The 141,965-nt window shown below is 36.7% G+C and overlaps 11 protein-coding genes, 3 long non-coding RNA genes and 1 pseudogene across 26 annotated transcripts; 7 read left to right on the forward strand and 8 right to left on the reverse strand.

Moving 5' to 3' along the window:
- Positions 1-5,164: 5,164 nt before the first annotated feature.
- On the forward strand, positions 5,165-14,601 carry LOC137734031 (pyruvate kinase 1, cytosolic-like). The gene is made up of 16 exons (XM_068473276.1): positions 5,165-5,358; positions 5,868-5,964; positions 6,280-6,377; positions 6,543-6,698; positions 7,414-7,491; positions 8,179-8,310; positions 8,975-9,055; positions 9,304-9,375; positions 9,629-9,718; positions 10,186-10,330; positions 10,578-10,666; positions 12,074-12,169; positions 12,334-12,401; positions 13,020-13,119; positions 13,841-13,900; positions 14,249-14,601. The coding sequence occupies exons 1-16, from the start codon at positions 5,290-5,292 to the stop codon at positions 14,399-14,401; spliced, it is 1,584 nt and encodes a 527-aa protein (XP_068329377.1). The 5' UTR covers positions 5,165-5,289; the 3' UTR covers positions 14,402-14,601.
- Positions 14,602-32,443: 17,842 nt separating this feature from the next.
- On the forward strand, positions 32,444-38,700 carry LOC137734795 (NAC domain containing protein 50-like). Of its 2 annotated transcripts, none has more exons than XM_068474077.1 (4): positions 32,444-32,928; positions 33,167-33,450; positions 33,747-34,517; positions 37,780-38,700. In XM_068474077.1, the coding sequence occupies exons 1-4, from the start codon at positions 32,685-32,687 to the stop codon at positions 38,416-38,418; spliced, it is 1,938 nt and encodes a 645-aa protein (XP_068330178.1). In that variant the 5' UTR covers positions 32,444-32,684; the 3' UTR covers positions 38,419-38,700. The 2 variants fall into 2 exon arrangements, with proteins under 2 accessions (XP_068330178.1, XP_068330179.1); XM_068474078.1 differs by having other exon boundaries at positions 37,789-38,700.
- A 3,439-nt stretch (positions 38,701-42,139) lies between these two features.
- On the forward strand, positions 42,140-47,062 carry LOC137733352 (NAC domain-containing protein 53-like). Its single transcript, XM_068472504.1, has 6 exons — positions 42,140-42,561; positions 42,689-42,966; positions 43,064-43,291; positions 45,420-45,989; positions 46,071-46,224; positions 46,427-47,062. Exons 1-6 carry the CDS (start codon positions 42,396-42,398, stop codon positions 46,837-46,839), a joined length of 1,809 nt encoding a protein of 602 aa, XP_068328605.1. The 5' UTR covers positions 42,140-42,395; the 3' UTR covers positions 46,840-47,062.
- A 252-nt stretch (positions 47,063-47,314) lies between these two features.
- LOC137733353 (malate dehydrogenase [NADP], chloroplastic-like) lies at positions 47,315-52,253 on the reverse strand. The gene is made up of 14 exons (XM_068472505.1): positions 51,951-52,253; positions 51,715-51,811; positions 51,075-51,161; positions 50,497-50,581; positions 49,412-49,593; positions 49,259-49,329; positions 49,066-49,156; positions 48,889-48,963; positions 48,704-48,805; positions 48,489-48,611; positions 48,050-48,118; positions 47,898-47,966; positions 47,710-47,763; positions 47,315-47,630 (listed from the first exon to the last, which is right to left on the reverse strand). The coding sequence occupies exons 1-14, from the start codon at positions 52,112-52,114 to the stop codon at positions 47,577-47,579; spliced, it is 1,323 nt and encodes a 440-aa protein (XP_068328606.1). The 5' UTR covers positions 52,115-52,253; the 3' UTR covers positions 47,315-47,576.
- Positions 52,254-55,373: 3,120 nt separating this feature from the next.
- On the forward strand, positions 55,374-73,162 carry LOC137733355 (uncharacterized). 7 transcript variants are annotated; one of them, XR_011068462.1, is made up of 6 exons: positions 55,374-56,082; positions 70,549-70,615; positions 70,768-70,867; positions 71,517-71,619; positions 71,726-71,821; positions 71,983-72,470. It is a non-coding gene; the product is annotated as an uncharacterized lncRNA (long non-coding RNA). The 7 variants fall into 7 exon arrangements; XR_011068464.1 differs by lacking the exon at positions 55,374-56,082 and adding an exon at positions 68,941-69,539; XR_011068465.1 differs by lacking the exon at positions 55,374-56,082 and adding an exon at positions 69,546-70,113.
- Positions 58,000-62,301, reverse strand: LOC137733351 (disease resistance protein RPV1-like). The gene is made up of 5 exons (XM_068472503.1): positions 60,861-62,301; positions 60,477-60,776; positions 59,522-60,364; positions 58,739-59,429; positions 58,000-58,630 (listed from the first exon to the last, which is right to left on the reverse strand). The coding sequence occupies exons 1-5, from the start codon at positions 62,001-62,003 to the stop codon at positions 58,476-58,478; spliced, it is 3,132 nt and encodes a 1,043-aa protein (XP_068328604.1). The 5' UTR covers positions 62,004-62,301; the 3' UTR covers positions 58,000-58,475.
- Positions 62,646-63,335, reverse strand: LOC137733354 (toll/interleukin-1 receptor-like protein). The gene has a single exon (XM_068472506.1). It carries the CDS (start codon positions 63,250-63,252, stop codon positions 62,746-62,748), a length of 507 nt encoding a protein of 168 aa, XP_068328607.1. The 5' UTR covers positions 63,253-63,335; the 3' UTR covers positions 62,646-62,745.
- Positions 73,013-77,587, reverse strand: LOC137733350 (disease resistance protein RPV1-like). The gene is made up of 6 exons (XM_068472502.1): positions 76,911-77,587; positions 75,531-76,629; positions 75,142-75,441; positions 74,171-75,016; positions 73,448-74,078; positions 73,013-73,338 (listed from the first exon to the last, which is right to left on the reverse strand). The coding sequence occupies exons 1-6, from the start codon at positions 77,420-77,422 to the stop codon at positions 73,139-73,141; spliced, it is 3,588 nt and encodes a 1,195-aa protein (XP_068328603.1). The 5' UTR covers positions 77,423-77,587; the 3' UTR covers positions 73,013-73,138.
- Positions 77,588-92,594: 15,007 nt separating this feature from the next.
- LOC137734677 (uncharacterized) lies at positions 92,595-97,176 on the forward strand. 4 transcript variants are annotated; one of them, XR_011068574.1, is made up of 8 exons: positions 92,595-93,209; positions 94,219-94,285; positions 94,438-94,537; positions 95,187-95,289; positions 95,396-95,491; positions 95,653-95,685; positions 96,180-96,295; positions 97,048-97,176. It is a non-coding gene; the product is annotated as an uncharacterized lncRNA (long non-coding RNA). The 4 variants fall into 4 exon arrangements; XR_011068575.1 differs by lacking the exon at positions 92,595-93,209 and adding an exon at positions 93,336-93,783; XR_011068573.1 differs by lacking the exon at positions 92,595-93,209 and adding an exon at positions 93,839-94,137.
- LOC137734675 (disease resistance protein RUN1-like) lies at positions 97,160-103,195 on the reverse strand. The gene is made up of 6 exons (XM_068473941.1): positions 102,554-103,195; positions 99,580-100,678; positions 99,194-99,493; positions 98,222-99,067; positions 97,469-98,129; positions 97,160-97,359 (listed from the first exon to the last, which is right to left on the reverse strand). Exons 1-6 carry the CDS (start codon positions 102,568-102,570, stop codon positions 97,160-97,162), a joined length of 3,123 nt encoding a protein of 1,040 aa, XP_068330042.1. The 5' UTR covers positions 102,571-103,195.
- A 9,252-nt stretch (positions 103,196-112,447) lies between these two features.
- On the forward strand, positions 112,448-116,855 carry LOC137734678 (uncharacterized). Of its 3 annotated transcripts, none has more exons than XR_011068578.1 (9): positions 112,448-112,612; positions 112,721-112,793; positions 113,023-113,123; positions 113,910-114,034; positions 114,930-115,029; positions 115,787-115,889; positions 115,996-116,091; positions 116,253-116,285; positions 116,568-116,855. It is a non-coding gene; the product is annotated as an uncharacterized lncRNA (long non-coding RNA). The 3 variants fall into 3 exon arrangements; XR_011068577.1 differs by having other exon boundaries at positions 112,449-112,612; positions 116,586-116,855; XR_011068576.1 differs by having other exon boundaries at positions 112,465-112,612; positions 116,253-116,855.
- Positions 116,856-117,028: 173 nt separating this feature from the next.
- LOC137734676 (disease resistance protein RUN1-like) lies at positions 117,029-122,046 on the reverse strand (annotated as a pseudogene).
- A 1,341-nt stretch (positions 122,047-123,387) lies between these two features.
- On the forward strand, positions 123,388-125,287 carry LOC137733656 (probable CoA ligase CCL5). Its single transcript, XM_068472802.1, has 3 exons — positions 123,388-124,862; positions 124,964-125,069; positions 125,159-125,287. Exons 1-3 carry the CDS (start codon positions 123,388-123,390, stop codon positions 125,285-125,287), a joined length of 1,710 nt encoding a protein of 569 aa, XP_068328903.1.
- Positions 125,288-126,338: 1,051 nt separating this feature from the next.
- On the reverse strand, positions 126,339-130,727 carry LOC137735621 (protein ROOT PRIMORDIUM DEFECTIVE 1-like). The gene is made up of 3 exons (XM_068475066.1): positions 130,575-130,727; positions 128,241-129,885; positions 126,339-126,975 (listed from the first exon to the last, which is right to left on the reverse strand). Exon 2 carries the CDS (start codon positions 129,710-129,712, stop codon positions 128,450-128,452), a length of 1,263 nt encoding a protein of 420 aa, XP_068331167.1. The 5' UTR covers positions 129,713-129,885; positions 130,575-130,727; the 3' UTR covers positions 126,339-126,975; positions 128,241-128,449.
- A 917-nt stretch (positions 130,728-131,644) lies between these two features.
- Positions 131,645-137,589, reverse strand: LOC137734658 (acyl-CoA-binding domain-containing protein 6-like). Its single transcript, XM_068473914.1, has 14 exons — positions 137,318-137,589; positions 136,048-136,173; positions 135,513-135,590; positions 135,317-135,430; positions 135,091-135,157; positions 134,911-134,972; positions 134,683-134,822; positions 134,473-134,599; positions 133,516-133,630; positions 133,300-133,388; positions 132,930-133,013; positions 132,506-132,823; positions 132,368-132,427; positions 131,645-132,243 (listed from the first exon to the last, which is right to left on the reverse strand). Exons 2-14 carry the CDS (start codon positions 136,162-136,164, stop codon positions 132,070-132,072), a joined length of 1,545 nt encoding a protein of 514 aa, XP_068330015.1. The 5' UTR covers positions 136,165-136,173; positions 137,318-137,589; the 3' UTR covers positions 131,645-132,069.
- Between the last annotated feature and the right edge of the window lie 4,376 nt (positions 137,590-141,965).

Raw genomic sequence — 141,965 nt, forward strand, 5'->3', positions numbered from 1 at the left:
ACTGTTCATGCACACGTAAATTCTTATGTTTTTGGGAATTTCAAGCTTGTAGGAAGCTTGGTGAGGTCCTTAGGAGGCTCGGGGTGGTTCGTTTGAAGGTTTTGGACGTTGGGATCACGAGTTTCGAGGTTGGCCGGAGTTAGGGGTTTTTCCCGGCGAGATTTCGTGGATTTTGGCACTTGAAAGTGGTATGATCTTGTTCCTCTCGTTGTAAGCTTCAATTTGGTACCAATTTTATGAAATTGGGTTGAAAAACGAAGAAGATAGGACGATTTGAATTTTTCCTAATTTTCCGGCGCCAGAGAAGACGACGGAATATTCCGTCAGTTTGGACGAAATATTCCTAACGCCGTTGACGGAATCCGTTAAAGTTAATGAAATATTCCTGACGCCGTCAGCGTGCCAAGCATGTGCCTGCGCGTGGCCGGCGCGTGGGGGCGCGTGCGACGGTGAAAAATTATTTTAAAAATATGGGGATGATCCTGAGGTTGAGTAGATCAGGTTGATGTATTCATACACCCCATTTGAGCATTGTATGAGAAGTTATTTCTTAAGTTTGGTTATGTGCTTTAAAATTAACGTTTTATAGTTGTTTCGCATATAGATGAATCCTATCTCGAGGACGAGCGTGGTCACTCGAGGCAGGGGGGTTACGACCCTTTCACTTACCAATGAGTGGGCTTTTGGTTTTCCGTATATACCTATATACTTATATTTTTCCTAGAAAGTGATTTAAAACGTTTATTCGTTATATGCCATATATTATATTGCCGTTTGTTATGCATGGTTAGTTGCATTTATATATGTGTATGCATTGGTGCTGCGAACGCACAGGTGAGTGTCAGGTAAGTGTAATTCATGTTTACATTCAGTAGTGATTTGAGATGCATAGAGAGCTCATAATCTGCACCCCCGGTGTTAGTGCTCCCGCCCAGAGTTGGGCACAGTCCTTCACGTGATGTTCACCTCCCGCACCACACGCTCAGCTTGGATCCAAGTTAGGTGCACAGTCCTGTCGTATAGACCACTCTAGGTGGTTCCGACTCGTAGGTGACCCGCAATTATTCACCCAGCCTTCACGTGATCGTAAAACTTGAGCGTATATATATATATATATATTACACCCAGGCCTGTCGTACAGACCACTATAGGTGGTTCCGACTCGTGTGCAGGTCCAGTTAGTGAGATTGAGATTTGAGCTCAAGATTCAGCCGTACAAGTCACGTTAGGTGACTCCGGCTGACAGTTTATATGATATTGATGCGATTTTACCTGAGCACTTGCATTTCATTTTGAGGTTTTGGCATAGCATATTCTTAAGCATGATTTGTATATATATGTACTCTATTTTCTGGGAAGTATACAAGTTTTACGGCGAGGGGTTAGAACTTATTTATTAAATGGTTTTCGAAAAGCTTTGTTTTTGCCCACTCACGCTTTTGTTTTGCGCCCCTCCAGGTTCTAGTTGGCTAGCACGTTTGGTGGCTTCCCTGATGATTTCCCCAGCATATCTGACAGACCACCACCAGTGTAGGACCACATTCGGGTGTACTTTTGTTGTGTCGTTTTCTCCTGGACTGCATTAGGCTTTCATGCTCTGAACTTAGTGTCGCACTTACGCTTGCACTTGTTTATTATTACTTTATGTAAGGCTAGTTTTTATTTATTCGTATTACTATTTCTATTATTATTTTATTAGCTTCCGCACTGTGCACATGGTTTCGTCACTTCCACGTGATGGCCAGCATGCCCTGATCTCGATCGGGGTGTGTCAGCGGGCTTCGGTCTCACCCACCGTAGCCGAATGAGAAACATCTTTGCCCACCTCATGATTTCTGCCCAAAAACCCAGCCTTAAATGCATCTTTAAATTCTTTTGAAGGGCTGATGATTATTGCAGAAAGATTTCTCTCATTCAAGCCTCTGATCTCACTTGAAGAGCTTTTCTTCCAATTATGGCCTTCACCAATCTTCACAACCACTGAGCTAAAATGATCATTATTCACGTGGAGATGACTGTGTCGTCACCAATCTTCAAAAGAAAATCCACTTTAATCTTTTGAAATCCTTTTTGGAGTCCCTTAAGATAAAGAATACAAGCTGGAAACAATCCACTGCTATGTAAAATGATCTCTTCACCTTGCAATAATAGCCCTCCTTCAAAATGCCATACCCATTCACTAAGCTACATCTGCTTAACCAGTTAAACACATATAAAGGCCTCTATCTCACAAGTAAGTAGTTGTAATCTCTAGGCCTCACCAGAGCATCATCATGTCAATAATTACTACACATTTGTGTTTCGAGAAAAAAAAAAAACCCATGAGAACAAACAAACAATAGGATGATTGTAGGCACTGTACAAACAAAACTAAAAACCCTTCATCAGACTTCTTTTACCCTTTCTTGGTGCAGCAACGGAAACTTTGACAAAGGGTTGTGAATCGAAAGTTGCATATACCCGAAAAACCCTTTTATGAAGTTAAACTCCTACACTCAGTCCCGTTCCTATCCAATTTATGTTTGTGGTAATCGAAAATTCAAACCCTTTTTTTCTTCTTATTAAATTCAAGTTTCATCACGAAAATTTCCAGGTTCAAATAAGAGAATGCAAGAAACCAACTCACATACAATCATGAATGAAAACCCATATTTCATATACAACAAATTAGCAAAATTTCATGTAAAAAAATCAACAGAATAAAATAAACCAGAGTAAAAAAGCCATGCCTGCCAGAGTATAATAGAATTAGAAGTCTTCGTTATGGGCTCTTCGGAGGAGCCACCACTTGCGCTTTCAGGAAGCTCACAACGACCGGCTTCGACGTCTTACTTTCAGTTCCTTCTTCTGGCTTCCTTGGCTCCTCTGCAACAACGACGCTTGTCGCTTCTGGTTCTTGCTTCAGGAAAGGGAGTTGAAGCTTGAACTTGGGGAAAAGTGAAAACAAGTTTTTGGGTCCTTTTTGGATCGTCTTCTTTGATTACGATCTCTGTGTTTTCTGCCATTTTTGGGAGAGAAATGGTGATTTTGAATGTGGGTTTGGAGTGTCAACGGCAGAGAAAACGAGCAGAGTGGTGATGTTCATGAGATGTTGGAAACGCCACTTTTATTATATTTTCTCTCTCTTTTTCTTACTCCAGAAGGTCCTCCATCCTCGACTAAATTTAAAAATTAAAAATTAAAAGGCAAATTTTTTTTTTCTTCATCTATGTGGTGAGACGCTACCTTTAAAAAGACACATGTGATGAAAAAAGTGTTAATCTTAACCTTATGGTAAAGTTCGTTATCAATCGTAGTCAAAATTGAAATTTCTGTCAAAATCTAATCCACATGTAGGGGTAAAAAGGTTATTCCATTCTTTTTTCTTTTCATTTTTGTAATTCCACTTTTTTATAATCAACAAAAATAAAAGGAAAAAAAAAAAATCCCTCCCCAATCCCTATCCTTGTTAGCCACAGCCACAGTGACTACCCACTACCTTCAACAACCCCCCCTTCTCTCACATAACTCTAGTCATCTCGTCCGCCATTGTTCTTCTTAAAATGAAACTAAATTCAATGTTTGCATAATAACTTATATTCTAACCTAGACACTGTGAGGTACTTTGTGATTTTTTAAATCTTGAATTTGGATTCTTGGCTCTCTTGAAATGAAAAAGCCTGATAATATGAACTTTGTAATTTTATTGTTTATTTATTCTTTTATTGTAGCTCTAAAAGTTTTAAAAATAAAAATTTTTATGTCCATATGACGTTTTATGATTGGTTGATAGAATCAATAAAAACGAAAATAACAATTTTGGCCCTACAAATGACAGAAGAATAAGAAAAAATCCAATTTGAACTATATTACAATTAATAACTTTTTCACCACAGAGGTCTATTCAAAAGTAAGGTATCACTATAAGGATCACGAAAAAAATTTGGCCAAATTAAAAGTATTGATGTGGTGTTTTGAGGATTAAAAAAAAAGCAACACTATTTATAATAATAATATTTTCTTAAATAAATAGAAGTTTAAAACGTATGATTTTGATATTCGTCTATGTATCCATTATCTGGATAATCAAATATAACAATGTTAATCCAGTTGCGTTTATTAGTTCTTGTCTATTACGTCCCGAATCCTGGATGGGTGAAAAATCCGAATATGAAAGGCGAATTAAATTAATAAAGAAATTTTATATTTAAAACTTGCATTGTATACAAGGCTACAAAGAAAATAAAATAAATTTGTTCACAAAAAGAAAATAAAATAAAAAAATAAAATTCTAATCTCACATTTAATTTGATTTCACTAGAAGGCAGGTAGTTCATAATCACCTTCATAGACCTCATGACAACTCAATAAACATCATGATACAACCATCACAGTGTGGTTTAATAGTTGTGGATGAATTCTAGGTCCGTATTCCACACTATAAATCTTGAGTTCGATTTACTGGCGCTGGTAAATTGCACGATGATGGTCAGGAGATGTTGAAATGCTTCTGTGTGTCTTGCCGACTCCCAAAAAGATGAACTGTTGTTAAAAAGTTACCAATTGATCCTCTATTAGAAAAAAATAAAAAAAATAAACATTGGGATACATTATCATGATAGAGAGTTTCCTATTATACTAATTGATCACAACTAAGACAAAAACATGAGTAGAACTTAATTTACCTGTCAATGATACTACTCATAAACTAAAGTATTAATCTTTCACATAAGGAACCACAAATAATGCAACAAAACAAAATTAATGTGCGCCAAGAGATTGTGTCATTTAACTGAAAATTCTAAGAATTCTTGTTTACTATCAGTTCATCAGCTTTTATTAGATATTGTTTGTGGTTAATCTTAAATAATCTTTTTTTAATACTTTCTAACCATACGATATACGATAAACGGTTAGAATATGAGAATTGAGATCAGATGCAAATGGACTTAACCGGTAGCAATCTCACAAACTAGAGACTAAGGCTTGACGAATGAAGCACTCAATCCAGTCTGTCCTCCTGTTAAACTGACGTGTGGGCAACCAACAAGCTTATTTCATTTTTCACTATTTGACGCCGTAATTAACCGATTACTTCTCACAAACAAGTAAGCACAGTCCAGTACAGTAGGAAGCTCCGCACAAAAAACTCAGAGTTAAAATAATAAATTTAAAACTGAAGATTTCCGCAAGCGTACAAAAGACGCTAATCAACATTTCTCGCACTTGCTCAACAGAACATTTTCCACAAGCAGTTGCAGTTGCAGTTGCTGTTGCTCGTCTTCTTCTTCTTCTTCGTCGGCGGACAAAATGCATTCGACTCACTTGTTTCTGGAAGAGCCGATCAGGATGGCTTCGATTCTCGAGCCTTCCAAGCCTGTGAGTAATTCCGATCGCTCTAACTCTTCCGTTTCTTTGAATTAGTTAGTTAATTTTCAGTTACTGATTGAGAAGAGAGAGAGCCAATTATTTGCTTTTGTTTCTTCAGCAAGTAACCAAGTTGCAGTCTGTTTGTTTCCCGAGAAAGTGAAGGATTGGATGGAAAACAAACAAGGCCTGGATTTCCTCTTTGTACTGCATATTTGGCTGTTTCTTAAAATTAAATTGTAGCAAGTATGAATCAACTCTCTGTGTTTGTGGGTTTGGATGGAATCTGTATTTCCTTCTTGCATCTTAATTCTTATCATGTGTTTGGTTTATGAGAAATTGTGATAATCAGGAGGGTGTGATATTTCTTATCAGAGAAATCTTTACTTAGCAATCAAACAGGATATTATTGTTTCTGAAATATTCTCTGAATTTCCGTGGGTTATTAGGTGAATATGTGGCCGTAGGGATTTGAAAGAACTTGAATGCGTGACTAACTTTGATGAATTCTAAACTTGCAGACATTCTTCCCGGCAATGACAAGGATCGTGGGAACGCTTGGTCCAAAATCACGATCGGTTGAGACAATCTCTGGTTGCTTGAAGGCAGGAATGTCTGGTATTACTCACCTGCTATGCTTAATTTTCATTATTCATCTGTCTGATTATGAGTTGCCAGCTTCTTATTTTTGCTATCTCCCTTCATCTATAATACTTTAGTAAAAGGATAATAAACACTGTCTGAGAATGTACCTCCGTTTTGGTGGTATAATTTATTCACTGTGAAGATAATACTGTGTGGTTGTTTTGCTTCTGGTAAATCCTTTATCTATTTTGCGTCTGTTCAATTTGAATTCTCTTTTTGAATTTTACATGCCGTTGATTTTACTAATTGAAGTATATAATTCCTTTCACACCCTCCACGTATATATAGTGGCACGGTTTGATTTTTCATGGGGCGATGCTCAGTTTCACCAAGAGACATTGGGAAACCTGAAGGTTGCAATGAAGAGTACCAATAAACTGTGTGCAGTAAGCATGCTATTCTTACGAGCTCTGCATTTTGTCTCTAAATTATTTAACTGTATATAATGATCCTAACTTGTAAAGGCTTGATATAGGTTTACTTACTTTTTGACTTAGCTCCCTTTGGATGTGTACGCTTACAAGTTGGTTTATTAATCTTCTTTTTTTCAGGTAATGCTAGACACGGTGGGTCCAGAGTTGCAGGTAGTGAATAAAAGTGAGCATCCCATATCTCTTCAGGAAGATACCCTGGTTGTCCTAACACCCGATCAAGACCAAGAGGCCACCTCAAATCAACTACCCGTCAATTTTAGTGGCCTGGCAAAGGTATGTATGATTGAAAGATGTCTTTCTGAATATTTTCTGGCTTATCTCTATGAAAGACAAATATCTTGCTATGTTAGAATCCTTGGTTCTATTGGATCTACAGCGATGAACTTTGCCGTGCCAATCTATTTCTCTGAGTGAAGACAAACTATGAAGTAATTGTTTGTTTTTCCAATGATCAGTCGTGTTTTTCAGTCTAATCAACCCCCAATCCCACCCACACACATGCATCTCATTCAAGGGTAATTTTCGACAAAATAATCAAATGGGTTATAACTTAGCCATTTGATGATTATAACAATGATTTTCTATATCATAACACTGTGTGCGTCTACTTATTTGACAAAAATGAAATGACTAAACCATTTCGAACTTATGTGATTTTGTGCTGTTTCTTCTGTTTCTTTCAGTTCTTGAACTTTTGCTGCATTTTAGATGCTTTACTTCTGGTGTAGAATTCTTGTACATATAGACAAAGAAGTTCAAGTCATCCATATCATATCATGTCAGAGATTTTGGAGGAACCAATTCATCTCTTGTAGGTTCAGGAATGGTGTCTTAGAGAAACCAGTTCATATAGTTTGATATTGACTTCCTCCTCTTGATTTTTGGAAGCATGTAAGAACTATATTTAGTTCTGTATATTTATCTTACAACATGTCTCACATTATGCTGGCATTGCTGCAATGAGTTAAGTTAAATTTGATCTTTGCAGGCAGTGAAGAAGGGAGATACAATTTTTATTGGTCAATACCTCTTTACGGGAAGTGAAACTACTTCTGTGTGGCTGGAGGTAAGGAAATATAAGAGATATGAGTTCCATATGAAGTTGGTAGTAGTATAGTTGGTTTCAGAATCAAAATTAGGCATGTTAATTTCAACTCCTTGCCTAGTCAGATATGTATTCCTTGTCACTCAGTTAGAAGTGAAAACAAGGTAATAGCCACTTTATTCGTTACTCTTCTCACTGTTCCAAAGAAATCTTGTAAAAAAGCAAGAGTGGGACCAGATTCTGAGAGATAAGGAATGCTGACATTCAACTTTAAAATTTTAAATTAATAGAACAATTTAGACATACGTTGGGAATTAGGTGAAGCTCTGGTAGCAGACTAAAGCTAAAACTGAATGCTATAAACTTGATACAACCTTTGGCAGTGGAACCTGTAGTCTCTCAAGGTCCACTATTGTTTGCGTACATGATATTTATAGGGGATCATCAGAAGTTATCTATTTGATGAGTGACCTGGGTCCTGAAAACTTTAATGTAAATAAAACCAATAGGAACTGTAAATTTGCTACCTGCAATATGGTCCCATCGGCCTTATTATATGTCGATTGCTTCCATGAGATTTATTATGAGCCTCCATCCATTCGGTTGGCAGATGTCTCTTGAAGAGTACCCTCTGCATTCTTTTTATATAATATTCTCAGGAAAAAGAATGATTCACTTGTTGTTGTATTGTTTTCTTTTACAATGCAGGTCACTGAGGTGAATGGTGAAGATGTGGTTTGTCTCATAAAGAATTCTGCTACCTTGGCAGGGTCATTGTATACTTTGCATGTCTCTCAGATTCGTATTGATCTGCCTACACTTAACGATAAAGATAAGGAGGTTAGTTTCTTCTGAAGTCACAGTACTAGATACTAACATAATTAGATCCACCAACCACCCTGAAAATTGAATTGTCTGCTTCTGCATGGATTCATTAACTTGTGGATTACAATTTGTCCTTCTATCATTAAGTTTAGCGTTGCAATTCATAAGGAAATTCTGAACGTGGTTATCAGATGTGTTTAGAGTGGTGTGGGTTTGTGGATTGTTTGGTTGGTAAGAAACACTTGCTTTTCCTCTTCTTCTTTGGGGTAGGATTAGTTTTTAACTCTTTTTGGACATTTTTGTCAAAGTATTCTAGAGAGGCAACAGTCAGTATAGTTAATCTTGACTGTGGTTTGTGTTTCGTTTTGAGGCTGTACCTTGGAGGAGATGGACTTTGTCAAATTCGTTTGTCTTTCTTCATTTTCTGGATTCATTCCTTGAGTGTCTTCACTCATCGTTGCTGAATGATGGCTTGTGTACCTTCTAATTTTATTGATAGTGAATTAGAAGGTACATGAGGTAATGTTGAATTCATTAAAATGAATTTGGAGGTAATCTTTAACTCATTAAAATCAATTTGGAGGAAACTGTATAAAAAAAATCACTTTTTATAAAAGGAGATCTTATTCTTACGTGAATTGCTTATTTAATGTGTTTTAATATTTTAATAATTTATCAGGTCATAAGCACTTGGGGTGTTCGTAACACCATCGACTTCCTCTCATTATCATATACGCGTCATGCTGAAGATGTTCGCCACGTAAGGACTGTTCATGACAGGATTTCCTGTCTGTTCCTGTGTTATGTGAATTATAATTTTTCTCCCTGTTCATCCCTACTTTATGATGTGGTACACATGTATTTAGGGCTTAATTCTCTGGGTAATATTATTATGTTTCCTTCTGCTTTTGACAATATAAGGAGAAACTAAGTACCCTTTCCTTATTATTCTTTTCTTTTTTAGGAAGTATTATTATTCTATTTTAATAGGCCGTTCTTGTTATGCAGGCCCGTGAGTTTCTTTCAAAGTTAGGCAACCTCAACCAAACTCAGATTTTTGCAAAAATTGAAAATGTAGAGGTGCGTTTCTTTGAAAAGAACAAAAAACAAAATTTACTAATATTGTCACCATCAGCTTGGATTATGGCTATGGTTACCACCTTGACATGTGGGCTCCACATTTGTGGAGAGCCCTTAGTAGTCAGTATTTAGGCAGTAATGGTGGTAAGGAATATTCTTGGCAGAAAGGATCATGTGTGACTGATCAGATTTCCAAATGTCATACTTATGCTTGTATTTGAATTAGCTTACAGGTTCTCGTCTATTTTTGTAGGGGTTAATTCATTTTGATGAAATTTTGCAAGAAGCTGATGGTATTATCCTCTCTCGTGGAAATCTGGGGATAGATCTCCCACCAGAGAAGGTAGATTTTGGTAGTCATGTTCTTTTATGTATTTACATCAACTGCACACGGCCACAAAAGTAATGAGTAAGTCATTGTCAAACAGTCTACCTGATATACCATATTGGTATGACTTAAGTGAGAACCATGTCTTGTATGTGGTGTCATCGGCATATTGTATGTATATCGCATCCATGGTTTGTTATATGTTGGGTATACCTGCACAAGTTATATTCTGTTATGATGTGGACTATTATTTTGGAGGAAGAATTAAATAGTGGCTTATCAAATGTTGATATCCTCTGATGGTGACCTGAAAGCTGGGGGGTACTTACAGTGATGAGGATTGGGAACCAAATGTTCTTTTAGTGTGTGTGTGTTTCCAATTTCCATGCTTCGATGGATGTGTATCTATATACTTTTAGTTGGAGGGTATTTTTTATAATGAGGCTTGAATATTCTGGTAAGACACTACTTTGATCTTCCAGGTATTTTTATTTCAAAAGGCTGCTGTTTACAAGTGCAACATGGCTGGAAAGCCAGCAGTGGTGACTCGGGTTGTGGACAGTATGACCGACAACCTAAGACCTACTCGTGCTGAAGCAACTGATGTTGCCAATGCTGTACTGGATGGTAAACTTCTGTCTTTTGACATGAAATATGCTCCTTTCTGTTACCTTTGGCGGGTTCCACCATCTCATTCTTTAATGTCCGTGTCATTGCATGGATTGTTGCTCTTTTAGTGTTAGTAAATATCATTCGTATTGTAATACTCCTGTTGCTTGAGCATTATTAAACAAGTAACAAGTTAATGTTATCATAGGATGTACAAGTACGACCTGTGCACTTATTTACCCGCTTTTCAATTCTATTTGTGCAGGAAGTGATGCAATTCTTCTAGGTGCAGAGACCCTGCGCGGTTTGTACCCTGTTGAGACGATCTCCACTGTTGGAAAGATTTGCTCTGAGGTAACTCCATTTCTGTATTGTAATAAAGCTCTCTCTCTCTCTTCTGAAAAAGCGAGAAATCTTTCGGCTGTTGCATCCCTGTGTTCTCCAGATGATGGCGGAGCTGGATTCAAAGTATAATAAATAAGCCCATTCAATTACTAAAAACCACATGATTCAGATTATTTATACCTATTATACAATAAATGCATTTGGCACATGTATTTCAGGATCCTTGGTTTGGAATCATATATCACATGAGGCATCATGAATATATCTGCTACCATTTAAGTGTTATAATTTGAGTCTTTTCAATGATTCATGTGCCAATGGTTCTATACATGAGTTACGTTGTGAGCTTTGAACGTTTACGGTGAAAGAAGTTCTTGCGATCTTCTGATTGTGATGCCAAAAGTTTTCAAATTTCTCTATCAGAGTGATTAAAATGCACCTTTGGTGCAGTGCTAAAGGTTGGAGTGAGCCCATATATCTGTTTTCTTCGTTTCCCTTGTCATTGTCCTACAACAGTAGAGACTTTTATAGACGTACACCTCCAAAGCTAGTGTGGAAGTAGCATTGTTTTTCCATCCTATTAGTTTTCTCATTTCTGAGGGTGTGTTTGCCATACGTTGATGTGCATTTTAGAAACTCCCATTATTCTTATATGGGACCATTCCTCTATATTTTTTTCAGTCTTCTCTCTGAGAATTCTTAATATTTCAGCTTTGGTTTTGTGGTTCTCTGAAGATTCAGAACTGACTTATATTAGCACACTGAGCATTGTTTATGTTCTGTGGTCTTATCGTTTCTGATCTAGAATTTGATGGTTTCTAGCGTAGACGCTACCCATTCCTAAAGCTAAGGGCTAGGAGTATAATTGATGTAGAACCAAATACCATAATTTAGAAGACAAAAAGAGATGTCGAGGAGAATTTAGAAGAAGATTACTCAGGGAAAATATTTGTTTAATCAATCATTCAAGTCTGTCTAATTTGAATTACTTACCTTATTTATAATAACCTAGCCCTACTACAATTCGGAGAGTAATCCCAACGCTGATAGCAACAGGAAAAAAAGAAAACAAGAAAATAAAATAAAACAGGAAATATGATTCTGCATCAACATATTCTGGTGGAATTGTAGTACTTAAAAGAGTGATTCGTTGGTCTTGGCTATAGTCATACGACTCATATTAGAATGTGTGATCCTTTTGTTTTGTGGTCAGTCAGTTTTGGAGGGTGGGAGTGGGACAATTCTTTGTTCTTATAATTAGGATGCATGTTTCGTAAGAATGGTTTATCAAAAAATATTATAAATTAAAGTACAATGACAAGGGAAAGTTCTGAGTTCATTTCCACATTTATTATAACAGTTTCTTTTATATCTTGTAATAATGGAAATTTTCGTTTATCAAATTACTGTCAACAGGCGGAGAAAGTTTTTAATCAAGATTTGTATTTTAAGAGGGCTGTCAAATATGTTGGAGAACCAATGACCCACTTGGAATCTATTGCTTCCTCTGCGGTAGTTTTGTGCTTTCAGTATTTTCCATTTTGTTTTTTCTCTTTCTTTTTATTGTACCATTGGCCTGTTCCCTGAAGAGATGCTGCTAACGGAAGCATGTATGAAGGATGCCTTTTATTTTGCTACAACAGGAAAATATTATAATATAATTTATCTTATCCTAGGTACGTGCAGCCATCAAGGTGAAGGCCTCTGTAATTATTTGCTTCACTACATCTGGAAGAGCTGCAAGGTGATTCTCTCTTATCTCTTATTCTCTCTTCATGTGGATTTATAAATCTAAATGCTTGGCGCCCGTTTGATTACCATTTTGCTAGTTTTTAGTTCTCATTTTTGTGTCAGAGATAAGAGGGGAAATACATGGGACAAATGAGGGATATAGAATAGTTGAGGAAGGATGGTGGAAGAAATGTTGAGGGAATGTTTAAGGAAAGGCACACAAAATGTTGAAAATTAAAATTCAAAACCCAAAACCTATTTTAAGTTGATTTCACTTTCAAGATCTTGTTTTCATTTATTCTTTATTTCTTCCCCTTTCTTCCATCACCCTTCTTCATCTTCCCTCCTTTTCCCCCATATATTTTCCTCATATCTCAAGCACTAAAAGTGAATACAAGAAACTAAAAATGGTTATCAAACTGGCCCGTAGGAAATGGGTAAGGCTAATGTTACTTGGTTTTATGTAAGATTTTAGTTTCCTGATTGAAATTCAGTTAGATCAGATGTACTTTAATTGTAAAACATAAAAATTAAGTTTTTCTTTGATGGTTTACGATGTTAGATACAAATATTTTGTAATTGTTATGTTCACTCGTGCATTACCGGTTCTGATATTTGGGCATTAGTGTAGGTTGATTGCAAAGTACAGACCAACAATGCCTGTGCTTTCTGTTGTCATACCTCGGGTCAAGACAAATCAACTCCGATGGACATTTTCTGGTGCTTTTGAGGTTTGTTACTGAACTGATTATCTTTGTTTTTATGCACTAGCAAGTTTATTTTTCCTAGTTTCTGCTAGATGCTAGAATGTCTCTACTAATTGTTTTATCAAGTTGGGACAAAATGCTGGAGCAATTGCTTTGTTGAATGTTTTATTTCTTCCTTTGTCGCACTCAAACATGCTTGACAGTAGATAATATCTTGAGCCACCCCACTTATTCCCAATTGATTTGGAGTTGGATGCCAACACATGCACATCTTGATATCTTGATTCTGTTTATACACCTTATTTTGCTTATTCGTCCCTAATTTTGTTCCTGCCGATTGAATAAGAATCAATTACAATCAATGGAATAAAGTTCTAATGAAACAAAAACGATAAAAATATAAATATTAAAGAAGATGAGTGGAAAAACTTAATAGGTACCATTGACTCTGGTAAAGTTCTAATTACTTTTGGATTTGAACCAATGACTCCTGCCGTATGAAAACAACTCTAACTACTGAGTTAAGTAGGTAATTAGCATCACAAAGAGAAACAAATGGGGTCTACGCCGGATGCCAATTGATTTTGGGTTGGATGCTCTAACTTTAATATCTCTCTTATGAACCCAAGATTTGCAAATGAGAAGAATGATTAGCAGACAATCATACTATTTCTTTATGATCTAGAGTCTCCAACTGAATTTGATGCTCACAAGCTCTCTTTTTCTTATGATGAATATCTGGCAGGCAAGGCAATCACTCATTGTTAGAGGCCTTTTTCCCATGCTAGCAGATCCTCGACATCCAGTAAGATATATCTTGTTGATTGCATTGGCGAAAGCTATGCATAATGCATATAATAATCACATGGTTTCCCAGATCTTTCCTTTCGTTAAATTTGATTGATTTGGGTTTCCCGTTCACCTTGAATGCTGCCCTAATGAATATAGTCGGAAGTTTTTCGAAATTCTAGATAAGTAGATCTCTGAAAATGGTAGGAAAGGAGAAGGGGAGGCTACATTTAGGGACCCGAGTCGGTTATAGACGTGGATTAACTTCAGTTCATCACATGATGCATATTCTTTTGCATGCTTCACTACCCATTGTATCAGACTGAGAAGTTTCTTTTTCTTATCTTCCCTTTCTCCCCTGCAGGCTGAAACTACCGGTGCAACAAATGAGTCAATTCTTAAAATCGCTTTGGACCATGGCAAGGCCATTGGTGTCGTAAAATCACATGATCGTGTGGTTATTTGCCAAAAAATTGGCGACACTTCTGTGATCAAGATCATGGAGCTTGAAGATTGATATAAAAATTGCAACTTCTTTTGCATATATGTTAACGAGTTTTACTTGTAAGTTCTCCATGGCCGGTACCGTGCCCTCTTTCTGGAAAATAAGCAAATGTACGTGTTACTTGTAAGAAGCCCTGGATTGAATTTCTGTGTTTGTAGTTGAAGTACCTTAAAACTTTATAAGGGAAATTACTGTAAGTTGTAGCTCCTCCATCTATCGTACCCAAACAGAGAACTATCTCGTTGTATTTTCTTATAAAGATTTTTTTTTTTTTTTTTTGGAATAAATGATACTAAGGGAGTGAGTTAAGCCTTACAATTTGCTAGTAATAATATGATTCAAATTCGTTTTTGGTTAAAATTGAATCTAAGACTTTTTACTTACAGGTGAAGATGAATACTATTAGACTGTAGTACTAAGTATTTTTATAAAAACATATTTGAATTAACATTCAATGTCATTTCCATTTCCTTCATTATACACACCCACTGTTTTTTTTTTTTTACCCTTAAAAACTGGTTTTTGTAGATGATATATCGATCAAAGTGTGGAAAATCTTGGGAGAGACGGGTAAAGTATGGCTCATAGACCTTTTCAATAGGATTTTGAAAACGAAGAAGATGCCAAATGGGTAGCGAAATAGCACTTTGGTGCCTATCTACAAGAATAAAGGTGATGTACAAAATTGCATGAACTATAGTGGTATTAAGTTAATAAGTCACACAATGAAGCTCTGGGAGAAAATAATTGAGCATAGACTGAGGCAAGAGACACGAGTCTCGGACAACCAATTTGGTTTCATGCCAAGGCGCTTAATCATAGAGACAATCTATCTCTTACGAAGATTGAAGGAAATATATAGAGATAGGAAAAAGGATTTGCACATGGTCTTTATAGATTTGGAAAAAGTGTATAATAGGGTTCCAAAAGACATTCTTTAAAGGATTTTAGAGAAGAAAGGAGTACGGGTAGCATATATCCAAGCTATAAAAAATATGTATGATGGAGCAATGGTTGCCGTAAGAACTCAGGAATGACAAAACGAAAGCTTCCCCATAACTGTAGGGTTACATCAAGGCTCATCTTAAAGTCCTTACTTTTTGCATTGGTAATAGATGAGTTAACAAGACATATTCAAGATAATATTCCTTGGTGTATACTTTTCGCAGACGATATAGTGTTGATAGATGAAACTCAGGAAGGAGTAAATGTGAAGCTTAACCTTTGGAGAAAGTGTTGGCATCTAAAGATTTTCGCCTAAGTCGGTCAAAGACAAAGTATATGGAGTGCAAGTTCAGTGCAAACGGATGCTCAAATGAGTTAGGGGTAAGGATTGGAGATCAAGGATTGAAGATCAGGAAGTACCAAAGAGCAACAACTTTCGCTACCTAGGATCTATCTTGCAAAAGAACGGAGAGTTGGATAAAGACTTCAACCGTAGAATATAGGCTAGATGAATGAAGTGGAAGAGTGCATCCGGCGTGTTGTGTGACCGTTGTATGCCACTGAAGCTCACTGAAATTTTTTATAGGACGACAATAAGGCCAGCAATGCTTTATGGCACGAAATGTTGGGCGGTGAAGCATCAACACGTACATAAAATGAGTGTAGCGGAGATGAGAATGCTTCGTTGAATATGTGGGTACACGAGAAAAGATAAGATTAGGAATGAGGATATCTGAGGTAAAGTAGGAATAGCCGAAATTGAAGGAAAGATGAGTGAAAACCGGTTACGGTGGTTTGGACATGTGAAACGGAGGCTTACTAATGCTCCGGTTAGAAGATGCGATTACGAAATAGGGGTTGAGGGACAAAGAGGTACATGAAGACCTTGGAAGAGATTCTAAGAAAAAACTTAAGATACTTGGACCTAACAGAAGACGTGACAAAAAATCGAGCACAATGGCATTCTAGAATTCATGTAGCCGACCCTACTTAGTAAGAAAAGGCTTTATTGTAGTTCCTCTACACTTAATTGTTCAACCATGGAGGCAATTTATCTTTTACGACGATGGATGGAAAGATATAGTAATGAAAAATGATTTGCACATGGTCTTTATAGATTCAGAAAAAGCATATGATAGGGTCCCAAGAGACATTCTTTGGAGGATTTTCTATATATTATATTACAACATTCTCCCTTTGATGTTACAAATCTTCAATTGAATCATTAAAATTACAAATCTTCTATTGAATCGTTAAAATTTTGATATGTTTTGGATGCTCTTCCTGATGAGTAACTCCCTCTGATTTCAAATCCTTCAGGATGATGGTTTCCCCCAAGATGATGTATCATTTTAACTTTCCCTTGAATGATTCTTCAAAACATCAATCAGTGACTCATCCTTGTTTGGTAGCTTCAGTGTAAAGAGCCAACATTATATCAACTGTTGTATTTGCTGAGGAAATTCGTGACCTACAACAGTTGAAGATGAGTACTCGCGTGCAATGCAAGGCAAGTAATGAGGGAAAATGGGTTACAGGCAATCAATTCCAGATCAGAAGTTTGATTTCAGGTTCCGACTGATTGCTCTCTTTCTCTTTGTCTTGCAGGTAAGAACAAGGACAAAGAAAAAGGACAAGGAAAATGCATGATATGAGATACTTTTGTTCTTGAAGAAAATGGTAGAAGATTTTGATGCTAATGTAAAACTTATGGATCAAAACTATTTTCTTGTTGAGGAAATGAGTTGAGCATTTTGATGGACTTGGTTGAAAATGTATTCTTGGAAAAAAAGGAAAGTAGAGCATTTGAAGATGTTTTGTTAAAGATGCATTCTCTGAGAGAAGAGAAAAGAGTTAGGCATTCTTGCAGGTCTGTCTTGTCATAGAGGACATAAATCGACTTATATAGGGATTGCCCAATAACAAGTTGTGGTGCTATTCTTTTACTTTTGTCAGCAACGGTAGTGTAATTATTATAGTGAAATTCACGCATTTCAATTTTGTTAGAAATTTTTGACAAAATTGCCTGTGATATCCAAAAAGCTGAGATTGTATCTAAATAGTGACAGCGAACTATATTCCATAAAATCAGGCTTTTGAAATTCGAAGAGCGGTGTCACCTCGATCTTCGAACAAGTGGCCACGTTGCCTCTTCTTTGTTGTTCCTTTACACTTGTTAGCAACTATGCAATTGGAACAGTAAAATTCACGTGTTTCAACTTTGTCAGAAATCTTTGACAAAGTTGCTCATGATATTCAAAAAGCTGAGATTTCGTTTGAAAAGTGACAACGAACCATCTTCCATAAAATTCGGCTTTTGAAATTCGAAGAGCGGTGTCGCTTCAATCTTCAAACAAGTGGCCATGTTGCCTCTTCTTTGCTGTTCCTTTACACTTGTTTGCAACGGTGCAATTAGAACAATAAAATTCACACATTTCAACGTTGTTAGAAATCTTTGGCAAAGTTGCCCATGATATCCAAAAATCTAAGATTGTGTCTGAAAAGTGACAACGAACTATATTCCATAAAAACCAGCTTTTGAAATATAAGATCGGTGTCACTTCGATCTTAGAACACGTGGTCATGCTGCCTCTTCTTTGCTGTTCCTTTACGCTTGTTAGTAACGGTGTAATTAGAACCAATAAATTCATGCTTTTCAACTTTGTCAGAAATTTTTGACAAAGTTGCTCGTGATATCTAAAAAGCTGAGATTGTATTTGAAAAGTGACAACGAACTATATTCCATAAAATCCGGCTCTCGAACAAGTGGCCACGTTGCCTCTTCTTTGTTGTTCCTTTATGCTTGTTAGCAACAGTGTAATTGGAACAGTAAAATTCACGTGTTTCAACTTTGTCAAGAATTTTTTGACAAAGTTACCTGTGATATCCAAAAAAGCTGATATTTTGTTTGAAAAGTGACAACGAACTATATTCCATAAAATTCGGCTTTTGAAATTCGAAGAGTGGTGTCACTTCGATCTTCGAACAAGTGGCCACGTTGCCTCTTCTTTGCTTTTCCTGTACACTTGTTAGCAACGGTGCAATTGGAACAGTAAAATTCACGCGTTTCAACTTTGTCAAAAACCTTTGACAAAGTTACCCGTGATATCCAAAAAGCTGAGATTGTGTCTGAAAAGTGTCAATCAACTAACGGTGTCGCTTCGATCTTCAAACAAGTGGCCACGCTGCCTCTTCTTTGTTGTTCCTTTATGCTTATTAGCAACGGTGTAATTAGAATAGTAAAATTCACGTGTTTCAACTTTGTTATAAATCTTTCACAAAGTTGCCCGTGATATCCAAAAGCTGAGATTTCGCCTAAAAAGTGACAACGAGCTATATTCCATAAAATCTGGCTTTTGAAATTCGAAGAGCAGCGTCACTTCGACCTTTAAACAAGTGGCCACGTTGCCTTTTATTTACTGTTCCTTTACGCTTGTTAGCAACGGTGTAATTGGAACAGTAAAATCTACGCATTTCAACTTTGTCAAAAATATGTGACAAAGTTTCCCATGATATCCAAAAAGCTGAGATTTCGTCTGAAAAGTGACAACAAATTTTATTCTAGAAAATCCGATTTTTATAATTCAAATATCGGTGTCTCTTTGATCTTTAAACAAGTGGTCATGCTGCCTCTTCTTTTTATAGAGACATCAATTATATTCAAAAGCACACTCAGATAATTGCTGCCAGTAGAAATTTCCCTTTTGGCACTTCTAAGATTTCAATCTATCTTACTTCATTTTCCTTCATCATTTCAAAAAATGGCTTACCCATCTAATCGTCATTTTTTATTTGAATGTTGTGGAGGATGCAAACATGTCTCCTCAAGACAACATATGGCACTTATCCTTCTTATCAGTTGATGGTCCTCTTACAGTTGGGGACTCTGTGATGAGGAATAACATAACCTCTATAATGGTAGTTAGAAATCTTCTCACTCCCAAGGATAACAGGATACTCTCAAAATGGTTCGATGAATTGGTTGTTTAAGAGTCTTTGGCTTTCAGTGTTTAGTGTGCATGCTTGGTATCCAATACGGGCCAACGTCTACTTGCTCAAACTCATCAAGTCAAATCATTGATGGCTGATGTGGCAAGTCTTAGACAAGAGATCAGAGTGTTCAAGTTTGAAAGTAGAAAGTTGCACATGTTTGCAAATAATTACTCAACGAGCATGAAAAGAAAGCTTGACCAGCTGCAGGAATCCGAAAATCAGATTCAAAGTAACCATCAAAACTTTGTGGCTTTATTCCAAAGACACCAATTGCCTTCGTCTTTTAGAGTTTTACCAAGTACTGGTGCACCAAATAATCAACCTCTTCTGCATCTTCTTCCTGAAGTTATGCCAAGTACTGAGGCGTCACATGAACCATCTTTAGTGCTTCCCCCTTCTGGGGTTCTAATTAGTACTGAGGTTTCATATGAGCAACCGTTGTGAAGACTCGCTCCTATTTGTTTGTTTAACTTATGTGTATGTACATGTCTGTAATTTATCAGAGATATCAATAAATAAGCTCTATTTCATTCAGTGTATTGTGATGATTACAATAAGGCATATACTTCACTAAGATGTGGTACTTCTGGACCAAATATCAATTTATCTTTGCCCTCATGAAGATAAATGATCACTCTTAGTGTCTAAAATACTGGTTAAGGTCATTTGAGTAATCAATTCATAATCTTTAATCCATATGGATCATAAACTTCATGGATCAAATTCGTGTTGGCATAAAGTTCAATCCATGTGGTATGAGGTTTCACATTATGCTTCGTTGGATGTGTGGGCACACGAGAAATGATAAGATTAGGAATAAGATTACCTGAGGTAAAGTAGAAGTAACCGAAATTGAAGGAAGGATGAGCGAAAATCGGTTACGATGGTTTAGACATGTGAAACGAAGGCCTACTGACACTCCAGTTATAAGATGCGATTACGGGACATAGGTTCAGGGCTGAAAAGGGTAGATGAAGACTTAGAAGGACTTTGGAAAAGACTCTAAGAAAAGACTTAGAGTACTTGGATCTATCGGAAGACGTGACACAGAACCGAGGGAAATAATGTTCTAGGATTCATATAGCCGACCACACTTGGTGGGAAAATGCTTTGTTTTTGTTGTTGTCAAAGCATCAGTTTTAATAGTCTATCAAGTGCCAAATTGCTTTATTTCATAGATGATTTGCAGTTTTTTTATTTTTGGTTAAAGTGATTTTTTTACATTACAGAAAATGTATACTAGGTCATTTGGTGAGTAAAGAATATATGCTCATTTACCTTTGGATTTGATATGGTTGATGCACAAAATTAAATTAATCTTGGACCAACTTAAATTCGACTGCAAATCACACAAACACACAAAAATACAATAATGTATTGTTTCGTGGTTCATCCTAAGATGGGGCTATGTCCACATTGGTGTAGTTTCCGTCTCTACTATGTAAATGTAGGTTACGTTGTAAAAGACAAGATGTTTGTTGCGTTGAAAGGGTAAAGTGGCTAGGGTTTGGATGAAGAGACTCTCTCAAAAGTGAGGGTGGGAATTCCTTTTATTAGACAAGAGTTTCCTCTCATCTTACATACCTCATGGGTTAAGTAGTGACCCAAATTATGCTACACCAATATTAAGGAAGAAGAATTAATCAATGCGGTTTTAATATTTAAATCCAACACTTAATATCTAATCTATGTGGTAAGGATGAATGACCATGAAAAGAGATGAAGGGTGTTGTTATTAGTACTCTAAAAATGTCGTTGTGTACTCACTTCAACTATATTTTTATATGTTTGGAGTGCAAGGTAATTTTTTTGTGTTAATAACAACAACAAAAAAAGGAAAATGGGCTTTTTATATCAAATACCTTTTCTAGGAAAAAAATTTAGACAAAATACCATATTTTTAGTTTAATTACCAACGAAAAAGTCAACCAAATTTCTTTTAGAAATGCTATTATATTTAAGGATAAATCTCAATTTACTACCCTCAAATTTTGTGGTTTTCAACATTTAGTACATGAAGTTTTTTTAGTCCTAGAGTCATACCTAAAGTGTTAATTTTGGGACAGTCTCATACATCCGTTAGTATGGCTGTTAAGTCTCCCGTTAACTGATGATGTGGTGCCCATATGAACAATGACTGGGCACCATATGTCATTAAGGAAAACTAAAAATCCAAAAACAAAAAACCAAAATTTCAAAATTCAAAATTTAGAATGGGAACAGTTAAAAGTGAAAAAGCAAACAGCCCTCATTGCCAACCACCCTTTAATCCAATCCCATCGCCACTGTCGCTCCCATCCAACCCCCTCTTCCCTTCTCTCCTCTATGCCTACCAAACCCCTCTATACCCGTCCCATCTCCCTTTCCTCCACCCTCTTCACCACCCCTCCATTCTCTCTCATCCACCCTTTGCAAAAACCCTAACTCACAAAATCTTTTGAGTTTTAAAAAAAAAATTAAGCAAACCCAACATGAAATCCTTAATCCCCAAAATCTTTCTAACCGGTTTGAATTCGGCTTCGATTTCGTCAAACATAGAATAAAAACACAAAAAGACTTCGAATTCGTAGAGCAGCAGGAGTAGGTCATGGTGCCGCTGAGGAAATCAAAGTCGAAGTCCTATTCAGAAGAGAGAAGGGAGGAAATCAACTTTGAATTCGCATACCGAAGAAGTCGAAGTTGAAGGAAGGGAGGGTTCGGCGCTGAGCAAAACCCATTGATGTTATGATTCATTCTTTGAGGACTGAGAGGTTGTAGAGGAGAGAGTTTGAGTGATTCTCAGGACCCGATGACGACGGGAAGTTTAGTTCAAGTAAACAGGGGTGGTGATAGGGTTGGATTGGAGGGTGGCTAGCGGTGAGAGTAGATTGCAGGATTTTTGGATGGGGATTGAAAGGGTGGATGTAGATTATAGTGTATTTTTAGGGGTTTTTCTTAATATTTTTTTTATTTTTTTATTTTTAGTTTATTAATATCCACGTGACGCTCAGTCATTGTCCACTTGGGCGTCACATCATTAGTTAACGGTTGATTTAACAGCAACCTTAACGAATGTATGAAAGTGTCCCAAGATTATGACTTTATGTACCACTCTAAGATATGTTGTCACATCCCAGACTGGCTCTGCTGTAGCACAATATTGTTCGCTTTAGGCCACGCCCTTATGGTTTTGTTTCTGGGAACTCACACGAGAACTTTCCAGTGGGTCACCCATCTTGGGAATGCTCTCGCCCGAACTCACTTAACTTCGGAGTTCCGATGGAACCCGAAGCCAGTGAGTCCCCAAAAAGCCTCGTGTTATAAGGAGGGGAACATGTACATATAAGGCACATCACCCCCTCTCCATTGGTCGGTGTGGGATCTTACAATCCACACCACTTAAGGGAACCCAGCGTCCTCGCCGGCACATCCTCACACAACAGCAGAGTGGCTCTGATACCATTCTGTCACATCCTAAATCAGCTCCGCTGTCATGATATTGTCTGTTTTGGGCTTACCATTCCCTCACGGTTTTAGTGAATTCCCAAAAGGCCTCGTGCTATATGGAGGTAGGCATGTACATATAAGGCACATCACCCCTCTCTGTTGGTCGATGTGTGATGTTACAATTCATCCCCCTTAGGGGCTTGATGTTTTTGTCGACAAACTTACACTACACAGCAGAGTGGCTCTAATACCATTTTGTCACATCCTAGACCGGCTCCACCGTAACACGATATTGTCCGCTTTGGGCCACGCCTTCACGGTTCTATTTCTGAGAACTTACACGAGAACTTCCCAGTAGGTCACCCATCTTGGGAATGCTCTCTCCCGAACTCACTTAACTTCGGAGTTCCGATCGAACCCAACGCAAGTGAGTCCCCGAAAGGCCTCGTGCTATAGGGAGGGGATCATGTACATATAAGGCACATCACCCCCTCTCCGTTGGTCGATGTGAGATCTTACATATGTTGAAAACCATTAAACTTTAGGATAGTAAACTGAGAATAACCCTATATTTGAAGGAAAACTAATGAAAATGACTTGAAAACTTTGAGTTTTAACGATAAGGACAAAATAAAGGGTAAAATGAATAGTATCAAGATTGACTTTTCAGTGTAAAATTGTGGTTTTTCATTAAAGTGAACAGTACCATGTGCTTTTCGTTAAAGTTCCCTATATTTAAATTATACATGTTTTCCACTCAACCTTACCAAATTTTCGGGCGACCAACAACTATTCCAACGAGACTTTTCGGTGACTGGTTGGAAAAATTTCCGGCAATTGATGACCAAGCAACCGACCAATATTCCGGCAACCAGACAACCAGCTCTTCCAGCCACCCAAAAATGTCTTCAATTACGTTTGAAACCCAAGACCTAACAACTTGTAACACTACAACAAATCACCACTTAAGGTATGTATTATATTTTTTATTATTTACTTTAGAGCAAAACTGTAACTTCCACATCACATGGTACTTTATGATATTCTTCTTCATTAGCAAGTGAGAGATTTTAAGTTCGATTCTCGCTAAAAACGAATAAAACCGCATTATTGCTAGCCCATTGTGAAGTTTAGGTCACTCTCCTACTCCTTTATGATGGATAATATCGTTTGTTAAAAAAATAATAATAATTTTAACATACACACTTATATTATACATTTAGTATACCACACTGTATTTGGGAACAAAGAAAAGACTGCAAGTATACACAGTCGTCGAAGCTCTAGTCTGGCAAGGCTTACCGGCATGTGGACGAGATGAAGTTGAGGGTGGGGTCCACGAGGTTGTCTTTCACCAAAGTCCGAAGATGGTGAGCACAGTTCAAAAAAAAAAAAAAAGATAGTGAGCTTTATCTCGTCATGTCAGGTCGTTGACTGACTGGATAACTGAACTATTTACCAACAATGATTATTTCTAGATAAAAAAATTAAAAAAAATAAAAAGATTAGGGTTGTGGGAGCGGAAGTAGCTAAAGAAGAAGCGCCCCGACGACAAAGTCAACAATAATTCCTTTAAATTAAGTTTACTTTATGGTGACAGATGTGACTTGCGTTTGGGGCAAAGACTACGCATTGGCAAATGAAAACCACCTTCAATTTTTATACCCAAAAACTAAGAAAAATAAGAGTTTAAAAATTGGCACTAATTTGTGCACTTATCTCATATATATATAAAATCAGCAGACACAGATTTTAAAATATTTAAAATAATTTTTTTCTAATTAAGATTTTCAAAGAAAAAATATTTAATTTGAAAATAACAAAATAGTAACTGAACTTTCGTCGTGAACATTGAATTTGGGGTGATTATTTTTATTAGTTTCTTGCAGCTTTTAAAAATAAAAAAAATAAATTTATAAATAACAAAACTGCAAAATGTCAATCGCACACACGTAGAGCTAGTTTGGAATTGTACTTTTTTCAAAACTTGTTCATTGCTATGTGAGAATAAACATATGTGAAAAAAAACAGATAAATATTTGGTAAACTATAGTACTAAAATTGCTTTTAGCAAAAAAAAAAAAAAAACAAAAGACGGGATAGTATTTGTCAATATGAAAGTTTCATTAAATGTTACTGTTCACCCGCCTCTTATGAAAATGACGTTTTTTTTAAGAAGCATGATTATATCTACTTATGTTTCTGCTGTTTTAGACTCATAATCTTCCAAAACAAAAAAAAAAAAACACTTGCTCTTCTTTGATCAAACAAAATTTTAGCTTCAACTTTTCTAAGAAGCTGCTTTAAAAAAAAAAAAAAAATAGCAACCCCAAACTAGCCTATAGTGTGTGCAAGGGGCTAGTAATCTTTTATGTAAAAAACAAAATTACAAGCTGCAGAACAATTTTTTTCTTGGGCATGCTCTAAAACAATATACACCATCACAATTATTAAAATGATTAATTTCCTGCATGTGATCGATACGCCAATAAGTTTATGGGTAGGTCGTTAATATTAGAAATAGTCCATTTTATTAAAAGAAGTCTACGTTAGTACTATTTTATTATCAATAAGTATTTCTTTTTAATGATAAGATTTATTATAAAAATTGAATTTCTAGTTATGTTTTTAAATAAAATTTTATTTGTTCTTATTCCTACTCTAAACTCCATTTTTAGATTTTATTTTTAGTTATTATAATTGACACACCCCGACCGAGATTAGGGCGTGCTGACCGTCACACGGAGGTGACGTAACCATGTGCACGTGCGGAAGCTAATAAAATAGTAATAGAAAAAGTACGAATAATTAAAAACTAGCATACAAAGTACTAAAAACAAGTGCTAGCGTAAGTGAGACGCTAAGTTCAGAGCAATAAGTCTACAGCAGTCCAAAAGAAAAGATGCCACAACAGTACACCCGAAGGTGACCCTACGCTGGTGAGTGTCTGTCAGAAATGCCGAGAAAACCCTCTGGGAAACCACCAAACCTGCTAAGCAACTAGAACCTGGAGGGGCGCAAAACAAAAGCGTGAGTGGGCAAAAACAAAGCTTTTCGAAAACCATTTAGTAAAATACATTCTAACCCCTTGCCGTAAAACCTGTATACTTCCCAAAAAATAAACATATATACGTATGTATAGATATGCCAATCATACTCAAGAATATGCCATGTCAAAGTCTCATAATGAAATGCAAGTGCTCAGGTATAAATCATATCAATAACATATAATCTGGCAGCCAGAGTCACCTAACGTTACCTGTACGGCTGCATATAGAGCTCAAATCTCAAACTCAATAACTGAACCTGCCCACGAGTCGGAACCACCTAAAGTGGTCTGTACGACAGGCTTGGGTGTAACATATATATACGCTCTAGTGCTACGATCACGTGAAGGCTGTGCGAATAATCGCGGGTCACCTACGAGTCGGAACCACCTAAAGTGGTCTGTACGACAGGACTGTGCACCTAACTTGGATCCAAGCTGAGCGTGTGGTGCGGGAGGTGAACATCACGTGAAGGACTGTGCCCTACTCTGGGCGGGAGCACTAACACCGGGGGTGCAGGTTATGAGCTCTCTAAGCATCTCAAACCACTACTGAATATAAACATGAATAACACTTACCTGGTACTTACCTGTGCGTCCACAGCACCAAATATGCATATATATATGTATGCCACTACTAATGCATGTGATGATGCATAAAGAATGATAATATGGTGCATGGCATAAAACAAATAACCCTTTTCAAACAATTTCTGGGAAAATAAACGTATATAGGTATATACGGAAAACCAAAAGCCCACTCACTGGTAAGTGGAAGGGTCGTAGCCCCCCTGTCTCGAGTGACCACGCTCGTCCTCGAGATACGTATCGCCTATATGCGAAACAACTATAAAAACGTTAATTTTAAAGCACCTAACCAACTTCTTGTAATAACTTCTCATACATTGCTCAAATTGGACAAATGAATATACCAACGTGCTCTACACAACATCAGGATCACACCCAAATTTTTAGAAAAAATTTTCACCGCCGCACGCGCCCTCACGCGTCGGCCACGCGCAGGCACGTGCCTCGCACACTGATGGCGTCAACTGACGCCGTAAGGAATATTCCGTTAGTTCTAACGGATTCCGTTAACAGCGTCAGGAATATTCCGTCAGACTTGACGGAATATTCCGTCTCCTTCCCAGGCGAACCTCCGGTGCCGTCGCCGGCGCCGAAAAATCGCAAAACCTGCAAACTTCGATTTCTCTCTCGTTTTTCAACCAATTTTCGTGATTTTTGCACCAAAATGAAGCCTAAGACTAGGAGAACACAACCATACAACTTTTAAGAGTCAAAAACTACGAGATCTTACCTGTCACCAAACTCCAAATCCGGCCAACTTCGAATACGGCGATTCCGACGTCCACTCTCTTTAAACGAACTACTCCGAGACTCCTTGGGACCTCACCAAGCTACCTACGAGCTTCAAAATCCCTAAAACGTGATAATTTACGTTTGCATGAATAGTACTCAAAACGGACATCGTCGAAATCGACGTGAAAACGACGGAGTTCTCACCTGAAAATGGTACGACTGGACTCCTCCTAGCTTCACGAGCTCGACTGTGGTCTTGGTTCCCTCGATCTGTAAAGGTTTGAGGGGTTTTGTGTGTATGTCCATACGTTTTCAAGAGAAATGGGAGAAGAGGGGACTCGGGAGAGAGACAGGGAAAAAGACAGAGGGTGAGGGAGAGTGACAGTGTGAGTGTGTGGCCCAGCACATGCCAACACCACACAAAACGACCAATAAACGTAAAAGAAACTAACTAGGGGCAAAGTAGTCATTTCACACGTGAGTTTTATGTATTTTCGGGACGGGATATCACAATAAGTAACCTATATTATAGGTCAATTGTATTTAACTACCTACATACAAATTCTTTTTTATAATCGACATGTATCACAAATTAATGTGTCTTAATTGTAGGTATATTATTTTTTGTCCTTTTTAGTTGGGTTTCATACGTCGCTTATAGGTATAATATACATTCATATATTTGTTACTTGAGTTAGGATCGTATATTCTGCAAATAGATTGGTGGTAGTATATTAGGTTTTTATTATAAGATATTAAATAAATTTAAATTTAATGGGCTAGAAGCCTAGAAGATGCATGAAATTCAAATATTTTAATTTCTCTAATATTTAAAAAAAAAAAAAGAGTATAAAAGAAATAAAACTACTAGACTTAACCTAATAACCATGTTGATTTTTTAGACCCATATCTAAATGCACCTTGAATTTATTATTTCAGCTGGATTTTCAATTTTCTTTTGTACTTTTTTTACACAAAAATATAAATTACAAGGAGAAGCCTCTTAGGCAACCTACACTAAAATCGTATCACAGTCACGATGATCCCACCTCATTAGGAAGGGTGTGCATTCAAATAAGCTTACTAAAAGAAGAGCGTCTCACATCCACCAACTCATCCACTACGCAGTTGGCTTCCCGATAAATATGACGAAAGAAAATATCATAGGCAAGCAATCTTCTTGATATTGTCCACCAAGGTGTGACAATGCTAAGGAATGGAAATAGCATTGTTAATAACTTTAAGAAGGATCATAGATCCTAATTTAGAACCCTCTTTGGCAAAGTGGTAACCTATCAACCAGCGCATAAAATGATGTCTTCTTCCGCAGAAGAAGCCACACAAAGATTTTAACCTTAGTTGGAAAACAGAGCTTCCAAGGTTTATCTATTTCTCTAAGATCAATTCCTACAAGGGGAACTCTCATAAGAATTTGAATTCTTATAGATGGTTGGAGTTGCAGACTTAATTGTAAACTTACCAGTCAGATTCAGACCCTAAATAAAGAAGTATTTTTCTGGAATTTATAGGCAAAGAGACATTTTCAATAACACCAATAAGCATTGGAGAAACTAAATTATGAATCTTGGCAATATTCCAGTTACTAACTAATCTCATTGTGAACTATAAGGGACCAAGGGACCTTTTTTTTCTAGTACAAATGATATTTTACACAATTTACACTAATGGGAGGGAGGACGATTTGAAATTGGGAGTTTTAACGAAATACTTCCAGTACTGTTCATTTTAACGAAAAATGACATTTTTACTCTAAAAAGTTACTCCTGGTACTATTCACTTATAACACCTTTTTGTCATTTTAATTAAAATTCAAAGTTTTCAAGTCATTCTTGTTGAAATTAGGATGTAGCATGTTGAAGAGAAAGATTATATCCACCAGAACAATTCACCACTTACATAGACAAAATTATGAAAATCGTGATAACTAGGACAAGAAGCTAAAGGGCTTATCCATGGCCCAGTTAAAAGCTCAAAAACTAATATCGTTGTCATCTCCTACAACCTAACAGATACTCTTGATAATGATATCGCGAGAATCCAAAATAACTCTCAAAACAATTCAATGTAAAACTCTTTGTTTTTTTTTTTTTTTAATAAATAGTAAAAAAACCAAAAACATCACAGTGGTTGTGCAAGGCCAAGGCCCAATTAGTCTCATGGCCCAAAAAAAACCCCAAAAACAAAAAGTTCAAAAAAAGAAAAAAAAGAAAAAAGAAAATGAAAATGAAAACAAATATCCACTTCATTGCCTAGACCCAATTAGGGTTGTAATTATATTTAAAAAATGATGGCTTTAATTTGTAGTTGGAAACATGGAAATTTCAAAACCCAATTAGGGTTATTATTATTCTGCAGCTGCATTGACTAAAGTTGGTCAAGCTTTTACTTGCCTTGTAGGCGAAGTAAATCATGATAACGTCTGCTTCACTCTATCTTTTTCTATAAATTAAATTTTTTTGTACCATTTTTTAATTTTCTGCTCCCTTGGAAAATTTAATTAGTAAAAATACTTTTTTTTTTATTTTTACGTAAAAAATATGGTCATGTTATCTACGCACTAATTCTTACTTTTCACACATTTTGTTCAATTTCTACCAATCAGATATAATGAATTGACGAATATCAATGACAATAAATTAACAAAAATGTGTAAAATGTAAAACGAAATGTGTGAATAACACTATCCATTTTTATGCGTAATATGATAAATTGGACAACCCAGGTGTTCCTTCCAGCTTCGGATTCTGCTATTTAATAAATTCATTGTTTAGAGGATATTTAAATTATTTTTTTTTTGGTAAAATATGTAAATAAATTTGATAATTAATTAGCATACGTGCATCTTTCAGAGCATATCCAGCAACTTTTGACCATTTTCTATTTGGGACTAGTTTCCATATAAGGATTAATGTGTTAGATTCCTTACCATAATTTGAGTAAGAATTATTTCTTTTAGGGAAAAAAATATATGTAATTATTTTACGAGGATGATTAAGAACTAATTCTTTGAAAATCTGAAATGGTTTTTTTAACTTTGAATATGTGCACAAGGTCCTGTGTAACTGACACAGATTTCTATGAAGGTATCTGGTGCCAAATGGACGAGTATCATGGATGGTTTTTTTTTTTTTCCCTTAAAAACGGTGTCTAGCTAGTTGCGTCGCTTTTAAGTCTCAGCTTTTTCTACCCTAATTACATTGCAAAGAAATATGTCAAAAAAAATTGAGTTATTCCTTTGAAAAACAAAGTTAGAAAAAATGAAGGTAGAATTTGTCAATTTAAAATACAGTGACCGCTACTTAGTAATACGGTCTAGTAGCATTCATCTTCATTTATAAGTAAGACGTCTTAGATTCAATTCTCGCCAAAGGCAAGGTTGAACCACATTATTAGGACATACTCATTATATGGCTTAATGTAGATATTATCATTTGTTTTAAAAAATAATAATAAAGCACACAATTTTTTTAGCTTTTACAATTAAAATTTAAAATCAATTATAGCATTAAATTTTCATATATAGAAATATTTATTTGGCATCCATATAGATATGAAATAAATTGTTACTAAATTTGTTGTGACACTTAATTCACATGACATAATTGACTTGTCTAGTTATGCTGACTTTTAAGAGTTTGTGTTGTAGTTTTCTTCTAAGACATAAGAAGAAAAATATATAATAGTATTTGTGTCACATCCCGCCCTGGGGGGACCACTTCCCGGGCCCGCTCCACCACTGTAGTATGATATTGTCCGTTTTGGACTCCGACCACGCCCTCACGGTTTTGTTTTTGGGACCTCACACGACGTCCTCGTCGCCACACACGCGGCCAGGGTTAGGCTCTGATACCAAATTGTCACATCCCCGCCCAGGGAGGACCACTTCCCGAGCCCGCTCCACCACCGTAACATGATATTGTCCGCTTTGGGCCCCGACCACGCCCTCACGGTTTTGTTTCTGGGAACTCACATGAAAACTTCCGATGGGTCACCCATCCTGGGAATGCTCTCGCCCGCTACTTGCTTAACTTCGGAGTTCCCATGGAACCCGAAGCCAATGAGCTCACAAAAGGCCTCGTGCTAGGTAGGGATGAGAATATACATATAAGGATCACTCCCCTGGGCGATGTGGGATGTCACAATTTGGCTACTGAAGGATGAGTATGAACTCTTACTCAAAATTCTTAGTGTTTTAATCACAGAGTTTTGTGTTTATGATCAAAACCATTCATACTATGAATCACACTGTAAAGATCATCTCCACAAAAAATAAATTAAAATTAAGGTCGTTTAGTCAATTTATTGTAGCAAATACATAGACGGTTCGTAATGTTTTTTCCAATACCGTTCATTTGTTTTTAAACAGTTTGATGACTAAACGACCTTAGTTTTAAATGATTTTTTGCTTAGGCGATCTTTATAAGGTAATTTATAATATGAACGGTTTTGATTATAAACACGAATTTCTATAAAATTGACAACGAACAATTTTGAGAAATTTTGAGTAGGAATTTCTACTCATCTTTGAGTAGCTAAGTATTGTTCAAAAATATATGTTGTATTTTTCATATGATTAAGGTCAGTATATATAAATTAAAACTATTTTTTCAAGCATAAACGAGGCTCTTTTGGCGCGCCTTGGCCAAAGCAGTCATCGCCTGCACAAGCAAGCAGAGTAGCTCCCTCATTCTCTTATTGAGCCGGCAGACATCGGCGAGCGAGGCGAAGTAGGGTTAGATTAGAGGGAGGGGACTGCAAACGTCCGTTCCACAACCATGCATTCCTCCCACTATTATTTGATTTTCGATAATAAAAAATCATTATCTGATTGTAATGGTTTAAACATCTATTGTTATTAGCGTAAAATAACGTAAATTGCACAATACCGATTTTCACTATTATATTAATTTCTAAATAAATCAAAACAAATAATATTATTCTTTCGAATCTCACTAGTTCTCACTCATAAGAATGTGTTTGTTTTCGGAATTCTAATCGTAACCCATTACCCTCATTCTCACTCTGACCACTTTGGCTAACCCTAAGAGCTTCGTATGAATCCGATTTAATTTAATATTTAAAAAAAAAAAAAGTAGGCTCAAACTTGGAAAAATATCACCAAATTCTTAAAACTTTTCCCTTTCACGCTCCAAAACAAAACAAAATAAATGAAAATGAAAAATAATTAAAAAGAGTGGAATAATATTTATATGACTTTTATTATTATGCTGATATTTCCAACCTGCGGTGCTTGCGGTATAAGTAGGCTTCATTTTCTCCCATTTCTCACTCCACCCAAACCCCGAAGGCAAAAGCATGACACAAATAAAAGGAACAGCACCAACAGCAACAGCAGCAGCAGCAGCAGATCACAATAAAAATTAAATCGAAAAAAGAAAACAGTTTCTTGTAATCTAAGGCATTCCCATCATTTCTTCACCACCAATCAAGCCCCTACCTTTGCTTTTTCCCTCCACCAAATCTCCAGAAGACTCCTTCCTATCAACCACACAATCTCTCCCCTTCTCTCAGCTTTTCGGACTCATGGGTCGAGAAGCGGACCTTCAGATAATAGCATCAGCCGCCGCCGACGTCGCCGTAGCCGCCCCCTTAGTGCCGCCGACACTGCCACCGGCCCCGACTGCCCTCGCTCCAGGCTTCAGGTTCCACCCAACAGACGAGGAACTCGTCATTTACTACCTCAAGCGCAAGGTCTGTCGCAAACCCTTCAAATTTAACGCGATCTCCGAGGTCGACATCTACAAGAGTGAGCCCTGGGACCTCGCTGGTAAATACCCACACCTCCGATTTCTCAATTTTCCTTCATTTTTTGTGGCTGGGTTTCTTAATTTTTGTGAAAATTTTGTATTTTTGTGGTCTTTTTTTTCTTTCCTTAATGTATTTTATAAGGTAACTCGCCGTATGATGTATGTGCCTGATTTTTCGGCTGAGATAACGCTGGATAATTTTGGGCTTTTTAAGATTAGGGGTTGTGATTTTGTCTAATTTTAAATGGGTCTTTTTAGACAAGTCGAGCTTGAAGAGCAGGGACCAGGAGTACTACTTTTTCAGTGCATTGGATAGGAAGTACGGAAATGGGGCAAGGATGAATAGGGCTACCAACCAAGGGTACTGGAAGGCCACCGGAAATGACCGGGCCGTCAAGCACAACGATATCGTCGTGGGGATGAAGAAAACCTTGGTGTTCCATAGCGGCCGAGCTCCAGATGGGAAAAGGACCAATTGGGTTATGCATGAGTACAGACTTGTTGATGAAGTTTTTGAGAAGGCTGGGCTCGGCGCCATTCAGGTGAGGTTTTGCACTTATGTTTAATGAGCTAATCACTAGGAAATGAGAGAAATGCTGGTTTTGTACTTATGCTATTTTTTGTTTGATGATTGCGGAAAGTTTTCGCATATGAGCTGAATAGTTGATTTTGGTGAACTACTTAACTTGGTTTAGTGTGTTACAATAATGTGAAATACTGAGATCATTATCTACATTTACGAAAGCATCAGACTAGTATTTTTAAGTGTTGGGTTTTGCAATCATCTGGAGACTGATTTATTATTTTTGTTGTTTCCCATTTGCTTTGGCTGCTGGAGGATGCGTTTGTGCTATGTCGAGTATTTCACAAAAGCAATATAGGACCACCAAATGGGCATCGGTATGCGCCTTTTGTTGAGGAGGAGTGGGACGATGATGATAAGTTAACTTTGGTTCCTGGACAAGAGACCCGGACTGTAGCTGTAGTTAGTCGTGATGCATTTGTGGTAGGAAATGGTCATGCTGCATGTAGTGAACAAAATGATTATGCTGATGGTAGTGAACAAAAGGTACATGCTGCTCGTAGTGAACAAAATGGACTTGCTGCATACATTAGAGGAAATGGACATGCTGCATATACTGGAGGAAATGGACATGCTGCACATATTGGAGGAAATGGGCATGCTGTATGTATTGGAGGAAATGGTCAAGCTGCATATAATGGAGAAAATGGTCATGGAACTTCTGTTGAAGGAAATGGTCATGGAACTTCCATGGAAGGAATTGCTCATGGAACTTCCGTTGAAGGAACTGGTCATGGAACTTCTGTCAAAGGGAGTGGTCGCAGCACTTCTGTCGAAGGAGGTGGTCGTGGCACTTATGTCGAACGTAATGGTCATGGCACTTCTGTCGAAGGAAGTGGTCATGGCACTTCTGTCGAAGAAAATGGTCATGGCATTTCTGTCGAAGGAAATATTGTTGAAGGAATTGGTCATGGTGCTATAATTGTAGTAGATGACAATGGAACCACTAATGAAGGTGACTGTCATGAAACTTGTACTGCAGGAAATGGTCACAGTGTGCCCAGTGCAGAAAATAATATTGAGCAGGTTTGTGCTTTCAGTTTATTTATCTATATTCTTAAATCTATTCACATAAATTTTTGTTCTTTATTATCGTGTAGGCTGGATTTGCTCATCCATAATGCAAATAATGGTTTCCCCACTTTCTTATTAGTTAATATCGTGATGACTGTGTCCCATTATACGACAACATTTTTTTAGAATAACCTAATCAAAGGATCCAAGCAAACTAGTGAAGCATGCACCGTAAGGTCCATTATTGAGGCATTCGGGGTAATTCATCGTCTCTAGGTATTAACAAATATCTGATGAATCACGAGAAATAATAAAGTAAGGATTCCTTGCATAACATCCAATATGCACCAACGGCGAGTTTGTATATTGTATTCTTGGACATGTGAGTTTTCATTGTTTTTGTTTTGTGGACTGAACTCACTGACACCAACTTAACTTTCAATATTCTGGTGGGTTGGAATTTTCTAATTCAAACCATTTTCTTTTTCTTCCATATACTCTTTCGTTCTTTGAAGAGGTCTGCACAAATTAGTGACTATATATTTTGGATGATAGCATATGACCCTCTGTATCTCTATCATATGTGTATTAGTATTTTATAGGTGTCATCATGATATGCTTATAAACTAAAAGTATACGTAATTGTTGAAATCAACCTTTGAAAGACAATTTAAGGAGCCTTCCCTGTGTGAAAGGAGGTCCGCATTGACTGGTGGATGACATTATAATGAAAAGGTACTTTTGAAAGGATGTTGTGTCTTCTTTGTCCTTGATTTTGGATTAGAACATGTCGTCTCTGAGAACGTCTTACAATTATGCAATAGGGGTTTTCTATTATATTGTACGGTCTAATAATCCAGTACTGTTTTGAACTGTTTGACCTTGACATTTTTCCTCTAGGCTATAAATGAATTGTGCTTCAGTGAACATGTGGCTCGGAGAATCATTCTGTTCTATTAACATGTGGCCTAAAACTGGCGTCTCTGAGGATTCATAGGAAACATGGTGGACCCTCTTGAGGTTGCATAGGATGATTTTTGAGATTAGGGATAAATTACCTTGAGAAAAAGATATCAGACGGTGGAATAGTTGATATCAGTGGCTTATGTGATAAAGAACCTTTCTTTGTTATCAAGGTTTTGTCGTAGATCAGTGGCTCATGTGATAAGGCGCCACATAAAGTACCTGTTTCTCAAAGTTTTGATAAGCCATGATGAAGTACCTTGAGAAAGAAGCTAAGCACCTGTTTATTTTGTTGTATTTTATGAGAGTTAGGATAAAGAGCAGTGATGTTGCTTGGTCTGTAGAGAGCATCTGCACAATTGGAAGGTTCATTTGTTGAAGTTTGAGATAAGGTATTCAATTGTTGAAATTTGAGATAAGGTTTTACAAGAAAGTTGACAATTTTTCTTGCTTAAGGTGATAAAAACGATTATAGTGACATGGACTGAAGTATGTTTGAACTGTTTGAAAGACCAGGAGGTGAAGGAGAAGTCTTGAAGAATCCAAATGGTAACAATGATTTAGGTTCAAATGTGATGAAAGTGGATTTTGTTGGTTGTCATGATATGTTTGTTAATGATCTTTTACCATAAGTGGGGGATATACGAGGCTTTTGCAAAACAATTTACCTTCTTGATTCCTAAGCAGGTTAAGTTGTAAACATTCAAGTTTTGCAGTTCCTAAGATTTTCTTGTTATGTCAAACAATTATTATTGTTAACAGTGAGGCCAACTTATGAATGGTACAGAAAGGAACTTAACCAGGTGATTATTTAGGTCACTGTTATACTAGTTTAACTGGCTCTCTCTCCCTTCTCACCCTCTTTATATATACTCGACTTGCCAATCTATGTTTTTCTGTTCTTCCAAAAAAAAAAAAGGTTGTGTTTTGCATAAGAAAAATGGTTAAACTAGGGGAGAGCTAGACCTGAAGAAAAGCCTAGGATCTGGATAATAACAACACCCTATATAAAAATTATGAAACTGAAGTAGGCAAGTCATGACGACAGTGTTTCCATTATTTGTGCTCTCGTTTTCTTTTTATTACGGAGATTTGCAGAGCTATAGGCATTGTTCAGGTTAATTTATAGATCCTTCTGGAGTTTAAAAGAATATTTTAATGGTTGTCATTAGCCCCTTGTAATGAGTAGAAACATCAGGATTTCATTACACTCCAGAATCCTGATATTAATTTGAATGAGTGACCTGGTTCTCAGTCTTCTAATGAAGTTTCGCCATTATCCCCCCACCAATGCTTTACGTTTGGGTTTTAGTATGGCTGTTTTGCTAGTATTAATTGATAGTTGTTACATGCAAGAGTTATCTTGTGGATAAAAATAACAGATAGAACTGCTTAAAAAGAAAGTAAATTATTAAAAGGTAGATTTTACCACATGGGAGTTAAATGTGCCTTGAGTTTTGTTTTATTGCGTAGTCTGTTGACCTGCCGTATATTTGTGATCTGCCATACATATATTTGTAACACCTAGAAATCTCGGGATAATATAAATCACAATCACTCTTTAAATTCTAGCTAAAATGAAACCAAGATACCTAAATTTGACATTAAAAAGCTACTTGTTCGTAGTGCTACTTTCTGGCACTGGTGCTACAGATGACTCTTTTTGACCATTTTGTATATTGAAACCATGGATTCAAAAAATCTGAAATGAAAGACGCACACGCCTTTCATAGAACCAAACTACCTGACCATGCATCTAAGGCCTTCTTTTTATCATTGCCAAAAAAGTTGTTCTCTTATTAGCGTAGGCTGCAGCATCAGTCTTGTGTTGGGGATTGTAACTGTATTTCTTGACTCGTGAATCATTATAAATATCTCAATTTCTTATTTTCATACTTGAGGTTTTAATTCTAAATATATGCTGAAACTATCCGTGGTGGTGCAATTTGGATTTTGATTTACATGTTATTATGATTGTTGCTACGTTTTGTGTGGATACTATCAACCGCATATCTATTATCATTGTTGCTATGTTTTGTATGCATAATATCAACCGCATGTCATGGAACTTATGTAAGTGAATATACACTTAAAGAAGTAGACAATGATGTGCTACTGTAAACAATCAAAGTTGATATCATGGTATATTGTGAACAACCAACCTGACCTGTTTGAGACATACCCATTTATATTGTCTTTGTTCATCATATTCGATACTTTAGATTGCGTGTCGTAGCTTCTTTCATTTTTTCTTTGTATTTTCAATTCTCCTTATATCCACAATCTGCTTTATCTTGGTTGCTCATTTCAGGATACTCAGGCAATCAGTAAGGCTATTGTTGTTGTTCCTGAACTTCCAGTAGAGAATCAAACTGTTTTACCACCATGCAAGACGGAGAAAACTGACGATTATCCTATGACATGTGTGGTTAATAGAGAAGAGAGATTAGATGACTTTCCGTCACCAGGTCCAGATGATGCACAACCCCTGCTAACTTTGTTTAATCGACAACCTGGGCAACTACGCCAGTATAAAAGAAGGCGGCATAACGACTCAAATTCTAACCATTCAAATGCTTCTGAGATTTCAAGTGGGATGACACATGACCCTTGCTCGTCTACAACAACAACAGCGTCAACTGAGGCATCGATGACGACTACCAGAAATTTTCTGTCTGCACTGGTGGAGTATCAGCTGTTAGAATCCCTTGAACCCAAAGATACTACCCCAGCACCTCCTCCTGAACTCAATGCTGCTTTGATGGAATCTTCTGTGCCTACCAGCTGCTTGAAATACATAGAGACTTTGCAAACTGAGATCCACAAAATCTCAATTGAGAGGGAGACATTGAAGTTTGAAATGATGAGTGCCCAAGCCATGATCAACATTCTTCAAGCCCGAATTGATCTCCTAAACAAGGAGAACGAGGATTTGAAGAAGAAGGTCTGAGTCGCCCAGTGGATTCGTAGTGGTATGTACTCCATAGTGTTCATTGGATGAGTTATCGGCCCCTTAGGGGCCTCGTCGAACTATCTACAGTGAGTATGTTTTCTCTATTAGAGTAAGAGCTGTCTATGTTTTCTCTATTAGGGTAAGAGCTGTCTCTGTTGTTAATCGAACGATGTTGTAACCGTGTAGGAAGCTTGCTGTACGTGTAGCAAGCTGAACTGTGTTGTACCTGTCATCGAAATCGGCAGTTTTAGACCCTAATTATTATAATTTTCGAGCTTATTGCCTTTGTTAGTTAACCAAGGTAATTGCTTAGACAGTGGTTCCCAGAGGACTAGTGAGCAAATGCATCAGTTTCAGGGAACCACTTTGGTTATCTCCCTTCATTGAAAGTGATTTGGAGAATGACAATTGATTGTGACTGTTGAGCAAGATGGTTTAGGCGCTCTTTCTCCTTCATTCTTGGAGGTTATTTTACAGACCCCCATCTACCTCCCACAAGCTCCTTGTACTCTGTTTTATGCAGCAATGAAAAACTCAATTTCGTTGACAAAAAATTACGCATCGGAACCATTTTTAGCAAGAATCATACCAATGTTCGATGTTCCTTAGTTTAAAGGGGGTGGTGTAGTGTATCAAGATTTATATGGACTTTTGTTGAGTTTTTAAATTTACACACTTTCACAGATATGGTGAACTTTTACGGATTATTATAAACTTCATATAATTCTATAGATTTTTAGTTATGCACTTTGGTAGAAAAGAAAGGAGTTAAATGATACTTTCGCAGGATTCTAGACAGTTTGATGCTAGATTTTTTAAAATTTTATCAACATTCATGAACTTTTTAATCACCAATTTATTAATAAGCATTATTATTTATGTCTTCATTATTGAAATGGCAATCATGAGTCCTAATCAGGACAAGGTGGTCTTATGAAGTAGTGGTAGCAACAAAGGTGGTGGAAGTGTCACGAGATGATTGTGGCGGCGGGGTGGTGTTGGGGTGGTAAAGGAGTAAGGATGGGGGAGGTGGTGATGGGGTGGTGATGATGGTGGTATAGGTGATGGTCATGATGGTGAAAATGGTGATAACGATGGTGGAAGTGATGATAAATGTAGTCATTGCATTATAGTAGTGGTGAAATATCTCACCAAATAATAGAGAAAGAAAAATAAAATCCATCAGAATCTGATGGGGAGAGGCTTGATTTGCTATGACAAAAATAACTATAAAAGCACTCAAAGTCCATCAAAATCCATGACTTTCTAAAATCCTTTAAAATAAGTGAAATTTTGAATACACCTGATTTTTGTAGACTCACAAAAAAATTATAATTGAATACCACCATATTTTCATAGACTTTTCAGAAGTCATAAAAAGTCTGTATTTAATACATTAACTTTTATTGACTCCTTAAAAATTTATATAGAATACATTTGGATTCGAAAGTTGAGTCAAGTTCGTCAAACTCCATATACAACACCCCTTAAGAGTTTTCTTTTTCTTCTTGTTTTTAGGTTATGTTACTGTTTGTACATTTTTGTAGAAACTTTTTATAAATATAACGCGCGTATCACGAGCAACACACCCCAGAAAACAATTGAACATTGATTTTAAAAATACATCAAAGAATTAGTAAAGTAACACTTTGAAATAATTAAGGGAGTTTTAACGAAAAACTCACAGTACTGTTCACTTTAACGAAAAGTCACATTTTTACACTAAAAAGTCAAACCTAGTACTATTCACTTTACCCTTTATTTTGTCCTTATCGTTAAAACTCAAAGTTTTTAAACATTTTTCATTAGTTTTCCTAATAATTAAACACTAGTTCATACACAAATTAAGCATCAAATTAAACTAAACGATAAGGAGCACCTAAGCTCTCTTCTACAAGGCATATTGCCCTGTTGTCTAAGGGTTCGTTTGAAAGTACTTTTAAGATAATTGAAAAGCGCTTTTGATGAAAATGTTTTAAAAACCAATCTTTAGTAAAAATTCAAATAAGTCATGGAAAAGCACTCGAAGTGCTTACTGCAAGAAGCACATATATGGTGCTTCCTCCAAAAAGCACTTAAAGTCCTTTTGCAGACCAAAGTTAATTTTACTAGAAATGCTTTCAATTATTTTAAAAGCACCAACAAGCCCTAACACTGTGATCTACAAAGATAAGGTAAATAAGCAAGGTTGAGTAGCAAAATATCAAAGGAAATAAAGGTATCTAATTGTTTTTTTTTTTTTTTTTTGAAAACTAAAGGTATCTAATTGTTTATAATTACATTACACGTTTCATTATCTTTGCATAAACACAAAAATATATCTACACACAACGACACACTACAGTGCTCTTCTAATAAATTAAGTATATATCTCATGAAACATGTATCTCCTTGTACACAACTCGTCTGAACTAAATATTAGACACTTTAATAGTTTATACCGCACAGTTGTAAATGATGTTAATTTGAAAGTAAAACAACCCAATAAATTATTTCGTCAAATATATTAAAAAATGGAAGTCAGAGGTTGAGGCTGGTGCATATAATGTTAGAAACTCGACAACACGCGATATGTGTGGAGCATCACAAACAATGCGTCATACATTTAATTTGGTAAAATGTTAGAAATTCGACAACACACGATGTGCGTGGAGCATCAGAAACAATGTGTTAAGTGTTTTAATATTTGATCACACGAAACACACATGAAGAATGAGTTAATTGAATGAATTTCAGAAATTATTATGTGTAAGATTCTACGAAAGTAATTCAACGCGTATTTTAAAATTGGTTATACCAAATGTGAGTTTGTCCTCAAGATTGTTTTATAATTTATCTAGGTATATTTACTATTTTTAATTAATATATTATTAGTAATAATTTTTGTTACTTGCGACATTATTAGTCTAAACAAGAGAAAAGGAAGAGGGGAGGTCGCAGAGGTAGACCATATTCGCTAAGGCAATTCACCACTTATCAGAAATAAATTTCTTTTAAATAATTAGTATATATGGCATATGTGAATTAATTCAGTTGACTAAAGTAGTATACTCATGCTCTTGTATTTAAGTTTAAATCATCTTTCTTTCAAAAAATTTTTTTTTGTCAAATAATAGATTTTGTTAAATTAGATGTTAAATTAACCACAGATGAACTCAAACCCACGTCATCATGCAAGGACTCAACTCTTTTTCCACCACTATGGTAAATGATCACTTGCTCAAAAAATTATTTTAAAGAGATGTAATATTATTTTTTGTTGGCTAACTGGAGTAGATTAAAATGTATTAATATATCTATATATATATATATATATGTTTTGGTATGAACCAAAATATTTCTTTATCCCAATACCTCCTAAAAAGTTGGTATTTCTTTTCCACCTCCTATTTAAATTGTTTCAAGAGGGAAGGAGTGGAGTAAACCTCTCAGTGAATTAGCAATAATGTAATTTAAATTTATTTTTAAGAAGAACCAAAGACATGGAAATTCTTTAAGAGGTGAACGGAGAGTAAAAGAAATTTCAATTAATTTTTTCGTACAGATTTATATTTCTTCGTACGTTAATCTGGTGTCTCCAAGTAACTTGACGGACGCAATTACATCAGCCCATATCATCACCCACGCCACGTGGCACCTGTGCAGCATCCCACATGAGTTACCTTTGCGATGTCTGTAAAGCGGCATAAAACTACGTACCTGTGACCCAAAAAAATCACCTCCATTTCTTCGCGGAGAAGTTTTCGGTGAGGCTAACGACGCTATATATTTACCGAAACGACGAACTGGATCGTACTTGGCACACCTACCCAATGACTATTCAGCTCTCCGATTTCGTTACAATCCAAACCCTAATCTAACCTAATTTCCAATTCCCGATTCCCAATTCTCCGTTCTTTCGATTCCTTTCTGTTTCGAAGCCCTAACGAAAGATTTTCATTTTTTTTTTTTTGTGTGCTGGATTTGATTAATTCATGGCCCGCGGCAAAGAGAATTCACTCGCTCCTGGGTTCCGATTCCACCCAACCGATGAAGAACTAGTCTGGTACTATCTGAAGCGTAAGGTCTCCGGCAAGAACTTCCGATTTGACCCCATATCGGTCGTCGATATCTACAAGACCGAGCCTTGGGACCTCCCTGGTCAAAAATCCTAACCTTTTCTTATGCTTTTCAATACATACATATGTATACATACGTGAATCATATCGTTGATTGCGGTTATATTTGTGTTTTATTTTTGTTGGGTTTTCGTTTTCTGGTTTATTAGGCAAGTCGAAGCTGAAGACTAGGGACTTGGAGTGGTACTTTTTCAGTTTTCTGGATAAGAAGTATGGAAATTCGTCGAGGACGAATCGGGCTACTGAAAAAGGGTACTGGAAGACTACGGGTAAGGATCGCCCCATTAAACATAATTCCCGGGATGTTGGGATGAAGAAGACGCTGGTTTTCCATAGCGGGCGAGCCCCCACCGGTGCAAGAACCAATTGGGTTATGCATGAGTATCGCCTTTCCAACGAGGAATTGGAAAAAGCTGGAATTCAACAGGTTAGATTTTTGTTGACGTTGCTATTGTTCTGTTGGCATTTTATGATGTTATGGAATTGGAATTGATTGTTGGGTTTGTCGTGGCGGATGGGTACAGAAGGATCCGTATGTGCTTTGTAGGATATTCCAGAAGAGTGGCACGGGACCGAAGAATGGGGAGAAGTACGGCGCCCCAGTTATGGAGGAGGAATGGGACGATGATGACGTGACTTGTGTACCTGGGGAAGAGGCGGCTGCTAATGTAGTGGCAGTCAGCGAAGAGCCAGATAATGAAGCAATGGATGTCAACAATGGGGCATATGTTGAAGCATTTGACCTTGATCAGGTTCTTTATTCATTCACCCTTTTCATTTCGTGTTTTGTAGGCGAATTCAAATTGTCTGAAATGGGGATGGGTAGATTTGGCCGGAATTTATTGAATTTAAAGATAACTCCCCCAGTTGTGGGAAACCCCTGGATGTGCTATGATAAATCAAAAGTAGATATTTTAACTGTGTCCAGCTATTGGAGCTTAAGTATGGCTGAGGGCTCCTAGTTGGTCGGGCAAATGATTTTAACTTGATCTGGCTATCCTGTACATGACTATGCTGAAAGGTCTCTGTTGTAGCTGTACATATATAAGTAACCCAATGTCAGCAAATGGACTTGTTATGCCCTTGCTTTAGGAGCTTAGTGGTTTTTTTTTTTCTTCACAAAGAAATGATTATAATGAGATGAAAGGAAACAACGAAGAGTATTTGTGTATGTTACTAATATGGGAGTATCTTATTTGAATTTATACATGGGTTCCTGTTAAAAATATTTGAAGCTTTGTACTCCGGGATCACTTATTTAAATTTCACCACTTATTCAGAAGAATAACTAATACAGCCTCTATAGTTTCTCTAATAAGATTTTTGTTCTTATTTTTGCTTATTATGCTGCTCTTCTTTTGTTCTGGATAACAGTGTGTTCAGAACAACTACCTCATTAGCTTTCCAATCTTCTTTTTCTTATCAGAATTTTGGTTATCTTTTCTTTTAACTTATGAAAATGGTCTCCCCCTTAAGGTTGAAACTTGGCGAGACTTTATGTAAGTTTTGCCAGCTTTGCATTGTTTCTTAAAATTTTATTTGCATTCTTAAATTTAGGGAACTGTTATTGGCACTCCAAAAATCTCATTTTGCACCCCGAACTTTCTATAATTAGAAAGAAAAATACACTTGTGGGGAGTGTAGAATGAGATTTTTGGAGTGTTAATAATAGTTCCCTAAATTTCTCTGGAGTGCAGTTTTCTGCCTTTTCTGTTACAAACAGTTTTTTCTCTGTTGAACTGGGCTTATGTATTTGTGAAACCATTTATTGCATTTTAAGTATGTATATCAGGAATTCTTTTACGTTTCAATTATTATTCAAAGAGCATCATCAAGGTGTGTAACTGTCTAACCTAGAATACTGAAACAAATAATGTTCACTCAGCAGAACTTTCCATCAAATGAACTAGAAATGCAGTATTACAAGTTAATGTTGCATTGATATCATTCATAATTGCCATACCTTAATGTGTTGGTAATTTTTTACAGTGTACAATTTTCTGAAAGTTGGCAGAATCTTGGTGTCCTTTTAAAATGGATCTGGATGATATTTCTTTGTGTCCTCTCTCTCTGATGCTCTGTCACCCTTTACCTCAACCCCGAATTGTTGCAATCTGACCTTGGGATTTGTTGATCTTTGATGCTACGTCTTCTAACCATTTAGATTCCCCTTGTATTGTAAGTTCAAACTACGCTGTAATTTTTGTATGTTCTTGTCACGTGATACCGTTAACTAGTTCTTAGATCTGATCTGCTAACGGGGACAAATTCAAATTAGGACCAGATTGTAGAATAAGACAATAGGTATTATTTGATGGATTTCGAAATATTCTTGGTCCTGGCCGGTGCCACGAGAAGCGTCTTCAAATTGAAGGAACTGAGATGATGCCGTAGTAGTGAGATTGAAAAGATCATTGTGTTCTAGAATAATGCATTATGCATGATATTCTGATGATTAATCTTCACATCTGAACCTTTATGTGACTGGAAATTAGAAATGGAAAACATCTGCATCCTTTTTCCATCTGGTCTAGGGCATCTTAATCATTTTAACTTGGAAAAACTAGTGTAGATAGAAAATTAAGGTTGGGACAGAGAGAGTTAAGGTGTGGTAGAGATAATATATTGGTGTGACTAAATTACTATATTCATACGTATTATTCAACTATTTAATTTAAAGAGGGCATAATTGACATTTATCCTCTTTGGTTGACAAGAGGGTTTTCATAAATAATAGTATGTAGACTGTTTAGGTATATAAAACACATATATGAGATGCCAGGGGCCTTCATTTTCCGTCAGTTTCTTCTAAAGTTTTTCACATGATTCAGCTAAGCCATGCTTGGGTACTGTACATTTATAAATACTTTCTTTTCCCAGAATCTTGACACAGGAATTCTGTCTGAAAGTGCACCACCTCCTTTGAACTTCTATCATGGGGAGACGAGCAACTACATTGAGCATTATGGGGACTTTGTTGAAGATGATACAAAGGCTGTGATGGGCACTGGGGAAACTTTGGAATACTGCGAACACCAGATGTTCTTTGGATACCCAGAGCATTATGAGACGGTTGGGAACCCAGTCAAAAATGAATATATAACCTCACAAAATCCCGAGGACTCGAAGTTTGTTGACTTGACAGAGCACTATGAGGCTGATGCAAAACCAGTCAAAGATGAATGCTTTCTTGAACCAAGCGATGGTGCAAATCCATCTGTCGTCAATTATTCACTTAATGAACCATATTTGGATGCTACTGAGAATAAGCCATTTGGTGATGGGCTGTTCCTTGAAACTAATGATCTTTCAAATCCAGTTGAGTCAACTGCAGGCTTTGACATGCTTGATGAGTACCTTACATACTTTGATGCCAATGATGACATCTCTCAGTATATTGATTTTGATTCTTGTGGCTATGTTCCTGACCAAGGTCCATCTGACCAGAAGGTACATTCTCAAGTTTCATTTTCCTTTTGTATTTCGGGATTTTAAGTAGCATCTTTCAATTAATAAACTGTTGTATATCAGCTTCTGAATGGTGAAACTGAGCTACAACCAATGGGAGGCGATCATCTTGTACAACCAGAGCCACAACCAATGGGAGGCGAACATCTTGTACAACCAGAGGATACTGATGATGCATCTTTGTCAAAGAAAATGCCCGAGTGCAAGTTTGAATCAGGTATAGTATCTTAATTTCAGCTATTAAATGCACTATCATACCCTTTTTGGTAACTTATCCTTTAGATTCTCTTAATGTGTACCTATCATTATAAGGAGTACCGGAGGTTTAGGTTTTTTACATGATATTTAATAATTTTTGTATTCCATCACTGGTCATGTTTTCCTCACCTTCTGGGTTGTGTGCGATTATGGTGGTGCAGATGGTAACTATCCCTTCATCAAAAAGGCAAGTCACATGATGTTGGGCAGCATACCTGCTCCACCTGCATTTGCTTCAGAGTTCCCTGCTAAAGAAGCAATGCTTCGGTTAAATTCTGGTGCATCGTCTTCCAGTTCGGTTCATGTTACTGCAGCCATGATTAGAATTAGAGACATAACTTCAAGTGACAACAGGATGGACTGGTCTTTTGGAAAGGATGGGGTGGTCAACCTTGTGTTTTCTGTTCAGCTGTCGCAGAATGACGGAAACTCTGGCAATCTGGTGCCAGTCGGTGGCTCACTCTCTGGAAAGACAGGATGTGTGGTGATGCGGGGATGGTTTTTGTTTATGTTTCTCTGGGTTCTGTTTCTTTCTATGAGTTTCAAAATCGGGAGCTACATCTGTACCAGGTGATGCTTCGACAGTAATGGTGGTTTGAGCCTATCTCAGGATGTTGTAGTAAACTTCCCCTAGTGACTAGGAGAAGATGCATGTTCTTGCAGACTCGATATTTTAGTTAATTGTTACACTGACTGCAGAACTAATTATTTACGCAAACCGTTTTAAGATACCGTAAAGCGTGTTATATTTGGAATAGCTACATACTGAATGAATGTAATACTGAATTTTTGTTTCAGTACCTTATTTCGTTCTATATACAATTTCGTTGTAATTGAAGGCTTGACATGGTATAACGTAGAATGTAGGGTCGATTTTAAGACAGTTCTTGCTTGCCTTGCTGTCAACCTGAAAATTCAGCAGAAATGCTTGCATGGGTTTACTAACTTGTGTAGGGTCGAGTTTGATCTGCTGCAACCGCGAAGACCTGTTTGAAACTTGTGTAACTTCGTATGTGACAGATAATGCACATTTTTTTTAATCAAGGAGATAAGAATCACAAAGCATTTGAGGTAAATGTTCAGGATTACGGTTATTTGCAACTCAAACACAAATATAAATTTAGACATAAATGTTCAGGATCTAGGCTGCACAGCAGAAACCTCAAAATTTAATGACTTTTACATTACTCCCTCTGGTTTATTTTCATGCTCTTACTACATAAATGATGCTCTATTATTTGCCTCATGTGCTCTATGTGGTATCGTATCCTTTGTAAAAGTTCTCGAGACGTGGAACTTGTCTGCTGAGGATTACATCTCTCCAGGAAGCATAGTATCCTCGGGTAAATCACACACAGCGATACCCTGGAAAAGAATGAACATGGAGATTAAGATGCGCGAGTGGTGTCAGCAGGTAGCAATAGTGTAAGAGTGAAAAACGTACCTGCCCAGTAAGGTGAGCGACGCATCTTTTCTCAGCTAGTAACTCAGCTTCGCTCTGAAAGATTATCACGTCAAATGAGACAATTAGTCCAAAACTACTACAAAGTCCACACTAGTTCAGTCAATGCCTACAATACACTACTAATTTTCGTGCCAGTATAGTACTTCAATCCAGTCAACAATGCATACCCTTTTTATTCGCTTGCGAAGATAGTCATCAAATTGTATGTCCTTTACAAGTTCATAGTCGCCATCTCCCTGGAGTTTGTGAATAACTTATTAGAAGTGCCTATATCACAAACATAAACACAAGGAAAGGAAAATCTCTTGTATAGACTTACTTTAGATCTGCATGGCATACTGAATACTAAATCCTCTGCTATACCATAGGGATTTCCATTTGTGTAAACCTGCAATGGGATGGTACACAAGGGACGAAGAGCAACTCATCATGAACTTTTGTGGCGTTGAATCAATGCAGAATAACTTAACATTTGCATTTATGATGTTCAGTTTAATATTGATCTGGGGCGTTTTATATGCATGCAATAATATGCAGAGACTTTCAGTGGCAACCAAAAACTAGAGAAGGAAACACAGAAAATTCTACTTAATTCCTTTTGTTTCTCAGAGAGTTGGGCATCAAAGTCAAATGTTTCTCCATCGAAACTAATGGAGTTCTGATCATATGGATTCTCAAGATGGTCTGGTTGTTACAGAAGACAGACAGTATATATAGGCTTACATAATGTGCATCATATCAAACAAACACAAACTTACTGCAGATGAAAACCAATCGCCCTCTGGGGTAGGAGTAACCAAAGACTTTATGGCATCTGCAATTGACATGGCAGTTGATGCAGCTGACGATCTTCCCCATTTCTTGATGAGCACACCTCCTCTCTGTGAATTGGATACGTCTTCAGTAATTAAAAATGAGGAGCAGATATGGTTTTAGACAATGTTGAATTATGGAAATATACGTTCGGTCTTACCTTCTGGATAAGTTCGGTAAATTCTTCCTCTAACCATTTGTGATCCTTGATGACCTCTTTGACCGGCAAGCCATTAATTCTAGCATTTAAGAAGTCTGGCACCTGATAAGAATTATGCAACTCTTCTTCAAAACGAGAAGCTAGTGAAAATAATCCACGCTTTTAAAAGAGAATGATTAAATGACCTGGGTGGTTGAGTGGTTTCCCCAGATGGTCACGTTTGACACTTTATCATAGAAGACACCTGCTTTGAGGGCTAGCTGAATAAATCATAAGCCAACTATGTTAAATGATTATTCCTTTTGGTCATGACCTAATATTGATTATTGTCTATTCTACTAATGTTTGCGAGGTATATGTACCTGACATTTTGCTCTATTTTCGTCCAGCCGTGTTAAAGCATGAAAATTCTTTGCAGGTATGTTTGGAGCATTTTTCAAACAGATGAGTGCACTGCATCAGGAAGAATATAAGTAAAAGTGATGGGCATATCTCCGCAACCTGTGCATCCTTCCATCCCAAAAAATTGAAAAGACAAGGAAGACAATTACTTACTTTGTGTTACAAGGGTTTCCAACTACAATCACTTTGACGTTATGTGATGCAACAGCACTAAGAGCTTTTCCCTGATTTTTGAAACAAAACATATTTGATCAGAAACTATTGAGCCAATGTGTGATAGTGATATCACATAAAATCTAACAGAACCTGCTCGACAAAAATCTGCCCATTCAGATCCAACAAGTCTGCTCTTTCCATTCCAGGACCTCGAGGCTTTGCTCCTATTAAAAGAGCCCATTCTACATCTTGGAAAACCTCATATGGATCAATGCCAATGCTCACCTCCCGCAACAACGGAAAAAGAGAATCCTCCAATTCCATAGCAACTCCTGATCGCAGAAACTGTTCTCTTAATGAGCCGCACATATACATAACTTAGAAGGCTTCACTTTTGGTGAACACATTAAGTTATTGAATTCAAAACTTGTGCAACTCCAATAGATACATCATTCACTAATTAACTTTTCTTCCACTGTAATTCTAGCTAACTGCCCTAATAACACTGCAGAAACACAGGCACACCCACAACTAGAGGTAACATTGTATATGACGGTGATAAAATATAATCTGCAATGTATCCTGTCCACGATATCTGGATGCTGAACCTTCTTCCTCAAGTGAGACAGACGACAATTGACATTGTTCAGTTCCTCTTTTAAACATAGGGAACAGTAGTATTGAAGAAAGTTGAGGTTCCACCATAAAACCAACCGGCAATATGGGGAGTAGCCCAACCACTTATAAGCACATGCAAGGTCCATCCTCTCATCAATGTGGGATTCATTCTCAACACGCCCTCTCACATGTGGCAAATTTTCAAGCCTAACACATGGGCAACACAACTTGGGTGAAGTGGAGCACGTGTGGCCGTTGAGGTTCCACCATAAAACCAATTGGCAATATGGGGAGTCGCCCAACCACATACAAGCACATGCAAGGTCCCTCCTCTCATCAATGTTGGATTCATTCTCAACAACTATTAAGAAACTGGGGAATCTCAGATTTTGCCGACCAACTTAACTTAATCCTTCTAGTTATCAGATAATTAGGAAGTCAACAATGCGATTACTTGATTTGTATGAATAAATAACTATTACTGGTTTAAATCAATATTAAGGGTCACAAAGATTTGTTTACTAATTATATTATTTGTGTAGGCGATATGAAAATGCTGCTTTGGACTGCAAATGTATGTAAATCTACACTAAATTATGTCTATGTCAGAACCATACCTTCAAGAGCTTGGAAGGACCTTTCAGATCCCAATAGTTTCAATGCAATAGGTTGGTCTGGCCCAAAAACCTCGCCTGATGCAAGCTGGACAGTAAGAAAGCATGTTGAAAATGTTGAACTTGTTAAATTCTAATAACAAAAATGCGATTATATTCTAAAAACTAGAGAGGGTTAGAATATTTTTTTTCTCTCTTTTATGCTCCCACACTGTAGCATATCAAGTAAAGGCGCCATCCCACAATTGCATGAATTTCTACATGCTCAGCAAATTAAAGCATAATCCAGTTTCTTGTCAGTTGAGAGTACTACATGTCTCTACAAGCTCTATTTTCCAGTTTAACCTGATATGGTTTAGATTGTTGCAGGTTATCGGAAAGACCGTAGTCTAAGACTAAGATAACATGTAGGCAGGGACTGGATGGTTGCAGGACCCAATGGGAATAGAACTCCTAATTACAGGTATAGAAATATAATGTTTTGAAAGTATTAACAATTTAACAAAATAGGTAATTGCTAGTCAATAAGTTCCAAAAAGAAGGACAAAGTGCAAGAGGTTTAGGATGCAAGAAAGACTTACTTTAAATAGTAGATGATTAGATATCATCCCAGCTGCACCTGAGACTGCAATATTAATTAATTTCTTCCATGATTTTGTCTCTTCTTCCTGTGAATTTTGGACCTTATTAGATACATTACTTAATTCATTGCAAAGGAAAAGCAACTGCAGGTCAATAAATAATCAGATATGCTCTCTCTCTCTCTCTCTCTCTCTCTCTCTCTCTCTCTCAGACACACACACACAAACACACATTACAAGCCCAGTTTGGATACTTTAAAACTGCATGTATCTTCAGCAGAAAGTCTTTCACCAGCAACAAACAGAAAAAAAAAAAAAAAAAAAAAAAACCCCAAATCGACGGTTTTTGTCTGATTCACTATTTATGCAACAAAATTGTAAAACATAGATTACAGTACATAACAAATGAGTCTTATGCAGTAACTACTCAACAAAACAGAGAACATTCTACTTTTGGTAATGAAAGTCTAAATATACTAGAACAGCTCGACCAGACAAATTGACAGACACAATATGTACACTTATATGACAAACTGAAGCTCCAGAGTTTCCCTACTAAGACAAGGTGAAAACCCCACAAATCTATACCAAAGTTCACAGAATCAACATAAACCCAGATAACAAAACGAAGAAAGGTTACAGCTTGGAGATCATAGGTGAGGCAGAACACGCCGAAGCACTCAGGCTTGTTCTTCGGGTCTTCGGTTTGCGCTGGAGCTGCTGGAGCTTGAACTTGACTGACATCAGGAACAAGAAAATTACTACTACCACAAAACAAAACAAAACAAAAACCCAAAAAAAAAAAAAAAAAAAAAAAAAAGAAGAAAAAAAAGAGAAAAAGAAATGGTGGAGATATGTGAAGATATTAAAGCTTACTTGGGTGCAACAGAGCAACAGATTCTGTCATTTCGAGTGTGAGGGAGCGGCCGAAAGGCGACACGACGGTGAAAGTGGAGATGGGTCGATAAGGGTGAGAGCTGGGATAATTGAAAAAGGTGGGTCTTGGTGTATGAAGGTGTTGATAGCTCAGCTACTGCCATGGTGTTGGCGTGGTAGCAGAGACAAAAGATGAGAGGGAGAGAGATGGGAAAAGGGGTTTTGCAGAGAAGGTCTGTTTGAAGACAGAGACAGAGATTGGCTTGGAGGGAGGGGAGGAGAGGGAGGGAGATGAAGGAAGGAAGAAAGAGAGCGTGTAGGAAAAGACGGATTTTGAAATATTAGTCTAAGGCCATGTAAATGACACTTGTCAATATTCCCTCATCCATAAGAAATTATCTGTTTTCTTTCCTAAATTTTATAAGTGATACCAACACGTACTTGGTAGGTACTATCTTCATTTGAAAATTAGATCGTATATATGCTGCCATGATATTCGATAAGCATTCATAATCATATTTGTAATGGTACTAAGTATTTGTAAGTACTGTAGCAAGTCCTTAAAGAATTACTTGTAGTTGCTTCCATTAAATTTTGATGGTTGCGTCCATAATTTAGGACTAGCTGCAGTTGGTTTTATTATTCGACACAAATGGAATAACAATAATCCCTTTTGTTATTACTTATGTGATTGAAGCAAAAGTTTAATTTAGGATTGAAATCTGGATTAGTTTGAGCTAAATGCTTAGGTCTTACAAATATTTTCAAGTTTTAACCAACCTATTTCAATAGAGATAAACCATGACTTTAGCGTATTCTTTCACTGGTTGAAGATATCAAAAGTTTGATGATGAATTCGGCTTGTTTGTACTTGCCATATTGGTTTCACACAAAACATAGTGAGTATGAACAAGCAAAACCTCCATCATCAAACTTTTGTGACAACTTAACTTCGTTGGGACATTAGAAATTGAATACAAGTATTTGGACATTAGTCGCATCCAACATCCAAAGTCCAAGATTTTGGCATCAACTAGTAATATGGCTCCTACGATAGCATTGCAATAGCTAACTAGCTCAGGCAACGAGTGATAGACTTATTTCCTCTTAAGGCTTTATTTTATTGGGCTTGATATTTCGTTAATTTAGTTTGTGGTCGGAATTTTAGGAACGTAAAGTGCACAATTGGACCCAAAAGAATGGAAAAAGGGAGCAGAAACCCAAAGGGGTCTCTCTCTGTTTCGGTACCACCGCTACTTTTGTTGCTTGTGTTTTCGACATCCCACACCGCACCAAGACAAGACAAGACAAGACCACACCATAGGTTCCATAATTTTGTTTTTTCTTTTTGTTTGTTTTTGAGTACAACGATATATTTTACATTAATCACACAATACGCAATTTAATTTGGTATCGAATTTATCATCTATGAGATTCGAACTTAAAACCTTCACTTACAAGTAAAGAGATAAAATCCATGAGATTCTACAGCCATGCATTTCACAATTAATGGCTAATAATAATAGTAATAGGAAAAATCCACACATGGTTGGTATGTAAAAAAAAAATTTTAAAAAATTAATTAGTCAGAATTTGGATGACAGTCTGACTCTTAATTGGATAGAATGTAATTGACGTCTCAATACTTTCTTTCTAGTGAGAGGGAATATCAAAAACTCCCAATAAAGAATCCTTTCCCTATGCTTTTGTGAACAAATCTGCTATTTGGTTTGGTTGAGCAACGTACTTTGTAACGATCCAACAATTTTTCACTATTTGTAATAAACTAACAATCAATCTCTATATGTCTTGTTTTTTTTTTTTTTTTTTTTTCATAAAAATCCGGATTAGCAACTATATTTAAAGTTGTATGGTTATCAAATGATGTGGTTGCTACTGATTGAATTATTACTTAACTGTTGATTAACGTGGTTATTTCCTATTGGTGACACATCATTTGGTTTGCAAATTTTGTTTAAATTTTGGTCTCCCTAACATTACCCGTTATTTAAATGGTTACTCATAACAGTAACCATGAATTTTAAATGGGTCCGTAACCACGGTTACTCATACCCGCATGTATGTTGTCCATCCTTATTTGGGGTTGGTGAATTGCACGATGGTAGTCAGTGAGAGGCTAAAATGCCTCTATGAGTCTTTTCAATCACTGAAAAAAGTGAATTGTTGTGGAAAAGTCATCAACTGGTCCCTTAAAAAAAGGGTCTATAAAGGCCCAAGTCTTGGCTATAACTAGGATTGAAGATCATAGGATTAGAGGGGAAGGGAAAAAGATCATCTCCAGATCTCTCCCTCTAAAGTTCAAGGATGAAGTGATCGGGGTCCTTGAAATTTGATTCAACGGTTAAAAACAGAGAAGTTAGTAAAAAATTTTAAAAGCTATAATAATTATTAACCGTTGGATCAAATTTCGAAAGCCCGGATCACTTGATCCTTAGGCTTTGGAGAGAGAGATCCAAAAAGGTCTCTTTTTGAGGGGGAAGTCCTCCCCTGTGACGAAATATTCTTATTATGTTAAATGTCAATTGAATTAATATATTAGTACTAACTGTTTAGTGCTTAAGCTCTTATATATACAAACGAGCAGTGGATTGCCTTATTGGATGATGTATTTCTCTTCCTTAACTCATTGCTTCTGGAGCTCAAACTTTTTATACTCGCCATAATTTAGAGTAAACTATCATATTTTTTGTTCCCAAAAAGAAAACAAGGAATACAAAATATTCATAGTTTAAGTTGGTTACAAAGGTATTGTTATTGATTCATTACGCAAGATTAAACAATTTCTATATACGAGACTGCAACGACTTTTTAATATCTCCCTTAAATTTATAATGCTAGTTGAAATCTGAAAACTACTTGGTTATGGATACAAATTGCAGACGAATGCCATGACAATCTAGAAAACTTAATGATCAATATCTTGTTTAACAGACTAAGTCTTAGCTAAGTTGACTAGAACAGTGTACTCTTTTCGCGGCACCCAAGTTTGAAATGGCTAGAGCGGCCTACTTTCCCAGCCGCATCTTAAGTTCAAAACCTCCTCATTGTCTATTCTAAAGTTTGAGGAGTAATTTGACTGTAGCTTAGGTACAGTCAAATTGTTGCCCCTTGATTTTGCTTTATTTACACAATGCTGCCACCGAATCTGTGTTGGGCTGGGGTTTGGGCTCTCTCTTACTCTTCATGAGCCTTCTGTTGGTTTTCGGTAAGAAGCCCGGCCCTCAGTCAGGCTCTCAATGATTTAATTACAGTTCTGCCCATCGAAGATTACAATCCGATGGTGGGGATGGTGTATTAGGAAGGGCAATTGTGTCCTCTCGGTTTTGAGCGAATTAGGGGGTAGCTGGTAGGTTTGCATTTGTTGTCATTCAATGAGGGTTTCGGGGTTGGAGGCTGAGAGAGAGAGAGAGAGAGAGAGAGAGAGGGAGAGGGAGAGGGAGCGAGGGAGAGTGAGGATGGTCAGAGAAAACCATATGGGTCGTCAGGATTTCAGGAGAGGGGTAGGGGTCATGAACAGAGGCAACTGATAAGTTCCTTTTTTTAATGGGATTCTTTACTGTTGGCTTAGATTTTTGAATTTTTTTAGTACGTTAGGTCAGGTTTTGGGGGATTCATCTCTCTGTTTACTCCCTTATTTGTTTCATTTTCTCTCATTTTGGGGATTCATCTCTCTGTTCTGTCTGTTTGTTCTTTGTTTTAAGGTCAGTTGCTTTTTTTTTTTTCGGGTATTTTTTTGGTGGGTTTACAGTTTGTTAATTTGTTTAATTGTTGTTAATTTTACATTTTAATTGTTTCCCCTAATCTGGATTGTTAAGTTTTGGACCTTTTTTTTCCCCCAAAATCCACATGAACTGAGCTTCAGTGCTAAAGGAGACATGGATTTTATTTTGTGCTGGAGTTTATAATGTATTTAGATTGGGAACACAATCTTTGTTGAATTCTAAGTTTTTATCCACCTTTTCTTTCTTTCTTTACCGATACCGAAGCCCTTCCGCTCCTTCCTCTTTCGAGGAGGAACTTCGCTTCATTGTCCTTGAAGAAACCAAGTTTGCGGTTACGTATATGATAACCTAGAAGCATCAGCTTCTGAGGGTGTCATTCATTGCATGTGGTAAGTACTACGTGTTTTATGGACGTATGTTTTCTGTGCCAATCTGTTATTGTTGTTGTTGTTGTTGTTGGTGTAAGTATTTATATTAAGTAGTAGCAAACATAGTGTTATTGCAAATTGTTCCATTCGATAGAAATATAGACATCCAGGATGGAAGGGTCACATATTTGGACCTTATTCTTGGAAGATGATTGCATTATTAAATAAACTGCATATAATTTGGGTTGGGTTGGGTTAGAAGATTTGGCTACAAGAGGAATTAAATATGTGGATTGCTATCGAGTTGACAATGCACGAATGAGATTTCTTCCTTTCTGAATGGCGTGTGTAGTCTGCAAGGAGGGGAAAAAGAAGGGGAGAAATTCCTTCTCATTCATTATTTGGTTGGTCAAGGAAGAAAATACTCATCTTTATCTCCTCAGTCCTGCCTAAATTAACTGGAGTCTGAAATGTTCCTTTTTAGAAATAGTTGGAAGTTTTTCTTATTTAGAATTTTAATGATTAGGTTATTGAAAACAAGCCAGTCCAAATATGTGATGGTTTACGCGTATTAGGTGGGAAGTTCAGAGTAGATCAACAAAAATTACACACTTTGTGATTTTGATTACAGCTTTCAAGGAAACATCAATTAAATAACCATTCTAGAGGTAGTTAATTGTTGTTGTCAAAAGCATAATGCTGGCATAGACGGTAAATCAGTTGAGTCTTGTTTTCTGATCTGAGGATAGCCAATATGAAGCCAGATTTCAAATCTGCCAAGGATGTCAGCACAAATCTTTCCCACTTGATCTCATATAAGCCTTAGCCTGATTAAGCAAAAAAAATTGGCTTTTGGGCTACCATGGTCTAATTGGCTGTCCTAGTGTGTACTGTTTGTGTTTTCGTTAACCTCATACTGCATATGTTCATGTATTGCTTCTCCTAATACATATCCTGTTCTGTAGTTAAATTAAATCTGGACAATCTAAGAAGTCACAGTCATCTAACAACATTGATAGTGATGGTGATGGTGATGAGGATTGGTCACGGATTTCTTAGTTGCTGTTGAGGTACTCAGATCATAATTTGGATATTCTGAAAAGCAGAATCATGTTCTACTATCTAGATATGCTCTTGTTATATTGAAGCCTATCTATAAAACTGAAATATTGTATAACATTATTGTTCATGCCATACTTCGCTGATCCATTTGGAGCAGCAAGAAGAACTTTGGAATTTTGTTGTTTTATTGTTTAAAATTATTGTTGGAAGAAGTGACACAGGACCGAGCGCAATGGCGTTCCAGGATTCATATAGCCGACCCCACTTAGTGGGAAAAGGCTTTGTTGTTGTTGTGTTGTATTGTTTAAAATTCTTGTAAATGGTGGATTCAAGTACCTTACTATTATTGCTGTATTTCAATACCTTAGGGTTTAACTTTTGTTATATTTCAATACTTAGTTCTTATCAGTTAATACATCAGTATTTTGTTCTTACGTTTGTCTCAACTGTTCAATATGAAATATTCTAGACGATAGCTTTCTGACCTTTAAATTCCATTGGGTACTAAATTAAATTAGTTTGTTATCTAAAGGGGCCGGCAGAGAACCATGAAATTCATTTGTACATTATACTTGTAAAAATCTATGTTGCCGTATGTTTTCTTTAAGTACTCTCGGGTAGTTCTGTATAAATTCTTTCATGCTCCCATAACTTCGTTTGCATGAATTTTAGGAATTTATTCTACTATGTTCAACTTTTCATTAGTATGTGCTTTTCCATGCGGGTTACTTGGTCTAACTAAGGCCTGTCACGTTGTATCTTGTAGAATAGCTACTTTCAGAAACTAATTGATAGACAAATGGCAGAGGAAGACGGAAGTGACCACAGGTGCTGCTGATATTAAAAGCAAGCTGCATGCTTTTAATCAGGTCTGTTTCTATAATTGAACTTGTAAACATGCATTTCCCTATGACTAACTTGTGCCATGCTTTGCCAGATATCACTAGGAATTCATTTAACCAACTTTAAATATCACTGCATTGTCTCGGCAGCTTGGAGTGGGCTTGGAGCCTCATCAATCCTGAACTTCTATTGTTTTTTTATTCTAATTTTGCACTATTTGAAGTCAATGACACTGCATTGTCTCAGCAGCTTGTAGTGGGCTTGGAACCTCATCAATCCTGAACTTCTATTGTTTTTTATTCTAATTTTGCACTATTTGATTATCTGCCTCAGAGACAGCTGTTCCTCCTAATGCTTCCTGACCCTAATAATTCGGGTTGAAGAAGGAAACCAGCTCCGTAGCGATGCAAGGCTGAGCCAACTGTAAACAAGGAGGGAATCCAAAGATGTCTGTGTCAAGTAAAATTACAAACTCATGGATCGTTTGTGGACTACTGTTGCTTCTTTTTCTAGGAGATGGAGGACCGAACTACTAGGGCAAGCGTCAAAAATAAGCCGGCAGCTGTAAGGAGCACCTTCCAGCCTTTGAGGCCGCAATTGTTATTGGCATCCCTCGTCCTTCCAATTGTGTCATCAGGTTCATCCTCCTGCCCTTCTTCTTTGTCTGAAAACATACAAATAACATAAAATTTATGTTTTTGAATTGAATACAGACGGACTTGGAAGTGTTTGGATGGAGTATAATTCATTGCAATACAACGACATAGCATACCTGTGTCTTCTTCATCGCTATCCATGATGACGCGATTTAAAATTGTTCGCGGAAACATACCAATGTCTTCTTCATCAGTGTCCATGATGAGGCGATATAAAATACTGTGCGGAACTTTCATAACGTATTTAACACAATCTTTAACCTTACCAAGGAAGTATATTCCTGGTATATGCTCCAGCATGGACAAATCTCCACCGATGACAAATGGATAATTAGGATCTGAATTGGTGTTGTGTTGGGTACTTATCATTATATTATTCTGGTGTTCTTGCACAAGCTCGACACCAAACTCCTTTATAATCCACGCATCTGGCCTGGCCACTACAGAAACCACCACTTGATCTTCGCATTGGAATATTGTTTTGTTCTCCATCTTCCAATGGCTCAACCATATCATATCTTCTCCCTCTCCTGGAATTGCATGGAACTCTGGGCTATGGATCCACGTCAGACCCTTGCTCTTGTTACTCACTTTAGTCAGTAGTATTGGATCAATTAAGAACGGTATATCATTATAATTCCCCGCCTTTGCATAGGTAGCAAAGATGTTCAAGCCTCGAATTTTGTGACTAGCAAGTAGCAAAGGGACTATAAAAGATATGGAGGACTTGGTACTTTTATAACTGAACCGGCCTGGAACCTCATTCCCAGCAAAAAATATGCTGAATATACCATCTTGATACAGTCCCTATGTATTTGCCATATTCATCACAACATTACTCAGTCATTTCTTTCCTATTATGTATTTAAGACTTAAGAGAGAGAGAAAGAGAGGCGCACCTGGATGGGGACCTCTTTTGGAACAGTGACTGTGTGTGGATTAAACATTCGAACAGCTGGCATGGATTCCAAGTTGCACAAGCCCAAAAGTTTGATTATTTCCACATCAACTCTATCAATAGGCTCTATCTTGTATGCATGCTCCCGCTCAACTAGATTGTGGTTGTGACCCACATAGCAAAATTCAGACCCTTGCTCATGGGGAAGATATTTTATTTTTCTTAATGATATGCATCCATCTATACTTGTATATTGGTGTACTTTTGGCAACCCCACAAGCGATTCGAGCCTATCACAATCATAGAAAGTTGGATGATCGAGCCTTCTCAAACCTTTGATGAAAACTGGCATACTGCGAATTGGATTCCTATCTAAATGTAGGCTTCGCAAGTAGGATAGATTACTTAAATCCGTACGAAAGACATCATCAGAAAGATTGCACCCATCCAGGCTTAACTTTACTAAAGAGCATGGAAAAGAACTCAAGATAGTTGAACTTCTTTCTGGCCTTAATGGAATTCCATCTATTAGAAGAACCTCTAGAGACTCCATCTCCTTCATCATCTCCACTGGAAACTCATCAAGATTTGAGCAACCAGATAAAATGAGTGTTTCAAGTGATTTAAGCATGCACATGTTCTTCGGAAGCATCCTAAGATTCTTGCAATCCCTCATATTCAAGTACACGAGTCTCTCCAGGTTTCCAATGGATTCATGAACATCAATCAGGCTGGTGCAATCAACAAGAATCAATTCCTCTAGTTTGGGGCAAAGTGAGAAGTCAATGATTTCACTAAGGGCATGAGAATGGCTGACGTCAAGGATCTTCAATGATGGAAGAAACTGTGTAAAATAAAAACAAAGAAAGAAAAAAAAAATGTGTAGAAGTTAAGTTTAACAAATGCAATTGGTCAAAAAAAAAAAAAAATGAATTGAAATGCGTGGAGTAACATACTTTTGTTCCTTTCCAGACTTGTCTCAAGCTGCTGTATTGCATTTCAAGAACAATTAGACACCCCAAAGGAAACTCAATAGGTATAGAATCCAAAGGAAATTGAAGCCAACACAACCATCTTAATCCTGTAGGCAAATCTGCATAACATCCATCTAGTTGTACATGACTAAGATGTAGTAGTTGTAATTTGCTCATCCTTTCAAATGCATTGGTTTCCAAGATTGTCTCATTTGTGTTTATTGGACTGTTTGCAGGATGCATACGCATATTCAGGACAAGACCTTGGATTTTTTTTGTACCCTAAAGGAAAAAAACGGAAACATTAGTATGGATAATTTTCACAATAAGAAATACATATATAGACATAAAATGCATGTTTCTTACATTATTTTCCCTCAGTACTTCGAAAGAATCCTTATAGCGCCATAATCTACTACGTTTTCCAGGCTCTTCTGATTCGTGGCGAACAATTTCTCTTCCCATGTCACGGATCATGTCATGCATTTGCACTTTGTTGAATCCATCAATTGTCACCAAGCATCTATCAATGAGATTTTGAATGCCAACAATTGTATAGAAATCACATCCATCGAGTATTCTAACAATGTGGCTTTTGTTCATTCCTATTAGGAAACAAGCAATGTGGAGGAATAATTTCCGATCATGGTCATCTTGTAAACTGTCATAGCTTATTCTTAGTTTATTCATGATTTCACCATTAGGGATAACTTTTAGCTTCTCCAATGTACTTTCCCGTACATCAATACTTTCCCCTGATAAAGAAGAACCCAAAACTTTTAGAGCTAATGGAAGTCCGTCGCAATAGTGTACAACCTTTTTTGAATATTCCATGTAACCTCTAAGGGGATGGTCTTGGCGAAAAGCATGCCAACTGAAAAGCTCTAATGACTCATCGTAATACAAAGTACCAACTTCGTGCACCTTTGTAACTTGATGTGCCTTTAGCAACCTTGCACGCCTGGTTGTTATAAGTATCTTACTTCCCGGATAAAACTGATCTTTCATCTTTAGTACTGCATCTAATTGGTCCATATGGTCCACATCATCAAGAACAAGAAGAACTCTTCTAGAGCTTATGACTCTTTCAATCTTATTTAGTCCCTCACCAACACCATGTATTTTCACTTCTTTGCTGTTCGAAAGATCATAAAGAAGTTGCATTTGTATTTGAACTAAGCCATTTGGTTGATCTGCTGTTTTATTGATATTTTCAATGAAACTACTTCTTTCAAAGCTTCTAAAGTTTGAATTGTAAACATGTTTTGCAATTGTTGTCTTCCCCATTCCAGGCATCCCATAAACAAGAAGTATACCAACATCAGTTGATCTGTCTTGTAACCATAAATTGATGTCTTTGACTCGAGAATGGATTCCAATCAATTTTGGTTCAACACTCAATGGCACGCGACTTAACTTATCTTCAATCACTTTAACAATTTTTTCAATAAACCTTGACTCGTACCTAAGAATTTGCAAACAAAATGAAAGATAAATCAAACATGTCATGTGCAATAAACCATCTTAATTGTTAGTTTTGCTAAATTTGTTTCTTTTGGTTTGTAAATTTTTCTACATGATGTGACTGTTAAATATTTTTGAAGTTTCACATTATCGTATGTTAAGAAAAAAAGGCAAGTTTATGCAGTGTAATATAGTTATTGGAGTTCTAATCAAGTACTTTTGTAAGTATAACATGAGTTAAATTGGAATTAATGTGAGCTTCAGCAGAAGGTTGTAAATGTTGGGATGTGACATCATGTCTCACCGAAGGGATTTGGATCCTCTCTTAAGCCAATGAAGAGGATCCTCCTGACCAACCATCGTGAATCGTTGGATGAAAATCCAACGGCTATAATCATTATAACTTTAAAGGAACTTCCTGTTTGTAGCCGTGAAATTTTCATCCAACGGCCCACAATGGTTGGTCAGGAAGATCCTCTTCATTGGCTCAGAAGAGGATCCAAATCCTCACCGAAGTATTGGATGAATAAATAATGATTTAAATATATAGTTTGTAATGGGGAGTGGGTTGGATCAGGTGATATTACTTGATAATATTGTACGATTCAGGATTGGGTCAAATTACCTGTTTACTTTAATCGGTGTCAACACATGACACCCGATTAAAATACGTATGTCAAGAAACGACACGAACACAAAAAATACGAGACGGATGCTAAGTCTAGTACCTACAAATCATATTATCAAATTGATCGAAGAAAGAGAAGAGAAACGGAGAAAATGAAAGTTACCCGTCAGCTAAGACCATGCCTGCTAGATTTGCAACCTCTGCAAGTGCCTCTCTCCATCCCTTCACCTTTTTCGACGACTGAGTTCTCTGGTGTTCAGCAAATGCTTTTCCAATACTTCCCGTCTGCTTCCTCAAGTGGGACGGATCGACATCGTAGAAGACTGGTAAAACTACATGATCAGTTGAAGTCCTCTTGTGTTTAAGGATCACCACAAGCTCATCAAGGCACCATCTGGATGAGGCGTAATCTTTTGAAAACACGACAACAGAAGTTCGTGACAGCTGGATCGCTTTCTTCAGTTCTGGCTTTATAGCTTCTCCTCTCTTAAGTTCATTGTCGTCTCGGAACGTGAGAAATCCTTTGTTGTTCAAGGCTGTGTAGAGGTGGTCGGTAAAATTCTTGCGAGTGTCTTCGCCTCTGAAGCTCAAGAACACGTCGTAGCGATAACCCCGAAAAGTGTTGGAATCAGAGGAGGTTCCTTGAGATGTTCTCACAAGAGCCATTGATGCGGATCGATGGACAAACAGTCTTTGCTAGGTGCATTGCAAATGTCTCTGTGCAGGGGAAATATTTAATAGGGTCATTCCTATCCACTTCCAGGAATGGCCACAAGCATTGACCCAAAAAGCGTTTCTTTAAGTCATACTACTTGTTTTATATGTGATTTTATAAATTATAATTTATATTGATGGTTGCTTGCTTTTTTTTTTCTGATAAAATACACTTTTAATTGCATTCGGTTTTTTTGTGATAAAATACAACACGCTTTGATAGCTGTTCTATACCGATTTCTTGTCCTTGAAATGTTGGAGCCATTTCTACCAATCGTCAACCCACCAACTAGTAATTTACGATTTATAACACGGATTATGGTCCATCAACCCTTTAAATACCAAGTTTTTTGTTTCTTGTGTACGGCAGCCGGCAGGTATATGGAAGCTAATTGGATTTAGTCCATGTCCTACACAACCAAGCATGTTACGTATCGTTTAAGGCAAAAACATAAAACATAAATTCAATGAAGATTCCTTTGAATTCTTTTGCCGGCCACTAAAACCAAATCCAACCTGGGCTAAATGCTATTTTTTAAGTTTTACTCCTCCCAAACCCAACCTAATTTATGCTAAATGTGTAGACTAAATGCTAAAAACTAAAAAAAAGCCAGATTTAGCCCAGAATTAGTGGGGCTGGGCCATTATATATGTATATGTATATTTTATTTAATTTTATATTTCTAAATTCATTAAATTTAACGGTTAAGATCTAATTTGATGAAATTCAACAGTAAAAAAAAAAAAAATTAACGGTCCAAATTTAAATCTAACGACTAAAGTAATTAAAAAAAAAAAAATCTCTTATGTGTTTCATATTTTTTTTCATAATGTTTAACGAGTTTCATAGTGTCGGTTTGCGATTTTTCAATATTTGTCAGAATCTAAATATTTTTAAGTTAAAATGTTAATTATTATAGTTTACATAATTTTTTTTCTTTTAAAAAAGTTACTTTAAGAAGAAAAAAAAATTAACCTAAATTCATTACTTTAAGATGAGTGTTGGAATTAGAGGATGTTCCTTGAGTTGTTCTCACAAGAGCCATTGATGTGGTTCGGTGGACAAACAAAAAACCTGGTCTTTGTTAGGTGCAATGCAAATGCCTGTGTGCAGGGGAGATATTTAATTAGGTCATTCTTATCTACTTCCAGGAAAATTAACAAACAATTATAAAATGGGTCGTTCCAATGCACTGACCCAAAAAGTGTTTCTTTAAGTCATGGTCGGCCACTAGTTGTAGAGATGAAGGGAAAAAGAAAATTTTACTTCTTGTGTTACATGTGATTTTCTAAATCACAATTATTTTGATCGTTGCTCACCTTTGTGATAAAATACAACACACTTTGATCGTTGCTTCATATTCATTTTTCGTCTTTGAATTGTTGGAACCATTTCTACCAATCAACCCACCAACTAATGTTTCCAATATCACCATCTCGAAGGTTTATATATTCAACTACAAGATTGATTGTCCTAAAGATGATGAGGTAATTAGACAAAAATTAAAACTTGATAGAACCGTATAATAATGTGACACTTTTAATGTTCAGGTAGTTTCATAAGGAAAGTTTAGAAAAACTTGAATCTAGGGACATGTATGGTTGAACTTAAAGTGGTTGATTGAACTGTTATGTAGTTATAGATTTGTCATATGGTTACGAGATTTAGCAAGTTGTGTCTACGTTCACAGGATAAGAATATTGATTTCTCATTATACGAAATACAATTTACAATGTAAGAAACAGGGAAAGTTGGGAGCATTTTGCTCTTTTCCGTTAGTAGACATAACCTTCTCTTCCTCTACTCTCCTAAGCTTCCTTCCACTTTTCCCTTCTTTTCTGCTTTTCTCTATTCTCCAAAATTTCCTCTCATTTTCCTCCTTCCTTTTCTACTTTTCCCTTTTCCTTTTCTCTATTCTTCGAAATTTCCTCTCATTTTCCTCCTTCCTTTTCTACTTTTCCCTTTTCCTTTTCTGCTTTTCTTCTTTTCCCTTCTTTTCTGCTTTTCTTCTTTTCCCTTCTCCTTTTCTCTATTCTCCGAAATTTCCTCTCATTTTCCTCCTTCCTTTTCTACTTTTCCCTTTTCCTTTTCTCCTTTTCTTCTTTTCCTTCTCTCTACCCTCCGGAGTTTCCTTCTAACTTTCCCCTCTCCTTTGACGTCATTATATTTGGGTTGAGATGTAGACCTGTTATTGATGGACAGACAACCAAGGCAATGCTTGTTTTGGTCAATCAATATTTACCACGATTTCAAAACATACTTTACCCTTCCAATAGACGATTGCCACATTATGGGTTTGTAAGATAAAGACATATCTCCCCATCCGGTTGATAAGGATGGTGGAAATAAAGGATATGGCCAAACATGACATCCAAAATGTTGAAGGACACTTTCATTTTTTTAATGTTGAAGGACACTTTCATTTTTTTAGGATAAATGAGAGCTTTACAAATTAAACAATGCACTGAATAATATAGTTGCAAAGTCCTCTGTCGTGGACTCTATATGTTGATGAATGTCTAATATAGAGTTCACTACAAGAAAATAAGTGGAAGTTTATCCCACACACTTGCAATTAAAAAGACAAATAACATGTGTACATATGATGTAGAATTTAACGGGGTAAAACTCACCATTGATAAAATTTTCAGACTCTTAAGCCAAAACAAACATTAAGAGAAATGAGTATAGAAAGACTTACAAAACTCATCAACTAGACCCACATACTAGTAGACAATTTTTTCACTACGCTTTGCTACCCGATCTCTCTTTAGCCTTCAAGTGGAAGTGGCACGACACTAATGCAGTCGTCAATCACTGTCTCCTCGAACTTTGCAAAATACTAACGCGATCATGCAAAATGTAATAATTTTTTAAAATCAACCAATTACAAAAATCACAAGGCACATTTTCATAATTAATTTCCAATTGAAACACAGTGAAAAATCAGTGATTAAAAACTAAAATATTCTCTTTGAAAACACATGGACACAAACTTGATTTTTCTCAAATAAAAACTCTATGCCAACTCACTTTAAAACCTAGAGCATGCAACATATAAGTTTTGAATAAACAGTGAAGAAAATATAACTTTCTCTTTCTAAATGCAGTACTGCCGACTACCATGTGCTGTATATGAAAGCTGCTATATGAATTCTGCTTACAATATAAATCTCAGCAGCTACAGAAAACCACTCATGCTCAGCGACAACAATAACCATAACCACACAAACTTTTAATGCATGCAGCACCCAAAACTGAAAACCATATTCTAATGCACTCGGTGGTGTGCTAATGCATATGCATTGACGACCATACCTGAGTGGACGTCTCTAAAACACTTGGTATTTTTGTGATCAAGAGCACAAGAGGGTTGATAAGGAAAGTTTAGAAAAACTTGAATCTAGGTACATGTATGGTTGAACTTAAAGTGCTTGATTGAATTGTTATGTAGTTATAGATTTGTCGTATGGTCACGAGATTTGGCAAATTATGTCTACGTTCACAGGATAAGAATATTGATTTCTCATTATACGAAATACAATTTACAACAATTTACAATGTAAGAAACAGGGGAAAGCTTCCTTCCCCTTTTCCCTTCTCCTTTTCTCTATTCTTCGAAATTTCCTCTCATTTTCCTCCTTCCTTTTCTACTTTTCCCTTTTCCTTTTCTCCTTTTCTTCATTTCCTTCTCTCTACCCTCCGGAGTTTCCTTCTCATTTTCCCCTCTCCTTTGACGTCATTATATTTGGGTTGAGATGTGGACCTGTTATTGATGGACAGACAACCAAGGCAATGCTTGTTTTGGTCAAGCAATTGGAAAGATGTCTTTTGCTCAGGGAAGTGATGGCCACTAGTGGTAAGTGACGAGGGAATTGGATCCTCTCCTGAGTGAGCCTCTTGACCAACACAAAAGGGTTGTTGAATTTTGATCCAACGACTACAACCAGGGGACCTTCTAAAAGTTATAATAATTATAGCTGTTGGATCTAAATCCAACGGCCTTTGTGTGTTGGTTAGGAGGTTCCTGAGCCCAAGCTTAGGAGAGGATACAATTCCAATGACGAGAGGGGGACCCCGTGCAATGTTTTTCTTGATTATTCATTATTTAAATGTGGATGAATAATGTCATTTAATACTACAGTCTAATAGTATTCATCTTCACTTGTAAGTGAGAAATCTTAAGTTTGATTCTCGCTAAATGCGAATTTGAATCATATTATTGCTAGCCCATTGTGAGGCTTAGCCCATTCCCTTTCCTTAGTGTAATTGTGTAAATAATATCGTTTGTTAAAAAAAAAAAAAAAAGTAGATGAATAATAGCAACTTGGTCTACTTTCATATTTCATTTCAAGGTTGGGAAAGGTCCAACTTTGTGTACTGTTACTTTTGTTGATTATTTGTTACTTTATTTTATAAGAGATTCTTTCAGATAACCAAATTTTACTTTTAGAGGCGTCATTACTCAATCAATATTTACCATGATTTCAAAACATACTTTACCCTTCCAATAGACGATTGCCACATTATGGGTTTGTAAGATAAAGACATATCTCCCCATCCGGTTGATAAGGATGGTGGAAATAAAGGATATGGCCATACATGACATCCAAAATGTTGAAAGACACTTTCATTTTTTTAATGTCTTGTACAGATTATATTTTATTATTAGGATAAATGAGAGCTTTACAAATTAAACAATGCACTGAATAATATAGTTTGCAAAGTCCTCTGTCGTGGACTCTTTATGTTGATGAATGTCTAATATAGAGTTCACTACAAGAAAATAAGTGGAAGTTTATCCTACACGTTTGCAATTAAAAAGACAAATAACATGTGTACACATGATGTAGGATTTAACGGGGTAAAACTCACCACTGAGAAAATCTTCAGACTCTTAAGCTAAAACCAACATTAAGAGAAATGAGTATAGAAAGACTTACAAAACTCATCAACTAGACCCACATACTAGTAGACAATTTTTTCACTATACTTTGCTACCCGATCTCTCTTCAGCCTTCAAGTGGAAGTGGCACGACATTAATGCAGTCGTCAATCACTGTCTCCTCGAACTTTGCAAGATACTAACGCGATCATGCAAAATGTAATAATTTTTTAAAATCAACCAATTACGAAATTCACAAGGCACATTTTCATAATTAATTTCCAATTGAAACACAATGAAAAATCAGTGATTAAAAACTAAAATATTCTCTTTGAAAACACATGGACACAAAATTGATTTTTCTCAAATAAAAACTCTATGCCAACTCACTTTAAAACCCAGAGCATGCAACATATAAGTTTTGAATAAACAGTGAAGAAAATATAACTTTCTCTTTCTAATGCAGTACTGCCGACTACCATGTACCGTATATGAAAGCTGCTATATGAATTCTGCTTACAATATAAATCTCAGCAACTACAGAAAACCACTCATGCTCAGCGACAACAATAACCAAAACCACCAAACTTTTAATGCATGTAGCACCCAAAACTGAAAACCATATTCTAATGCACTCGGTGGTGTGCTAATGCCAAATGACAAATGGATAATTAGGATCTGATTTGGTGTTGTGTAGGGTACTTATCATTATATTATTCTGGTGCTCTTGCACAAGCTTGACACCAAACTCCTTTATAATCAACCCATTTGGCTCGGCCACTACAGAAACCACCACTTGATCTCCACATTGTAATATTGTTTTGTTCTCCATCTTCCAATGGCTCAACCATGTCATATCTTCTCCCTCTCCTGGAATTCCATAGAACTCTGGGCGATAGATCCACTTCAGACCCTTGCTCTTGTTCTCTCAATTTGGGGATTCATCTCTCAGTTGTTTTTTTTTCGGGTTTTTTTTGGTGGGTTTACAGTTTGTCAATTTGTTTAATTGTTGTTAATTTTACATTTTAATTGTTTCCCCTAATCTGGATTGTTAAGTTTTGGACCTTTTTTATTTCCCCAAAATCCACATGAACTGAGCTTTAGTGCTAAAGGAGACATGGATTTTATTTTGTGCTGGAGTTTATAATGTATTTAGATTGGGAACACAATCTTTGTTGAATTCGAAGTTTTTATCCACCTTTTCTTTCTTTCTTTATCGATACCGAAGCCCTTCCGCTCCTTCCTCTTTCGAGGAGGAACTTCGCTTCATTCTCCTTGAAGAAACCAAGTTTGCGGTTAGTTATATGATAACCTAGAAGCATCAGCTTCTGAGTGTGTCATTCATTGCATGTGGTAAGTACTACGTGTTTTATGGACCTATGCTTTCTGTGCCAATCTTTTATTGTTGTTGTTGTTGGTGTAAGTATTTATGTTAAGTAGTAGCAAACATAATGTTTGCAAATTGTTCCATTCGATAGAAACATAGACATCCAGGATGGAAGGGTCACATATTTGGACCTTATTCTTGGAAGATGATTGCATTATTAAATAAACTGCATATAATTTGGGTTGGGTTGGGTTAGAAGATTTGGCTACAAGAGGAATTAAATATGTGGATTGCTATCGAGTTGACAATGCACGAATGAGATTTCTTCGTTTCTGAATGGCGTGTGTAGTCTGCAAGGAGGGGAAAAAGAAGGGGAGAAATTCCTTCTCATTCATTATTTGGTGGTCAAGGAAGAAAATACTCATCTTGATCTCCTCAGTCTTACCTATTCTTTCTTTCTTTACCGATACCGAAGCCCTTCCGCTCGTCCCTCTTTCGAGAAGGGACTTCACTTCATTCTCCTTGAAGAAACCAAGTTTGCGGTTATGTATATGATAACCTAGAAGCATCAGCTTCTGAGGGTGTCATTCAATGCATGTGGTAAGTACTATGTGTTTTCTGGACCTATGCTTTCTGTGCCAATCTTTTATTGTTGTTGTTGTTTGTGTAGGTATTTATGTTAAGTACAAGCAAACATAGTGTTTTTGGTGTAGGTATTGATCTCCTCAGTCCTGCCTAAATTAACTGGAGTCTGAAATGTTCTTTTTTAGAAATAGTTGGAAGTTTTTCTTATTTAGAATTTTAATGATTAGGTTATTGAAAACAAGCCAGTCCAAATATGTGATGGTTTACGCGTATTAGGTGGGAAGTTCAGAGTAGATCAACAAAAATTACACACTTTGTGATTTTGATTACAGCTTTCAAGGAAACATCAATTAAATAACCGCTCTAGAGGTAGGTAATTGTTGTTGTCAAAAGCATAATGTTGGCATAGAAGGTAAATCAGTTGAGTCTTGTTTTCTTATCTGAGGATAGCCAAGATGAAGCCGGATTTCAAATCTGCCCAAGGATGTCAGCACAAATCTTTCCTGCTTGATCTCATGTAAGCCTTAGCCTGATTAAGCAAAAAAAAAATTGGCTTTTGGGCTACCATGGTCTAATTGGCTGTCCTAGTGTGTACTGTTTGCATTCTCATTAACTACATACTGCATATGTTCATGTATTGCTTCTCCTAATACATATCCTGTTCTGTAGGTAAATCTGGGCAATCTAAGAAGTCACAGTCATCTAAGAACATTGATAGTGATGGTAATGGTGATGAGGATTGGTCACGAATTTCTTAGTTGCTGTCGATGTACTCAGATCATAATTTGGATATTCTGAAAAGAAGAATCATATGCTACTATTTAGATATGCTCTTGTTATATTGAAGCCCATCTATAAAACTGAAATATTGTTTAACATTATTGTTCATGCCATACTTCGCTGATCCATTTGGAGCAGCAAAAAGAACTTTGGAATTTTGTTGTTTTACTGTCTAAAATTCTTGTAAATGGTGGATTCAGGTACCTTACTATTATTGCCGTATTTCAATACCTTAGTGTCTAACTTTTGTTATATTTCAATACATAGTTCTTATCAGTTAATACATCAGGCTATTATGTTATTAAGTTTGTCTCAACTGTTCAATATGAAATGTACCAGACGATAGTTTTCTGACCTTTAAATTCCATTAGGTACTAAATTAAATTAGTTTGTTATCTAAAGGGGCCGGCAGAGAACCAAGAAATTCATTTGTACGTTATACTTGTAAAAATCTATGTTGCCGTATGTTTACTTTAAGTATACTCTTGGGTAGTTCTGTATAAATTCTTTCATGCTCCGATAACTTCTCTTGCATAAATTTTAGGAATTTATTCTACTAGGTTCAACTTTTCATTAGTGTGTGCATTTCCATGAGGGTTACTTGGTCTAACTAAGGCCTGTCATGTTGTATCTTATAGAATAGCTACTTTCAGAAACAAATTGATAGACAAATGGCAGAGGAAGACGGAGGTGACCACAGGCGCTGCTGATATTAAAAGCGAGCCGCATGCTTTTAATCAGGTCTGGTTCAATAATTGAACTTGTAAACATGCCTTTCCCTATGACTGACTTGTGCCATGCTTTGCCAGATATCACTAAGAATTCATTTTTCTTTTTCCAATTGCAGAATATTAGTGAGCACGTTGCTTCTTGTATAAAAGACCCAAGCAGAATGGTTGGGCAGATGCAGATGTGGAAATTAGCAGTTGCTGTATTTGGCACTGTAAGACATTAACTCTTATATCTAAATTGAAAAAATGAAAATTTCACAGTTCCCAAGGTCTCACGCGCATGCTCCGATACATTTGTGCTTCATATTTTTAACATCATAACAAGATTGGTTTTTAACATTTAGTAATTTAAACACGAGTTATTGATGTGCAGGCTCCTGTGGGGGAGAACACTGCAAAAGGAAAGGTACTGATTGCATATAATTGTGGTTAACTATATTCTATGCTAATCTGAGGACCCATTTATAAATTCATTGGAATTAAATGTCCCATGGAATTTACAATTTTCCCATGTGCTATTTAACTCCCAAATGAGGTACAAATTCATTGTTTTGGATGGATGCTGTTTATAATTAATTTGATACGACGTTTGAGCAAATTTTGGGTTGTTTGTGATGTTTGCTTCAATTTTCTTCTTGGATGGCCCCGATGTGACTTGACGAATTTGTGTCTTTTATTGCTATAAGAATAAATCATGCAACCAGTGTGGGAGGGCTGTGATTGTTTCAGTACTCTTTATTCGCCATTAACTTTAATCCTATCTTTTATTTAAAATTTTGATTTGTTTGCCACTTCGATGTGCAGCCTGTGGGGTCCGCTTTAATTACCTAGTTGATGTGTTATAAAAAGTTATATTTCCATCTGTACAAATTGAGTAATTTTATTCTTTCACTTCATTCAAACAATCTGTATCTGCTTCTATTGAAGTCAATGACACTGCATTGTCTCGGCAGCTTGTAGTGGGCTTGGAACCTCATCAATCCTGAACTTCTATTGTTTTTTTATTCTAATTTTGCACTATTTGATTATCTGCCTCAGAGACAGATGTTCCTCCTAATGCTTCCTGACCCTAATAATTCAGGTTGAAGAAGCAGAAACCAGCTCCGTAGTGTAGTAGCGATGCAATTGTCTGCTGTTTATTTATTTGATATAGTATTCAATCTTGTATCTGTTATACTTATTTACACAATTTTTCAATGGGAGTCGAGTCCTTGAGAAGCATGATTTTGTTGTAAATGACAATTAAGATCTGTAACCTTGACATTTATAAGCAAATAAAATGTTTTTGCTTTCCACGGTGCCAAAATAGCATCGCTAATGCTGGAAGTATTTTAGTATTTGATGATGTTGAACACGTTTGAGCTATGCAATATTTGATGATGTTGAACATATTTGAACTTCGATATCTAATTGCTAGGGGTTTTTATATCTCAAGCGGTTAAGCGCTTAGCTTTGAACCCGAAGTTTTTAAAGGCAGAAAACATCTTGAAAACAAGGAGGGAATCCAAAGATGTCTGTGTCAAGTAAAATTACAAACTCATGGATCGCTTGTGGACTACTGTCGCTTCTTTTTTCAGGGAGATGGAGGACAGAACTACTAGGGCAAGCATGAAAAATAAGCCGGCAGCTGTGAGGAGCACCTTCCAGCTTTTGCGGCTGCAATTGTTACTGGCATCCCTCGTCCTTCCAATTGTGTAATCAGGTTCATCCTCTTGCCCTTCTTCTTTATCTGAAAAACATACAAATAACATAAAATTTATGTTTTTGAATTGAATACAGACGGACTTGGAAGTGTTTGAATGGAGTATAATTCATTGCAATACAACGACATAGCATACCTGTGTCTTCTTCATCAGTGTCCATGATGAGGCGATATAAAAGTGTCCGCGGAAACATATCATTGTCTTTAACATATTTTTTACCGACACCAAGGAAGTATATTCCTGGTATATGCTCCCACCTGGACAAATCTCCACCGATGACAAATGGATAATTAGGATCTGATTTGGTGTTTTGTTGGGTACTTATCATCATATTATTCTGGTGTTCTTGCACAAGCTCGACACCAAACTCCTTTATAATCAACTCATCTGGCTCAGCCACTACAGAAACCACCACTTGATCTCCACATTGTAATATTGTTTTGTTCTCCATCTTCCAATGGCTCAACCATATCATATCTTCTCCATCTCCTGGAATTCCATAGAAATATGGGCAAAATATCCACTTCAGACCCTTGCTCTTGTTACTCACTTTAGTCAGTAGTATTGGATGAATTAAGGGCGGTACATCATTAGAATTCCCCGCCTTTGCATAGGTAGCAAAGATGTTCAAGCCTCGAATTTTGTGACTAGCAAGTAGCAAAGGGACTATAAAAGATATGGAGGACTTGGTACTTTTATAATTGAACCGGCCTGGAACCTCATTCCCAGCAAAAAATGTGCTGAATATACCATATTGATACAGTCCCTATGTATTTGCCATAATCATCACAACATTACTCAGTCATTTCTTTCCCATTATATATTTAAGACTTACGAGAGAGAGAAAGAGAGGCGCACCTGGATCGACTGGACCTCTTTTAGACCCCTGCTTGCGAATGGATGACGCATTCGAACAGCTGGCATGGATTCCAAGTTGCGCAAGCCCAAAAGTTTGATTATTTCCACATCAACTCTATCAATAGGCTCTATCTTGTATGCACGCTCCCACTCAACTAGATTGTCGTTTTCACCCACATGGAATTTTCGAGACTGTTGCTTAGGGTGAAGATCTTTTATTTTTCTTAATGATATGCATCCGACTATAGTTATCATTCCGTGTACTTTCGGCAACCCCACAAGCGATTCGAGCCTATTACAATCCCGGAAAGATAGATGATTGAGCCTTCTCAAACCTTTGATGAAAACTGGCAGACTGCAAATTGGATTCTCATCTAAATGTAGTCTTCGCAAGTAGGATAGGTTACTTAAATCCGTAGGAAAGACATCTTCAGAAAGATTGCACCCCTTCAGACTTAACTTTACTAAAGAGCATGGAAAAGAACTCAAGATAGTTGAACTTCTTTCTGGCCTTAATGGAATTCCATCTATTTCAAGAACTTTCACATACTCCATCTTGTTCATCATCTCCACCAGAAACTCATCAAGATTTGAGCAACCAGATAAAATGAGTGTTTCAAGTGATTTAAGCATGCACATGTTCTTCGGAAGCATCCTAAGATTCTTGCAATCCTTCATATTCAAGTACACGAGCCTCTCCAGGTTTCCAATGGATTCATGAACATCAATCAGGCTGGTGCAATCCACAAGAATCAATTCCTCTAGTTTGGGGCAAAGTGAGAAGTCAATGATTTCAATAAGGCCATGGGAATGGCTGACGTCAAGGATCTTCAACGAAGGAAGAAACTGGAAACAAATAAAAATAAAAAACAAAAAAATAACTAGGAGTTGATTCCAACATATGAAATTAATTAAAGAATTAAAACCTAAAGAAAGAAGGAAAATAGATTGAAAAGCGTAGGGTAACATACATTTGCCTTTTTGCAGAGTTGTTTCAAGTTGCTATATTGCATTTCAAGAACTACCAATTTCTCCAAAGAAAAATCAACAGGAATTGAATCCAAAGGAAATTCGAGCCAGCACAACCATCTTAACCTTGTCGGAAGTTCTGCATAACATCCGTCCAGTCGTACATGTCTAAGACAGAGTAGTTTCAGTTTGCGCATCCTTGCAAATGAATTGGTTTCCAAGACATTCTCGTTTGAGTTTATAGGGCTGTTTGTAAGCAGTTCATGCATGTCCAACATAAGACCTTCAATTGCTTGCGTACCCTATAAAAGAATCGGAAAAACAATTGGTTAATTAGCACAAGAGAAAAAGAAACACACACACACACACACACACAATGAACATTTCTTACATTCTTTTCTCTCAATACTTCGAAAGAATCCTGAGAGTGCCACAATCTACTACGATTCTCAGGCTCATATGATTCTCGGCGAACAATTTCTCGTCCCATGTCACGAATCATGTCATGCATAGACAACTTGTTGTCCCTATCAATTGTCACCAAGCACCTATCTTTGAGATTTTGAATGCCACAGATTGTCTTGAAATCACATCCATCTAGTATTCTGACACTGTAATCTTCATCCTTTCCAATAAAGAAACAAGCAATATGGAGGAATAATTTCTGGTCATGGTCATCTTGTAAAGAGTCGTAGCTTATTCTCAATTTTTTCATGATTTCACCATTTGGAATATCTTTTAACTTCTTCAATGTACTTTCCCATACAAGCTTAGGTTCCCCGAAAAGAGAAGAACCCAAAACTTTGAGAGCTAATGGAAGTCCTCCGCTGTGTTGTACGACTTCCTCAGAATATATCTCATAACCTTCAAAGGGATGATCCCGGCCAAAAGCATGCTGGCTTAAGAGCTCCAATGATTCATCGAAACCCAAAGGTCCAACTTCATGCACCGTAATACCTTCATGTGCCTTTAGCAACCTTTTACGCCTAGTTGTTATGATTATTTTACTTCCAGGATAAAACTGATCTTTCATACTCAGTACTGCATCAAATTGGTCCATATGGTCCACATCATCAAGAACAAGAAGAACTCTTCTCAAGCTTATGGCTCTTCCAATCTTAATTATTCCCTCACTAACATTGTGTATTTTCTCTTTTTTCCCATTTAAAATATCACAAAGAATTTGCTTTTGTATTTGAACTAAGCCGTTTGGATGACTTGCAGTTTCTCTGATACTTTCAACATAGCTGCTTCCTTCAAAACTTTCAAAGTTTGAATTGTAAACACATTTTGCAATGGTTGTCTTCCCTATTCCAGGCAGCCCATAAAAAAAAAGCACACCAACATCATGGGATGGATCTTGTAACCATAAATTGATGTGTTCGACTCGAGAATGGATTCCAACCAGTTTTGATTCAATGCTCAAGTGTGTGCGACTTAGCTTATCACGAATCACTTGAACAATATCTTTGATAAACTTTGACTCGTACCTAACAATTTGCAAATAAAATGAAAGATGAATCAAACATGTCGTGCACTCGATATCAATCAGTTATTCGAAGTCTGATCATCATGGAATTCACAAGAGAAAATTATACTAAGGTTCGATCAACAATTCTGATCATCATGGTACAGATCATGACAACTTAATTGACCTTAAATGAGATTGTTACTGGAGCAATTTGCCTGAAGTCATATGAACATTTATGATTTTATTGGACAGGTCAACAACAACAACAAAGAGACGACAAAAGAAGAAACTGAAAGTTACCCATAAGCTTGATTTTGTAAAACCTTCCCAGCTAGATTTGCAACCTCTGCAAGTGCCTTCCTCCATATCTCCATCATGTCGGGGGGTTCGGTTTTCCGGTGTCTAGCAAATGCCTCGGCAACGCTTCCCGTCTGCTTCCTCACATGGGACGGATCAATATCGTAGAAGACCGGTATAATCACATGGTCCGAGCTAGTCCTCTTGTGGTCAACGATCTCGACAAGCTCGTTAAGGCACCATCTGGATGACGCGTAATCTTTCGAAAACACAATGACAGAAGTTCGGGACATTTGGATTGCTTGCTTCAGTCCTGACTTGATATCTTCTCCTGTCTCGAGTTCATCGTCGTCTCGAAATGTGCGATATCCTGCGCTTATCAAAGCTGTGTAGAGGTGGTCGGTAAAAGTCTTGCGAGTGTCTTCACCTCTAAAACTCAAGAACACGTCGTAATGATAACCCCGACGAGTGTTGGAATTACAGGATGTTCCTTGAGTTGTTCTCACAAGAGCCATTGATGTGGTTCGGTGGACAAACAAAAAACCTGGTCTTTGTTAGGTGCAATGCAAATGTCTGTGTGCAGGGGAGATGTTTAATTAGGTCATTCTTATCTACTTCCAGGAAAATTAACAAACAATTATAAAATGGGTCGTTCCAATGCACTGACCCAAAAAGTGTTTCTTTAAGTCATGGTCGGCCACTAGTTGTAGAGATGAAAGGAAAAAGAAAATTTTACTTCTTGTGTTACATGTGATTTTCTAAATCACAATTATTTTGATCGTTGCTCACCTTTGTGATAAAATACAACACACTTTGATCGTTGCTTCATATTCATTTTTCGTCTTTGAATTGTTGGAACCATTTCTACCAATCAACCCACCAACTAATGTTTCCAATATCACCATCTCGAAGGTTTATATATTCAACTACAAGATTGATTGTCCTAAAGATGATGGGGTAATTAGACAAAAATTAAAACTTGATAGAACCGTATAATAATGTGACACTTTTAATGTTCAGGTAGTTTCATAAGGAAAGTTTAGAAAAACTTGAATCTAGGGACATGTATGGTTGAACTTAAAGTGGTTGATTGAACTGTTATGTAGTTATAGATTTGTCATATGGTTACGAGATTTAGCAAGTTGTGTCTACGTTCACAGGATAAGAATATTGATTTCTCATTATACGAAATACAATTTACAATGTAAGAAACAGGGAAAGTTGGGAGCATTTTGCTCTTTTCCGTTAGTAGACATAACCCTCTCTTCCTCTACTCTCCTAAGCTTCCTTCCCCTTTTCCCTTCTTTTCTGCTTTTCTCTATTCTCCAAAATTTCCTCTCATTTTCCTCCTTCCTTTTCTACTTTTCCCTTTTCCTTTTCTCTATTCTTCGAAATTTCCTCTCATTTTCCTCCTTCCTTTTCTACTTTTCCCTTTTCCTTTTCTGCTTTTCTTCTTTTCCCTTCTTTTCTGCTTTTCTTCTTTTCCCTTCTCCTTTTCTCTATTCTCCGAAATTTCCTCTCATTTTCCTCCTTCCTTTTCTACTTTTCCCTTTTCCTTTTCTCCTTTTCTTCTTTTCCTTCTCTCTACCCTCCGGAGTTTCCTTCTAACTTTCCCCTCTCCTTTGACGTCATTATATTTGGGTTGAGATGTAGACCTGTTATTGATGGACAGACAACCAAGGCAATGCTTGTTTTGGTCAATCAATATTTACCACGATTTCAAAACATACTTTACCCTTCCAATAGACGATTGCCACATTATGGGTTTGTAAGATAAAGACATATCTCCCCATCCGGTTGATAAGGATGGTGGAAATAAAGGATATGGCCAAACATGACATCCAAAATGTTGAAGGACACTTTCATTTTTTTAATGTTGAAGGACACTTTCATTTTTTTAGGATAAATGAGAGCTTTACAAATTAAACAATGCACTGAATAATATAGTTGCAAAGTCCTCTGTCGTGGACTCTATATGTTGATGAATGTCTAATATAGAGTTCACTACAAGAAAATAAGTGGAAGTTTATCCCACACACTTGCAATTAAAAAGACAAATAACATGTGTACATATGATGTAGAATTTAACGGGGTAAAACTCACCATTGATAAAATTTTCAGACTCTTAAGCCAAAACAAACATTAAGAGAAATGAGTATAGAAAGACTTACAAAACTCATCAACTAGACCCACATACTAGTAGACAATTTTTTCACTACGCTTTGCTACCCGATCTCTCTTTAGCCTTCAAGTGGAAGTGGCACGACACTAATGCAGTCGTCAATCACTGTCTCCTCGAACTTTGCAAAATACTAACGCGATCATGCAAAATGTAATAATTTTTTAAAATCAACCAATTACAAAAATCACAAGGCACATTTTCATAATTAATTTCCAATTGAAACACAGTGAAAAATCAGTGATTAAAAACTAAAATATTCTCTTTGAAAACACATGGACACAAACTTGATTTTTCTCAAATAAAAACTCTATGCCAACTCACTTTAAAACCTAGAGCATGCAACATATAAGTTTTGAATAAACAGTGAAGAAAATATAACTTTCTCTTTCTAAATGCAGTACTGCCGACTACCATGTGCTGTATATGAAAGCTGCTATATGAATTCTGCTTACAATATAAATCTCAGCAGCTACAGAAAACCACTCATGCTCAGCGACAACAATAACCATAACCACACAAACTTTTAATGCATGCAGCACCCAAAACTGAAAACCATATTCTAATGCACTCGGTGGTGTGCTAATGCATATGCATTGACGACCATACCTGAGTGGACGTCTCTAAAACACTTGGTATTTTTGTGATCAAGAGCACAAGAGGGTTGATAAGGAAAGTTTAGAAAAACTTGAATCTAGGTACATGTATGGTTGAACTTAAAGTGCTTGATTGAATTGTTATGTAGTTATAGATTTGTCGTATGGTCACGAGATTTGGCAAATTATGTCTACGTTCACAGGATAAGAATATTGATTTCTCATTATACGAAATACAATTTACAACAATTTACAATGTAAGAAACAGGGGAAAGCTTCCTTCCCCTTTTCCCTTCTCCTTTTCTCTATTCTTCGAAATTTCCTCTCATTTTCCTCCTTCCTTTTCTACTTTTCCCTTTTCCTTTTCTCCTTTTCTTCATTTCCTTCTCTCTACCCTCCGGAGTTTCCTTCTCATTTTCCCCTCTCCTTTGACGTCATTATATTTGGGTTGAGATGTGGACCTGTTATTGATGGACAGACAACCAAGGCAATGCTTGTTTTGGTCAAGCAATTGGAAAGATGTCTTTTGCTCAGGGAAGTGATGGCCACTAGTGGTAAGTGACGAGGGAATTGGATCCTCTCCTGAGTAAGCCTCTTGACCAACACAAAAGGGTTGTTGAATTTTGATCCAACGACTACAACCAGGGGACCTTCTAAAAGTTATAATAATTATAGCTGTTGGATCTAAATCCAACGGCCTTTGTGTGTTGGTTAGGAGGTTCCTGAGCCCAAGCTTAGGAGAGGATACAATTCCAATGACGAGAGGGGGACCCCGTGCAATGTTTTTCTTGATTATTCATTATTTAAATGTGGATGAATAATGTCATTTAATACTACAGTCTAATAGTATTCATCTTCACTTGTAAGTGAGAAATCTTAAGTTTGATTCTCGCTAAATGCGAATTTGAATCATATTATTGCTAGCCCATTGTGAGGCTTAGCCCATTCCCTTTCCTTAGTGTAATTGCGTAAATAATATCGTTTGTTAAAAAAAAAAAAAAAAGTAGATGAATAATAGCAACTTGGTCTACTTTCATATTTCATTTCAAGGTTGGGAAAGGTCCAACTTTGTGTACTGTTACTTTTGTTGATTATTTGTTACTTTATTTTATAAGAGATTCTTTCAGATAACCAAATTTTACTTTTAGAGGCGTCATTACTCAATCAATATTTACCATGATTTCAAAACATACTTTACCCTTCCAATAGACGATTGCCACATTATGGGTTTGTAAGATAAAGACATATCTCCCCATCCGGTTGATAAGGATGGTGGAAATAAAGGATATGGCCATACATGACATCCAAAATGTTGAAAGACACTTTCATTTTTTTAATGTCTTGTACAGATTATATTTTATTATTAGGATAAATGAGAGCTTTACAAATTAAACAATGCACTGAATAATATAGTTTGCAAAGTCCTCTGTCGTGGACTCTTTATGTTGATGAATGTCTAATATAGAGTTCACTACAAGAAAATAAGTGGAAGTTTATCCTACACGTTTGCAATTAAAAAGACAAATAACATGTGTACACATGATGTAGGATTTAACGGGGTAAAACTCACCACTGAGAAAATCTTCAGACTCTTAAGCTAAAACCAACATTAAGAGAAATGAGTATAGAAAGACTTACAAAACTCATCAACTAGACCCACATACTAGTAGACAATTTTTTCACTATACTTTGCTACCCGATCTCTCTTCAGCCTTCAAGTGGAAGTGGCACGACATTAATGCAGTCGTCAATCACTGTCTCCTCGAACTTTGCAAGATACTAACGCGATCATGCAAAATGTAATAATTTTTTAAAATCAACCAATTACGAAATTCACAAGGCACATTTTCATAATTAATTTCCAATTGAAACACAACGAAAAATCAGTGATTAAAAACTAAAATATTCTCTTTGAAAACACATGGACACAAAATTGATTTTTCTCAAATACAAACTCTATGCCAACTCACTTTAAAACCCAGAGCATGCAACATATAAGTTTTGAATAAACAGTGAAGAAAATAGAACTTTCTCTTTCTAAATGCAGTACTGCCGACTACCATGTGCCGTATATGAAAGCTGCTATATGAATTCTGCTTACAATATAAATCTCAGCAGCTACAGAAAACCACTCATGCTCAACGACAACAATAACCAAAACCACCAAACTTTTAATGCATGTAGCACCCAAAACTGAAAACCATATTCTAATGCACTCGGTGGTGTGCTAATGCCAAATGACAAATGGATAATTAGGATCTGATTTGGTGTTGTGTAGGGTACTTATCATTATATTATTCTAAGGGCAACGTATGCAAAAGGATGCCTTTTGGAGCAAATTAGAGATTGGAATGGATATCATATGCTTGGAGCCAAGAGGATGGACGAAATTAAAGACTTGAAGTAGGAAAGTTAAATCCTAAAAGACCTCATGTTTAAGCATCATTGAAGACTCCTACGCATTTTAGAACACAAAAACAACATTCATTGCAACCTTAGGACATTGTCGTGTGTTTCCTTGTGTCTCCCTTCCTTGCCATGCAAGGAAGGGCTTTGTTCCCTATTTTAAACACTTAAAGCATTCACTTTATCATATCATTCACTTATCATATCATTCACTTATTATAAGCATTCACTTATCATATCATTCACTTATCAAACCATTCACTTATCACTTCCATTCACTTATCACTTATCACTTCCATTCACTTATCACTCACCACATATCATTCATTTATCACTTAACATATCATTCATTTATCACTTAATACATCATTCACTTATCACCTATCATACTCATAATCATCTACACATTTCAACCATTTAAACATATGCATTTCAACTCACATGCATCATCATCATGCAACCAACCTTGCCACATGCTTTCCAAGCTTTCCCCCTTCATCATTAAGCCACATTCACTCCCATTTCTCTCCCCTTAACAGCCCTAAACCGTGCATAATTAAAGGACACCATTCAACACACACATGCACCAAAAGACAACATTGGCATGCATCACATGCATTTCCAACACTTCCCCCTTTGTGCCGTGCCTTCCCTTCCACTTTCCAACCACATTCTTTCAATTCCCACTTCATCATTACACCACCTAAACCACATGCACTCCCATTCTTTAATTCAGCCACTTAATCATTCAACCACAAAACAATCACACAACACACCAACACACATGCATCCTGAAATTCTTTGCCGTGCAAATCACATGCATTTCCCTTGACATTTTCAGCCATCACACTTCATCATTACACCACCATTCACTCTTTAACCCACACACACTTCACACAAACAACATTCACATGCATTCACATGCATTTCCAACACAAAACACACTCAAAACCGTGGCCACCTTTGCATTTCAGCATTCCCATTTGCATTTTCAGATTTCCAGCTTTCCAACCTAGCCACATTCACATGCATTCACTCATAATCATTCACCAAACTTGCAGCCACATTTCCACCCACCTCCTAGCTGTCATGTTCCCTCCATTACTCCTATAAATACCCTTGCATTCATTCATTCACTCCCCATTCCATCTCTCCATTTCTCACACCACAACTAACACAAACACTTCCCCTTAGAATCCAAAACCGTGAGTCCCCATTCCACCACTCCTCATCCATTTCCATAATCCCCCAAACCTCACCTTAGACCTTGTGCTACAACAACGAGGAAGAGAAGAGGACCTAAACGTTCATACAATTCAAGTTTGAGTTGTTGGAATGTTTAGGTGATTCTTTGATTTCAATGTTTCATTTTAATTCTCTTTGTTTTGTACGTATGAGGAATGGAAGAGAAGAGTGCCTAAACGTTTATACAATTCAAGTTTGAGTTGTTGGAATGTTTAGGCGTTTCTTTGATTTCAAAGATATGAGGAACTAAACCCCCTTTAGCTAGGGGGTGATTCGAAACTATGTTTATATTTGCAATATGAATTGATTAACTTTCGTTGGAATTTCATAAGTTGTGGATTCAATTTGTTTAACCGTTTGATTGATAACTTATTTATGAATGTTTATTAAGAATGCGCACTTAATTTTCATGCATAAATATGACGCTAGAATATAAGTGAATTTCACCTAATCGTTATGAACTTATATTCACAAGTAGTGGAGGTTGCTTATAAACAATCGCGTTAAACGAATTCTTGGCATAAGTTTCATGCGTATTCCATAGTAACGAATGCCTCGTCAACACTTATAGTTTTCATAATGCTTAATGATCTTTGATTGTATCTTTATTGTGCTTTTCACGCAAAGGACTTTTGGAGAATGTGGTGAATTGCGTTGCGCTAACCCATCCAATTCATTAACTTAAGGAGAACTTGACGGTTAATTTAAGCGGACCTAATTAACCCGGGGCGTTGAGTTTCATAATTTATCGAAAGACCAACTGAGAATCAATCTTGTATGCAAGTGTAACATGTATGGAGATGAACCCCTTAGCTAGCATTCATCCATAAATTTCATATTTACATTCTGTCTAGTTTATTAACTTGTTTCGTTATTTCAATTTTCGTAAAAACCTCAATCCCCCTTTTGCTTTAATGTTCATTTTAGTTAGAATTCAATTTAGTTTGTGTTTTTAAAGCATTTTGAGTTTTTGGTTTGTCTTAGTGTTTTAAACTTTAATTTTGCATTCTTTGAGTCTAGTTTAGTGTTTTAAACTTTATTTTACGTTTTTGAGTCAGTTTCCAAGAGATTTGCAATCCCTCCTAATCCCCGGTCCAGAACGATCCCTACTTATACTTATACTACAAATCGACAAAAAGAGGGTTTAATTTGTGTGCGTATAAATCTCGCATCAAATTTTGGCGCCGTTGCCGGGGATTAGCAACTTTGCTAATCCCTTAGTTCTTTTTTTTTTTTTTTTTTGGTTTAGTTGTTTTCGTTTTAGTTTCTAACTTAGTGTTGTTTTCTTTGTTTGTTGTTACTTTTGATATTTGATTTAGTTCTCTTTCTTTGATTCTAGGTACTAGAGAAGTAAGATATGGATTTTGCTAGCATTCAAGCTCAATTGGCAAATCTTACTTCCAAATTGTCGCCGTATGCCGAAAGGACCACAATGCAGAGTGTCCCTACATTTGGTGCTTCATATAGGCAAGGATTTCAAGCCAATCAATGTCCACAAAGAGATTGGGGGGATCATTCAAACTCTATATGGTGGGAAGATCAACAAGTTCAACGTGAAGCATATTGGCAACCATATGAGGAGTTCTATTCAAGACCTATGCAGCCACCACAACTTCATATGCAATACGCTCAATTAAATTCAAGTTCGCCAATAGATTATATTCAAATTCTTAATGAAATAAATTCTTTGGCGCAGGGGTCACAAAATCAAGCCAAGGAGGCTCAACAAGAAGCATATTGGCAACCATATGAGGAGTTCAATACAACACCTATGCAGCCACCACAACCTCCCCCACAACAATTCCAATCAAGTTCAAGTATGTCCATGGATAATGATAAAAATTTTCAATTACTAACCTCTTTGACGCAGGACGAACAAAATCAAGACAAGAAGTTGGGTAAATTGGACGAGCAATTTGGGCAGATTATGGAGTTCATGAAACAAATTCAAGAGCAAAGTGAACTTTCCAACTCAACTATTGAAAACTCGAAGGAAGATTTTGAAATCCATAATGCTATCACTTTGGGAAGTGCTATGGAGGTTGGAGCTGACCTAAAAATGTCCAAACATAGCCTAGAAGTGGATGAAGAGCTGCTAATTGAGGAGGAGGAAGAAGACATGCACACGGCAAAGGTAGAACAACCCTTGCCGCAGCCCCCTAAGCCCTCTAAACCACCCACCACCTGTAAGGACGTCCCAATTCCATGTTATTCTGATGTTATTCCACCCAATGTCCCTTTTCCTAGCAGGTTTTTGATTCCCAACCAAGAAGAGAGTAAAAAGGACATCGTGGAAGCCTTCCTAAAGGTGCAAAATGCATTCAAATTCTTGGTGCAACACAGCAAGTTTTAGATGGTGTTGAATTCTTCAAAGGACTTTGTACACCAAGAAGAATGATTCAAGAGAAGGTAGTGGCTGGAGAAGATGTAGAAGGCATCAAAGAGGACATATTTGAAACCACAATTCCCAAGGAAGTTGGATTTTATGACACGGGACAAGTCATAACTTTCGAAGGGGTGTTTATTCTGGAGTTCATTTTGGAGCACACAGGTAAGCCGCCTCCCCGAATTTCAATTTTCTTTTATACTAACATGTGGTTAATGATTCAGGCACCCAATCTGGAATTTAAACTATTACCGGATCATTTCAAGTATCACCGCCCATTCAAAGATAAATTCCATGCCGTTTGATTTTATTTATGTTAAAAAAAAAAAAAAAAAAAAAAAAAAGATACTAAACATGGAGAAAGGTGGAGCTTCACAAAGGTTGTTTGCTTGAAGCCCCACTACGTGGCTTTACTCTTGAAGCGGAAGGCGTAGGAACAGAAGGCATCGGAGCGGAAGGCGTAGGAACAGAAGGCATAGGAGCAGAAGGCATCGGAGCGGGAGGCATCGAAGATAGAGCATTCCAGGCCTCAATACTTGGCCAAGCGCTGGATGAGCCAGGAAAAAGGTGCCTCTGGAGGAAAGACGAAAACCTTTGACGGTCACTGTGAATCCGACCTTCAGACTCTTGCAGCTCATCAAGCTTCCTCTTCATGCCCGTCGAATAGTTGTTTGCAAGCACGTGCAAACTTCTATTCTCATACTTCAGCTGCTGGATCTCCTGCTTGAGACTTTCCACCTCTGCCATCAATGATTCCACCTGACGGGAGCGGGCAAGCAGGCGTTGGCCCATGTTGGACACAGAACTCGCACACTGAACACTAAGTGCGAGGGACTCTTGAACGGCCAACTCATCGGACCGTCCTGACAGCAGCCTACTATCTTTTGGAGTGAGGAGGTTCCTAGCTACTATTGTAGCTGTTGTGGCGTCCTGCATCACGGAGTCTTCACCTGTGAGAGGACCGTTAGAAGAAAAGAAAGAAGGGCGCCATACATTACCTTGACGCGGCGCGCCCGTATCACTGCTAAGGCTCAATTCCAAGCTAAGGTTCGATGAGTTTGCCATTTTTCAAAAGTGTTCAAAGAGAAGGGATGAAGTTAAATTTCAAAGGGCCGGAGTCGATTTTCTTCAGAGTGTGTTTGTTGTGGTGATCGATAGCTCAATAAAAAAGCCAAGGCGACGCGTCCACCAATTCAAAAAGCCGGAATTTCCGGCGTAATTTCGACGACGCTTTCTCGGCTTTTCAGAAGACGCGTTCAACTTTGTCAAAAGATATCTGACAAAGTCGAAAACACGTGGAGGCCATCATCGCAACTACACGTCTTTAGCCGACAAGCGCAAAGTTCGGCGACGCTTTCTCTGCTATTCAGAAAACGCGTGCAGCTTTGTCAAAAGAGCCGCACCCGTGACTACTTTTGCCATGCAGAAATCGAAGAGCCGTTCGTTCAGAAATCGAAGAGACGTTTGTCGACAAGGGTAAAAGAACAGTACCACCACTTTCTATTCAGAAAATCCCTATATTTGTCGACCTTCATCTCTTATGGCAAGGAAGACTTGAAGAAAATGCCCACCAACTCTCTCTCACCTCTGAGGGCGCACTCCCAGCAAAGCCTTTTGAAATGCTCAAATTTTTCTTCTTCCCCAAAGATGATACCAGATGCCTGGAGTACATATGACCTAGGAGGAAATACATGCGCTGATTCATTCACCGTTTCTTCAAAAGCAAAGGTATCTCATATCATCAAGGTCAAAAGCAAAAGTATCTCATATCATGCTCTTTCCCTGTCCTTTTCTTTGTCCTTGTTCTTACTCGCATGGCAAAGTGAAAGAAGCAATCAGCCGGCACTTGGAGTCAGTCTTTCGATCTGGAGCCAACTGCCTGGAATCTATTCCTGATTGCTTACCTAGCGTTGCTCTCGAGTAGTCATCTTCAACGGTTGATACACTTCCAGAGAAGGGACCACTCCTGCACAGATTGAACAAAGAAACAGATAAAAGGGATAAGCTCAGACCTTCGGGGGAGACCAAAAGAACCATCCTGCTGCCCAGTTCAAGAAGTAGCACAAAGGAAAATCAACGATGGGCAGAAACCAGTTCAAGAGTAAGCCTGTGGAATCACAAAGATCAAAGCCTCAATGCAATTACCAAGAAGAAGATGGAATTTACACTCTATAACCAGATTTGCGTCTCTAAACTCTTCTCTTTGTTAATTACATTCTGCCATGTTTAGTATGTTTAAGTGCTTTTTGTGTATTTACTTATGCTTTGTGTGAATCTATGCTTAAAACATTGAGGACAATGTTTGATTTAAGTGTTGGGGGGGGGGGTAACTAAGTATGTTGATGCAAATTCGTTGAATTTTATCACCCATAACTTCAAATGTTGTTTCTTGTTGTTTTTAAGTGTTTTTAAGTGTGTTTAGTGTGTTTTGACTTAAAAATTCAAAAATCACATAAAAATTTGAAAAACATGTTTTGAAAATCCTAAAAAGAGTGTTTTGAGTCGTTTTTGTGTCGTAGGTCACCTTCCAACACAATGATAAAGATTTGGTTTCTAATTGCATGACTGTTAAAAAGAGTTATAAACATGGAGAAAAGTTTGATTTACTCTTAGTATATGCTTGGTTATGGTTATAATGTATGACTTCACATGCAATCATAAAAGAAAAAAATTAGTTTTGTAACATGCTTGAAGGAAGGAACTCAAACAAACGCTACAACCCTGAGAGACTTGAGCCTATAACGTTCTTTGGAGAGTATAATCTGTGATTTCTTGTTTTCTAAAGTCGTTGCATGATCTCATTATTCTTTGCTTGGTTACTACTTAGAAGGCGTTTCATCATATAGTTCCAAATGCTAGAACTCATGCCCATTTCATTCAAAGCATGTTATTGATTTGCATAACATATATCAAGATGAAGTTGTGTAGTTGCCACCATAGCCAAATAGCCTCACTTCCCATATTTCGTATTTGTTGTAAGTTTTAACCCCGTTGAGCCTTGTTTAGCCTCTATTCTTTGTTTACCCATATTTTCCTCACCTAGCCTAGTTTAGGACAATCCACACCCTTGTTCTTAAAAGATAGTGAGCATGACTTAAATGAATTCCTTTTGAGTTACATTATGCAAGAAAATGAGTGTGGGGGAAGGAATGCTTGTTCTTAAGTATGTTTGAGATTCAAAAGAAAAGAAAGATAGAAAGAAAAAAAAGAGAGCTTGAAAAAAAAACAAAAAATGAGAGAATGAGTGATTGAAGAAATGGTCCAAAAAGTGAATATGGCCCTAAGTTTTGTGTGACTTTCCCTTGGGTGTTCAAAGTTGACTTCTGCGTTCTTAAGGGAATTCTAAGTGCCTGAATCAATACTTTGCTCACTATTGCTTTAAGAATGTTTGTTTATCCTTCACCTTTCATTGTTAGCCAATACCCTAGCCCCGTTACAACCCTTGACTTCTATCTTGAGTGTTATGTGTTTCAATTTGTGGAGTTTGAACTTGGTATGAGCGTATGGTGTCACTGGTTCTCGCATCTAAGTAGTAGCATTCCATTCATGAGATCATATCTAAACATGCTTATTAACTCCAGAAATTGCGTTCTTTGTGATACATATATATGAGTGTTCGTTTTCATGTTTACATCAATCTTCTCACATATGACTAGATTAGGGTGTGTAGTTAGAAAATCTGAGTGAAAATCGAGTGCATATCTTGTAAGGAATTGAGCAAATTCTCTAAGGCATGTTACTACATTCAAAACATGGTTTTAAATGCTTAATTGTGAACTAGTATATGGTGACTATGATTAAGAATGTACTTAAGTGTGAAGATGACTAAAATCTGTGGGAATGATGATTTTTAACGTGTCATGTGCATTGGAAATCCCTAAGACGGTTGTTGGAAGGTTTAGGTTGTGTTTTACTTGTTTTGTTTGGTTTGGTTTTGTTTTGTTTTTCTTTCTGTTTTGCTCGAGGACTAGCAAAAGATAAGTGTGGGGGTATTTGATAGGAGCATATTCATGCGACTTAAATGGCTTGTTCTCGTGCATTTACGTTATGTTTCTCTAGTTATTTTAGTCCTTTATGCTTCTTTTGTGTGTTTTCAGGTTCTAAGGGCAACGTATGCAAAAGGATGCCTTTTGGAGCAAATTAGAGATTGGAATGGATATCATATGCTTGGAGCCAAGAGGATGGACGAAATTAAAGACTTGAAGTAGGAAAGTTAAATCCTAAAAGACCTCATGTTTAAGCATCATTGAAGACTCCTACGCATTTTAGAACACAAAAACAACATTCCTTGCAACCTTAGGACATTGTCGTGTGTTTCCTTGTGTCTCCCTTCCTTGCCATGCAAGGAAGGGCTTTGTTCCCTATTTTAAACACTTAAAGCATTCACTTTATCATATCATTCACTTATCATATCATTCACTTATTATAAGCATTCACTTATCATATCATTCACTTATCAAACCATTCACTTATCACTTCCATTCACTTATCACTTATCACTTCCATTCACTTATCACTCACCACATATCATTCATTTATCACTTAACATATCATTCATTTATCACTTAATACATCATTCACTTATCACCTATCATACTCATAATCATCTACACATTTCAACCATTTAAACATATGCATTTCAACTCACATGCATCATCATCATGCAACCAACCTTGCCACATGCTTTCCAAGCTTTCCCCCTTCATCATTAAGCCACATTCACTCCCATTTCTCTCCCCTTAACAGCCCTAAACCGTGCATAATTAAAGGACACCATTCAACACACACATGCACCAAAAGACAACATTGGCATGCATCACATGCATTTCCAACACTTCCCCCTTTGTGCCGTGCCTTCCCTTCCACTTTCCAACCACATTCTTTCAATTCCCACTTCATCATTACACCACCTAAACCACATGCACTCCCATTCTTTAATTCAGCCACTTAATCATTCAACCACAAAACAATCACACAACACACCAACACACATGCATCCTGAAATTCTTTGCCGTGCAAATCACATGCATTTCCCTTGACATTTTCAGCCATCACACTTCATCATTACACCACCATTCACTCTTTAACCCACACACACTTCACACAAACAACATTCACATGCATTCACATGCATTTCCAACACAAAACACACTCAAAACCGTGGCCACCTTTGCATTTCAGCATTCCCATTTGCATTTTCAGATTTCCAGCTTTCCAACCTAGCCACATTCACATGCATTCACTCATAATCATTCACCAAACTTGCAGCCACATTTCCACCCACCTCCTAGCTGTCATGTTCCCTCCATTACTCCTATAAATACCCTTGCATTCATTCATTCACTCCCCATTCCATCTCTCCATTTCTCACACCACAACTAACACAAACACTTCCCCTTAGAATCCAAAACCGTGAGTCCCCATTCCACCACTCCTCATCCATTTCCATAATCCCCCAAACCTCACCTTAGACCTTGTGCTACAACAACGAGGAAGAGAAGAGGACCTAAACGTTCATACAATTCAAGTTTGAGTTGTTGGAATGTTTAGGTGATTCTTTGATTTCAATGTTTCATTTTAATTCTCTTTGTTTTGTACGTATGAGGAATGGAAGAGAAGAGTGCCTAAACGTTTATACAATTCAAGTTTGAGTTGTTGGAATGTTTAGGCGTTTCTTTGATTTCAAAGATATGAGGAACTAAACCCCCTTTAGCTAGGGGGTGATTCGAAACTATGTTTATATTTGCAATATGAATTGATTAACTTTCGTTGGAATTTCATAAGTTGTGGATTCAATTTGTTTAACCGTTTGATTGATAACTTATTTATGAATGTTTATTAAGAATGCGCACTTAATTTTCATGCATAAATATGACGCTAGAATATAAGTGAATTTCACCTAATCGTTATGAACTTATATTCACAAGTAGTGGAGGTTGCTTATAAACAATCGCGTTAAACGAATTCTTGGCATAAGTTTCATGCGTATTCCATAGTAACGAATGCCTCGTCAACACTTATAGTTTTCATAATGCTTAATGATCTTTGATTGTATCTTTATTGTGCTTTTCACGCAAAGGACTTTTGGAGAATGTGGTGAATTGCGTTGCGCTAACCCATCCAATTCATTAACTTAAGGAGAACTTGACGGTTAATTTAAGCGGACCTAATTAACCCGGGGCGTTGAGTTTCATAATTTATCGAAAGACCAACTGAGAATCAATCTTGTATGCAAGTGTAACATGTATGGAGATGAACCCCTTAGCTAGCATTCATCCATAAATTTCATATTTATCTAGTTTATTAACTTGTTTCGTTATTTCAATTTTCGTAAAAACCTCAATCCCCCTTTTGCTTTAATGTTCATTTTAGTTAGAATTCAATTTAGTTTGTGTTTTTAAAGCATTTTGAGTTTTTGGTTTGTCTTAGTGTTTTAAACTTTAATTTTGCATTCTTTGAGTCTAGTTTAGTGTTTTAAACTTTATTTTACGTTTTTGAGTCAGTTTCCAAGAGATTTGCAATCCCTCCTAATCCCCGGTCCAGAACGATCCCTACTTATACTTATACTACAAATCGACAAAAAGAGGGTTTAATTTGTGTGCGTATAAATCTCGCATCACTGCTATATGAATTCTGCTTACAATATAAATCTCAGCAGCTACAGAAAACCACTCATGCTCAGCGACAACAATAACCAAAACCACCAAACTTTTAATGCATGTAGCACCCAAAACTGAAAACCATATTCTAATGCACTCGGTGGTGTGCTAATGCCAAATGACAAATGGATAATTAGGATCTGATTTGGTGTTGTGTAGGGTACTTATCATTATATTATTCTGGTGCTCTTGCACAAGCTTGACACCAAACTCCTTTATAATCAACCCATTTGGCTCGGCCACTACAGAAACCACCACTTGATCTCCACATTGTAATATTGTTTTGTTCTCCATCTTCCAATGGCTCAACCATGTCATATCTTCTCCCTCTCCTGGAATTCCATAGAACTCTGGGCGATAGATCCACTTCAGACCCTTGCTCTTGTTCTCTCAATTTGGGGATTCATCTCTCAGTTGTTTTTTTTTCGGGTTTTTTTTGGTGGGTTTACAGTTTGTCAATTTGTTTAATTGTTGTTAATTTTACATTTTAATTGTTTCCCCTAATCTGGATTGTTAAGTTTTGGACCTTTTTTATTTCCCCAAAATCCACATGAACTGAGCTTTAGTGCTAAAGGAGACATGGATTTTATTTTGTGCTGGAGTTTATAATGTATTTAGATTGGGAACACAATCTTTGTTGAATTCGAAGTTTTTATCCACCTTTACTTTTATCCACCTTTTCTTTCTTTCTTTATCGATACCGAAGCCCTTCCGCTCCTTCCTCTTTCGAGGAGGAACTTCGCTTCATTCTCCTTGAAGAAACCAAGTTTGCGGTTAGTTATATGATAACCTAGAAGCATCAGCTTCTGAGTGTGTCATTCATTGCATGTGGTAAGTACTACGTGTTTTATGGACCTATGCTTTCTGTGCCAATCTTTTATTGTTGTTGTTGTTGGTGTAAGTATTTATGTTAAGTAGTAGCAAACATAATATTTGCAAATTGTTCCATTCGAAAGAAACATAGACATCCAGGATGGAAGGGTCACATATTTGGACCTTATTCTTGGAAGATGATTGCATTATTAAATAAACTGCATATAATTTGGGTTGGGTTGGGTTAGAAGATTTGGCTACAAGAGGAATTAAATATGTGGATTGCTATCGAGTTGACAATGCACGAATGAGATTTCTTCGTTTCTGAATGGCGTGTGTAGTCTGCAAGGAGGGGAAAAAGAAGGGGAGAAATTCCTTCTCATTCATTATTTGGTGGTCAAGGAAGAAAATACTCATCTTGATCTCCTCAGTCTTACCTATTCTTTCTTTCTTTACCGATACCGAAGCCCTTCCGCTCGTCCCTCTTTCGAGAAGGGACTTCACTTCATTCTCCTTGAAGAAACCAAGTTTGCGGTTATGTATATGATAACCTAGAAGCATCAGCTTCTGAGGGTGTCATTCAATGCATGTGGTAAGTACTATGTGTTTTCTGGACCTATGCTTTCTGTGCCAATCTTTTATTGTTGTTGTTGTTTGTGTAGGTATTTATGTTAAGTACAAGCAAACATAGTGTTTTTGGTGTAGGTATTGATCTCCTCAGTCCTGCCTAAATTAACTGGAGTCTGAAATGTTCTTTTTTAGAAATAGTTGGAAGTTTTTCTTATTTAGAATTTTAATGATTAGGTTATTGAAAACAAGCCAGTCCAAATATGTGATGGTTTACGCGTATTAGGTGGGAAGTTCAGAGTAGATCAACAAAAATTACACACTTTGTGATTTTGATTACAGCTTTCAAGGAAACATCAATTAAATAACCGCTCTAGAGGTAGGTAATTGTTGTTGTCAAAAGCATAATGTTGGCATAGAAGGTAAATCAGTTGAGTCTTGTTTTCTTATCTGAGGATAGCCAAGATGAAGCCGGATTTCAAATCTGCCCAAGGATGTCAGCACAAATCTTTCCTGCTTGATCTCATGTAAGCCTTAGCCTGATTAAGCAAAAAAAAAATTGGCTTTTGGGCTACCATGGTCTAATTGGCTGTCCTAGTGTGTACTGTTTGCATTCTCATTAACTACATACTGCATATGTTCATGTATTGCTTCTCCTAATACATATCCTGTTCTGTAGGTAAATCTGGGCAATCTAAGAAGTCACAGTCATCTAAGAACATTGATAGTGATGGTAATGGTGATGAGGATTGGTCACGAATTTCTTAGTTGCTGTCGATGTACTCAGATCATAATTTGGATATTCTGAAAAGAAGAATCATATGCTACTATTTAGATATGCTCTTGTTATATTGAAGCCCATCTATAAAACTGAAATATTGTTTAACATTATTGTTCATGCCATACTTCGCTGATCCATTTGGAGCAGCAAAAAGAACTTTGGAATTTTGTTGTTTTACTGTCTAAAATTCTTGTAAATGGTGGATTCAGGTACCTTACTATTATTGCCGTATTTCAATACCTTAGTGTCTAACTTTTGTTATATTTCAATACATAGTTCTTATCAGTTAATACATCAGGCTATTATGTTATTAAGTTTGTCTCAACTGTTCAATATGAAATGTACCAGACGATAGTTTTCTGACCTTTAAATTCCATTAGGTACTAAATTAAATTAGTTTGTTATCTAAAGGGGCCGGCAGAGAACCAAGAAATTCATTTGTACGTTATACTTGTAAAAATCTATGTTGCCGTATGTTTACTTTAAGTATACTCTTGGGTAGTTCTGTATAAATTCTTTCATGCTCCGATAACTTCTCTTGCATAAATTTTAGGAATTTATTCTACTAGGTTCAACTTTTCATTAGTGTGTGCATTTCCATGAGGGTTACTTGGTCTAACTAAGGCCTGTCATGTTGTATCTTATAGAATAGCTACTTTCAGAAACAAATTGATAGACAAATGGCAGAGGAAGACGGAGGTGACCACAGGCGCTGCTGATATTAAAAGCGAGCCGCATGCTTTTAATCAGGTCTGGTTCAATAATTGAACTTGTAAACATGCCTTTCCCTATGACTGACTTGTGCCATGCTTTGCCAGATATCACTAAGAATTCATTTTTCTTTTTCCAATTGCAGAATATTAGTGAGCACGTTGCTTCTTGTATAAAAGACCCAAGCAGAATGGTTGGGCAGATGCAGATGTGGAAATTAGCAGTTGCTGTATTTGGCACTGTAAGACATTAACTCTTATATCTAAATTGAAAAAATGAAAATTTCACAGTTCCCAAGGTCTCACGCGCATGCTCCGATACATTTGTGCTTCATATTTTTAACATCATAACAAGATTGGTTTTTAACATTTAGTAATTTAAACACGAGTTATTGATGTGCAGGCTCCTGTGGGGGAGAACACTGCAAAAGGAAAGGTACTGATTGCATATAATTGTGGTTAACTATATTCTATGCTAATCTGAGGACCCATTTATAAATTCATTGGAATTAAATGTCCCATGGAATTTACAATTTTCCCATGTGCTATTTAACTCCCAAATGAGGTACAAATTCATTGTTTTGGATGGATGCTGTTTATAATTAATTTGATACGACGTTTGAGCAAATTTTGGGTTGTTTGTGATGTTTGCTTCAATTTTCTTCTTGGATGGCCCCGATGTGACTTGACGAATTTGTGTCTTTTATTGCTATAAGAATAAATCATGCAACCAGTGTGGGAGGGCTGTGATTGTTTCAGTACTCTTTATTCGCCATTAACTTTAATCCTATCTTTTATTTAAAATTTTGATTTGTTTGCCACTTCGATGTGCAGCCTGTGGGGTCCGCTTTAATTACCTAGTTGATGTGTTATAAAAAGTTATATTTCCATCTGTACAAATTGAGTAATTTTATTCTTTCACTTCGATAGGTGACACAATCTGATGCTGGTGCACAAGCTGATGGTGACCCCGAACTTTTGGATGACTGAGTTATACCAGATATTACTGAAATAATTTTTTGAGACAATTGACCCATTATCTTCTGGTAAAACTATCAGGGCATCTCATACTTCATACATGAATGATTGCATTTGAATGTGATATACTAATACTGTTTACCCAATGTATAATATTTCATGTAGTTCAAAACACATGCAATCAGATTGCATTTAAAAGTTGTGGCTTTTGAAATTCTTAATGATTTTATCCTCCCATGTGATGCCCGGTATCCTCGTTAATGATTTTCAAACAATTTGGACTCATGAGGGAAGTTTCATTCAAACAATCTGTATCTGCTTCTATTGAAGTCAATGACACTGCATTGTCTCGGCAGCTTGTAGTGGGCTTGGAACCTCATCAATCCTGAACTTCTATTGTTTTTTTATTCTAATTTTGCACTATTTGATTATCTGCCTCAGAGACAGATGTTCCTCCTAATGCTTCCTGACCCTAATAATTCAGGTTGAAGAAGCAGAAACCGGCTCCGTAGTGTAGTAGCGATGCAATTGTCTGCTGTTTATTTATTTGTTATAGTATTCAATCTTGTATCTGTTATACTTATTTACACAATTTTTCAATGGGAGTCGAGTCCTTGAGAAGCATGATTTTGTTGTAAATGACAATTAAGATCTGTAACTTTGACATTTATAAGCAAATAAAATGTTTTTGCTTTCCACGGTGCCGAAATAGCAGCGCTAATGCTGGATGTATTTCAGTATTTGATGATGTTGAACACGTTTGAGCTATGCAATATTTGATGATGTTGAACATATTTGAACTTCGATATCTAATTGCTAGGGGTTTTTATATCTCAAGCGGTTAAGCGCTTAGCTTTGAACCCGAAGTTTTTAAAGGCAGAAAACATCTTGAAAACAAGGAGGGAATCCAAAGATGTCTGTGTCAAGTAAAATTACAAACTCATGGATCGCTTGTGGACTACTGTCCCTTCTTTTATCAGGGAGATGGGGGACAGAACTACTAGGGCAAGCATGAAAAATAAGCCGGCAGCTGTGAGGAGCACCTTCCAGCTTCTGCGGCTGCAATTGTTACTGGCATCCCTCGTCCTTCCAATTGGGTAATCAGGTTCATCCTCTTGCCCTTCTTCTTTGTCTGAAAAACATACAAATAACATAAAATTTATGTTTTTGAATTGAATACAGACGGACTTGGAAGTGTTTGGATGGAGTATAATTCATTGCAATACAACGACATAGCATACCTGTGTCTTCTTCATCAGCGTCCATGATGAGGCGATATAAAAGTGTCCGCGGAAATTCCATAGTCTTTTCAACATCTTCTTTACTGTAACCAAGGAAGTATATTCCTGGTATATGCTCCCACATGGACATATCTCCACCGATGACAAATGGAATATTAGGATCTGATTTGGTGTTGTGTTGGGTACTTATCATTATATTATTCTGGTGTTCTTGCACAAGCTCGACACCAAACTCCCTTATAATCAACTCAACACCAAACCTCTTTGTAATCAAATCATGTGCCCCCGCCACTACAGAAACCACCACTTGATCTCCACATTGTAATATTGTTTTGTTGTCCATCTTCCAATGGCTCAACCATATCATATCTTCTCCATCTCCTGGAATTCCATAGAAATCTGGGCGATAGATCCACTTCAGACCCTTGCTCTTGTTACTCACTTTAGTCAGTAGTATTGGATGAAATAAGGGCGGTATATCATCATTATAATTCCCCGCCTTTGCATAGGTAACAAAGATGTTCAAGCCTCGAATTTTGTGACTAGCAAGTAGCAAAGGGACTATAAAAGATATGGAGGACTTGGTACTTTTATAACTGAACCGGCCTGGAACCTCATTCCCAGCAAAAAATGTGCTGAATATACCATATTGATACAGTCCCTATGTATTTGCCATAATCATCACAACATTACTCGGTCATTTCTTTCCCATTATATATTTAAGACTTATGAGAGAGAGAAAGAGAGGCGCACCTGGACCGGTTGGACCTCTTTTGGATCCCTCCTTGCGTATGGATGAAGCATTCGAACAGCTGGCATGGATTCCAAGTTGCACAAGCCCAAAAGTTTGATTATTTCCACATCAACTCTATCAATAGGCTCTATCTTGTATAAATGCTCCCACTCAACTAGATTGTAGTTGTTACCCACACAGGACTTTCCAGACCGTTGCTCATGGGGAAGATATTCTATTTTTCTTAATGATATGCATCCTTCTATAGTTGTCGTTTGGTGTACTTTCGGCAACCCCACAAGCGATTCGAGCCTATTACAATGCCGGAAAGATAGATGATCGAGCCTTCTCAAACCTTTGATGAAAACTGGCAGACTGCGAATTGGATTCTCATCTAAATGTAGGCTTTGCAAGTAGGATAGATTACTTAAATCCGTAGGAAAGACATCATCAGAAAGATTGCACCCCTTCAGACTTAAATTTACTAAAGAGCATGGAAAAGAACTCAAGATAGTTAAACTTCTTTCTGGCCTTAATGGAATTCCATCTGTTGCAAGAACCTCTAGAGACTCCATCTCCTTCATCATCTCCACTGGAAACTCATCAAGATTTGAGCAACCAGATAAAATGAGTGTTTTAAGTGATTTAAGCATGCACATGTTCTTCGGAAGCATCCTAAGATTCTTGCAATCCTTCATATTCAAGTACATGAGTCTCTCCAGGTTTCCAATGGATTCATGAACATCAATCAGGCTGGTGCAATCCACAAGAATCAATTCCTTTAGTTTGGGGCAAAGTGAGAAGTCAATGATTTCAGTAAGGCCATGGGAATGGCTGACGTCAAGGATCTTCAACGAAGGAAGAAACTGGAAACAAATAAAAATAAACAAACAAAAAAAGAACTAGGAGTTGATTCCAACATATGAAATTAATTAAAGAATTAAAACCTAAAGAAAGAAGGAAAATAGATTCAAAAGCGTAGGGTAACATACATTTGCTCTTTTGCAGAGTTGTCTCAAGTTGCTATATTGCATTTCAAGAACTACCAATTTCTCCAAAGAAAAATCAACAGGAATTGAATCCAAAGGAAATTCGAGCCAGCACAACCATCTTAACCTTGTCGGAAGTTCTGCATAACATCCGTCCAGTTGTACATGTCTAAGACAGAGTAGTTTCAGTTTGTGCATCCTTGCAAATGAATTGGTTTCCAAGACATTCTCGTTTGAGTTTATAGGGCTGTTTGTAAGCAGTTCATGCATGTCCAACATAAGACCTTCAATTGCTTGCGTACCCTATAAAAGAAATCGGAAAAACAATTGGTTAATTAGCACAAGAGAAAAAGAAACACACACACACACATACAATGAACATTTCTTACATTCTTTTCTCTCAATACTTCGAAAGAATCATGAGAGCGCCACAATCTACTACGATTCTCAGGCTCATATGATTCTCGGCGAACAATTTCTCGTCCCATGTCACGAATCATGTCATGCATAGACAACTTGTTGTCCCTATCAATTGTCACCAAGCACCTATCTCTGAGATTTTGAATGCCACAGATTGTCTTGAAATCACATGCATCTAGTATTCTGACAATGTAATCTTCATCCTTTCCAATAAAGAAACAAGCAATATGGAGGAATAATTTTTGGTCATGGTCATCTTGTAAAGAGTCGTAGCTTATTCTCAATTTATTCATGATTTCACCATTTGGAATAACTTTTAACTTCTCCAATGTACTTTTCCATACACGCTTAGGTACCCCGAAAAGAGAAGAACCCAAAACTTTGAGAGCTAATGGAAGTCTTCCGCTGTGTTGTACGACTTCCTCAGAATATTTCTCATAACCTTCAAGGGGATGATCCTGGCCAAAAGCATGCTGGCTTAAGAGCTCCAATGATTCATCGAAACCCAAAGGTCCAACTTCATGCATCGTAATACCTTCATGTACCTTTAGCAACCTTTTACGCCTAGTTGTTACGATTATTTTACTTCCAGGATAAAACTGATCTTTCATTCTGAGTACTGCATCAAATTGGTCCATATGGTCCACATCATCAAGAACAAGAAGAACTCTTCTCAAGCTTATGGCTCTTCCAATCTTAATTATTCCCTCACTGACATTGTGTATTTTCTCTTTTTTCCCATTTAAAATATCACAAAGAATTTGCTTTTGTATTTGAACTAAGCCGTCAAGATGACTTGCAGTTTCTCTGATACTTTCAACATAGCTGCTTCCTTCAAAACTTTCAAAGTTTGAATTGTAAACACATTTTGCAATGGTTGTCTTCCCTATTCCAGGCAGCCCATAAACAACAAGTACACCAACATCATGTGATGGATCTTGTAACCATAAATTGATGTGTTCGACTCGAGAATGGATTCCAACTAGTTTTGATTCAACGCTCAAGTGTGTGCGACTTAGCTTATCACGAATCACTTTAACAATATCTTTGATAAACTTTGACTCGTACCTAAGAATTTGCAAATAAAATGAAAGATGAATCAAACATGTCGTGTGCAATAAACCATCTTAATGTGACTAGTTATTTTTCTTCAATTGGAAATTGGTAGATGTTTTCTCTCTAGAGTTTGATATGTTAGTTTTGGTAAATTTGTTTCTTTTGGGCTGTAAATTTTTCTGCATGATGTGGCTGTTGAATATTTTTGAAGTTTCACATTATTGTATGTTAAGAAAAAAAGCAAGTTTATGCAATGTAATATTACAATTGGAGTTCTAATCAAGTACTTTTGTAAGTATAACATGACTTAAATTAGAATTAATGCGAGCTTCAACAGAAGGTTGTAAATATTGGGATGTGACATCATGTCTCACCGAAGTATTGGATGAATAAAGGGGTTTTTGAACATTAGTCATTGCAAAAGATTAAAATTAAAAAAAAAAAGAAAAAAAGCTAGTACTAGATTACATATTCAATTTAATCCCTTGAAGTGTACTTTTATCAAAATTTATATTGATTTTTTGTTATTTAATGTTTATTTTTATTTAATCTCTCCACAATGAATTTTAATTTTATTAATATGCACATATTTAGTTCTTTAATTATAAATGAACATAAATGAGAAAATATTAAAAGAAATTTGTGATACAAAATATATAAATACATGATTATACTATGCCGAAATGTATATAATTGACTTTTTTTGTAACTACATGATTGTACCGAAATATATTATAATGAATCTAAATGTATATACCAAAATGTATTATATTGAATTAATGTACCTATATATCAATACCAAAATCTATGTACCGATATGTACGTACCGAAATATACGTACCTAAATATATGTACCGAAATATACGTACCTAAATATATGTACCGAAATATACGTACCAAAATATACATACCGAAATGTATTAATTGAATTAATGTACCTAAATGTCAATACCGAAATGTATGTACCAAAATGTATGTATTGAAATATAGTATATTGAATTAATGTACATGAAAGTTAATATTCAAATAAGAGGTATTAGGTTCGAATCTCATGGATGACGAATTTGATATCAAATTAAGTTATCCATTGTGTAGCTTAGCCGAACTCCCTCTCCTTAATGTAAAATATATCGTTGTACTAAAAAAAAAAAAAATCAAATTTGTGTACCAAAATGTATGTACCGAATTGCATGTATATGTTTGTATTAATGTATTAATATACCAATATGTTTGTATTGATGGATATACCGAAATATTCAAATATATTAATATACCTGAATGAAGAACATATAAAATATTTATCGGACTATATATTATAAAAAAAAATAGTTGCCTAAATATAGACATTAAAATATTATGATAAATGAAATAAAGATTAAATTTAAATGTAATTAATACATTAAAATATGAATAAAAAGATAAATAAAACACCAAAATATAACTAATAAATGAGATGATTAAATGTAATAGGGACTATAATTGGTTTTTAATCTTACGCAAGGTTATAATCTAAAACTCATCTTTTTTAAGGATTAAAATAAAGTTTTCTAATGAATAAATAATGATTTAAATATATATACTTTTTAATGGGGAGTGGGTGGGGTCGGATGATATTACCTGATAATATTGTACGGTTCAGGATCGGTTCAAATAACTAATTTACTTTAACGAATGTTAAATAACACACGATTAAAATAAAGGGTATATCAAAAAAACGACACGAATATAAAAAATACGACATGGATGCTAAGTCCAGTGCCTACAAATCATATTATCAAATTGACTGAAGAAAGAGAAGAGAAACGGAGATGCTAAGTCTAGTACCTACAAATCATATTATCAAATTGACTGAAGAAAGAGAAGAGAAACGGAGAAAATGAAAGTTACCCATCAGCTAAGACCATGCCTGCTAGATTTGCAACCTCTGCAAGTGCCTCTCTCCATCCCTTCACCTTTTTCGACGACTGAGTTCTCTGGTGTTCAGCAAATGCTTTTTCAATACTTCCCGTCTGCTTCCTTAAGTGGGACGGATCGACATTGTAGAAGACTGGTAAAACTACATGATCAATTGAAGTCCTCTTGTGTTCAAGGATCACCACAAGCTCATCAAGGCACCATCTGGATGACGCGTAATCTTTCGAAAACACGACAACAGAAGTTCGTGACAGCTGGATCGCTTTCTGCAGTCCTGGCTTTATATCTTCTCCTCTCTCAAGTTCATTGTCGTCTCAGAACGTGAGAAATCCTGCGTTGTTCAAGGCTGTGTAGAGGTGGTCGGTAAAAGTCTTGCGAGTGTCTTCGCCTCTGAAGCTCAAGAACACGTCGTAGCGATAACCCCGAAAAGTGTTGGAATCAGAGGAGGTTCCTTGAGATGTTATCACAAGAGCCATTGATGCGGATCGATGGACAAACAGTCTTTGCTAGGTGCATTGCCAATATCTCTGTGCAGGGGAAATATTTAATACGGTCATTCCTATCCACTTCCAGGAATGGCCACAAGCATTGACCCAAAAAGCGTTTCTTTAAGTCATGGTCGGCCACTAGTGGTAGAGATGAAAAGAAAAAATAAAGAGTACTTCTTGTTTTATATGTGATTTTATAAATTACAATTTATATTGATGGTTGCTTGCTTTTTTTGCGATAAAATACACTTTTAATTGCATTCGGTTTTTTTGTGATAAAATACAACACGCTTTGATAGTTGTTCTATACTGATTTCTGGTCCTTGAAATGTTGGAGCCATTTCTACCAATCGTCAACCCACCAACTAGTAATTTACGATTTATAACACGGATTATGGTCCATCAACCCTTTAAATACCAAGTTTTTTGTTTCTTGTGTACGGCAGCCGGCAGGTATATGGAAGCTAATTGGATTTAGTCCATGTCCTACACAACCAAGCATGTTACGTATCGTTTAAGGCAAAAACATAAAACATAAATTCAATGAAGATTCCTTTGAATTCTTTTGCCGGCCACTAAAACCAAATCCAACTTGGGCTAAATGCTATTTTTTAGGTTTTACTCCTTCCAAACCTAACCTAATTCATGCTAAATGTGTAGACTAAATGCTAAAAACTAAAAAAAAGGGCAGATTTAGCCCAGAATTAGTGGGGCTGGGTCATTATATATGTGTATTTTATTTAGTTTTATATTTATCAATTCATTAAATTCAACGGTTAAGATCTAATTTGATGAAATTCAACAGTAAAAAAAAAAAAATTAACGGTCCAAATTTAAATCTAACGACTAAAGTAATTAAAACAAAAAAAAAATCTTTTATGTGTTTTATATTTTTTTTCATAATGTTTAACGAGTTTCATGGTGTCGGTTTGCGATTTTTTAATATTTGTCAGAATCTAAATATTTTTAAGTTAAAATGTTAATTATGATAATTTACATAATTTTTTCTTTTAAAAAAATTACTTTAAGAAGAAAAAAAATTAATCTAAATTCATTACTTTAAGACGAGTGTTGGAATTAGAGGATGTTCCTTGAGTTGTTCTCACAAGAGCCATTGATGAGGTTCGGTGGACAAACAAAAAACCTGGTCTTTGTTAGGTGCAATGCAAATGTCTGTGTGCAGGGTAGATATTTAATTAGGTCATTCTTATCTACTTCCAGGAAAATTAACAAACAATTATAAAATGGGTCGTTCCAATGCACTGACCCAAAAAGTGTTTCTTTAAGGCATGGTCGGCCACTAGTTGTAGAGATGAAAGGAAAAAGAAAATTTTACTTCTTGTGTTACATGTGATTTTCTAAATCACGATTATTTTGATCGTTGCTCACCTTTTTGTGATAAAATGCACTTTTAGTTGCACAAAGATTTTTTGTGATAAAATACAACACATTTTGATCGTTGCTCCATATTTACTTTTCGTCCTTGAATTGTTGGAACCATTTCTACCAATCAACCCATTAACTAGTGTTTCCAATATCATCATCTCGAAGGTTTATATATTCAACTACAAGATTGATTGTCCTAAAGATGATGAGAAAATTAGACAAAAATTAAAACTTGATAGAACCGTATAATAATGTGGCACTTTTAATGTTCAGGTAGTTTCATAAGGAAAGTTTAGAAAATTTTGAATCTAGGTACATGTATGGTTGAACTTAAAATGGTTGATTGAATTGTTATGTAGTTATAGATTTATAATATGGTTACGAGATTTGGCAAGTTGTGTCTACGTTCACAGGATAAGAATATTGATTTCTCATTATACGAAATACAATTTACAATGTAAGAAACAGAGGAAGTTGGGAGCATTTTGCTCATTTCCGTTAGTAGACATAATGATGAAGACGATTTTTATTTTTTATTTTTTGTTTTTATGCTTTTCCCTCTCTTCCTCTACTCTCCTAAGCTTCCTTCCCCTTTTCCCTTCTTTTCTGCTTTTCTTCTTTTCCCTTCTTTTCTGGCTTTCTCTATTCTCCAAAATTTCCTCTCATTTTCCTCCTTCCTTTTCTTCTTTTCCCTTCTCCTTTTCTCTATTCTCCGAAATTTCCTCTCATTTTCCTCCTTCCTTTTCTACTTTTCCCTTTTCCTTTTCTCCTTTTCTTCTTTTCCTTCTCTCTACCCTCCGGAGTTTCCTTCTCATTTTCCCCTCTCCTTTGACGTCATTATATTTGGGTTGAGATGTGGACCTGTTATTGATGGACAGACAACCAAGGCAATGCTTGTTTTGGTCAAGCAATTGGAAAGATGTCTTTTGCTCAGGGAAGTGATGGCCACTAGTGGTAAGTGACAAGGGAATTGGATCCTCTCCTGAGTGAGCCTCCTGACCAACACACAAGGGTTGTTGAATTTTGATCCAAAGACTACAAACATGGGACCTTTTAAAAGTTATAATAATTATAGTTGTTGGATCTAAATCCAACGACCTTTGTGTGTTGGTTAGGAGGTTCCTGAGCCCAAGCTCAGGAGAGGATACAATTCCAATGATGAGAGAGGGACCCCGTGCAATGTTTTTCTTGATTATTCATTATTTAAAAGTGGATGAATAATGTCATTTAATACTACAGTATAATAGTATTCATCTTCACTTGTAAGTGAGAGGTCTTAAGTTTGATTCTCGCTAAATGTGAATTTGAACCATATTATTGTTAGCCCATTCCCTTTCCTTAGTGCAACTGTGTAAATAATATCGTTTGTTCAAAAAAAAAAAAAAAGTAGATGAATAAAAGCAACTTGGTCTACTTTAATATTTCATTTCAACGTTGGGAAAGGTCCAACTTTGTGTACTGTTATTTTTGTTGATTATTTGTTACTTTATTTTATAAGAGATTCTTTCAGATAACCAAATTTTACTATTAGAGGCGTCATTACTCAATCAATATTTACCACGATTTCAAAACATACTTTACCCTTCCAATAGACGATTGCCACATTATGGGTTTGTAAGATAAAAGACATATCTCCCCATCCGGTTGATAAGGATGGTGGAAATAAAGGATATGGCCATACATGACATCCAAAATGTTGAAAGACACTTTCATTTTTTTAATGTCTTGTACAGATTATATTTTATTATAGGATAAATGAGAGCTTTACAAATTAAACAATGCACTGAATAATATAGTTGCAAAGTCCTCTGTCGTGGACTCTATATGTTGATGAATGTCTAATATAGAGTTCACTACAAGAAAATAAGTGGAAGTTTATCCTACACATTTGCAATTAAAAAGACAAATAACAAGTGTACACATGATGTAGGATTTAACGGGGTAAAACTCATCACTGAGAAAATCTTCAGACTCTTAAGCCAAAACAAACATTAAGAGAAATGAGTATAGAAAGACTTACAAAACTCATCAACTAGACCCACATACTAGTAGACAATTTTTTCACTACGCTTTGCTACCCAATCTCTCAATTTTAACAAAAATTGATTGGAATTGAACACAACCGATCTTTCTCTTTATTGTGCATTGAGTCGTCGACGTGCCCATCAGCCTCTCCTCCTTTTCCCGTTTGTCCATTACCAACCTTCAACATCACAATTGTCTCAACTTGAACTGAAAAAATTAATTCCACCACATGAGTATTCTTAAATCTTTCAGATTATTTTGAGACATCTCTCTACAATCACCTGAATTATCTGTGCAACTCCATTTAAAATAACGAATTTTGATTGCTTGGTGACATGATGGTCAAGAATTTATAGGTCACTTCCCCTCAAATTTATGGGTGGTTGCTTGGAAAGATTTGTCAATATAAAAGATCGTTATCCTAACCTCACACGCACTTCTCTCAATCATTTGATACTCTCTCGTTTCTTCGTTTTCTATCTTGTCACGATCCTCACGCGTCATTCCATTACCTTGAAGAAGACCAAGGGCTTATCTCATGGTTCAAATCAAAGAGTTAAATCATTAGAAATTGGAATATGTTCACACATCAATTTTTACATCTTACACATAATAATTTTTTGCCATTGTTCTTTTTCAATTCATTATATCCGATGTCCGAAAATTGAGAGGGGTGTGTGAAAAGTAAAAATAGGTGTGTGATAGCACTACCCTAGAAATTTTTACAAGTACTCCAAGGACGGAGGACGGCAAGATTAATATGTCTCATTTTATGGGTAAATATTCATTAGTTTGAATTACTAGGTAGTTTGATATAGGTAAGTCTTCAATAATTAGAATTACTGGGTAATCCGACTTTATGTCCATTAGATGGGAAAGTAAATAAAAATAGTATTTTCTCAATTCAATCTTGATTGTTTATGTCTCATTCATTTCTCAATTCAATCTTGACCGCCTTATATTTCGAGCACACTAAGCATTTCCAATGTATTAGAAAATTTGGACTCAAATCTTATATTTGAGTCTAAATACGAGTCTAAGGGTTCTCCAAACTCATATTTATGTCTCTGGTGGAATGAAGACCCAATTTGAGTTTCAGTATGTGATTTGAGTTGAAAGTGGAGCCCATGCCAACTAAGAAAATTGTTACTCAACCAAGAATAATGAGATTTGAATCCAATCATCTCCAATACACAACCAAATTGTTAAAATTCAAATATGAATTTCCAGTGCAAGGATTCAATTTTTAAAACTCAAAACGAGTTCTAGAATTTGAGTTTTTAAGATCCAAATACATCACCTTTTAAGATCCAAATATAAAAATATTGTCTAAGATTGAGTCTTTACATTACAGATACTTTGATAGGTCTCTCGTAAAACCAAGTCGGTCATGAAATTTTTAAGCACTATGATTAGCAAATGAGGGTCTTGGTCGGCTATTATTATGCTTCCCCACGTGCATGTTAGCTGCCGCACGTGTAATCGTCCAATTGTCATATAGCGAATTTGATAAGAATAATTTGGTTGCGTTGCTGAGTCTAATTCAATGAATTTAGGAAAATCTGATGGTTGATTTGTGTAGTTCACAGTTAACTTGGGACATTGTCATTTATGGTTTATAGGAATAGTAATTGGAGATCGATATGTGTTGCATATGTGTCATGTGTGGTGAAGGACCCTCAAGCTAGCCTTTCACCCCTTTCATTCACCCCAATTTAGTATCAATTAGTTTGTTTTCTGCAACCTACTTAGTTTTAGTTTAAAATTCGTCCAAACAAACCCCACTTTAGTATTTCGTGTCAATTTACTTCAATTTTCGTCCAAATCACCCTTTAGTTCCTGTTTTGAGTCAATTTGTTTGTTTTGCGCTGTTTTGAGTCAGTTTGGTCAGTTTTGAGTCCCTACATCTTTTTTATAGTTGTTAGATTAAACATTCATCCTTTTTAAAGATTTGATTAAGGTGTTTTGATCAATTGCCACCTCAATAAGTTTCTATTTATTTAATTTCCATGTCATTAATTTAAATGCATTTATATAGAGGTACAAGGTAACTTAGCAACTAATTACCTATAATATAGGAATTTAATTTCGTCAATCCCCTTCTACACATTAAATGACATTTTTTAATAAAATAAAATAAAAAATTAATTAACTAATTCCTCAGTACCTTATTATCAGTATTTAAAAAAAAAAAAAATCTCTTTCTATTAAAAATGTCTCAATAAAAAGTCTTCAATACATATTTTTTCACGCATAGATATATAAAAAAATATACTTGAAACTTATGGTACATTTGAGAACAAAAGTATTGACTTTTGGTGCGTTTAGATTTCAAATGTACCGAGAAACCAAATGTATCAAAAATTCAAATGTACCATAAAACCAAATGTACTCATTGTTATGTAACCCTTTTGGTACGTTTAAATTTCAAATGTACAGATAAACCAAATGTACCATAAAACCAAATGTGCCCATTGTCAGGTAACCCTTTTGGTATGTTTAAATTCCAAATTACCAAATGAACAAAAAATCACAAATGTACCACAGAGCCAAATATCTCTATCTAATAACTCTTTTGGTCTATTTACATTGTCACATCCTGGCCCGGGGCGGATCACTTCCCGGGCCCGCTCCACCACCGTAACATGATATTGTCTGCTTTGGGCTTACCATTACCTCACGGTTTTGTTTTTGGGAACTCACGAGCAACTTCCCAGTGGGTCACCCATCATGGGATTGCTCTAGCCTCCTTCTCGCTTAACTTCGGAGTTCCCATGGAACCCGAAGCCAGTAAGCTCCCAAAAGGTCTCGTGCTAGGTAGGGATGAGAATATACATATAAGGATCACTCCCCTGGGCGATATGGGATGTCACAATCCACCCCCCTTAGGGGCCTGACGTCCTCGTCGGGACACACACGACCAGGGTTAGGCTCTGATACCAAATTGTCGATCCCGGCCCGGGGCGGATCACTTCTCGGGCCCGCTCCACCACCGTAACACGATATTGTCCGCTTTGGGCTTACCATTCCCTCACGGTTTTGTTTTTGGGAACTCACGAGCAACTTCCCAGTGGGTCACCCATCATGGGATTGCTCTAACCTCCTTCTCGCTTAACTTCGGAGTTCCCATGAAACCCGAAGCCAGTGAGCTCCCAAAAGGCCTCGTGCTAGGTAGGGATGAGAATATACATATAAGGATCACTCCCCTGGGCGATGTGGGATGTCATATACATTCCAAATGTATCGAGAAATACAAAAAATCAAATCCACTATAAAACTAAATGTGTCCATATTATAGGTAACTAGATGTAGCTATATAATCAAACAAATCTTTATTATGTGTTGGTTCTTCTAAATAATAAAATCTGACAATTTTTTTATTTATAAATATTCTACTATATTCACAAAAAAAAAAGTAAAATTATAACAAACAATAACAAAAATGCATAGAGATGGACAATAAATGCATAAATATAGGGATAAGAGGAAAAGAAAGAAAAAAAAGAAATGTCTAGGAAAAGTCGTGAAAAACTAAAATTCTAAACAAAATAAACTTATGTGAAAAAGTGAAATTAATTACCAAAATTTTAGGAAAATGTTTGATCAAATTTTCAAAAGAAGTGTATGTTTAGTCTAAAAAAAAAGATTAAAACGAGGCGCCAATATCAAAACGCCCCTTCTTTTTATTTATTTATTTTTTGTCCAAAGTAAATGCAATGCTACTTAATTAATCAAATATAGGGAGGTTAACTAACTCTCTAATCCTTAATAATCAACTCGTAAAACATGTTAGATAAATTAAATCATCCATCTCTAAATGTTGATAATCATGACATGACCCACATGGTCATTATGCAGTTTTTCATTTTATATATAGTTCTATTGAAAGTAATGTTCAAAAGACCGCATCACACGTACTTTTAACATAAACGAGTGCTTATTAGCTGTACAAGTAGAGTTTTTAAACATTTTTCTCAGTTAAATGTTTGAGCTTCACGTTAAGAATCTCTTTATCAAAAGAATTAGCTTTTGGTCTATTAACACTTATCTTTTCAATTTTGGGAGAGATCTTCAATTTTAATTTCACATTTTTTTTGTCAATATTAAAAGAATAAAATACTATCTCAAACCGGCTCAAGTACAAGGAGAGGACATGTAAAAATGTATGGGGGTTGATACTAAAAGACTACATAAATATGTGTTGAAATGTCAGTAAAAGAAAAGAAAAAGAAATCTAGACTCTCAAATTCATATTGACATGGAGATGATTGGTAAATTGGATCAGAAAGTTTTCTAATTTCGCTCGTTTGGTGAAAAGAATTATATTAAAGTATTACGTTACGAAATCCTCATTCATTCTAGTTTTAAGCATCAATTTGCAAAAGGACGACTTTGGTCCTAATTCTTATTTATAGTGTAGGGAGTGACATACAAAGATGTATACGGTTGGAACAACTCTTTTCCTTTTCCATTTTTGCTCTTCTTTTAATACCATTTGCATAAAGAAAAACTAATGAAAAGAACCTCAAATCTTAATCCAAAAACATACAATGAATTTTCTTTAATTACAATAACAAAAGACGATGACAATATTGTAAACAAGTTAAAGTTTACGTGGAGTGATAGTATCACAATTAAGTTAAAGTTGACACCAGCAATCGTTTCTTCATAAAACATAAGCTTTTTCAAAATTTTCATTAAAAATCATTAATGTGTTTTTCATTGAAAATTTTGATCTGTGAAAAAATTCCATTAAAACTCACTTATATAAAATCTTTTCCCCCTTTCCATCCTTGCAGAACGCGGACGCCAATGAACCGGGGATGGTGATGCAGCAGCTTCATTGAACTTCTGTTCTAAATTTATAGCACCCAAATTCAGAGCTATTAAAATAGCCCTTAGAACCTAAACCGAATTCACTCCTAGCAACAAACTCAAAACTGTCCCGGTTTTTCACCCTCGGTTTCAAACTCCGAACCGGCAATCCTAAAGGCTGATTATCAACCATTGATCTGGGTTTGCATTGGGCATAAAAAAACATTGCTTTCATGACAAGATTGAGCCACGGCAGCAACAGGGTTACCCACAAAATACCCAGAATTCCAATTCTCACCCTCTCTTTTCTCACCATACCCACATGGGTGTTCACACCCGCCGTCGAAATTCGACGAAACGGGATATATTGTAGGCATATAAGACTCAGAAGTACCTAGTACATTTGAGCTATTAATTATCACCGTTTGGTTGGAATGACGATATTGACCTTGTGTTTTGCTTTGATTTACGGGATTTTGTGGAGTGGTGATCTTATGATTCTTATCTGTTGGCGCTTGGAGGCCATTTGACCGAAGAACAAAACAAAAGCAATTTGGTGGAACAATATAAACGGCAGCGTCTTGATTGAAACAAAAGCAATTTGGTGCAACACAGAGCTTACTGAGCACCTAGCAAAATAGCAATGCAAACTAGATGAGTCACGAACATACAAATTTGAAGATACACATCTACGAAGAATTTTTCCCATATGTTTTTTAAGCTTTTTTTTTTTTTTTAATTTTTATTTATTTGTATAAATAAAAGACACATCTCCAACATATTCTATAAAAGAGTTTATATTATAGAAAAATGATTTACAGAGCAACTATTTATCAGCTAAATATTAAGAAAATAATAAAACTCAAAAGTGGAACCTTTAGCAAGAAGAACATAAAGAGAGATAAGACTCGTCTAGAAAAAGCAAGAAGCTTAAACGAAGCCGGATGATTGTCACGACTCACGAGCATGGTGCGAAGGGTTCAAGATAAGAATCCTCAGTGTGCACGCCTTCTTCTCCGTATTTGATCGAACAAAGTCTGCCATCTCCCAAGATACTTCAGAAGATCACGACTTAATATGCATGGAGTTGTCTTTTGTAGGAAGAGCAAGCGCCTTAGGGTGGGTTGAATTTGAATTGTTTATAATAAAATATTTAAATTTGTTAAAATAAACTATGTTATTGGAGATTAAAAAAAAAATAAATTGAATAGCTAAATAGTGAAACAAATAAGAGAAAGGGAGAGGGAGAGGGAGAGAGGGATGGCCATAATCAACAGAATCGAACAAAATCTTGAAAGATCGAGAGCTTATTCAAACTGTATCACTCCAAATCCTTTCCCCTTTGTACATTCAATTTTCTGTAAAACCCCTTAATGATTTGGTAATTCCCCAAAAACCTTAACTGTTTGATCCGTTTTTCATATAGGTACAAGACAGTTGAAGCTCTAAAAACTGCTCTTGAAGGCTCGCCTCTTAACACCAAAGACGAGCGCTGCAAGGTTTGTCTTTTCTCTTTTGCTAATCTTCTGTTTGGTTGCCGAGAAAATCAATCGATGGAATAGAAAATTGAATTGCAAGTTTAGAACTTTCTTTTCTTATTGTTTTTCCAGTGGTTTTCTTGGGTACCAATCGGAATTGTTCCCTTGTTTAATTATGATCTTAAGTGTCCTGTTTGGTGTGGAATGAAAAGAAAGTGATGAGATTTTTTTTATTTTTTGAGTTTTGCAGTCTGCAAATTGGATAATCGTGGATAGAGCTATCATGGCTATTAAAGATGTGGATGCAATGTTTTCTTCTTTGGATCCCGAGAACTATGACATTCTCATGAAGTAAGTAGTTTTACCTTATGAATGCTATCCGATTTTGGTTTGGAGTATTTTATGTAATCTATTGAATTGAAATTTGAAATCTATGTAGATAATGAACTTTGTTTTGCTAGAAGGTGGTTTTGTATAGATTTGTATAGAGAGAGAGAGAGAGAGAGAGAGAGAGAGAGAGAGAGAGAGAGAGAGAGATAGAGAGAGATGGAAAGAGAGCGAGGGGTAGGGGTAGGGGTCTCAGCGCTGTTTCTGCAGATGGATTTCACAAGTGGGAGAGTGAGGATGGTCAGAGAAAACCATATGGGTCGTCAGGATTTCAGGGAGAGGGGTAGGGGTCATGAACAGAGGCAACTGAGGGTGGTGTGTGCCGGATCTTGTGCTGCTTGCCTGGATTTCCAAAGATAAGTTCATTTTTTAAATTGGATTCTTTACTGTTAGCTTAGATTTTTGAATTTTTTAGTACGTTAGGTCAGGTTTTGGGGTATTCATCCCTCTGTTTACTCCCTTATTTGTTTCATTTTCTCTCATTTTGGGGATTCATCCCTTTTTTTTTTGTGGGTTTTCTGTTTGTTAATTTGTTTAATTGTTGTTAATTTTGCAGTTTAATTGTTAAGTTTATAATGTATTTAGGTTGGGAACACAATCTTTGTTGAATTCTAAGTTTTTATCCACCTTTGCTTTTTTTTTTCCCCTTCAATGGTTTCAATTAATTGTTATTTTAGTATAACTATTGCCTATATGTTTCGGATGAGGTATTTTTCTTACCTTTTCTTTCTTTCTTTACCGATACTGAAGCCATTCCGCTCGTCCCTCTTTCGAGGATGGGCTTCGCTTCACTCTCCTTGAAGAAACCAAGTTTGCAGTTACGTATATGATAACCTAGAAGCATCAGCTTCTGAGGGTGTCATTCATTGCATGTGGTAAGTACTACGTGTTTTATGGACCTATGCTTTTTGTGCCAATCTTTTGTTGTTGTTGTTGTTGGTGTAAGTATTTATGTTAAGTACTAGCAAACATAGTGTTATTGCAAATTGTTCCATTCGATAGAAATATAGACATCCAGGATTAAGGGTCACATATTTGGACCTTATTCTTGGAAATTGATTGCATTGTTAAATAAGCTGCATATAATTTGGGTTGGGTTGGGTTAGAAGATATGGCTACAAGAGGAATTAAATAAGTGGATTGCTATTGAGTTGACAATGCACGAATGAGATTTCTTCCTTTCTGAATGGCTTGTGTAGTCTGCAAGGAGGGGAAAAAGAAGGGGAGAAATTCCTTCTCTTCCATTATTTGGTTGGTCAAGGAAGAAAATACTCATCTTTATCTCCTCAGTCCTGCCTAAATTAACTGGAGTCTGAAATGTTCTTTTTTAGAAATAGTTGGAAGTTTTTCTTATTTAGAATTTTAATGATTAGGTTATTGAAAACAAGCCAATCCAAATATGTGATGGTTTACGCGTATTAGGTGGGAAGTTCAGAGTAGATCAATAAAACGTAGACACTTTGTGATTTTGATTACAGCTTTCAAGGAAACATCAATTAAATAACCACTCTAGAAGGTAAATCAGTTGAGTCTTGTTTTCTGATCTGAGGATAGCGAAGATGAAGCCAGATTTGAAATCTGCCAAGGATGTCAGCACAAATCTTTCCCGCTTGATCTCATATAAGCCTTAGCCTGATTAAGCAAAAAAAAAAGGCTTTTGGGCTACCATGGTCTAATTGGCTGTCCTAGTGTGTACTGTTTGCGTTTTCATTAACTTCATACTGCATATGTTCATGTATTGCTTCTCCTAATACATATCCTGTTCTGTAGGTAAATCTGGACAATCTAAGAAGTCACAGTCATCTAAGAACATTGATGGTGATGGTGATGGTGATGAGGATTGGTCACGGATTTCTTAGTTGCTGTCGAGGTACTCAGATCATAATTTGGATATTCTGAAAAGAAGAATCATATTCTACCATCTAGATATGCTCTCGTTATATTGAAGCCTATCTATAAAACTGAAATATTGTTTAACATTATTGTTCATGCCATACTTCGCCGATCCATTTGGAGTAGCAAGAAGAACTTTGGAATTTTGTTGTTTTATTGTTTAAACTTCTTGTTGGAAGAAGTGACACATGACCGAGCGCAATGGCGTTTCAGGATTCATATAGCCGACCCCACTTAGTGGGAAAAGGCTTTGTTGTTGTTGTATTGTTTAAAATTCTTGTAAATGGTGGATTCAAGTACCTTACTATTATTGCTGTATTTCAATACCTTAGTGTATAACTTTTGTTATATTTCAATACTTAGTTCTTATCAGTTAATACATCAGGCTATTATGTTATTAAGTTTGTCTCAACTGTTCAATATGAAATATACTAGACGATAGCTTTCTGACCTTTAAATTCCATTAGGTACTAAATTAAATTAGTTTGTTATCTAAAGGGGCCGGCAGAGAACCATGAAATTCATTTGTACATTATACTTGTAAAAATCTATGTCGCCGTATGTTTACTTTAAGTATACTCTTGGGTAGTTCTGTATAAATTCTTTCATGCTCCGATAACTTTTCTTGCATGAATTTTAGGAATTTATTCTACTATGTTCAACTTTTCATTAGTATGTGCATTTCCATGTGGGTTACTTGGTCTAACTAAGGCCTATCACGTTGTATCTTGTAGAATACCTACTTTCAGAAACAAATTGATAGACAAATGGAAGAGGAAGACGGAGGTGACCACAGGCGCTGCTGATATTAAAAGCGAGCCACATGCTTTTAATCAGGTCTGGTTCTATAATTGAACTTGTAAACATGCCTTTCCCTATGACTAACTTGTGCCATGCTTTGCCAGATATCACTAGGAATTCATTTTTCTTTTTCCAATTGCAGAATATTAGTGAACAAGTTGCTTCTTATATAAAAGACCCAAGAAGAATGGTTGGGCAGATGCAGATGTGGAAATTAGCAGTTGCTGTATTTGGCACTGTAAGACATTAACTCTTAAATCTAAATTGAAAAAATGAAAATTTCAGAGTTCCCAAGGTCTCACGCGCATGCTCAGATACATTTGTGCTTCATATTTTTAACATCATAACAAGATTGGTTTTTAACATTTAGTAATTTAAACACGAGTTATTGATGTGCAGGTTCCTGTGGGGGAGAACACTGCAAAGGGAAAGGTACTGATTGCATATAATTGTGGTCAAGTATAATTCTATACTAATCTGAGGACCCATTTATACATTCATTAGAATTAAATGTCCCATGGAATTTACAATTTTCCCATGTGCTATTTTAACTCCCAAATGAGGTACAAATTCATTGTTTGGGATGGATGCTGTTTATAATTAATTTGATATGGCGTTTGAGCAAATTTTGGGTTGTTTGTGGTGTTTGCTTCAATTTTCTTTTTGGATGGCCCTGATGTGACTTGACAAATTTGTGCCTTTTATTGCTATAAGAATAAATCATGCAACCAGTGTGCGAGGGCTGTGAGTGTTTCAGTACTCTTCATGCGCCATTAACTTTAATGATTTTCAAACAATTTGGACTCGTCTGTATCTGCATCATGAGGGAAGTTTCATTCAAACAATCTGTATCTGCGTCTATTGAAGTCAATGACACTGCATTGTCTCAGCAGCTTGTAGTGGGCTTGGAATCTCATCAATCCTGAACCTCTATTGTTTTTTTATTCTAATTTTGCACTATTTGATTATCTGCCTCAGAGACAGATGTTCCTCCTAATGCTTCCTGACCCTAATAATTCAGGTTGAAGAAGCAGAAACCAGCTCCGTAGCGATGCAATTGTCTGCTGTTTATTTGTTTGATATATTATTCAATCTTGTATCTGTTATACTTATTTACACAAATGACAATTAAGATCTGTAACTTTGACATTTATAAGCAAATAGGATGTTTTTGCTTTCCACGGTGCCGAAATAGCATCGCTAATGCTGGATGTATTTCAGTATTTGATGATGTTGAACACATTTGAGCTATGCAATATCTGATGATGTTGAACATTTTTGAACTTCCGCGGTTAAGTGCTTAGCTGTGAACCCGAAGTTTTGAAGGCAGAAAACATCTTGAAAACAAGGAGAGAATCCAAAGATGTCTGTATCAAGTAAAATTACAAACTCATGGATCGCTTGTGGACTACTGTCGCTTCTTTTTCTGGGAGATGGAGGACCGAACTACTAGGGCAAGCGTGAAAAGTAAGCCGGAAGCTGTGAGGAGCACCTTCCAGCCTCTGAGGCCGCAATTGCTACTGGCATACCTCGTCCTTCCAATTGTGTAATCAGGTTCCTCCTCTTGCCCTTCTTCTTTGTCTGAAAAACATACAAATAACATAAAATTTATGTTTTTGAATTGAATAGAGACGAACTTGGAAGTGTTTGGATGGAGTATAATTCATTGCAATACAACGACATAGCATACCAGTGTCTTCTTCATCACTGTCCACGATGAGGCGATTTAAAACTGCCCACCGAAATTTCATAGTGATTTCAACATCTTTACTGTAACCAAGGAAGTATATTCCTGGTATATGCTCCCACATGGACAAATCTCCACCGATGACAAATGGATAATTAGGATCTGATTTGGTGTTGTGTTGGGTACTTATCATTATATTATTCTGGTGTTCTTGCACAAGCTCGACACCAAACTCCTTTATCCGAAACAACTCATCTGGCTCAGCCAGTACAGAAACCACCACTTGATCTCCACATTGTAATATTGTTTTGTTGTCCATCTTCCAATGGCTCAACCATATCATATCTTCTCCCTCTCCTGGAATTCCATAGAAATATGGGCGATAGATCCGCTTCAGACCCTTGCTCTTGTTACTCACTTTAGTCAGTAGTATTGGATGAAAACGATCACAATTCTTTGCATAGGTAGCAAAGATGTTCAAGCCTCGAATTCTGTGACTGGCAAGTAGTCAAGGGACCATAAAAGATATGGAGGACTTGGTACTTTTATAACTGAACCGCCCTGGAACCTCATTCCCAGCAAAAAATGTGTTGAATATACCATATTGATACAGTCCCTATGTATTTGCCATAATCATCACAACATTACTCAGTCATTTCTTTCCCATTATATATTTAAGACTTATGAGAGAGAGAAAGAGAGGCGCACCTGGACTGGCCGGACCTTTTCTTGATCCCTGTTTGCGAATGGATGACACATTCGAACAACTGGCATGGATTCCAAGTTGCACAAGCCCAAAAGTTTGATTATTTCCACATCAACTCTATCAATAGGCTCTATCTTGTATGTATGCTCCCACTCAACTAGATTGTAGTTGTTACCCACCATGTACATTGACCGTTGCTCAGTGGGAAGATATTTTATTTTTCTTAATGATATGCATCCGGCTATATTTGTCATTTGGTGTACTTTCGGCAACCCCACAAGCGATTCGAGCCTATTACAATCCTGGAAAGATAGACGATCGAGCCTTCTCAAACCTTTGATGAAAACTGGCAGACTGCAAATTGGATTCTTATCTAAATGTAGGCTTCGCAAGTAGGATAGATTACTTAAATCCGTAGGAAAGACATGATCAGAAAGATTGCACCCCTTCAGACTTAACTTTACTAAAGAGCATGGAAAAGAACTCAAGATAGTTGAACTTCTTTCTGGCCTTAATGGAATTCCATCTGTTGCAAGAACCTCTAAAGACTCCATCTCCTTCATCATCTCCACTGGAAACTCATCAAGATTTGAGCAACCAGATAAAATGAGTGTTTCAAGTGATTTAAGCATGCACATGTTCTTCGGAAGCATCCTAAGATTCTTGCAATCCTTCATATTCAAGTACATGAGTCTCTCCAGGTTTCCAATGGATTCATGAACATCAATCAGGCTGGTGCAATCCACAAGAATCAATTCCTCTAGTTTGGGGCAAAGTGAGAAGTCAATGATTTCACTAAGGCCATGGGAATGGCTGACGTCAAGGATCTTCAACGAAGGAAGAAACTGGAAACAAATAAAAACAAAGAAAAAAAAAGTGTAGGAGTTAATTTTAACAAATGCAATTGGTCAAAAAAAGAAAAAAAAAACTGAATTGAAATGCGTGCTACATACTTTTGTTCCTTTCCAAACTTGTCTCAAGCTACTGTATTGCATTTCAAGAACAATTAGACACCCCAAAGGAAACTCAATAGGTATAGAATCCAAAGGAAATTGAAGCCAACACAACCATCTTAATCCTGTAGGCAAATCTGCATAACATCCATCTAGTTGTACATGACTAAGATGTAGTAGTTGTAATTTGCTCATCCTTTGAAATGCATTGGTTTCCAAGATTGTCTCATTTGTGTTTATTGGACTGTTTGCAGGATGCATACGCATATTCAGGACAAGACCTTGGATTTTTTTTGTACCCTAAAGGAAAAAATGGAAACATTAATATGGATAATTTTCACAAGAAGAAATACATATATAGACATAAAATGCATGTTTCTTACATTCTTTTCCCTTAGTACTTCAAAAGAATCCTTATAGCGCCATAATCTACTACGTTTTCTAGGCTCTTCTGATTCGTGGCGAACAATTTCTCTTCCTATGTCACGGATCATGTCATGCATTTGCACTTTGTTGCATCCATCAATTGTCACCAAGCATCTATCAATGAGATTTTGAATGCCAACAATTGTATAGAAATCACATCCATCGAGTATTCTAACAATGTGGCTTTTGTTCATTCCTATTAGGAAACAAGCAATGTGGAGGAATAATTTCCGATCATGGTCATCTTGTAAACTGTCATAGCTTATTCTTAGTTTATTCATGATTTCACCATTAGGGATAACTTTTAGCTTCTCCAATGTACTTTCCCATACATCTATACTTTCCCCTGATAAAGAAGAACCCAAAACTTTTAGAGCTAATGGAAGTCCGTCGCAATAGTGTACAACCTTTTTTGAATATTCCATGTAACCTCTAAGGGGATGGTCTTGGCGAAAAGCATGCCAATTGAAAAGCTCTAATGACTCATCGTAATACAAAGTTCCAACTTCGTGCACCTTTGTAACTTGATGTGCCTTTAGCAACCTTGCACGCCTGGTTACTTCCCGGATAAAACCGATCTTTCATCTTTAGTACTGCATCTAATTGGTCCATATGGTCCACATCATCAAGAACAAGAAGAACTCTTCTAGAGCTTATGACTCTTTCAATCTTATTTAGTCCCTCACCAACACCATGTATTTTCACTTCTTTGCTGTTCGAAAGATCATAAAGAAGTTGCATTTGTATTTGAACTAAGCCATTTGGTTGATCTGCTGTTTTATTGATATTTTCAATGAAACTACTTCTTTCAAAGCTTCTAAAGTTTGAATTGTAAACATGTTTTGCAATTGTTGTCTTCCCCATTCCAGGCATCCCATAAACAACAAGTATACCAACATCAGTTGATCTGTCTTGTAACCATAAATTGATGCCCTTGACTCGAGAATGGATTCCAATCAATTTTGGTTCAACACTCAATGGCATGCGACTTAACTTATCTTCAATCACATTAACAATTTTTTCAATAAACCTTGACTCGTACCTAAGAATTTGCAAACAAAATGAAAGATAAATCAAACATGTCATGTGCAATAAACCATCTTAATGTGACTAGTTATTTTTCTTCAACTGGAAATTGGTAAATGTTCTCTCTCTAGTGTTTGATATGTTAGTTTTGCTAAATTTGTTTCTTTTGGTTTGTAAATTTTTCTACATGATGTGAGTGTTAAATATTTTTGAAGTTTCACATTATCGTATGTTAAGAAAAAAAGGCAAGTTTATGCAGTGTAATATAGTTATTGGAGTTCTAATCAAGTACTTTTGTAAGTATAACATGAGTTAAATTGGAATTAATGCGAGCTTCAGCAGAAGGTTGTAAATGTTGGGATGTGACATCATGTCTCACCAAAGGGATTTGGATCCTTTCTTGAGCCAATGAAGAGGATCTTCTTGACCAACCATCATGAATCATTGGATGAAAATTCAACGGCTATAATTATTATAACTTTAAAGGAACTCTCTGTTTGTAGCCGTGAGATTTTCATCCAACGGCCCACGATAGTTGGTCAGGAAGATCCTCTCCATTGGCTCAGAAGAGGATCCAAATCCTCACCGAAGTATTGGATGAATAAATAATGATTTAAATATATACTTTGTAATGGGGAGTGGGTCGGATCAGGTGATATTACTTGATAATATTGTATGATTCAAGATTGGGTCAAATTAGCTGTTTACTTTAATCGGTGTCAACACATGACACCCGATTAAAATAACAAGTATGTCAAGAAAACGATACGAACATAAAAAATACGAGACGGATGCTAAGTCTAGTACCTACAAATCATATTATCAAATTGACAGAAGAAAGAGAAGAGAAACGGAGAAAATGAAAGTTACCCATCAGCTAAGACCATGCCTGCTAGATTTGCAACCTCTGCAAGTGCCTCTCTCCATCCCTTCACCTTTTTCGACGACTGAGTTCTCTTGTGTTCAGCAAATGCTTTTTCAATACTTCCCGTCTGCTTCCTCAAGTGGGACGGATCGACATCGTAGAAGACTGGTAAAACTACATGATCAGTTGAAGTCCTCTTGTGTTCAAGGATCACCACAAGCTCATCGAGGCACCATTTGGATGAGGCGTAATCTTTCGAAAACACGACAACAGAAGTTCGTGACAGCTGGATCGCTTTCTGCAGTCCTGGTTTTATAGCTTCTCCTCCTTCAAGTTCATTGTCGTCTCGAAACGTGAGAAATCCTGCGTTGTTCAAGGCTGTGTAGAGGTGGTCGGTAAAAGTCTTGCGAGTGTCTTCGCCTCTGAAGCTCAAGAACACGTCGTAGCGATAACCCCAAAAAGTGTTGGAATCAGAGGAAGTTCCTTGAGATGTTCTCACAAGAGCCATTGATGCGGGTCGATGGACAAACAGTCTTTGCTAGGTGCATTGCAAATGTCTCTGTGCAAGGGAAATATTTAATAGAGTCATTCCTATCCACTTCCAGGAATGGCCACAAGCATTGACCGAAAAAGCGTTTCTTTAAGTCATGGTCGGCCACTGGTGGTAGAGATGAAAAGAAAAAATAAAGAGTACTTCTTGTTTTATATGTGATTTTATAAATTACAATTTATATTGATGGTTGCTTGCTTTTTTTGCGATAAAATACACTTTTAATTGCATTCGGTTTTTTTGTGATAAAATACAACACGGTTTGATAGCTATTCTATACTGATTTCTTGTCCTTGAAATGTTGGAGCCATTTCTACCAATCGTCAACCCACCAACTAGTAATTTACGATTTATAACACGGATTATGGTCCATCAACCCTTTAAATACCAAGTTTTTTGTTTCTTGTGTACGGCAGCCGGCAGGTATATGGAAGCTAATTGGATTTAGTCCATGTCCTACACAACCAAGCATGTTACGTATCGTTTAAGGCAAAAACATAAAACATAAATTCAATGAAGATTCCTTTGAATTCTTTTGCCGGCCACTAAAACCAAATCCAACCTGGGCTAAATGCTATTTTTTAGGTTTTACTCCTCGCAAACCCAACCTAATTCATGCTAAATGTGTAGACTAAATGCTAAAAACTAAAAAAATGCCAGATTTAGCCCAGGATTAGTGGGGCTGGGCCATTATATATGTGTATTTTATTTAGTTTTATATTTATAAATTCATTAAATTCAACGGTTAAGACCTAATTTGATGAAATTCAACAGTAAAAAAAAAAAAAATTAACGGTCCAAATTTAAATCTAACGACTAAAGTAATTAAAAAAAAAAAAATCTTTTATGTGTTTCATATTTTTTTTCATAGTGTTTAACGAGTTTCATGGTGTCGGTTTGTGATTTTTCAATATTTGTTAGAATCTAAATATTTTTATGTTAAAATGTTAATTATGATAGTTTACATTATTTTTTCTTTTAAAAAAGTTACTTTAAGAAGAAAAAAAATTAGCCTAAATTCATTATTTAATAATCTGTGGGCTAAATTTTAGGCTAGAAGGGTTAGAAAAAACCTAAATTTTTTGGGCTAAAATTTTTAGTTTTTAGCACAATGATTGAAGATGGTCTAAGAACATATGAATTTTTGAAGCAATTAACTATAATCCCAACTTTGATTGACGTTTTAAACAATGTTAAGCCTCGATCTTGTCATCTTCGAAAAACATTAATTTAACCCTAATTACTGTCCTATTTATTTGCATTATGCTACACCAAACTTTAATGTACCACATTTGCAAACACATCAATTTCCAACAGCATAATGTCTCTCGAAGAGTTCTCCGGCGGGGATGGAGTCTACGTTGCCGGAGATACTACAAATGGTTTCGATCAAAAAACCGGAATATATCACTCCGTTCTCAACCTTGGTCACCGTTACAAAGTCCCCACCAGGCATAACCTCGACACGGCCACATTTGTTTTGTCGCAGTTTCCACCCCGTCATCAGGCCGAGACAAGAGTTGCACTCATTGACTCGGCCACCAACGGGCGAGTTACCTATGAACAGCTTCGTCATTCAGTTCATGCTCTCGCTTCAGGATTGTACCAGGGACTTGGTGTTCGAAAAGGGGATGTGGTTTTTCTCTTGTCCCCTAACTCACTTTTGTACCCAACCATATGCATGGCAGTGTTGTCAATTGGTGCAATTTTAACAACGGCAAATCCGGTCAACACCGAGTCAGAAATCGGCAAGCAAGTTCGCGATTCGGGCGCCAAGCTTGCTATTTCATCTCCTGAGGAGCTTCACAAATTGGTCCCAACTGGGGTGCCTACAATCTTAACATCGAGGCCGTTGAATGATGATACCTCACTCACCATTGAAGAGTTGATTGAAGGGTGTGATCCCATTCCGACGGAGTTGATGCAAGCCCGTCCAACTCAGTCGGACACTGCTGCTATTTTGTACTCCTCTGGGACTACTGGGATAAGTAAAGGTGTAGTTCTAACACATGCAAATTTCATTGCCATTATCGCAATGCTCAGATGGACGGTGGACAAAACATCAGCGCAAGACGATGTATTTTTGTGCTTCATTCCTATGTTCCACATCTACGGGCTCGCTTTCTTCGGCCTTGGATTGTTTTGCGGAGGAACCACCACTGTTTTGATGCAAAGGTTTGAGCTCAACAACATGTTGGATGCTATAAAAACTCACAAAGTGAGCAACATACCAGCTGTGCCTCCAGTGATTCTTGGACTAGTAAAGCATGCGAGCAAAACTGCCAGCGACTTGTCTTCTCTGAGGAGGGTGGGTTCAGGGGCTGCACCGTTGAGTAAAGAATTGATTGATGAGTTTAGAAAGCGGTTTCCTTGGGTTGAGATGAGACCAGGCTATGGCCTAACGGAAAGCTGTGGTGCAGCAACTTTTTTCATTTCAGACAAGCAGGCTAAGGCTCACTCCGCCTCTTGTGGGGAGCTGCTGCCGGGTTTTTTGGCTAAGATAGTGGATGTCGAAACTGGGGAGGCCTTGCCGCCGTATAAGGAAGGAGAGCTGTGGCTGAAGAGCCCTACTATTATGAAAGAGTATTTGGGGAATGTGGAAGCAACACTTGCAACTATTGACTCAGATGGCTGGCTCAAAACTGGTGATCTTTGTTACTTTGATGAGGAAGGACTTCTTTACATCGTCGATCGGATCAAGGAGCTCATCAAGCATAACGGATACCAGGTTGCTCCGGCGGAGCTGGAGGCCATACTATTGAGTCATCCTCAAATTCTGGATGCAGCTGTTATACCGTGCGTAACTTACCTCCCTCTTTCTGTATGCTCATGAGCAGGCTTATCTGTATCCATATCTATATATCTATCTGTGTATATAATATGATTAAAGAATGCAGTGTTGAAGACGAAGAAGCAGGACAAATACCGATGGCATATGTGGTGAGAGCAGCTACTCCAGATGGACTCACTGAAGACCAAGTCATCCAATTTGTTGCCGGCCAGGTCGGTCTTAAATCTTGATTCTGCATGTGTTTTCAGTAGCCATTAATCTTGAGTAACAGTCTTGTAACTTTTGTACTTGAAAATTTCAGGTGGCTCCCTACAAAAAAATAAGAAGAGTGCACTTCATCTCTGCCATTCCTCGGTCACCAGCAAGTAAAATCTTAAGGAAGGAACTGGTTACTTTACAAAACAAACAGCAAATAGTCTCTAGATTGTAATGCCTTTTTATCTGCCATTCTGGGATAATGGAGTTATCAAAAAATAAAGTTTCAGGTGGAAGGAGTTGGAGATTACGAAGCACGTAATTGTCGTTAGAATTGTACATTTGTGTTTTTTCCATTCAAGAACGATCCATGTTTTCCATTCCAAGAACCAACCCATGTTTTTCTAGCATGTATTGTTCACTCATCATATGTTTTACACCCAATTATGGAAGTTTTTAGCTACTTAGTATTGCAGTCTAGTGATATGTATCTCTTGTCAATTAAAGGTTTTGAGTTCAATTATCGTCAAAGGTGAATTCGAACCAAATTATTATAGCTAGGCTTAGCCCACTTCCCCACTCTTTAGTGTAGATAATATCGTTTGTTAAAAACAAAAAAAAAAAAAAAAAAACCTCCATAATTTAACCTCACCATGGGCAATCAATGCGGTTCAAATTCTCATTTGACAAGAATTGAACTTAAAGATCTTTCACTTACAAATGAAAAAGAATGGTGACCCAACTATGGGAGTTGAAGTAATTCGATGAGAGGTCCTGATGATTAATGACTTGAATGAGCCACTGAAATATGTCCTGATATATCGGGCAAGGAGACTTCTAGCCTAACTTCCCTCTCGTCCACCAAAAACAAGGCAGTCTTGTAATGTTGTTCATTGCGAAAATTAGATGACCAAGATTAGCTTCATTAAGTCTCGAATTTTAATGCCCGAAAGTATACGAATAGGATGATAGTATGGCAAATCAGCACGAATATCGTCCCATCAAAGATCGAATTGATTCTAAAAGTTTTACTAACTAAACTGAAACAAATTACAATTGAGAAGCTTTAACGGAAAGTAGAGAAAATTTTAATTAAACTGAAAGTTTATATTAAGCTTGAAAAATAAACGCATTGAAATAATGAATTGAAAACATAGAAAACAAGACCCAGGGCATCCGAATTCACCGTAACCAATTCTGCTTAATTCCTCTTAATATGTAATCAACAAGTAATTCTCTAATATTGATGATCGATTTCCCTAAATTATTTAATGGACATGGTATCTAGTTGCATCAAAAGTATCCTTACATGTTAACTTTCTATGACATCTAGACGAATTTAAACAAGAATCCATTTAGCTATATGGAAATCGTTGGAAAATCACATAAATCCTAATTGCAAGAAGCTAAAACCCAAGTATGATATCTACTCTCACTGGCATCAAATCAACTAAATTAAAACCTCGATGGTGATCAAGCATCTAAATAAAAATTAAGCACATTATGAATAGCAAAAGATAGTAAGAAAAACTTGATAATAACAATGCCAAAAGGAAATTAAATATTCATGACAGAGCTACATTGTACCCCTAGGAAAGCAAAACCCTAGAAAAGCTCTTCCTCCTTGTTGTGCCAAAAAGCCCTATGCCCTTGTGAATATGATAGTTTTGGTGGCAATATAGTCTTCACAAGGAGAATGAATCTCCTTAATATAAACCCACGGCAAGCTATTAAGTCTCTCCTGAAGTCAATTGATAGCATTCCCATGTCAATTTGATCTCCAAAACCTATGTAGTTTCATCTTCTTATTGTAATGCATATGTCTTGGCGCAGTGAATTAGCCTCTTGCTCCATTGGAATTACTCTAGATATCCGAAAATCTCATTTTCCACTTTTTTTTCATCTAACTCCAGTATCGAATGCCTACAAATTGAAACAATAAAATTGATGCATGTAACCCATTCAAATATGCAAAATCCAAAGGAACTACTTGATAAAAATATATAAAAATATGACCACATCATTGTTTTCACAACATAGCAAAATGGAGTTATACGTGTAGAACAGATGACAGATCAGACAAGTCACAAAGACTAAGCAAGAAACACACAAAGTAAAAACTCATTTCAACAAGATATAGTAAAATATCAAGTCGTCCTCCTAACACCTAGCCCCTCCCCCTAGGATTCATCTGGCCAGCTAAAGTCATTAAGCTTTTATGAAAGATACAAAGGCATCGTCGTTTAAGGCAAGAAGTCTTTTTCGGCATACATGAGGCAATTCTAATATCAAACAATTCATCCATGAAGGGATATGAGTACAAAGAGAGTTTGCAGTACAAAACTAAAAGTATCAACCACAACATTTTGGACCTCTTTTATCATCTCTTTCCAACCTTTCTGAGAATTAGTTTTTCCAACTATTTAACCAGATGGACAGTGTTAATCACTTAATGTTAGAAGGAGAAAAAAAGGCAACAAAACTCGTCCATAGAGTGAGACCACCATCCTGTTGTATCATTCGAATTACCAAAAAAGAAAAGAAACCACATCATGTCTTTATTGGAGAATGCAATTATTGAAGAATGTACTTTCAGCATTTGGGTTGTATCTGCTATGTGGAAATGTAATATTTCTACAAAATTTATTGAAGAAATTTCTTCCCCATTCTTAAGATATTATAAAACGGAAAATTACTAACTCTGAACCTCTTTTCCTCGCTCACTATCTTAGTTTGGCATCTGGACCAACATAAATTTCATATGGATCTATGCATAAAGTAAACATGAAAGGACAGAGTATTTCCCAAGAAAGAAGATACGACTCTCCAGCATACAAGTAAAGGTTAATATGGCATGTGCAAGTATTCCAGACTTTCTTAAAGTTCAAGACCAGCTGAGGTTTTCATGTTCTCACATATACTGGTTTCAGCACTAGATCAAATTATGAGATGGATAGTGAATATGGTATAAATAATCCTCTAAAAGTTATATTGGTGGTTAGCGAGCCATTACTAGAACAAAATTAAGTATACGAATAAACAATGATGCGGCATTGTAAACTAAATAGTAAAATTTATCAGACCAAGTAGAAGATCCTTTATTTGAACACAAAAATAATCATACGTTTAAGATCATCTGCGATAAAATAAATATCAACAGATATTTCTTAAGAGGGAAGTGTCATTACCACATCGTCGGCAGGTTGAGTCAGCTAGAGTGGTCTGTTGGGGGCAAGCAGTCTTCATTGAAGGGTTCAACTTAAGTTATTTTGCAGATGACACATGCTGAAAAATATGGATCATCATCAAGGGGTTAACATTTTCCATCGCTCAATAATTATATCCATTTCACTAATTTCAAGTCGCATTGTATTTATGAAACCTTGAATTACCAATTTCAACTTCCATTGTCCAAGTTCTCTAACATTGGAATAACCCAGTCACCATCCATTTTGGCATCCCCATCTACTTTGAACGCCTTAATTTCCTCTGGAGCTGGCATTCCTCTAGTATTTCGACACCCAAGGAAAACAAGGTCTAAAGTTTTCCTCCGAACATCATATATCGGATTAGACTCAATTAAGCACCCTTTACTATATGCCTCTCTAAGAAAAACGGTTTGAGTATTACGTCTGGTTGATATGTAAAAAATTCCAGGGTGCTTCAAGATAAGCTCCCGCACATTAACGACCATAGCAAAATCTTTCCGAAAATGAGCTAATCTTTCAACCTCAACCATCTTCTCTACTGACAAACTCAAGAACTCATGAAGAATACCAACCGCCCGTTTCTCATACCTCTCTATCCCTCCACAACTACGAATGCTGACAACCTCTTTCCTGTCATAAGGCTTCACGTAAGGAAGCCTTTGCCAATTCTTCAACTTATCTCTAAATCCTGCCTGGATTTCATACCCTGTTGGGAAATTTATAGGGAATGCATACTTTGTCTCGAACTCACTCAACCACTTCTCTCTAAATTCCTTCTCTCGCCATTTCTCAACTTCAGCAACATCCAAATTCTCATCTCTACTAATCAGTTCTACAACCTCTAAATCAATCAACCTAAAATCCTTTGAATATTTACCAAGGATGGATTCTCTGAAATCCTCGGGCAATCCAAATTCTTTCCTGACCAGCCCCAAAGCGTGGACATGCAGAGTGCCACTCACAGACATCATCAACAACTTCTTTACACGATGAACAACTTCGAATTCCCATTGTTTCATAGCCATTACCTCTTCCTCTATTAAACCCCTCATTTTCTTACTGATCCTGCAACACAAACTGCGCCGCACCGGATGCGTAAACACCTCAAAAATATGTGGGTATTTGTGAACAAAGGCACCAATGCCTACATTAAGCCCCACAAGGTTCCTCCATCGAGACATTAGTTGCAAGGACACAAAGGGTCCACGTTTCCGATTGGACATGAGGTCGTGGAGTTTTAGGATGATATCGAGCTTCTTGAGGTGGGTTGTGAGTTTGTCTAGCTTTGAGTCCCTGGTTCGGTCTTCTAATCGTGTTCGGGCTGAAATTACAGGCTTTAGCCATCTTTTTTGTACAAAGGAATTGAAGGGGCCAAAAGGGGTCACTTGTGAGCTTAATATAGAAGCTCTGAACTTGAAGAGGCTGAGTTTGGAGCTTTCGAATATTCTCATGGGGTCTAATTTGGTGGGTTAAGCTTCCAAATTTGTTCGACTTTCTTCATCTCAAGTCCCACAAGAATCAAACTCTTTGAACCTAAAAAAAATTCATTTTCTGTATATTTAGTGATGACCAACTTACACAGCCCTCATCAAAGGTTCTGGTTGGGTTGTACATCTGCCACTGCCTGCTATTCTCAAAGGCACAAAATGCAACGAATCAATCAGAAACACGCCACATAAATGTATGAGAAATTACAATAATCTGAATCATCATAACAAACGATAGAAGAATCTGAGTAACATGTGAAATAAAGAATAATCGAGTTTGGCCTTCGGTTTTGAAAGGGTTAACTCCATGTTGGCTGATTCCAACCGAAATTAAAAACCTCATCTATCTTATAAATTACCATCCCCCTAAAACTATCGCCCGATAATCAAAGGAAGCCCGAAACCTTCAACTGCATCAATATCCCCCCAAAGATTTGTTACCATGCTTCAATGGCACCCGCCGCGGTAAAGGATAAATTAGACCCTAATAATACAACTTTTCCTCCCCTTTCTCTGCGTTTCTTCTCCTCTTTCTATGTTCTTAAAACCTCCCCATTCTGCAGTTTATCGGCCGAGATTTATCGGGTGCCCAGAGAATATTATAATTAGCCAAATGCGTTCTTGTTTGTTGATGAAATGCAGATAAACTTTCTTCACTAATGCAAAAGAAAAACAAAAACAAAAAAAAAATCGAAGGGGATGCAATTCATAACCCAATCTTCCAAATACTTCCCTATCACTAATCACTTGGGAGAAATACCGAGTACAATTAATTACACCCTTAATTCTACCATACAAAGAGAGCTGTCAAGAGAGAGAGACTGACCGGTTATAGGAGCGTTCATCGTCGTTGTGAGCTTGGAAGACGGACGACGCTTGTGTATTTATGGAGAAGCTCTGCAAATTGATGCATTCATGTTTGAAGTTGCAGTCAAAAGAGGAGCATGAAAACCTCGGCAGTGCAAATACAAGCGAGAAGCTGCACTTCCAGCCCAATGAAAGAGATCCAAAACGTTTATTTTTTTTATTTTTTAACCAAACGATATCACGTACCCTAAGTGAAAAGATAAATTTTCATTGTGACGGGAACACGGGATACATCACGTGTTTTTATGTAAGTGATAAAAATTTTTATTTAAGTTATTAACTTTTTAGCACACAAATCACACCATTATTTATATAGTGACACGTAGTATACCAATCCGTGTTCCTATCACATTGAAAAAAATTTCAAGTGGGAGGGGTGGCTTAGCCTCACAATGAACTAACAATAATGTGGTTCAAATTCATTTTTAACGAGAATCAAACCTAGAACCTCTCACTTGGAAAAAGCGAAATACCACATGGCTCTAATACTAAGTAGAGAGATGTAATGTTTTATTGGTCCCCAACTTCACCTCCTGTTTCATTTTCGTCCCGAATTTGACATTGTGTACGGTCCTTACTCTTGCATGGTGTTTTGGTCATTTTCGAATATGGGTTTTGCAATTCGAGCCAATTCGAGTGAATCTAGGATTAGCAATCTCATACCTTTCGGAGGTCTCACTAAACTAACCTAGCAAAGCATTTAGTCAGAGCGAGTCCAACTTAATCTCATTTAAGTTGGTTCGTGATCGCACCAAACTAACCTAGCAAAGCCTTTAGTCAGAGCGAGTCCAACTTAATCTTATTTAAGTTGGTCCGTGATCGCACCAAACACAGACCAGCGGTCTTAGCTAAGGCAATCCATTCCATTGGAACTAAACAAGGGCAAACAAACACCGAGTCTTAGTACTGGATTTCAGTAAGATCTGCTGTGGAATTGATCTTTTGTCCTTGTAGTGTTTGTGGGCCTCCTTGGTTTTGACGGTGTGAAAGTAGATCCGCATAATTGAGGTTGGCTGGGGTACAAGTAACTTGTTAGCCAAGAAAATTAAATATCAATCAATTTTTTTCTGAGACCACTAGGACATAAAGATTTTGAACTGTGTCGTACATACACAATACAAATCCAACGGCTCTATCGATTTAAACATGAATATAAATAGAAAGATGAAGAAAAAAAATGATCAAATGGATGTTCATGAATTTCAAACAAACATGGTGTGTAAAAATCCTATAACTTAAAGACTCTAAATTTTCATCCTTTTACTGGCTATCGTAAAAGAACGCTTTCTGTAGGCCACCGCTTCCAGTAGGCCGCTGCTGGGATCTGCCTCACCTTCTTGACGGAGCTAGGACAGTTAACCAGGTGTATGAGCTTTCCATTTAAATGTTTCGTCACTGACTTCTATCATTTTCTCTTTTTGTCATGTTTTCCTGAACTGACCTTGCGACCCTTTTCAGTCGCCACCACCCCCAGCAATCCACCGCCAAACCCCACCAGAACCTTGTCTCTGAGCAGATGAGGTGAGCTCATCCTGTTCCAATGCAGATTTTTGACCCCGAAGTGCTTGCACCTCATCCTCAATGGACTGCACCAATTCTAATTTCTTTTGCAGTTCACTGATTTGAGCCTAGGAAAACAATGTAAGAACAAAATCAGCTGCTACGTAGAACACATTACATTCGTTACAGGGCACGTCAATAAACAACCCAACCCAACCCAAATAAGTTAAAACAAATTATGAAAGGAGAAACCTCCAATTTAAAACATCTTGATCTCTCAGCTACTAGTTGTCCTTGGACTGAAAGAAGTTCCTGAAAGGGAAGGTTGCAAGGATGAGAAACTCCAAAACACATAATCACCCTAGTAACCAGTGTCTCTAACGAGTATACCTTGGACAACTCAGCATGAGTACTGTTGACTTCTTCAATATTCTGCCCGATCCTGGAATTTTCCGCCTTGACTTCCACAAGTGACAACTCCAGCATACTTTTCTCCTCTGTAAGGGCCTCTACCTCAACAGTTAAATCTTGTTCATAATGATGGTTTTCAGGTCCCTTGGAGTTCAGCTCTGCTGTTTTGGAATAAAAAATTTCTATTTTAGATAAGGCATATGCAGCAGTAACAGAAGCTGCCGCTGCAGCTGCTGCTGGTGACTGGAATATCTTGGGTTGTGATGAGTCCCTCGGTTTGGGCATCATTACAAAAACCTGTAATAAAAGAAACGCAAAGAACCATATAAGGGAATGCACGAGATACCTCACGCAACATAGGCTTGTAAATAATGAACATGAAATATGTCATTGAATAACATACCTCATTGCTATAGTTCCCATTATACCCACCAAAGGCAACCAAATGCTTCTTTCCATCTATGGTCACTGAGGAGACAGTGAGTCCCTGTTTCCGAATCACATTCATAGCTCAAGTACAAACCAATAAACTAGAATTTTATGTTTAGTCATAAAAGGCATGATCCATAAACGATATTCAGTTACACCTGGAGCAAAAAACCTTTTATGGAACAACGTGGTGCACAAGTCATACTAGAGTAATGACCAAACGTCACAAGTATATTTTCTTTTAGTATTTCTATGGAACTGCATGTCAATGGATGCAGTCAACCAAATTTCTTTCGGATTGAAACTTCTCGGAGAAACATATATAATCAAAGAAATGAACAGACCTCACTAGCGAGTGCATCCCTTTGCTTAACACTGGTTGAGACCGACCACACTAGCTTAGACATATTTAACACCAGAGTTTCGGGGCAACCTGTATAATTTTACAGTCTATGTCATAAAAAGCTAGAAAAGTACATTTACAGTAGGTAAAAGCCACGGTTCCATATTTAGTGGGCATAGTTTCATAGTAAGATTCAGTAAGCAATAATTATGTATACCATTTTTGTTATCTCCACCACCAACTATATACCAGTTCTCATCAATGGTTATACCAGCATGACCTGCCCTAGGAGCAACAAGATCACCCTGAATTTGTGGTTGGGACCACTCCATCTGAAAAGTAATGGCAAATTGTGGGCAAGAAACATAAAAAGAGAAAATACGGCAATTAACTGGAAAACTGTACAGCTTAAAAAGCATGGAATATCATACTATTACTAATGATTCATTTTTCGGTTACAACTAACAGTAATTTTTCATTCATCCTATTCTTATTGTTAGTCTAGGATGGCATAATTATCTTTCAAGGTATACGAAAAACTTTCAAAAGTTATGCTCCCGAAACCATATAATGTCTAAGTTCACCAAAAACTCTTTAACATTCCATGATGGCAAGTGGACCACACATCATAAATTTGATGCATGCAGTCCTCTACTGATTCAAATGAAGTATGAATTTTCTGATCTCAAGACCGAAGAGAGTATACAAATACAAACAATAAAAGAATTTAAAAATAAAAAATAAAACAAAGAAAGATGTTCCTAGCTCACTCAATTCAGGCCTCTAGGCATACAGCAGGATGGAAGTAAAAAACACGAGATACTCATTAATTTACAAAAAGGAGCTCTTACAATGAATAGCACTTTTGGTACAAATCTAAAAATGTGAAAGAGGGATCTATTTAATTTTATAAATATAAAATGAAATATGTTCTCAGAAGCTCATATTTGTTGATAATAGTTGTTGCCTTCATTACAAAAGAACATATTAATTCCAACTATATTCTTCTGCGTAAGTTTTCAATAATCACTTCAGTACGCTTCTATCAGAAATCATCTTTTAAACAGTAAATTAATAAATCAAATCATTTAAGTAATGCACATCTATGTCGTGTGTGTTTGAACAGACTGCAGAATTTGTAGACTAGATCTGATGTAATCAGTAAAGCACTTACTGCTTCCAAGTCAAGTACATGAAGATCATTGAAGAAAGTAGCATGAGAACAACCACCGAAAATTAGAAGGTAGCGTTCAGCATTTACTGCAGCTGAGTGATCGAATCTAGGAGCTGGAGGTGTCTGCCTATCATAACATAAAAAAGTAATGCGGAACTCTTCTAAAAGCATGGCACAAAAGTTTCAAAATAAAAGTGTATGGATACTTACGTTACTTTCATCATATCCCAAGTCATTGTCTCTAGATCAAGAACATTAACATCATTCAACAATCTTCTGGTCCTGTCTTCTCCACCGAACATTATCAGTCTAGAACCGACTAATGTCATGGACTGCCCCCCACGAGCTACCTGAAAAATAATTTGCATGCATACCAAACAGGTTAATTACAGTTGAAAGTACATAGCACAAGGAAAAACAAGGATTCAGCCATCATACCGGTACATTTCCTGAGGTCTCAATGATGCCACAGTGGTGTGTTTCCAAATCGATGAACCAAACTACAAGTCCATTAACATTGCAAAAGGTTTTAAACACCAATTAAAGTGCACTATCATATGTCTCATGATAGATCTACATTGTCCATGAACTAACAAGATGGTTGTTCTAGTAACAAACCTATTATACTATCAGACAATTTCTTCGAATTCCCACCAAGAAGAAGAAGTTTGTCTCCCCACCTAACCTGCCAAGATATAGACAAAAGTGTTCAGTTGGATAATAAAAACCATGTCGAATCATAAATGAAGGGGACGAAAGCCAAGACAAAAAGCGAATTGGACATATACAAACAAATAATATGCACGTATAAACGCAAAGATTTACTGGTCTCATGAAATTTTACCATATTGTGAGCAGAAATTCCTGGAAGAACTTCCTGTGAGCCACTGTCTTCAAATTTATCGGAATTGGATTTCAGTTTAATTTTAGACCACAACAAATTTCTAAAGTCAAAGACCTGCAAGAAGAGTCCAGTACTACATACATTACACAAAAAAGAAGAACCTCAAAGTCAAAATGTACATGAGCATGTACAATACCTGAACATCAGATAGGTGCCGACCATTACGACTCCCACCAACAATGTATAATTTTTCATCCACTACTACAGCAGCATGCTACAGTTAAAATAGAAATAGCATGGTAAGTCTTTGGTTGATCAATTTCCTTTTCTTGAAAAAATATAAGAAAATATTGCTGACAGATAATTAAAGTATTAAATTAAATATAAACAAAAAGTATTTTTCAGCCACTTAGTACTACGTTCTAGTGGAATTCCTCTTCACGTGTAAGTGAGAGGTCTTAGGTTCAATTCTTGCCAAAGGAAAATTCGAACCAAATAATTATGGCTAGCCCATTTTGAGCCTTAGCCCACTCCCCCACCCCTTAATGTAGATAATATCGTTATGTATTCAAAAAAAAAAAACAAAAATATAAACAAAGAGTTTGATTTTGCACTTACTGTAACAAAAAAATGACTTTAGGAATCACAAAAGGAGAAAAAAATGTGAACTTAACAAGACATTTCTCTTTGGTTTTAATCTAAGCTTATCTAAAATAAAAATATATGCGTACCTTATAGCGAGCTGGTGGTCGTGGACCAGAAACAGGGAGTGCTATCCACTGGTCACAGGCCAAATCTGTTTGCCAACTGCTGGTATCAACATTTTTCACAATCCCTTCGTTTCCCATAGAAGCTGTCTGCAAGTGAACCAATTGATTTAGCTTCGCTTTAAAATATTGAAAATATTAAATGACCAAAAGAGTAAAGAACTAGCAAAATAAACAGACATTACTTCCACCAACATTTCAGGATAAACAAAGTCCCTGTTTGAGAGCATAAACTAAAAAAAAAAATAAAAAAAAAATCACCACTATGTATCATTTCAGAAATACTATGATAAAAACCCACTTGAAATTGTAGCCTACCGGAAGGAATCAACTATAATGTAGCTAGCTAGTAAATAGCAGAGCAATTTGAAATGTGCAACATAAAAATTACTAGTACTAGATGAAAAAAACAAAAAATCCTGCGAAACCCAGAGCACAGCTGTGGAGAGAATGACGCAAAGCAATTACAGTGGTTTGTTCATGAACAACAAAGATCTATTACAGTTTGCAGGTTTATTTTTCATTTTCTATTTAAAATCCTTTACTTGCTTGCTACCTTCCCAAGATTAGAGGGCTCCTTTACCAGCCTTCCGAATCGCTTCAGTGCCCAAGGTGTCTTCAGTAATATCCTATCGTACTGTTTTCTAAAATTAATCCAATTCCATTTCTCATTAAAAGGATTTACAATAAACAGTATGAAGACCCCAGAGAAGGAAAAGGAATGTGAAACATTTCGAAACACCAAAAAAGAGACTAATGATCTGAGCTAACACTCTGTATCCGAAAAAACTGCTAAGCTGCAACCAATCTTCTTCCTTTCTGTCTTGTTTTTCTCGATTTAGTTAACAGAAACAGCGAACAAATTCGGTTGATACGAAGAATTTATCTAACACTGAATTTGAATATTTATTGAATTCAGTTACCATTAAGCATGACATAATCTTTGTTTTTAACCCCCAATCAAAAGAAAAGGACTAAGACTCAATCCTGTGACAAAATTGCAATTGCCCATTTCACATTTCTGAATTCCAAAACAAATCCATCATAATTCACCTCAGATGAAGATTGAATTTCCAATCTCTCTCTCGAAAACCTCAGCAACCAAACAAAAATGTCCACATCCATCCATAAGTCAACAAACAGACAATTCAATCGATGGGGTAAACTGAGAACCAAATTAATGAGGTGAGTTCATATTTTGACATAAAAATGAGGGGAAGAGACTATTATGCACCTTGAAATTGCGAGGGAAATACAATTATCGAGAGGAGATCAGGGAGGAGATGGGCGGCCGGAGAGTTGGATCTGAAGGAAAATGTGGAGGAGATCGGACGGTGGCGATTAAGTGATTCGTAGGGAAGAGTCGAATACCACCGTTAAGATCTGTTTCTGTATCGTCAGGCGATCATTTGGCTGGCTTTGTCAGTGTCTCCGTACTGACCGACGGAATCAGTAGAAGATTAAAGTCGACGTTTTTTTTTTTTTTTTTTTTTTTTTGTCGAATTAAAGTCGACTTTTGGACTTAATGAAGATTTCTTCCTAAAGCAGAACAAAATTAAAAATAAAAAAATAATATAACATTTGCCCTGCTACAGTCCTATTAAATTAAGTATAAATCTTAATGAAGATTTTTTCCTAAAGCAGAACAAAATTAAAAATAAAAAAATAATATAATATTTGCCCTGCTACAGTCCTATTAAATTAACAATGTGATTGTATAAATCCTAATGTATCTAAGGATACGTTGGAATATTTTATAGGGTTAGATAGTATTTTATTATAGTTGTAATCCTAAAGGGTGATAAATTAGCATTCACTACTACTATAAATAAAGGCACAATGAGGTGAAATAAAACACACATCACAATTATACATCTCTCTCTTCTCTCTATGTGTCGCACCCCTCTCTCTATGACCTCCATAATTGTTCAGTAAATTATGCCTACAACACGTTATCAGCACGTTTTTTACGCTGCGCTACAGAGAGTTTATTCTTCAATCAGGAGAATATTACGTTTTCATCATTCTTTTTATGATTAATTTATTATTTTAAATTAATCTACATGCTATTGATTCAATTTAATTTTTCTTTGTTAAAAGTGATACAACGCATTGGAGATGCGATTCCGGCTTTCCGAGAAGGATCTTCTACAAATTCAAAGGCTTTTATCGTTTTCTGCCAATTAGGTACGCTTAAAATAAAAGAAGATATTTGAAACGACCATGAAGTATGAAAATATTCCTCATGATGCATGAACTCCCTACATTTATATTTACCTTCCAATATATACATATATATATATATGTTTCATACATTACACAATTTTTGCTATGTGGAATTTGTGAGTCAAAGAATCAAAATAAATTAGAAGCACTTTTGGGTTTTCCAAACCCTAGAATTCAAAAAAAAAAAACAAAAAAAAAAAAAAGAAAGAAAATTATTTTTGGGGAAAATTACGATAAAGCCGTGGCTCCCAACGACACCAAGCCTGGTAGCTTGAGCCAGTGACACGGACAACTTCAGTCCTGCATCAACTGCCTCTATTTGGGCTTGCTGCTCTTAGACTAGGCTTGATTGCCTAAGTCTTTTGTGTTGGGCTTCACGCCCGCGTCTCATCCCAAGAAGCCAACACGTTGTTGGGCTTTTCGCTCTAAACCAAATACATCATACGTTGGGCTTATCCTGGACCACGGCCCACCAAACAGCAACCTTCGAGCTTCTGGGTTCTGCTCTCACGTTTTGGCCTGCCTTCTACAGCCTTATGTGTTGCTGGTCCCATCTTTTCCCTTTCGCCTACTTCCCTGCTGCAATTGCAATTTGCCTACTTGCATGGGCTGCCTCGTGCAGCCTGGCCTGAGTCTAAGTCTGCAGCCTTTGCTATTCTGCCTAGCAGCTAGCAATGAGTATTTGCTATTGCTGCAGGGCCCTGTTCTGGATAGCAGCTAGCAATCCTTTGCTATTCTGCCTTTTGTTCTCGGCCCAAAGCCATTTTTGGCTTGTTTTTTTTCAACCCACACCCATATTATTTTGGTGCCCGATTTCACGGCTTTAACTAACTTTTAGGGGTTTTCTTTTGCATGGCCTGTAGCCATCTAGCCAAAATGTGGCCTAAATCTGTATATTTCTTTGCTTCTACGATCGACCCGAATAGTCTTGATTTATTGAATTAATTAAAAGTGACCAGGTGTCTATTAATCTGACAAGAAATTCAAAATTGTTAGCCTAAATCTCATTTTTGCACATTAACGATTCAATATTTTAATTCTCTTCTTTGAACCGTTGACCTCATTTCGTAGTCCCGAAATGCTCACACTTGAGTTCCCGAAGCAACTCAAATCCACTACACTTAAATCAGCATATTGTATTATGTGTTCTTGCGGGAACCTTTATTTTATGAACTAAACGTTCGTAAACTAAGTTGAACCTGTAGTTTCAAAATTAGTGCCTTTGAACCCGAAGTTTTCATAAAACAATACACCCATGAATACCATGTCTTAGAACCCGAATGTTCTGATTTTGATGCTTATGGATGATTCATTCCCATAGCACCAATCACAATCTTGGTCCCTCCAATTTAGTGGATTGTCGAAACATCATAAGTTCGATTTTCCTGATTTGGACGTTTCTAATAGAAACCACTTTATGTGAGGTACAAGACGTGAATCTCCACTTGACTTTCAAGTAGCTGAGAAACCATTGAAACCAACAATGGCATAGAAGAGCTGAATAAGCCCCTGCCATGATCTTCATTCGAAGACTTATGCCTGAAGCATTACAAACGGAAGTACCTACTGAACGAGGATTCCGTGGCTCTTTGGCTCGTTCCTACAGACCGTCTAATCATGTGAGACATTGCCTGAAGTACACCATGATTACGTCCATGAATAAGTACAATTCTAAAGCTTATAAATCCGATCGAATTTTGACTGGAGAATACTTTTCTCATCCTTCCATGTTTCTTACTCACTCTTGAAGTTGCAGTGTAGAAAGCAGAAGTTTACCAAATTCTCGAATCTGATTACTACCACAAACGTGATAGAAAGGTATATACCCAGCTTCGGTTAGAGTCTACCGAACAGTATAGACCTAGTTCGGCTGGAATATACCAAATGGCTTAACCTAGTTCAGTCAGAGCCTATCGAATGGTGATACCCTGCTTTAGCAAGGATGCACCAAAGGGCATTCTCTACTTCGGCAGAAATGCACCGAATGGTATTACTTTGCTTTGGCAGAGGCCTACCGAATAGACCCCTCCAGCTTCGGTTAGAGCCTACTGAACCCAAGTCTGGGTCTGTCTATCTCTTTCACAATCCAATTTCGAGTTTGTTTTTACAACATATGGTAGAATTAAGGCCTGCCAAGGTGTGGCATCATGCTTGAAGCGTGATCCTTGGCACCTAAGACCTAAAACTTCAAGAATAAAGGATAATATTCTCAAACCTTAACCTTGCAGAATCTACTTCCGTCTTGATGGAATAGATCATTGGTTATTCATATGTTCGTGCCCTTACCAATGTCATTGAGGAGTATTAGTCTCGTAGTCAATAAGTGAGATTGATTTTGCTCCACCGAATACCATTGGAAAAGCAGAATTTTGACATAGATGGCCTTGTTAGCCGAATCCCCTCACTAAACCATTTACTTTGTGAACATTTTTTTTATGCTCTTGGATTCACATTTGGTGTTTGTTTTCATTATAGATAATCTTATTGATATTGTCCTTGAATATGAGTTAATTGAATCATGTTTCTTGTATACATGTGATTGAATTCAATTAAACACGTGATTAGGTACAAATGTGGGAAAGTTAGTTATCTAGATGAATGTGATACTACGCACACAAACTTTATGCCTAAATCCAATCTCTAGTAAAGACTTTAGGTCTATCCAACCTGATTAAGAGCATTGCCACACTTCTTATTAAATGAATGGTACTGAATTACCATGTCAGAAACCTTATATTCTCCCCGTTTCGGAAGAATGTCATTGAGTTTAAACGATATTCGAGATGACAATGATCATGAATGAAACCACTGAAGAAAATAAAGTGAAATATCTTTGCACCACCTCCACAAATGAGCCTGAAGCTTTGCTTTAGGCCAATAGGTTGTCTCCTAATTGGGAACACGCCACATGTGGTCGACCTAAAGCCTGGTGATTCGAGCAGTTTACTTGCTTTGGCACGACCTTTTGGGACACTTTGGTCGAACAATGATGTCACGACGCATCTCCTTACCCGAAGTAAGGACCTTGTGCCTACAAGCACACTTTGCCAAGCCTGCTTATTGGGGAAATTGATTTTCTAAATCATCCCTCGCAAAGATACGAAATCACCTTTTTTCACAGTGGATTCAAGGGAATATATGTGGACTAATCCAACCAAAATGCAGACCATAAAAATACTTATGGTTTTGGTTAATGAATCAACAAACTGGTCACATGTTTGTCTACACACATTGCTGCTAAATCTCTTGGCCTATTTTAAGGGTTCACCACCTTACTTATCCTATAAAGTTTAGGAGACTGCATAATGCTGGAGAGTCTATATCGACAGTTTTCGATAGGTATTGCATGTCTTTTGGGTTTATAATTAGATATTGAATTCCCATGTTCACCCCAAATAGCTTCGCATAATGATCATAAAACTCAATTTCAATGATCGCTCAGACCTTGGTGAATGCACCAAGCTTTCGGTTTCTGCCTAGGGCTATGCAATCTTATACGTAGTTATGTTGGTTCGCCTTGAGGCCCATTGCCACCCAACCATTTCGACATTACAGTAGGTTACTGGCTACGAACCTAACATTTCGTATTTACTCATTTGAATGTGTATTCCATGTGCCGAGTTGCGCCGCCGTAACATACCAATATAAGTCCTAAA

The sequence above is a fragment of the Pyrus communis genome, chromosome 5 (genome assembly GCF_963583255.1).
Source record: "Pyrus communis chromosome 5, drPyrComm1.1, whole genome shotgun sequence".
In the NCBI taxonomy this organism is placed as follows: domain Eukaryota; kingdom Viridiplantae; phylum Streptophyta; class Magnoliopsida; order Rosales; family Rosaceae; genus Pyrus; species Pyrus communis.

What these genes read in the sequence shown, in the direction of transcription:
- LOC137734031 (XM_068473276.1), top strand. Translation starts at nt 5,290, where the DNA reads ATGCATTCGACTCACTTGTTTCTGGAAGAGCCGATCAGGATGGCTTCG. An exon ending in TGCCAATGCTGTACTGGATG is followed by an intron (nt 10,331 to 10,577) that starts GTAAACTTCTGT and finishes CTATTTGTGCAG; the next exon opens with GAAGTGATGCAATTCTTCTA. An exon ending in CATTTTCTGGTGCTTTTGAG is followed by an intron (nt 13,120 to 13,840) that starts GTTTGTTACTGA and finishes AATATCTGGCAG; the next exon opens with GCAAGGCAATCACTCATTGT.
- LOC137734795 (XM_068474077.1), top strand. Translation starts at nt 32,685, where the DNA reads ATGGGTCGAGAAGCGGACCTTCAGATAATAGCATCAGCCGCCGCCGAC. An exon ending in TGAGCCCTGGGACCTCGCTG is followed by an intron (nt 32,929 to 33,166) that starts GTAAATACCCAC and finishes GGGTCTTTTTAG; the next exon opens with ACAAGTCGAGCTTGAAGAGC. An exon ending in CTGGGCTCGGCGCCATTCAG is followed by an intron (nt 33,451 to 33,746) that starts GTGAGGTTTTGC and finishes TGGCTGCTGGAG; the next exon opens with GATGCGTTTGTGCTATGTCG.
- LOC137733352 (XM_068472504.1), top strand. Translation starts at nt 42,396, where the DNA reads ATGGCCCGCGGCAAAGAGAATTCACTCGCTCCTGGGTTCCGATTCCAC. An exon ending in AAGGTCCATCTGACCAGAAG is followed by an intron (nt 45,990 to 46,070) that starts GTACATTCTCAA and finishes GTTGTATATCAG; the next exon opens with CTTCTGAATGGTGAAACTGA. An exon ending in CGAGTGCAAGTTTGAATCAG is followed by an intron (nt 46,225 to 46,426) that starts GTATAGTATCTT and finishes ATGGTGGTGCAG; the next exon opens with ATGGTAACTATCCCTTCATC.
- LOC137733353 (XM_068472505.1), bottom strand. Translation starts at nt 52,114, where the DNA reads ATGGCAGTAGCTGAGCTATCAACACCTTCATACACCAAGACCCACCTT. An exon ending in AAAATAGAGCAAAATGTCAG is followed by an intron (nt 48,964 to 49,065) that starts GTACATATACCT and finishes TGATTTATTCAG; the next exon opens with CTAGCCCTCAAAGCAGGTGT. An exon ending in GTATGCCATGCAGATCTAAA is followed by an intron (nt 47,967 to 48,049) that starts GTAAGTCTATAC and finishes CACAAACTCCAG; the next exon opens with GGAGATGGCGACTATGAACT.
- LOC137733351 (XM_068472503.1), bottom strand. Translation starts at nt 62,003, where the DNA reads ATGACATGTTTGATTTATCTTTCATTTTGTTTGCAAATTCTTAGGTAC. An exon ending in AAGTACTGAGGGAAAATAAT is followed by an intron (nt 60,777 to 60,860) that starts GTAAGAAACATG and finishes TTTTTCCTTTAG; the next exon opens with GGTACAAAAAAAATCCAAGG. An exon ending in TAGCGATGAAGAAGACACAG is followed by an intron (nt 58,631 to 58,738) that starts GTATGCTATGTC and finishes GTATGTTTTCAG; the next exon opens with ACAAAGAAGAAGGGCAGGAG.
- LOC137733354 (XM_068472506.1), bottom strand. Translation starts at nt 63,252, where the DNA reads ATGGCTCTTGTGAGAACATCTCAAGGAACCTCCTCTGATTCCAACACT.
- LOC137733350 (XM_068472502.1), bottom strand. Translation starts at nt 77,422, where the DNA reads ATGGCTCTTGTGAGAACAACTCAAGGAACATCCTGTAATTCCAACACT. An exon ending in AACTCTGCAAAAAGGCAAAT is followed by an intron (nt 75,017 to 75,141) that starts GTATGTTACCCT and finishes ATTTGTTTCCAG; the next exon opens with TTTCTTCCTTCGTTGAAGAT. An exon ending in CACTGATGAAGAAGACACAG is followed by an intron (nt 73,339 to 73,447) that starts GTATGCTATGTC and finishes TATGTTTTTCAG; the next exon opens with ATAAAGAAGAAGGGCAAGAG.
- LOC137734675 (XM_068473941.1), bottom strand. An exon ending in AACTCTGCAAAAGAGCAAAT is followed by an intron (nt 99,068 to 99,193) that starts GTATGTTACCCT and finishes ATTTGTTTCCAG; the next exon opens with TTTCTTCCTTCGTTGAAGAT. An exon ending in CGCTGATGAAGAAGACACAG is followed by an intron (nt 97,360 to 97,468) that starts GTATGCTATGTC and finishes TATGTTTTTCAG; the next exon opens with ACAAAGAAGAAGGGCAAGAG.
- LOC137733656 (XM_068472802.1), top strand. Translation starts at nt 123,388, where the DNA reads ATGTCTCTCGAAGAGTTCTCCGGCGGGGATGGAGTCTACGTTGCCGGA. An exon ending in CTGGATGCAGCTGTTATACC is followed by an intron (nt 124,863 to 124,963) that starts GTGCGTAACTTA and finishes TAAAGAATGCAG; the next exon opens with TGTTGAAGACGAAGAAGCAG. An exon ending in TCCAATTTGTTGCCGGCCAG is followed by an intron (nt 125,070 to 125,158) that starts GTCGGTCTTAAA and finishes TGAAAATTTCAG; the next exon opens with GTGGCTCCCTACAAAAAAAT.
- LOC137735621 (XM_068475066.1), bottom strand. Translation starts at nt 129,712, where the DNA reads ATGAGAATATTCGAAAGCTCCAAACTCAGCCTCTTCAAGTTCAGAGCT.
- LOC137734658 (XM_068473914.1), bottom strand. Translation starts at nt 136,164, where the DNA reads ATGGGAAACGAAGGGATTGTGAAAAATGTTGATACCAGCAGTTGGCAA. An exon ending in GACCACCAGCTCGCTATAAG is followed by an intron (nt 135,591 to 136,047) that starts GTACGCATATAT and finishes TTTTAACTGTAG; the next exon opens with CATGCTGCTGTAGTAGTGGA. An exon ending in CAAGATGTTTTAAATTGGAG is followed by an intron (nt 132,244 to 132,367) that starts GTTTCTCCTTTC and finishes TTGTTTTCCTAG; the next exon opens with GCTCAAATCAGTGAACTGCA.